A 111,426-nucleotide genomic window follows, 5' to 3' on the forward strand; every position below is an offset into this window, starting at 1 on the left:
AGTATTTATTGGTCGCATAATTCACTGTCACAATATTCATGCAGCTTGCGACCGATATGACCAATAAACACTGTTAAGACATGACTGTGAGAATGAAGTGAAAATGGCAAATCTCATCTCATTATCTGTAGCCGCTTTATCCTGTTCTACAGGGTCGCAGGCAAGCTGGAGCATATCCCAGCTGACTACGGGCAAAAGGCGGGGTACACCCTGGACAAGTCGCCAGGTCATCAGGGCCGACACATAGACACAGACAACCATTCACATCTACGGTCAATTTAGAGTCACCAGTTAACCTAACCTGCATGTCTTTGGACTGTGGGGAAAACCGGAGCACCCAGAGGAAACCCACGCGGACACGGGGAGAACATGCAAACTCCACACAGAAAGGCCCTCACCAGCCACGGGGCTCGAACCTGGACCTTCTTGCTGTGAGGCGACAGCGCTAACCACTACACCACCGTGCTGCCCAAAGATACACTGTATAAGAGAAAAACTGAAATTATCTCTGGTTAAATAATTATAGTAGTAAAAGAGACGTTCAAAAAAAAAAATCACCAGAGACTGGACTGGAAAAGGGGGCGGCACGGTGGTGTAGTGGTTAGCACTGTTGCCTCACAGTAAGAAGATCCTGGGTTCGAGCCCAGCGGCCAACGAGGGCATTTCTGTGTGGAGTTTGCATGGTGTCCGTGTGGGTTTTCTCCAGGTGCGCTGGTTTCCCCCACAGTCCAAAGACATGCAGGTTAGGTTAATTGGTGGATTTAAGTTGACTGTAGGTGTGAATGTGAATGGTTGTTTATCTCTATGTGTCAGTCCTGCAATAACTTGGCGACTTGTCCAGGGTGTACCCCACCTCTCGCCCATAGTCAGCTGGGATAGGCTCCAGCTTGCCTGCGACCCTGTAGGACAGGATAAGTGGCTACAGGTAATGGATGGATGGACTGGAAAAGGGAAAATAACAGTGAAGGACCGTGCTATGTAAGGAATGGGGGTAAAGTGGAGAAAATAGGAGGTAAGGAAAAAAGTCAGGAGATACTTTTCTTGGGGCAAATTTGATTGGATACGACGGTTTAACACACAAGCCAAATACATGTGATGCAAGTGGTAAGATGGCGGCCAGATGGCTTCACTCGTCTCTGCAGTGGGAAATAGGCTCTGAGCTCTCCAGATTTTATATACCGTAGAGCTTAGTATATTGTTTGCACATTGTTGCTTTTTTAAAATTATATTTTATGCTATAGTGAGCTTTTTTTCTTGTAGTACAAAATAATAATTCATGCAGCCATCCGTTATCTGTAGCTGTCTATCCTGTGCAGGGCCGCGGGCAAGCTGGAGCCTATCCCAGCTGACTATGGGCAAGAGGCAGAGTACACCCTGGACAAGTCAACAGGTCATCGCAGGGCTGACACAGAGACAAACCACCATTCACACCTACGGTCAATTTAGAGCCACCAATTAACCTAACCTGCATGCCTTTGGACTGTGGGGGAAACCGGAGCACCCAGAGGAAACCCATGCAGATACGGAGAGAACATGCAAACTCCACACAGAAAGGCCCTCGTCGGTTGCTGGGCTCGAACCCAGGAACTTCTTGCTGTGAGGCGACAGTGCTAACCACTATACCACCGTGCCACCCCAAAGTAAAAAATAAAAAACCCTCCACGTCCCGAACGAGTCAGCTCTTTTAGGTGGCACTTGAGGGCCCTTTTGGATTTATCATTATCTTAAGTTGTAGCCAGTACCATATCGCTACTCTGTCTGCATATTTTAATCAAATTGCTTTCACGAAAACCTCTATTCAACATAAGATAAACTTTATTCATCCCACGGTGGGGAAATTTACATATTTCAGCAGCTCACAAACAGAAAAAGAGTCAGATCTGAGCCTTCTGTGTTAGCGTGAATAGTGAGTCCAATGTTTGACTCTGTGAGTATGAAGCAACATGACAAATAGTTTTTATAACATTCAGTTTTAAATAATGCTATTGTGTTAAATCAAGGTATAGTACGATTTTACGAAACAATACCACCATATTCAGGCCAAGAAGAACTTCTCACTGGTTCACTGTGCAAACAACAAATGACACCGAGTCATTTGGGAGTCAAAAGAGTCGGTTCTTCTTGGTGAATGAAATGATCTGATATGATTCAAAGAAAAAATTCAATGAAAAATTATATGATTCAATCTATCCTTAGAATGAACACATGCAATAAGTGAGTAAGAGGGAAAAATATGTGCCTGCAAATATCTATCGCCACTCAAAACAGACTAATTCAGGTATATTCTGGCTGAAGTAACGACTCTGTTAGAAAAGTTCTCAATTGTTTTAATATTGAAATGAGGCTTGACATTGTATTTGTTTATGATGTACGTTTTCAGATGCAAATGAAAACTGTTGAGCATGTTGCTGTGTATTTTGTACTTTTCTGCCGGAAAGACTTCTTCGTGTTTTGGGTTTGCTTTTTTTTTTTTTTGCATTTATGAATTATGAGATTTTTACATCTGTTGTGTTGTTTTAAAATGAATAAAAAGGATTTTTTAAAATATTCATATTCCACCATTTCACTTCTTTTTTTTATTATACAACAGGATAAACAAAGAATATGCAAACAACCAGACATGCCAGTTCAAAAATAAAATATTAAAAGAAGGAAGTATAAATAAGAAAAAATAATTCCAATGGAGAAAAGGGAAAAAAGTATATATATTTTTTTAAAAATGGTACAAGTAACAGACATCTTTAATAAAAACATTCTGAATAGAATTTGATAATAGGTAAATTTTTCTTCTTATTTTTTAAATATATTTTAGAGACTCAAAATAATATTTCATTTTGATTAAAAATAACTTAAATGATGGAGTTGTTTCTGATATTTTGGCCTTGTGGATATGAAATTTTCCTAACAAAATAAAAAGGTTTACAATGTTACAAATGTTGTTGTTCTTCTTCTTCTTCTTCTTCTTCTTCAAGGTTTTATGGCGGTTGACAAATCAACTTAAAGTGCCATTCCACCATTGGATGTATTCTTTGGCATAAAATACAATATATTTTGACAACATATATAAATGGTATCACTAGATAGAGAAATCTTTTAGCTTCAAAATGATATATCAAACATAATTTTTTGACAACGACAAGTATATTAATTTTGCGACCAAAGTCACCTACCCTTTTAATTTCCGCGCGTGATGTCATCGGCAGGTTCCCCTTCTTGTGTACCACGTGACGTGGCACATATTATCAGCAATGGCGGATAGAACGCGATAAAAATAATACCAATAAATCTAGCTAATACCAATAAATCTAGCTAACTGAAAGATTAACTCAAAATTTTTCGCAATTTTTTTGGCCCCCATATACGAGGAGAAATGACTCTCTCACTTTGGGGGTTTCCTGGTCTAAAAATAGACCGACACGTGGTACACAAGAAGGGGAACCTGCCGATGACATCACGTTTCACTATCGCATGGAAATTAAAAGGGTAGGTGACTTTGGTCGCAAAATTAATATACTTGCCATTGTTAAAAAATTATGTTTGATATATCATTTTGAAGCTAAAAGATTTCTCTGTCTAGTCATGTTGTCATAAAATATATTGTATTTTATGCCAAAGAATACATCCAATGGTGGAATGGCACTTTAAAGGTGCTTTACCACCACCGACTGGGCTGGAGTGTGGAACAGGAGCTATAAGGGAGGGGGTAAAAACAAACAAACCCAAATTATATTCTTTTCGCTATTTCTGTATCCTTCAAAAACTTCGTAATATAATGATATATCTGACTTGATGCTCTCCCTAATAAACCAGGTGATGTGAAATTATGATGATTAACCATTCTGAGAGATTTAAAAAGCTCATTTCTCTCACGTTCATATTTCTTGCGGTGACGTATTACATGCTCTACTGATTCTGGATGGCTACAATATTCACAATTTCCGGTTGGGTGTTTGCTTATTATGTTTAGAGAAAAGTTAAAGCTAGACCGCCTTTCAGATTTTTCAAGTGTAGGTCATAAAAATAAATTCCCCTGACACCTAATTATTTTTGTTTAGTGGACCAAAAGCTAATGAATTCGAATCATAGACTTCCAATCTTATTTGTTTTTTTTTCTCAAATGGAACAATTGATGAATTTAGGGCCATGTGGCCCGAAATTCTCTGCTATTTTTTCCTGCTTCACCATGACCCAATACAAGATACTACATCATGCATGACGTGGTGGGCTTTCCCTGTTCGCGCAAGGCATTATGGGATACAAATTTGAAACAGTAGAGAAAAATGGAGGATGTGAGTGTGAGAATGAAACATGAAAGACTGACTACAGTCACAGAAAGCGAGAAGAAAAGATATGTTATATACAAAGGAAAGGGAACACAGGACCAAACTAATAAATATCGGCGGTCAAAGAGCACCTCGGTGTGATCAGCTGTTCGTGTCACGACAAAATGATGTAACTTTATCAGTGCACGGTCAAAGTAAACCTGTGCATGCAGACACAGACTTCCTCTGTCTGCTTGACTGCGTGAAGCGAGCAAAGTTGCATTTTATGGCTTCGAAGCTAAGTTTTAGTGTGCCGTTTCTAGAACACAACATCAAGAAAACGTAGAATGGAAGAGCAGGTTTCTAAGCTACCTAAAACTAGCAATGGCAATTACTTTATTACATCATGTATTCAGGCTGCCAGTCAGTGTGTGACCCCCCTTTTGAAAAATCCTAGCTACACCCATGCCTCACTATCGCAACCCCCATTTTCCTGCACAGTTGACCCCAGGTACTTGAATTCACCAACTTGAACTCCGGGGCCAACAATATTGCCACTAATTTTGTTGTATACACTGTCACATTGTCAGTCACGCTTTTCTTAATACTAACTCCATTCTTTGGGACAGAATAGCCAGACACAAACAGGACAACGTAGTGTATGCAATTCAGTGCAGTGAGGAATGCACGGACTTGTACTGTATATTGAGGAAACAAAACAACCGCTTCACAGGCGCATGGCTCAACACAGGAGAGCCAGTTCCTCAGGCCAGGACTCTGCTGTCTACCTTCATCTTAACAACAAAGGACACTCATTTCAGGATTGCAACGTATGCATTTTAGCCAGAGAGGATCATTAGGGGGGGGGCGTCGTGGATAAGGTGCCATACCATAAATCCGGGGACCCGGATTCGATTCCGACCCGAGGTCATTTCCCGATCCCTCCCTGTCTCTCTCTCCTGCTCATTTCCTGTCTCTACACTGTCCTATCAAAATAAAGGTGAAAAAAGCCCAAAAAATATCTTTAAAAAAAAAAGAGAGGATCGTTGGTATGAGCGAGGAGTTAAAGAAGCCATTTTTTGTCAACCTGGAACAGCCATCACTGAACAGAGGTGGTGGTCTAAGACATCATTTATCAGCCACCTACAATGCAGTCCTTGGCACACTTCCCAGACAACTGAATGCACACCAAAACCCAGCTGTTTTCAGTGACTCACAGGAGGACAGAGAGAACTGACAATCCAATGATCACCCCAACGACTCTCTAGGCCGTTCAAACCCAGCCCCCAGTGACCCACACCAACAGGATGACTCAACGACACCTTAGCATCTTGTTTTTCATCCATGAGAGGATAAATACCTGATACTCCCTATTAGTCAGATAGGGAGGAAAAGGCAAGGAAAAACTCCCTCAGATGACATGAGGAAGAAACCTTGAGAGGAACCAGACTCAAAAGGGAACCCATCCTCATTTGGGCAACAACAGACAACATGACTATAACATTAACAGGCCTAACATAAAGTCAGCTTCGTTGATGCTATAAACCCCCCATCGATGGAAACCCGAGCGCAAAACCCTTCATGACAACCGCAGCCCCAAAGTCAGCAAGTCAACCGCAGCCCCAAAGTCAGCAAGTCAACCGCAGCCCTAAAGTCAGCAAGTCAACTGCAGTCCCCAGCCACAAAAGCACCACTGCAAGAGTCCAGAGCGTCCTCCAGGCGCAACCCCCAACTGTCCAGATGGGACCGCCCTCCACAGGAGCGATGCGATGAGATGAGACTCCAACCAGACACAGGGCACCAGGATGGATCAGGCAGGTCTGACGAGCAGAAGAGGTCAGCATCTTGATCCCAGGAGAGAGAAAGAGAGAGAGAGAGAGAGAGAGAGAAAACCACAGGTTGTTCGGTATGCCCAATGTCACCTGAATAAGTAGGAACAGTATACATATTGCACTGAGTACAAGCAGGGACTCCGGCAAAACTAACTATGACAGCATAACTAAAAGGGGAGAGCCAGAAGGTAACACAGGCATGAAGGAGCTCAGGGATATAAAGCAGCCAGCCACTACACCGTCAACAAACTCGAGTGAGCGAATGAGTGGGGGACTGACAGCATCCATACATCCCAGTTTACCAAAACACTATATTGCTTAGTTTACACGTACCCGGGTATGTATAGAAACGGATAACCCCGCCTCTCCGTTTTCAAAAATATTCACGATTACACCAGACCGTTCTCCAAAATATCTGCATTTACATGGATCTGCATAGATACGCGGCTAAGCGCTATTATGAGCATGCCAAACATATAGGTGGCAGTATAAGGAGAAGTATAAAGCCATATTAGCCTATCAGAATCGTGAAAATACAAATGACATGATGGCGGCGACGTTGGTAAGCAGCAAGCTTTGTCCTGGTGGGAGGAAAAGTGCCTGAAAAACTGCGACCCTCCTCGCAGTCCTTCTCCTCTGCTCCTCATAAAGCAGTTATAGTCCTATTTGCAAATGCAAACAAACCAAAAGTGTTTGCAAATATGTAAAAAGGACGACCACCCGTGTTGCATCCATGAGACCTTTTTTTAATTTTAATTTTATTTATTTAATTTAAGATTAGACAATACAACAACAAAACAGTAAGAACAAGTGAAAGATAAAGTGACAGACATTCCAAGACATGACAAAGGCATAAATCAAAAAATAAGTAATATAGAAAAAAAATAGGGGTGATAAGATAAATAAGTGAATAAAATAACATAAAATAATAAATAGAAATAAGTTTAAAGAAAGAAAAGGAGATATAAAACAGGGCAAATTGAAATGACAGACAGTTTCACTTAATGTAATTTGAATAAAATTGAATAGCTGATAAGCACTTTTTGTTGGATTCGATATGTGACAGAAACTCAAAATATATTTTAATTCAATTAAAAATAATGGGAATGAGGGGGTTGCCTTGGACATTTTGACTTTATGTATATGGAATTTACCTAGTAATATAAGGAGATTAATTATGTTAAATTTATTATTGTACGAGAAAGTGCCAAAAATAATGATTTTCTCATCAAAGTGATACTTGACTGTAGTTTTAGCGAAAAGAAAATTTTCCAAATCTTTCCAAAAGGTGATACAAAATGGGCATTTATAAAATAAATAGATGATACTTTATCTTTTTTACAAAAGGTAAAGCTGTCATCGATATCGGAAAATCTGGAGATGTATGCATTAGTAGGATAGATGTTATGTAATAGTTTAAGATGTAATTCTCTGATTTTGTTAGAAATTAAAAATTTAAATGGGACAAGCCAAGCTCTACTCCAGTTTATATATTTGAAGAGGGAGTTCCAATAAGTCTTTCCATTAGGAGTTATTTTCCTTTTGCTATAAAGCCATCTTTTAATATGTTTATTTGTACATTTATAACTAATAAACTGGATTCCATCTAAATAAAGTGTCTGTTGAAGGTTAATAACCTCGTGTAGATTACTACAGCCTTTCATTAGCTCTTTCAAACCACTGGGAATAGAGCTAACTATAAATCTATATTCCTAGTTGCATCCATGAGACCATCAAACCAAAATATTGAGCGCCTGACGCAAATATTGTTCTGTGACGCATATTGTGACGTCGGGAAAACCTACAACTCCGTTTTCCACGATCTACACGCAGGCATGAAAATGGAGTTTTCAGAAATCTCCACTTTGCCTGGAGTTTTCAAAGATATCCGTTTTCAGTGACTGAAACCTCCATTTATGTGTAAATGAGAGGTGCAACCGCATAAATAAATGAGCCATTCCACCGAATCGGTGCCATTTCCGTCCCTAGAAAATTATATGTATAAATGCACATAAAAAGTGCTTTAAAATTCATTTCCTTATTATGCAGAATGTCCTGCACATTGATCTGATTTCAAATTTAAGATATATAATTGTAAGGATTAATAAAAACTACCTAAAACACTGAAAAATAGCATGTGTTACCTGTCCCCGCACTCCATACTTAACTATGAAATATTATGATTAAAATCCTTCAGAAACAGTATTTCTTTTGCACTGTTGTGTGACTCCATATCCTATCCATGGTTTAAATATATATTTTTTTCATAAGAAATCCACAATATCTTAGTTAAAATACACATTTTAGTCGTGTCCCTGGGTTTTCACTCAGTCCTGTTACCCAAACATATTACCCCATCTGACAAATTTGGAACGTTCCATAAATTACATGCTCAACAGGAAGTTACATCAGTTGTGTCTTCTGAAGACCATGGGAAGACCAAAAGTTAGTTCTCTCATTTACTTTTCTGTATATTTGATTATTTTTTTTTAAACTTTGACTGATAAGGTCAATGTCAACATACTGTCCTGTTACTTAAATTATTTCTTAGATGATATTTGTTTATTTTAAAAATACAATTTTTTGGTAAATCACAAGAATGTGCTAAGTGTGGTCATGCTATTAGCGATGACGCCATGTGGCTTAATTCCATGTATTAGCTAATCCTAGGCTAAAAACTCAGTCCTGTTACTCATATAAAGAGTATGCAGCCATCTTTGGCTTCCAAACCTTGTAAAAAAAAAAAAATAACGCAGCCTGAGGTTGACCAATACACATTTTGAATAGTTAAATATGTGTGTTATTATAATCAGTGTTGAAAAGATATAACAAATTAAGTTTAATTTGGGAGCGGTACAACAAGCAAATGGCACCCATTCAGTGGAATGTCCCAAATATCCGTCTTCATAGATATCCGGCTACGTGTAAACGGGTTATATGTCTGAGGACCCTCCAGATCTACTCCTTTACCTCATAAACACAAGTAACAAAAGGCTTGACTAAACAGATATGTTTTTTATGATTAGAAACATAAAAACCCATATAATTTTGAAGAATATCCCTCAGTGATAGTTTCTTAGATTTCTTTCCTGATGAATGTCAGTGTTGTTACATTAACATTTAAGGGTTGTTTTACAATCAGGGTACAAAGTTTGTGTCACAGGGGTCCAAAATTCAAATTGATTCAAACTGGTTCTTGTACCAGAAGGTCCTGGGTTTGAGCCCCGGGGCTGGCGAGGGCCTTTCTGTGTGGAGTTTGCATGTTCTCCCCGTGTCCGTGTGGGTTTCCTCCGGGTGCTCCGGTTTCCCCCACAGTCCAAAGACATGCAGGTTAGGTTAACCGGTGACTCTAAATTGACCGTAGGTGTGAATGTGAGTGTGAATGGTTGTCTGTGTCTATGTGTCGGCCCTGTGATGACCTGGCGACTTGTCCGGGGTGTACCCCGCCTTTCGCCCGTAGTCAGCTGGGATAGGCTCCAGCTTGCCTGCAACCCTGTAGAACAGGATAAAGCGGCTAGAGATAATGAGATGAGATGAGATGGTTCTTGTACCAGTTTTTAATTGAAGGACAAGTTAAAGAACAGATTTCAGGTAATTTTTTGACATATGTGTATGGTAGTTTTGTGTAATCTGCTATAAGATGGGAGAAACAAATGAAGTGATTCTCGGAGAGGACTTTTTTTTGACAATTCAGAATCCACTACTTCCATAGTGCTTTTAAATATAAGGCTGTAAGCTTTGTGTTAGTTGTCTCTAATATTTATGTCCCAATATCTTGGCCACATTTTAAGATGAAAATAATCTCATCTCATCTCATCATCTCTAGCCGCTTTATCCTGTTCTACAGGGTCGCAGGCAAGCTGGAGCCTATCCCAGCTGACTACGGGCGAAAGGCGGGGTACACCCTGGACAAGTCGCCAGGTCATCACAGGGCTGACACATAGACACAGACAACCATTCACACATCTTCACATTCACACCTACGGTCAATTTAGAGTCACCAGTTAGCCTAACCTGCATGTCTTTGGACTGTGGGGGAAACCAGAGCACCCGGAGGAAACCCACGCGGACACGAGGAGAACATGCAAACTCCGCACAGAAAGGCCCTCGCCGGCCACGGGGCTCGAACCCGGACCTTCTTGCTGTGAGGCGACAGCGCTAACCACTACACCACCGTGCCGCCCATGAAAATAATCATTTTAGAAGATATGTTATTTTATATTGAAAAATTAGCTGTCTCGGACAGAGAGGACTTTTTTTTGACACAATTACATACTAATTTGATCAAAATAGTCTGAAAACTTACTGGCATTCAACAATAAAACTTAACGATGTTTCCAATGATATGGAACCAAATATTTGTTTTATGGTATAAAGAATGATTTAAGTGCATCCCTTTTGGAGCTACCTGTGGTCAAAAAAGCACTTTTTCTAAATGACACGAGTCATTTTGCTAAATATGACATATATTGCCATACATTCACCAAAAATAACGTTATCACCAATTTTTTTTTGCATGGTAAATAGAGCTATCACAGGGCTACAATAAACAACCAAGTTTATTTAGTCAAGCCTTTTGATATTGAAGATAATAAGTGTTAAATGTGATTTTTAGCTTGCGTACCCTGATTGTAAAACAACCCATAACATACATAACAGTCAATATTGTTATTTGTATATTATAAACACAACCGGAAATAGTGCCATTTCCCTTCTTGATTTGGTGGAAACGTGTGTTTCAGATAGAGGGCGTGGCGTCGCTCACCGGAAGTGAATACCGAAGTGGGCGTGGTTAAGAGCTCTCCTCAACAAAACCGTCTGTCATTCCAGTGTATTTACTGCGCGGATTTGAGGTTAAATGGTTGTGATCGGTGTAGATCAGACTGTCGTCTCTGATCTCTCAAAAATGTCCGCTGCGAGTCAAGCAGAGAGAGCTGTGCTGGTGAGGATATTTTATATTTCCTCTGTTTTGTTTGCTTCATCAGCTCTGTCTATCTCTCTATCTTGTCTATCTGTCTTGTTATTGCACTGATGATTGGACCCAGAGGTGCATGAGATCAATCACCCTGACAGTCCTGTTTCAAACAACATGCATTTGTTTTTAGTTGTCAGCATACAGACTTCATTGTATATCTACATTTAGCTTCATCTCAAAAGCATGTTGATTTTCCATATGCAGAAATTTCATTCAGTCATAATAATTCATCTCATCTCATCATCTCTAGCCGCTTTATCCTGTTCTACAGGGTCGCGGGCAAGCTGGAGCCTATCCCAGCTGACTACGGGCGAAAGGCGGGGTACACCCTGGACAAGTCGCCAGGTCATCACAGGGCTGACACATAGACACAGACAACCATTCACACATCTTCACATTCACACCTACGGTCAATTTAGAGTCACCAGTTAACCTAATCTGCATGTCTTTGGACTGTGGGGGAAACCGGAGCACCCGGAGGAAACCCACGGGGAGAACATGCAAACTCCACACAGAAAGGCCCTCGCCAGCCACAGGGCTCGAACCCGGACCTTCTTGCTGTGAGGCGACAGCGCTAACCACTACACCACCATCCCGCCCCTATCATAATAATTACCAAACACTTTTTTTTTTTTTTTTTTTTACATAAATGCTGAACATCTCTTGCTTTCTCACACAGGAGGAAGAGTTTAACTGGCTCCTTAAAGAGGAGGTTCATGCCGTGTTGAAACAGCTGCAGGAGATTTTGAAAGTAAGTGTAATTTATATCCAAATTCAACGAAAGGCTTATCCCTAGATTGACTCTCCTTTTTAAATGTCAGACATCGTATTAAACCTTTCGTTTTCATCATTTAGGAGGCTTTGAGACGTTTCTCAGTGCCTGCACCAGGAATGGAGGGTCAACTCAAACAAGAGAACTTCATTCTTGGCAGCTCAACGTAAGCAGTCTTGCGTCGTATGTTTGTATGTGTGGGGTTGAGTTTGAGTAGCATGTTCAGATGATATATCTAGTCAAAATTATGTTCACGCTTAAATGTTGGAAACCAATCGGATCGGTCGTGGAAGTTCGTCAATGGCGTACTGCTGCACCATCTGTAAGTAGACGTCTGACGTCACTGTCGGGGTGTCAAAAAAGTAGGGCCCAATTACGCCGGCAGCGGTCACGGCGCACCAGATGTTCAGGAGCAAAATAATCCAGTAGTGTTCAGATAATTTTGACTAACCCTGCTTTAAGACAGTTTGTGTCCTGTGTTCATAGATGCCGTGTTAACCTCAGCTGATTGGATAAAGTAAATCTGATCTGATACAGATCCAGGGTTTCGGATCAAGTCCAATAGCGACGCTCCATAAACTGTTAACAAGTTTGATAAATCCAGCGCAAGAGTAGCAGTTTAGATTGGCTACCACAAAAGTACGCAAAAATTGTGACAGGTGTTGAGAGAAAAACTTGAGAGAGTAATTCCTGATAAACATCCATATGGATATTCTGTACCCATACGAGTACATAATTTATTCTCTAACCTATTGCAGTGCATTGTGGGATTTCATGAGCCCACTGGATGTTGTCCTTCATGCCTTAGGCATAGCTACAAAACTGCAAAACTCTCCAGATCGTGCAGATCGACTGCATGGAACATGTATTTCTACAGAGTGGGCGTTTAAGCAAAGCTGCTTAGCCGCTGTAGTGATCATTATGATGACATAAGCCAGCAATTGGAATTCAAATTCCCCAACATTTTGTCAGGGTATTTCAATGGTTCAAGTTTAACACTGAAATCTGAAATGTAAAAAAAAAACAACAACCAGGTTTTAAAGAAAAATAAAAAGATGAAGAAACAGAAGAATGGTGGTGAAAGTTAGCCTCAGTATACAGCCTTAAAAAAAAAAAGCTAAAATAGTGGCTTTACTGTAGCAGCGGATATCAGTAGGACATTTTATACAAACAAAATGATCAGTATGTTATTCTGGTTTAGTGAGGAAACGTGCAAAATTCAGGGTCAGTAAAATGTTGCGGTAAAGAAAAAAGGTCATCGTATGTTAAAATGTAGACTAGGAGTAAAGCTGAATACGAACATATTGTTCAAATAATAACAGATGCAGATAGGAATATGAGGCACGTTTCAAAAAGAGAGATCGAGAAAGTCACGTGAGCAGGACATTTACTTTTATGTGGGTGCAAGCAAGCAGTCAGATACAGTGCTCAGCGTAAATGAGTCCACCCCGTTTGAAAAGTAACATTTTAAACAAATCTCTCAATGAACACAAACAATTTCCAAAATGTTGACAAGACAAAGTTTAATATAACATCTGTTTAACTTATAACGGGAAAGTAAGGTTAATAATATAACTTGGATTACACATTTTTCAGTTTTACTCAAATTAGGGTGGTGCAAAAATGAGTACACCCCACAACAAAAACTACTACATCTAGTACTTTGTATGGCCTCCATGATTTTTAATGACAGCACCAAGTCTTCTAGGCATGGAATGAACAAGTTGGCGACATTTTGCAACATCAGTCTTTTTCCATTCTTCAACAATGACCTCTTTTAGTGACTGGATGCTGGATGGAGAGTGATGCTCAACTTGTCTCTTCAGAATTCCCAAAAGAAAATAATTTCTTTCCACCACGAAGGTGAAGACTACAAGAAGATCAGCAAAGCTTTACTTATCAGTCAGAATACTGTAGCAAAAGTACAAAAATTTAAGAAAGATGGAACTGCAACCATCTCGCAGAGACGTCCAGGTCGTCCACGGAAGTTAACACCTCGACAGGAGCGTCTTCTGATGAGAAGGGTTGAGGAAAATCGGCATGCAAGTTCACTGCAGTTATCTAAAGAAGTAGAAAGCCAAACTGGGGTGACTATTTCTCGTGACACAATACAGCGTACACTGCAGAGGAATGGCATGCGTGGATGCCGCCCACGAAAGAAGCCTCTCCTAAAGCCCAAGGCAAGTTTATTTATATCGCACATTTCATACACAGTGGCAGTTCAATGTGCTTTACAGAAGTAAAAGCAAAACAGTAAACAATAGAAAATAAAATTACATAAAATAAATGGGGAAGAAAATTAATAAGAATTAAACAATAGTAAAAATAAAATAATAAAATGAGATAAAAGTTCAAAAAAAAAACCCAGCAGAATAAAATAGAATAAAAGTTAAGTAAAATTTAAAACATGGAGAGACTGTAAAAGTAAAGAGTTTAAAACATGTAGAGATGGCAATATTAATAATTTAGCAGAAAGCATCTGAAAACAGCTTGGTCTTTAACCTAGATTTGAAGCTGCCAACAGCAGGAGCATTTTTGATGTCCTCTGGCAGTTGGTTCCATAGCTGTACTGCATAGTAGCTAAAAGCTGCTTCACCACACTTTGTTTTAACAACAGGTTTTAACAGTAAATTTTTCTGCTGCGATCTGGTAGATCCCAGCACAAGGTAAAGCCCAGGCACAAAAAAGCCTGCCTCGAGTTTGCCAGGGCCCATGCTGACAAAGATGAAGACTACTGGGACTCTATACTCTGGAGTGATGAGACCAAGATAAATGTTTTTGGAACTGACGGCTTCAAAACTGTATGGCGTCGCAAAGGTGAGGAATACAAAGAAAAACGCATGGTGCCTACAGTGAAACATGGTGGTGGCAGTGTCCTTATGTGGGGCTGCATGAGTGCTGCTGGTGTCGGGGAGCTGCATTTCATTGATGGCATCATGAATTCACAGACGTATTGCTCTATACTGAAAGAGAAGATGCTACCATCACTCCGTACCCTTGGTCATCGTGCACTTTTCCAACGTGACTAAACACACATTGAAGGCCACTGTTGGATTTCTGAAGAACAGGGTGAAAGTGATTCAATGGCCAAGTATGTCTCCTGATCTGAACCCAATCGAACACCTATGGGGAATTCTGAAGAGACAAGTTGAGCATCACTCTCCATCCAGCATCCAGTCACTAAAAGAGGTCATTGTTGAAGAATGGAAAAAGATTGATGTTGCAAAATGTCGCCAACTTGTTCATTCCATGCCTAGAAGACTTGGTGCTGTCATTAAAAATCATGGAGGCCATACAAAGTACTAGATGGAGTAGTTTTTGTTGTGGGGTGTACTCATTTTTGCACCACCCTAATCTGAGTAAGACTGAAAAATGTGTAATCCAAGTTATATTATTAACCTTACTTTCACGTTATAAGTTAAACAGATGTTATATTAAACTTTGTCTTGTCAACATTTTGGAATGTTTAAAATGTTACTTTTCAAAGGGGGTGTACTCATTTACGCTGAGCACTGTATATAGTTAAAAAAAATATGAACATAGTGTTGATTCACCCATCAGGGCTCCTGTGGTTTAATTTAGGCTATTAATTTGCTTATATTTTGGGAAATGGAACCAACTAAAAATATTGGAAAAGATTGCAGGTAGAAACTAGCAGCATAACTACACAAGTAGGATTTAAAAAAAAAAAAAAAAAAAAAAAAAATTCCATGAACATCTTAAGTTGAGGTTGAGGATCTGAGCTCGAATTCACAGACTAGACTAACAGCGCTAACATTTCTAACTCCTCTTTTTTTTTTTTTTAAAAGAGTGTTTCCATGGGTTGTAGGATTCGTCGACGGTGTTGTCCAAAAGTCTGAGACCACACTGAAAATCTGGGTTTTTTATTTATTTTAATTGGAAATAAACAGAAGGTTTTGGTACTTTTTTAAATGTTTAAAACAAAAAAAATTAAATGTTCAAGATCTTGAACATTTAATACTCAAGATTCTGCACTATTTCTCAGTTCCTCTTTAAATGTAAGCAACTTTATGATCTTGACCGTGTTAACTGCTTTGTATAAAAAGTCAGGCTTTCCTAATGCCTAATTCTCTTGAATTAAGCATGTGATCAGATGACCTTTTGGTCTAAAATGGATCATAAGGTTTTGCATGCATGGAGTCCATGTGCACGATGTCATAGCAAAAAGAGGATATACCAAATACTGACAAACTCAGAAATTCGTTTGAATATTTTACAGATTCGACTTTCCATTCAGATTAATTAAAAATGAACGCAAAACAGAGTGTGGTCGGGGAGAGCGGGGAAACTTGGGACAAGTTTTCAGCTTTTGTAGATTGCGTGAAATGCTTTGCAGGTAGTTTCACATTGCTATTGCATGAGAGAGTATTTACTACACCATGAGACATTAATTTCTCAGCTTGTCACATATACTGGCCTTCTTGCTTCAGGGAAACATGGGACATTATGTTGGGAGACTTGGGACATCGTGAGGAGATATGGAACAAAAATGAAATGCCAAGGCACACAGGATTTCATTTTTATTTATTATCAAAACTTGCAACATATGAACTGTCTGAACACACAATGCTGGTACAGCTATTAAAAAAAAAAAAAAAAATGCCAGGTTTACCGTGGGTGGTAGAAATGGGCAGCTGGACTTGCTTGAAGATTCTTGAAAACGTTTCACCTCTCGTCCAAAAGGCTTCCTCAGTTCTGTCTGACTAATAGGGACAGACTAACACTCCCTATTAGTCAGACAGAACTGAGGAAGCCTTTTGGACGAGGGGTGAAACGTTTTCAAGAATCTTCAAGCAAGTCCAGTTGCCCATTTCTACCACCCACAGTTTACTATGACCTGGATGATTGAGAATCTTCACAGACATGCCAGTTTACCCAAAACCTGACTTGACAAAACAGTTCCATTCTCAAGAAGGAATTAAATGAGCTTAATCCTCATGTAGGTACATGCCCACATTTTAAATAAAAAAACTTTTTAAACAATTTCATATTTGTAAACCACAAGAAAAAACCTGCAACATGAACTGTCCCAACTCTCCCCGTCTGTCCATTTCGGAAAAAAAACTTAAATGTTTTTAAAGTGTAATAAATAATCCTATATATGGTAACTCTAGGCTACATACTTTTAATTCCTAACAAATCCTGAATTCACCAGCCTACATTACGCCATAGAATGGAGGTGGTCTGCGAAGTAGAAAATACACGTTTTGGTTGACAAAATATTGAACCGCACATACCGTGCTGCTTGGGACGGTTTGTATTCCCATAAATTATCAACCAGTTAGGTTTTAAGATTGCATCAGAAGTTATTGCCCCTTCAAGTAACCTACTTCCTTTGGTGCCACAAGTTCTCCCACTTAAAAAGATGAGAGAGGCCTGTAATTTATCATGGGTATACCTCAACTATGAGTGACAAAATGAGAAGAAGAAAAAAATCCAGAAAAATCACATTGTCTGATTTTTAAAGAATTTACTTGCAAATTATGGTGGAAAATAAGTATTTGGCCAATAACAAAAGTTCATCTCAATACTTTGTTACATACCCTTTGTTGGCAATGACAGAGGTCAAACGTTTTCTGCAAGTCTTCACAAGGTTTTCACACACTGTTGCTGGTATTTTGGCAAATTCCTCCATGCAGATCTCCTCTAGAGCAGTGATGTTTTGGGGCTGTCGCTGGGCAACACGGACTTTCAACTCCCTCCAAAGATTTTCTATGGGGTTGAGATCTGGAGACTGGCTCGGCCACTCCAGGACCTTGAAATGCTTCTTACGAAGCCACTCCTTCGTTGCCCAGGTGGTGTGTTTGGGATCATTGTCATGCTGAAAGACCCAGCCACGTTTCATCTTCAATGCCCTTGCTGATGGAAGGAGGTTTTCACTCAAAATCTCACGATACATGGCCCCATTCATTCTTTCCTTTACACAGATCAGTCGTCCTGGTCCCTTTGCAGAAAAACAGCCCCAAAGCATGATGTTTCTACCCCCATGCTTCACAGTAGGTATGGTGTTCTTTAGATGCAACTCAGCATTCTTTCTTGTCCAAACACAAGTTGAGTTTTTACCAAAAAGTTCTATTTTGGTTTCATCTGACCATATGACATTCTCCCAATCCTCTTCTGGATCATTCAAATGTTCTCTAGCAAACTTCAGACAGGCCTGGACATGTACTGGCTTAAGCAGGGGGACACGTCTGGCACTGCAGGATTTGAGTCCCTGGCGGCGTAGTGTGTTACTGATGGGAGCCTTTGTTACTTTGGTCCCAGCTTTCTGCAGGTCATTCACTAGGTCCCCCGTGTGGTTCTGGGATTTTTGCTCATCGTTCTTGTGATCATTTTGACCCCACGGGGTGAGATCTTGCGTGGAGCCCCAGATCAAGGGAGATTATCAGTGGTCTTGTATGTCTTCCATTTTCTAATAATTGCTCCCACAGTTGACTTCTTCACACCAAGCTGCTTACCTATTGCAGATTCAGTCTTCCCAGCCTGGTGCAGGTCTACAATTTTGTTTCTGGTGTCCTTTGACAGCTCTTTGGTCTTGGCCATAGTGGAGATTGGAGTGTGACTGTTTGAGGTTGTGGACAGGTGTCTTTTATACTGATAACGAGTTCAAACAGGTGCCATTAATACAGGTAACGAGTGGAGGACAGAGGAGCCTCTTAAAGAAGACGTTACAGGTCTGTGAGAGCCAGAAATCTTGCTTGTTTGTAGGTGACCAAATACTTATTTTACCGAGAAATTTTCCAATTAATTCATTAAAAATCCTACAATGTGATTTCCTGGATTCTTTCCCCCCATTCTGTCTCTCATAGTTGAAGTGTACCTATGATGAAAATTACAGGCCTCTCTCATCTTTTTAAGTGGGAGAACTTGCACAATTGGTGGCTTACTGAATACTTTTTTGCCCCACTGTGTGTGTGTGTGTGTGTGTGTGTATATAATATATATATATATATATATATATATATATATATATATATATCCTTCTCACCCCCGGTGGGGGGGAGGTATCCATGTCATCCTCAAGCTCAGGTCCTCTACCAGAGGCCTGGGAGTTTGAAGGTTCTGCGCAGTATCTTCGATGTTCCTAGGACTGCGCTCTTCTGAACTGAGGCTTCAGATGTTGTTCCTGGGATTTGCTGGAGCCACTCTCCCAGTTTGGGGGTTACTGCCCCAAGTGCCCCCACTACCACGGGGACCACGCAACCCTTGACCTTCCACATCCGTTCCAGCTGCTCTTTCAACCCTTGATACTTCTCAAGTTTCTCATGTTCCTTCTTCCTGATGTTGGCGTCAGCTGGGATCGCCACATCTATCACCACCACCCTCTTCTGCTCTTTGTCCACCACCACTATGTCCGGTTGGTTAGCCAGGATCTGTTTGTCAGTCTGGAAGCTGAAGTCCCACAGAACTTTGGCCCTGTTGTTCTCAGCCACCTTCTGTGGTATGGCCCATTGGGACTTGGGTACTTCTATTCCATACTGGTTGCAGATGTTCCTGTGTACTATCCCAGCCACTTGGTTGTGCCTCTCCATGTACACTGATCCAGCTAGCATCTTACACCCTGCTACTATGTGCTGGACTGTTTCAGGGGCTTCTTTGCACAGTCTGCATCTTGGGTCTGATCTACTCTGGTAGATCCTGGCCTCTATGGCTCTTGTGCTTATGGCCTGTTCTTGTGCTGCCATGATTAGTGCCTCTGTGCTGTCTGTCAGTCCTGCATTATCCAGCCACTGGTAGGATTTCTTGATATTAGCCACTTCCTCTATCTGACGGTGGTACATGCCATGTAGGGGTTTGTCCCTCCAGGTTGTCTGTTCCTCCTCCTCCTCCTCCTCTGCACTCTCATCAGGGTTCTGCTGCCTGAGATATTCACTTAGCAGTTCATCCTTTGGGGCCATCTTTCTGATGTATTCTCGGATTTTCAATGTTTCATCCTGGACCGTGGTCTTGACGCTCACTAGCCCTCGGCCTCCCTCTTTCCGCTTAGTGTATAGTCTCAGGGTGCTGGACTTGGGGTGGAACCCTCCATGCATGGTGAGGAGCTTTCTAGTCTTGATATCTGTGGCTTCTATCTCCTCCTTTGGCCAGTTTATGATGCCAGCGGGGTATCTGATGACTGGTAGTGCGTACATGTTGATGGCTCGGACCTTGTTCTTACCATTCAGCTGACTTTTCAGGACCTGCCTTACTCTCTGGAGGTATTTGGCTGTGGTTGACTTCCTTGTGGCCTCTTCATGGTTTCCATTAGCCTGTGAGATGCCAAGGTACTTGTAGCTGTCTTGGATATCACCTATGTTGCCCTCTGGTAGGTCAATCCCCTCAGTCCGGATCATCTTGCCTCTCTTTGAGACCATCCGGCCACACTTGTCCAATCCGAATGACATCCCTATGTCATCGCTGTAGATCCGGGTGGTGTGGATCAGCGAGTCTATTTCTCGCTCATTCCTGGCATACAGCTTGATGTCATCCATGTAGAGCAGGTGGCTGATTGTTGCCCCACTGCGGAATCGGTACCCGTAGCCGCTCTTCTTGATGATCCGACTGAGGGGGTTCAGGCCTATGCAGAACAGCAGTGGTGATGGCGCATCTCCTTGGTATATGCCGCACTTGATGTTGACTTGGGCAATGGGTTTTGAGTTGGCCTCTAGGGTTGTCTTCCACATTTCCATTGAGTTCTGGATGAAGGTCCTTAGGTTCCTGTTGATCTTATACAGTTCCAGACATTCCAGTATCCATGTGTGTGGCATTGAGTCGTAGGCTTTCTTGTAGTCAATCCAGGCAGTGCACAGGTTGGTCTGTCTCTTCTTACAGTCTCGGGCGACTGTTCTATCGACCAGTAGCTGGTGCTTGGCTCCTCTGGTGTTACTGCCAATCCCTTTCTCTGCCTCGCTCATGTATTGAGCCACATGCTTACTCATTTTTGCCGTAATGATGCCTGACAGGGCCTTCCATGTTGTGCAGAGACAGGTAATTGGCCGGTAGTTGGATGGGATGGGTCCCTTCTGGGGGTCCTTCATGATTAGGACTGTCCTGCCTTGGGTTAGCCATTCTGGGTGGGTCCCATCCCTCAGCAGCTGGTTCATCTGTGCTGCTAGGCGTTCATGGAGTGCAGTTAGCTTCTTCAGCCAGTACGTATGGATCATATCGGGGCCTGGTGCTGTCCAGCTCTTCATCTTTGACACCCTTTCTTGGACATCTGCCATTGAGATGGTTACTGGTTCTTGTTCTGGGAGGTTGCTGTGGTCAGCTCTTAGGTCCACTAACCATTGGGCATCGGTGTTGTGTGATGCCTTTCTTTCCCATATGTCTTTCCAGTATTTTTCCACCTCAGCTCTTGGTGGGTCTGACCGGTTGTTGTTTCCCTGCCACTGAGAGTACACCTTGGCTGGTTCAGTGGAGAACAGCTTGTTTATTCTCCTGGCCTCTCCCTCCTTGGTGTATCTCTTCAACCGGGTGGTCAGAGCTGTTAGTCGCTGTTTGGCAGTTTCGAGTGCCTCTGGTATAGAGAGTGAGTTGTACTTCCTGGGTGCCCCTTTATTCACCATGTTCCCTTTCTGTAGTTCAGCTAGCTGGCTAACTTCTCTCTGTGCTGCCTAAAAAAGGCACTCTCTAATGTATTTTTTTTTTTTGTACACCTTCTATACTTTTTTTTTTTTTTAATTATTATTTACTTTTTGATCTCGAATGCATTAAGAATGCAGGAAATTCCACGAATTAACTTTTGATGAATCTCATCATCTCTAGCCGCTTTATCCTGTTCTACAGGGTCACAGGCAATCTGGAGCCTATCCCAGCTGACTACGGGCGAAAGGCGGGGTACACCCTGGACAAGTCGCCAGGTCATCACAGGGCTAACACATAGACCTAGACAACCATTCACACTCACACCTACGGTCAATTTAGAGTCACCAGTTAACCTAACCTGCATATCTTTGGACTGTGGGGGAAACCGGAGCACCCGGAGGAAACCCACGCAGACACGGGGAGAACATGCAAACTCTGCACAGAAAGGCCCTCGCCAGCCACGGGGCTCGAACCCGGACCTTCTTGCTGTGAGGCAACAGCCCTAACCACTACACCACCATGCCGTCGCTTTTGATGACTTAAACCTGTTAATTGCAAAGCATTCCAGATGACTACCTCATGAAGCTGGTTAAGCTGGTTAGCCACCGTTTACCTGAATGACGCTTTGCACATTTGGTTCATTGTTGCAACTGCCATGCAAAATGAAAGCAATATATGAACAACATCTTGAAACACCACCACATTCTCTGTGCCTGAGGTCATCTGAGCTGGACTGACGCAAAGTGAAAAAATGTGTTGGGGCTTGACGAGTCTGCATTTCAGATTGATTTTGGAAATCATGGGTGTTCTGTCCTCCAGGCTAAAGAGGGGAAAGGACCATCCAGGTTGTTACCAGCACAAAGTTCAAAAGCCAGCATCTGCGATTGTATGGGGGGTGGTTTAGTGCCCATGGCATGGGTAACTTGCATATCTTTGAAGGCTCAATTTATGCTAAAAGGTATATACAGGTTTTGGAACACCATATGCTGCCATCCAGACGACATGTTTTTCAAGGACGTCCCTGCTTATTCCAGCAAGACAATGCTAAGCCAATTTCTACACGTGTTACAACAGTGTGGCTTTGTAGTTTAAAAACAACAAAAAAAGTGCAGGTGCTAAGCTGACCTGCCTGCTTCCCACTGAAAATGTGTGGTGCATTTATGAAGTGCAAAATATGACAACAGAGACCTTGGAAGTTGCGGTTAAGGTGCAGGCTCAATCATGACATGGTGCACCTGGAGCAGAGAGGGTTAAGGGCCTTGCTCAAGGGCCAAAGGGTGGCAGCTTGGTAATGCTGGACTCAGCCTTCTGATCAGTAACCCAGAGCCTCAACCATTTTGCCACCGCTGCCCCAAATATAAATCAAATTTAACCAGATATTAGTTGTGCTGTATGTATATGTTTAACCCTATATGTGTAATTCTGACCCTGTGTTGGTTTCAGAAAACCCAAAATAGTTTAGTTAGTTAAGTCAGTTTATTTGTATAGTGATTTTAACAACAGACATTGTCACAGAGCAGCTTTACAGAAAAATAAAGACTTTAAACATATGAGAGAATTTTATCTCATCTCATCTCATTATCTCTAGCTACTTTATCCTTCTACAGGGTCGCAGGCAAGCTGGAGCCTATCCCAGCTGACTACGGGCGAAAGGCGGGGTACACCCTGGACAAGTCACCAGGTCATCACAGGGCTGACACATAGACACAGACAACCATGCACACCTACGGTCAATTTAGTCACCAGTTAACCTAACCTGCATGTCTTTGGACTGTGGGGGAAACCGGAGCACCCGGAGGAAACCCACGCGGACACGGGGAGAACATGCAAACTCCACACAGAAAGGCCCCCGCCGGCCCCGGGGCTCGAACCCAGGACCTTCTTGCTGTGAGGCGACAGCACTAACCACTACACCACCGTGCCGCCCCTGAGAGAATTTCATCTCTAATAAATTTATTTATCCCTGATGAGGAAGCTGGCAAAGGGAAAAACTCCCTCAGACGACATGAGGAAGAAACTTTGAGAGGAACCTGATGCAAAAGGGAACGCTTCCTCATTCGGATGATAACATGGCATGACTATAAATAACTTGCTTCAATACCTGTCCTACATCATCACAAAGTACAACTGTGTTAGTTTTAACGTGAAGTCTATTTTGTTGAAGTTATCAATTGTTCACTGATGGAGACTTGAGTGCAGAACTGTCTGTGACAACTGCAGTCCGAAAATTACTACACCACCGTGCCGCCAACACATACTTTATTTGTTTTTAAATACTTCAAAATTTAAAAAAAACTTTGTTTATTTCCAATTTTAGATTAAATAAGAAATCCAAGGGGCGGCACGGTGGTGTAGTGGTTAGCGCTGTCGTCTCACAGCAAGAAGGTCCGGGTTCGAGCCCCGTGGCTGGTGAGGGCCTTTCTGTGTGGAGTTTGCATGTTCTCCCCGTGTCCGCGTGGGTTTCCTCCGGGTGCTCCGGTTTCCCCCACAGTCCAAAGACATGCAGGTTAGGTTAACTGGTGACTCTAAATTGACCGTAGGTGTGAATGTGAGTGTGAATGGTTGTCTGTGTCTATGTGTCAGCCCTGTGATGACCTGGCGACTTGTCCAGGGTGTACCCCGCCTTTCGCCCGTAGTCAGCTGGGATAGGCTCCAGCTTGCCTGCGACCCTGTAGAACAGGATAAAGCGGCTAGAGATAATGAGATGATGAGAAGAAATCCAAGATTTTCATTGTGGTCTCAGACTTTTGGACACTAATGTGTACATAAAAAAATAATTTTTTTATACATACATACATACATACATACACACACACACACACACACACACACACACACACACACACACACACACTGTTTAGGGCACCCCCTTTGGTTTTAAGTCTGAATACACATCTGGATCTTTGGAGCATTAAATCATCATGGGTAAATTCAGGAGCAAGATGAATGTAATTCTCCTATTTTATATTAAACTTTGGTCAAATATCGGGCAGATTTTACATTTTGTGCAATTTTTTTACCTTGCGCAATACCAGAAAAATTCAGTTGAAATCAAGCCATTTGAGTTGAATTGGTCCGCCTCTGAAAAAACTTAGCATTTGGGTTTCCCGGCAAACATTGATTTTTGTGACGTCATCTGCGGGACGCCTCCCTCCGAATCCTACGTCAGCGCTGGTTTGTTTGTGAGAAAAAGACCTGGTGGTTTTCTGCAAATTTCTTCAACGTTATCATGTAATTATTAAAATGGTTAACAGATGTAGCGTAGGAGGGTGTAGCAACACCAATCTTGATGGGATTAGTACTCCTCGTTTTCCAAAAGACCGGACAGTGAGAGAGAAATGGGAGCGCTTGGTCAACACAGGCTGTGCACTGAAACCGTGTAAAGCTCGCACAGCCTGCTGGTGCTTCCGGAGGTGACGTCACGAATCTGGCTCCAGACTCCCTTGGGATTTTTCCAGACGCGTTTTGTTATTTTATTTTTTTTCTCCTGTAGACAGATGGCCTTGTGCAAAATTACCCTTCTGGATGAGTGTGTAAAGGGACATACTTTCATATAAAAAAAACCCCGAAAGTGGTCCAGAGTATGCACTTTAAATAGGTAGATACACTGGCATTGTGCTTCATTCTTCATGTGAACATACTGTATATGGCAAGCATTATCAACAATGATCCTAGAGTGAATCTTGCAAGAGGGCAGAGACCCCAGCACTAATCATTTACATTGAGGAATAATTTGTAATTTCTACCTCTTTAAATAAAAAAAGGGTACTATGAGGAACATCAGTAGACAGTTCAGTGTACAAACACTGTAAATAGTACAAGGTAACCGTATCGTATCACCTACTTATAATAAACATACAAATCTACAACTTCAAGTAATCAAGCTCGTTGTGATTTTCTTGTTTCGTTTAGCATGGACCAGGTGAAAGGAGTCCTCACTCTGCAGGGAGACGCTCTGACTCAGGCTGTAAGTGTTCTATTGCCATGTTGTATCCACTCATCTCTCTACGTAGTTCTGTGATTTGTGCAAGGTTTTCAGAGGAAGAGGACGTTTCAGACAAAAGTGCTCCCTCAGCTGTATTTAAGTGCTTCTGAGGCTGTAGGAGATAAAACCAGTTGATAAAATGGTTGATGATGTAATAATTGACATGAAAACATGACATTCTTTTCATTGAGTCCCAAAGTTTTGAGAATGTACATGAGCTTATTATCCTCTCCCGGTATTGGGATTTTAAACATGTACTGCATTTTAAATATATAATGCAAAATCATTTCAGATTTAAAAAAAAAAAAAACCAGATCTCTGTAAATAACTCTTCTGGGTTAGTGGCCAACTAGCATTTAAGGAAACAAACTCTCAAACCTCAGTGCTCAACCAGCTAGCCCACACTGGTATCATACCTGCTAACCTAGATTACTGTTAATAGGCTAATACACAAAGTATCATTATAAGAATATATCATACACAAAATCATATTATAGTTAACAGACCAACCTACAAACTATTATCACAGTAGAAACGATTAGCTTACAAACGCACATCATATTTAACATGCCAGCCCACACATTAGCACCAGAAGAAACCGACTAATATACAGTGGTGCTTGAAAGTTTGTGAACCCTTTATAATTTTCTATATTTCTGCATAAATATGACCTAAAACATCATCAGATTTTCACACAAATCTTAAAATTAGATAAAGAGAACCCAGTTAAACAAATGAGACAAAAATATTATACTTGGTCATTTATTTATTGAGGAAAATGATCCAATATTACATATCTGTGAGTGGCAAAAGTATGTGAACCTCTAGGATTAGCAGTTAATTTGAAGGTGAAATTAGAGTCAGGTGTTTTCAATCAATGGGATGACAATCAGGTGTGAGTGGGCACCCTGTTTTATTTAAAGAACAGGGATCTGTCAAAGTCTGATCTTCACAACACATGTTTGTGGAAGTGTATCATGGCACGAACAAAGGAGATTTCTGAGGAACTCAGAAAAAGTGTTATTGATGCTCATCAGGCTGGAAAAGGTTACAAAACCGTCTCTAAAGAGTTTGGACTCTACCAATCCACAGTCAGACAGATTGTGTACAAATGGAGGAAATTCAAGACCATTGTTACCCTCCCCAGGAGTGGTCGACCAACAAAGATCACTCCAAGAGCAAGGCGTGTAATAGCTGGCGAGGTCACAAAGGACCCCAGGGTAACTTCTAAGCAACTGAAGGCTTCTCTCACATTGGCTAATGTTAATGTTCATGAGTCCACCATCAGAACACTGAACAACAATGGTGTGCATGGCAGGGTTGCAAGGAGAAAGCCACTGCTCTCCAAAAATAACATTGCTGCTCATCTCCAGTTTGCTAAAGATCACGTGGACATGCCAGAAGGCTATTGGAAAAATGTTTTGTGGACGGATGAGACCAAAATAGAAATTTTTGGTTTAAATGAGAAGCGTTATGTTTGGAGAAAGGAAGACACTGCATTCTAGTATAAGAACCTTATCCCATCTGTGAAACATGGTGGTGGTAGTATCGTGGTTTGGGCCTGTTTTGCTGCATCTGGGCCAGGATGGCTTACCATCATTGATGGAACAATGAATTCTGAATTATACCAGCAAATTCTAAAGGAAAATGTCAGGACATCTGTCCATGAACTGAATCTCAAGAGAAGGTGGGCCATGCAGCAAGACAATGACCCTAAGCACACAAGTCGTTCTACCAAAGAATGGCTAAAGAAGAATAAAGTTAATGTTTTGGAATGGCCAAGTCAAAGTCCTGACCTTAATCTAATCGAAATGTTGTGGAAGGACCTGAAGCGAGCAGTTCATGTGAGGAAACCCACCAACATCCCAGCGTTGAAGCTGTTCTGTATGGAAGAATGGGCTAAAATTCCTCCAAGCCAATGTGCAGGACTGATCAACAGTTACTGGAAATGTTTAGTTGCAGTTATTGCTGCACAAGGGGGTCACACCAGATACTGAAAGCAAAGGTTCACATACTTTTGCCACTCACAGATATGTAATATTGGATCATTTTTCCTCAATAAATAAATGACCAAGTATAATATTTTTGTCTCGTTTGTTTAACTGGGTTCTCTTTATCTACTTTTAGGACTTGTGTGAAAATCTGATGATCTTTTAGATCATATTTATGCAGAAATATAGAAAATTCTAAAGGGTTCACAAACTTTCAAGCACCACTGTACAAACTAGTGTCGTACTATGCAGGCAATAATACAAGCTAACATTATAGCTAAACAGGCAAAAAAAAAATCATTATATACACACAGTGTCAAAATAAAAGAATACAAAGTGTTATTATAGTTGGGCTAATCCTCAAGCTAGGACCAGCCCACAAAGACTAACATCATATTTGACAGACTAGCCTACAAATTGGCGCCATAGTAAACAGGCTAACATAGAAACTAATGTCCGTGAACAGACTAATATGCAGACTAGGATTTTCTTCTTTTGGCTGCTCCCGATTAGGCCTCGCCACGGCGGATCTTTCGTCTCCATTGCTCCCTGTCTTCCACATCCTTCTCTACCACGCCTGCCACTTTCATGTCCTCTCTCACCGCATCCATGTATCTCCTCTTGGGCCTTCTTTGTTTTCGTTTGCCTGGCAGCTCCATCCTCAACATTCTCCTTCCCACATGCTCTGCATCTCTTCTCAGGATGTGCCCAGACCATCTCAGTCTCATCTCTCTTAGCTTAATTCCCAAGCTCTCCACATGTGCTGTCCCTCTGATGTGCTCGTTCCTTATCCTGTCCAACCTCCCATCGCAAACCTTAACATCCTCAACTCCACCACCTCCAACTTTGCCTCCTGTCTCTTTAAGGGTACGGTCTCCAATCCATACATCACAGCTGGTCTCACTACTCTCTTATACATCTTACCTTTCACTTTTGCTGGGACTTTCCAATCACAAACCCTGCCTGCACTCTCTTTCTCACCTCACTATCGCAGCCCCCATTTTCCTGCACAGTCGACCCCAGGTACTTGAATTCACCAACTTTCTTTACGTCTGCTCCTTGCATCTCCACTACACTCTCGTCCCCATTCTCATTGATGCATATGTATTCTGTTTTGCTTCTGCTCACCTTCATTCTTCTTCGTTCCAATGCATCCCTCCGTCTCTCCAAACCCAACTTTCTACTTTCACCACATATCACAATATCATCCGCAAACATCATGTTCCATGGTGACTCTTGCCTCACTTCGTCCATCAAGCTATCCATCACTATGGCAAACAAAAAAGGACTCAAAGCAGATCCTTGATGGAGTCCCACCCTCACCTTGAACCATTCAGTCGTTCCAACTGCACACCTCACTGCTGTTTCACTGTTCTCATCCATGTCTTGCACCACTCTGATATACTTCTCATTCACTCCAGTCTTTCTCATACAATACCATAACTCATCTCTCGGCACTCTATCGTATGCCTTCTCCAGGTCTACAAGCACGCAATGTAGCTTTCTCTGGCCTTCTCTGTACTTCTCCATTAACATTCTTAAAGCAAAAATTGCATCCGACGTGCTCTTCTTTGGCATAAACCCGTACTGCTGTTCACAGATTGCTACCTCTCTTCTCAGTCTCTCCTCCAATACCGTTTCCCATAGCTTCATGGTGTGGCTCATCAATTTTATTCCTCTGTAATGCAGACTAGGATTATACCTAAGCAAATTCTACATAAAGTATAATTTTATAAAAAGTATATAAATAAGCAGCGTCAGTCTTTTCAACAGGCTAACCCACAAGTTAGCACTATAGTAAACAGATAACCCACGATCTATTACATCACAGTAAAAGTATAGCTCACAAACTAGCATCATATTTGACAGGCACAAAATTAGCACCGTCGCAAACAGGCTAGCACACAAACTAGCTTCAGTAGTAAACATTCTAGCATGGTCATTATAATGAGATATATAATTTTTTTTTTTTTAGTATTATACGTGTTGCTATGTTTTTCACTGATGCAAGTCAGTCAAATTGAGTTATACTGTGTGTGTTTGTGTATGGTGGCTAAATAAATGTGAAATGTTGTTCGTTAAGTTCCTCCTGTCTGAGTGGAAAGGTTTTTTTTTTTTTTTGTAGATACACTTACCGGCCACTAGGAACTTGTACTTGATTCTAAGATTCCTGTTCTTGGAGTGGAACCCAATGTGGTCTTCTGCTGTTGCATGCTGAATTGGTTTTCTACTCACCACGGTTGTAAAAAGTTGCTATGAGCGGCTATCTCCTTCCTGGCAGCTTGAACCAGTCTGGCCATTTTCCTCTGACTTCGCTTAAGCTAGTATCTCACTGGGCTGTGACAGCTTGTGACAAATTGCGAACGTCATTCGCGAGAGAGTTTCAAAAGTGCCTTGAAACATTCGCGGGGCTTCTCAATTTCCTCGCATGAGTCACAAAGTGTCGCTCCTTCGTCACTGAAATTTTGAACGTGTCCAAAAAATTCGTGCGGCAAAATTTCTCTCAAAATAGCCGCAAACGCGTCGCTGGTGTCACAAAGCCGTCGCGAATCCTTCTCAAGTCAGTTTCCGTGAGACAGGAAGTGCGAGTGTATCTCACTGGGCTGCGACAGCCTGCGACTAGTTGGAGACACAACAATTGCAATAAATTATGCGGATATCAATTCGGTGTGATTCCAAGTGAAAATTGTCGCTAATTCGCATATTTTATCGCAATTGTTGTGTTTCCAACTAGTCGCAGGCTGTCGCAGCCCACTGAGATACTACCCTTATCAACAAGGCGTTTCTTTCCACCCACAGAACTGTCACTCCATCAGTGTTTTTTGTTTTTCACACCATTTTGTGTAAACTGTAGAGACTGTTTTGTGCGTGTGAAACCCCAGGATCTCAGCAGTTTCTGAAATGCTCAAACCAACACCCATGCCGCAGCGAAAGTCACACTTTGAGAGAACAGTTGTTCCCATTCTGATGTTTGAAGTGAACATTAACTGAAGCACTTGATTTGTGTCTGCATGTTTTTATTCATTGTGCTGCTGTCAAGAAATTAGATGATTAGAAAACTGCAGGTGTCTGGGTGCACCTAATAAAGTGGCCGGTGAGCGTATATGATGGAATATTTAGTTAAATTTATACTCAGTAAACGTGTTTTTTTTTTTTTTTTTTTTAAATAAAAAAAAGTTTCAAGAAATGTGCTGTTCAAATTCCTGAATGAAAATCTGTTACACGTTTGTTGTTAAATTTGCTGCAGTCTTTGTCTCTTGCTTGATTTTTGAAGCTATTGGCTGCATTGTGATGATGTTTTGCAGGATATCAATATTAAGGTGGCTAAAAGCACTCAAGTCATGCATTTTACGTTCCGAGAGGATAAACAGTGGAAATTACAACAGGTGGGTTCTTAGATTAATCAACATATCGCGTAATGTTTTCGCATTTTGAAGTAACTGCAGAAACGGATCATCTTATGTATAGAGTCACACTATGTTACAATTAAAGAAGAAACAAACCTGAATTAGTCATACTGGGTGAGTAAGATTTACCTGGCTGATACTCACATTGACACAGTACACGTATGAAATACTATATTAGACAACAATTAGTTGCGGTCCACTAATTTGGATTAGTCGAGCAGCATTTCAGGAGTACGTATAAAGGTAGACTTTAAAGGAACAGTCCACCGTACTTCCATAATGAAATATGCTCTTATCTGAATTGAGACGAGCTGCTCCGTACCTGTCCGAGCTTTGGGCGACCTCCCAGTCAGTCAGACGCAGTCAGACGCGCTGTCACTCCTGTTAGCAATGTAGCTAGGCTCAGTATGGCCAATGGTATTTTTTGGGGCTGTAGTTAGATGCGACCAAACTCTTCCGCGTTTTTCCTGTTTACATAGGTTTATATGAGCAGTGATATGAAACAAGTTCAGTTACACAAATTGAAACGTGGCGATTTTCTATGCTATGGAAAGTCCGCACTATAATGACAGGCGTACTAACACCTTCTGCGCGCTTCGACAGCGCATTGATACGGAGCTCAGATATCAATGCGCTGTCGAAGCGCGCAGAAGGTGCTAGTACGCCTGTCATTATAGTGCGGACTTTCCATAGCATAGAAAATCGCTACGTTTCAATCTGTGTAACTGAACTTGTTTCATATCACTGGTCATATAAACCTATGTAAACAGGAAAAACGCAGAAGAGTTTGGTCGCATCTAACTACAGCCCCAAAAAATACCATTGGCCATGCTGAGCCTAGCTACATTGCTAACAGGAGTGACAGCGCGTCTGACTGACTGGGAGGTCGCGCAAAGCTCGGAGAGGTACGGAGCAGCTCGTCTCAATTCAGATAAGAGCATATTTCATTATGGAAGTACGGTGGACTGTTCCTTTAAAGCTAGACTGCCTTTCAGATTTTTCAAGTTTAGGTCATTAATTTTCCCTGTCACCCGGTTATTTTTGTTTCGTGGAACGAAAGCTACTGAATTCGAATCACAGACTTCCAAGTTTAGTAGGTTAAAAAAAAAAAACAATTAATGAATTTAAGGCCACATGGCCCTAAATTCTCCACTGTTTTTTCCTGCTTCACCATGACCCAATTCAAGATCCGACATCATGTGTCATCATGTGGTGGGCTTTCCCTGTTTGTGCAAGGCATTGTGAGATACAAATTTGAAACAGGAGAGAAAAATGGAGGACATGAGTGTGCGAATGAAATGTGAAAGACCGACTACAGTAACAGAAAGCAAGAAGAAAAGACGTCATGCTCTATACGAAGGAAAGGAAACACAGGACCAAAGTAATAAATATCGGTGCTCAGCAAGCACCTCGGTGTGATCAGCTGTTCGTTTAGCGACCGAATGATCAAACTGTCAGTGCACGGTCAAGGTAAACCTGCGTATGCGCGCACACACACACACGGACTTCCTCGGTCTGCTTGACTGCGCAAAGCGAGCGATTTCATGCACATGATTTGCTTGAGAATTGCCTCAAATTAAATAACTTCCCAGCCACAGAATGGCCAGATATTTTGTGAGATATTGCAGAAATAAACATACTCTCGAGTTCCGAATAACCGTGCATGCACGGCTATTTATTTTTGCGAAAAATTCCCGCCTGCACGGTCTTATTTGGGCCTACACGCTTATTCTATTTGTCAATACAAGCACGTGTGACGAATGAGCGAAAATAACGCCTGAACACAGACGACTCACTACGCACATGCGCAGACAACGAAGCACCACCGATGCACCAACAACACTGCCGGTGGTAAACAACGGGAAGTATCTATGATCGATTTCAATCCACCGAAAATTGACATGAATTTCACCCATCAGTTCCATAAGGTAGCATATTCTTGAGATATAATAGCATAGAAGTGAATTACAATGCAATTTTTCCAAGTAATTAAATACTTATGCCAGCGGTTCAATATTGCTGGCCCTTTTCGGGTCCTGGCCGGTTCCATAGACCATAATCATGGAAATGGCCGGGAAGCGACAGTCAACATGTCAAAAAATGTTCTCCAAATCCCCCGTACATCACTGATTGGGACTAAACACAGAAGTGAAGTAATAAAGCATTAAGATATAGCCTTTTTCCTTAAGTCATATTGTATTAGTTGGAATTAAGAGGCGTTTGTATCTATTGGCTGATCATCCCTTCATATTCTAATTGTGATATTGTTGAAGAATCGGATGAAGACTTAACGGTTCATGCTCTTTCACCTGCTGGATTCAAATGGTGCAATAAAGTCTTCCTCTGCCTCTGTAATAGAATTTTGACATTTTTAAATTAGAATTTTGATGTTTTAAGACCTTAAATAAAGGTAAATTAAAGCAATTTGCATACTTGAGTTTCTCAAGCAAAAGTACTCTACTAGTATCCAGATATTCTTTTTGTTTTAGATAAAAAGAACACGAACAAGAAATTGACAGCCATGATGTGATTTGTCTGTTTACTGAATTGATATTTGGTCTCCAAGATCTGTTCAGCATAATTTTCTAGACTACAAGTGTGCTTATCGCTTATTATATTTGTCCTAATGTGCCATCCTATACTCTTATTCCCAACTGCACTATTATTCGAAACTCGAGAATTTTCCGGCCTGCATGCTTATTTCCACCCTACACTCTTATTAATTTTTGCCCATTTTGCCGCCCTACACTCTTATTCCCAACTGCGCTATTGTTTGGAACTCGAGAGTACATCACAATGACCAAATTTCAGAAGGAACTAAATTTCACCGATTTTATGAAACCGAAAGGTTGTCTAGCTTTAACCTGACTGGGACGTTTGACTGTGTGTATCACTTCACTCATCTGTGTTTGCCTCATAAAATTCCACTTCCTGGTTTGAAACAGTTACTGTATTAGAGTTAACGATGTCGTCAGTGGACGTGACAAATTATACTTTTGAGGAATATACATTTTTGACTTAAAATATGAAAGCTGCTGATCAGATGAATATGAAAAGAAATAAGGGATGCCAAGATCACTGGAACAGGAATGTAAAATATACATCAGTGTGAGCTAGTGAACCATCTAGGTTACATTATAAAGTGTGTGTGTGTGTGTGTGTGTGTGTGTGGCTTTTTCGGGATCTGTTTCCACTAGTGGATCAAAAATAAACCGAACGTTTGGCTAAATTGTGTCTGAAATGTCACTTACTCAATATTTAAAAAAAATAAAATAATAATAATAATTATTATTATTATTATTATAGAACTGTTATCTAAAAGCATTCATACTTGCAGTTGTGTACTTATAAATGCCGTGAAAATATTCAGTATATCGGCACATCTGCTCCTGTAATATTACTTCAACATTTACTACTTTTTCACTTCCTAATGTGCTGCAACTTTCCCACAGAAGCACATCATAGTGTATTGTGGCTGTTGTATTCTCACTGCAGCCATGCATGCTTCACATCTCTATTCTACAGTAGGTTTTTACAGTAATCACACTTAGGCTTGTTTTGATTTTGAACTTTGCTCTGAAAAGCTGAACGCCCCCCCCCATGGTTGAACGCTAATGCTGCTCAGTTTACTAACACGTGTTTGCTCACAGATCCAGGATGCGAGGAACCACGTGAATGAGGCACTTCAGCTGCTCAGCAGCCGTGATGAGAGCTATCACTTCAAAACCGGTGCTGAGGTCAATAAGGTTCGTCAGTGCCATGGTTTCATTTTTGTTTGAATCCTGCCTTCGTGTACTTCATATCACAACTGTATAATCATGTCCTCAAACAAGAATGTGTGTTTTTGGGCCGGCTGGTATAAATGGGCAAGCAGAGTGAAGCACTTCATCATGTTCTAGGAAAAAGATATATAAATAATAATTTTAAAAAAAGTCAAAGTTCTTTCCACGCCAGGATCTGGTCTTCCCAGGCAGTTTCCTGCTCTTGGAGGCGCGTGGGTGCGGTGCCAATCTCCATTTCCATAGCCCTCGGCCTCTCGCCTAGACAACTAGGGTTACAGTGGGGGGCTGGTTCTTTGGTAACTGCGAGAGTTTGACTCCTTACTTGCATCTATATTGCAGCGTGCGTTGCCAGATGGTAGTAGGTACCATTTTTATGACCCAACTGCGAGTAGAACTCTCGATCTCCTGGTCAAGAGGTGGACACGCTAACCACTAGGCCAGCTCGCAGTCCATATAAAAAAAATAAAGATCAAGTTTTTTTTTTTTTTAATAATAAATAACTTCTGTGGAGGGGCGGCACAGTGGTGTAGTGGTTCGCACTGTCGCCTCACAGCAAGAAGGTTCTGGGTTCGAGCCTCGTGGCCGGCGAGGGCCTTTCTGTGCGGAGTTTGCATGTTCTCCCCGTGTCCGCGTGGGTTTCCTCCGGGTGCTCCGGTTTCCCCCACAGTCCAAAGACATGCAGGTTAGGTTAACTGGTGACTCTAAATTGACCGTAGGTGTGAATGTGAATGGTTGTCTGTGTCTATGTGTCAGCCCTGTGATGACCTGGCGACTTGTCCAGGGTGTACCCCGCCTCTCGCCCGTAGTCAGCTGGGATAGGCTCCAGCTTGCCTGCGACCCTGTAGAACAGGATAAAGCAGCTAGAGATAATGAGATGAGATGAGAACTTCTGTGGACCCAGGAACAATCGCACCACCAAAGGTCATAAGTAGAATTACAGAGAATGCTATTCAGTAGAGGCTGGGTCTGATTTCTTTCTGGCCCATACTGTAGCTTCACACTTTTGAAAGCTCACTGTGTCGAGAGATAACACTTGATCGGTTACAGATTTTTCAGAATGCCCTTGGAGAAAATAGAATTAAATAGATTAAGCAAACATTATCCAGTCAAAGTACAAATTACACAAGGGACGAACATCAGAACTGTTCTGTGGTGGGTTTCCCAACAGCTTCTTAACACTAAGAGCATCTTAACGAGGAGAGAGAGCCTTCATTGTGTTGCTCATGTTACCATTTAACGATGATCTTTGTGCTGCGACGCTTTTGAGAAATTCAGGCCGGTTTCTTTCGGAAACACTTGAATAAATACCAATCACCAGTGGTGCTGTCTGTCCGTTTTTCAATTAGTGTGTTCCTTGTGCTGTCTCTATTATTATTATCATCATCATCATCTCCAGCCGCCCCATCCTGTTCTACAGGGTCGCAGGCAAGCTGGAGCCCATCCCAGCTGACTATGGGCGAAAGGCGGGGTACACCCTGGACAAGTCGCCAGGTCATCACAGGGCTGACACAGACACAGACAACCATTCACACTCACATTCACACCTACGGTCAATTTAGAGTCACCAGTTAACCTAACCTGCATGTCTTTGGACTGTGGGGGAAACCGGAGCACCCGGAGGAAACCCACGCGGACACGGGGAGAACATGCAAACTCCACACAGAAAGGCCCTCGCCGGCCCCAGGGCTCGAACCCAGGACCTTCTTGCTGTGAGGCGACAGCGCTAACCACTACACCACCGTGCCGCCCTATTATTATTATTATTATTATTATTATTAGTAGTAGTAGTAGTATTTTGTCATGCAAAGTTACTGATCAGTAGTGGAATCCTTCCATTCAACGTCATGAGCAGCGGTCACTGTCTGGTATGGTATGAAGACAAGTTTCAGGCAACATGACGCTAAAACACCGAGTCTTGGGAGCATGTGATTATTTCTAACCAGCTTTTAGGTTTCATAAGGTGTCATGTAGAGATGTAAAGGCAAGTTGAATAACTATAGCTTTCAAAAACATAAGTCAAGTCAAAGTCCTTCCTGCACCATACATGGCACGTTTGGCGGCGCCAGTCTCCGTTTCGTAGCCCTCGGCCTCTCGCCTATATTACATAGCTAGGGTTACAGTGGGGGGCTGGTTCTCTGGTAACCGCGAGAGTTTGACTCCCCACTCGCATCTGTATTGCAGCATGCCTTGCCAGATGACAGCAGGCACCATTTTTATGATGGTCTTTGGTATGACCCGACTGTGAATAGAACTCGCGATCTCCCGATCGAGAGGCAGACACGCTAACCACTAGGCCACTCCATAAATGTGGCACATCACTGAATCCAGAGACACATGTCTGCCGAAACGAATCCGAGAAAATCGCAAAAGAAGCATTTTTTTTCAAAATTTGTGATTTTCGTTTTTTTCCATAATGTGCAAGTTGAGATCTTGAAGAATGCAATCAGTATTTCAGATAATAGATTTTGTTGAAAAAGCATACATTTTTTGTTGCAAATTGTCTTGTTTTTGTCAGGACTGTAGCCTGCTGGGGGGTGTGGGTAAATTACCATATGGGCCATTCACGTGACGATTTAAGTCTTTTTTTTTTCGCCTATCAGCTGTATGATACGAGCTGAGCTCGTGGCTACTTAAGCTGCATACATGCATGTAATTTCACTATGGAATGAGCAAGCTAAACAGAGCGCAGAGGAGCTGAAACACCGCGAAGCAAACAGACGCACGGTAGTTACATCGGAGATGACCATTTCTAGCAAAAAAAAACCCAACCAAAAGGAAGTGTTCTAGGATTACATTCCATCAGAGGCATTGATGTGTGCAAGGCGACGTTTCTCTTTCTGATGGGGTAAGTTTATTAATCTAAGGTTGTGTGGTTATTTTTGCATGTAACGGAGAGTGTTGTGGTTTGGTTACATGAAACTAGCATTGTGTTAGTTGTGTTATCATCGTGCTATCTTTCTTTCTTATGGTGCGAGTAATTTTTCAACCACAAAACGTTAAAGTATACTTTAGGACTTATTTTTGTACTTCATAATTGTTTTGGGCATACTTTGCATGGAAGGAAAATTGACGTGATGATCTTTGTTTACATGAAAGTAGCATCGTGCTAGCTAGTAGGGGGTAGGGCTTTCCTTAATGTCATGCAAATGAGCACCATTATGTGCCCGCCCTACACCCAGAGTAACTGAGAAGGAAAACTTTGAGGGCGATTTTCTCCCTTTCCTGTTTTAAGAGGTATGCACTTTCAAAAGGCCACACATTCTTCAAATATTGTCAGATCTCCACATGGAAGGCATCATTGGAAAGATTAGAAACTGTACTTTCTGAATCTGTCAATAACTCGAAAATGCCCCCCGGGCGGACGTGTCCCTGGATTCCGTTATGTGCCACAAATATTTAAATGTTTTATAGTTCCTTATAAAGAGCCGGCAGCAATGCCTTCTGCGTATAATCACAAGAAAGGGTACTAAACTGTACCTTTTCACCATACTGATACTCTCAAAGGTACTTTTTGTTTTGTTTTTTCTTTTCTCTAACCTGACTAGGTATCTCTTATCTCGAAAGGTGTACATAGTGTACTATTACAGCTTTCATCTGGTTCTGATTCAATACCTTTTTACTTGTACGCCAGTCGACACATCCGCATTTCCAGGTGAAAGGTACATACTGTACAGAAGAAAAAGGTGCTGCCCCAAAGATAAGGAAGTGTAAGCTGAGCGTATGTTGCACCATTAACATTCACGATGATGTCAGTTTGATCCCTGATCTAAGGCACTTCAGTGAAGCAGATCGTCACTGTGGTGTCTTTCTGTCAGCAAAAGTATAACTTTGGACAACCAACTACTGGATCATTTTCTGCCTGATTTTGCTATCATACTGTTTTTCCTGTACAACATCAGGAAGATTTAGTTGTTTCTCTTCATGGAGGCAACAGGGATTTTGTTTGTAACAAGAGGAAACAGAAGCGCAAAAGGGTTTAAAGGTCATTTAACAAATAGACATTTCCTTATTTATATGTAATTAATCCCAGCAAACTGTAGTAACTGAGCCTGTTTGCCAGCATACACTTTTCCTCTCACTGTCCAAAAACATGCTGGTGGGATATACAGTGCTCAGCGTAAATGAGTACACCCCCTATGAAATGTAACATCTCGTCTCATTATCTCTCACCGCTTTATCCTGTTCTACAGGGTTGCAGGCAAGCTGGAGCCTATCCCAGCTGACTACGGGCAAAAGGCGGGGTACACCCTGGACAAGTCGCCAGGTCATCACAGGGCGAAAAGTAACATTTTAAACAATATCTCGATGAACACCAACAATTTCCAAAATGTTGACTAGACAAAGTTTAATATAACATCTGTTTAACTTATAACGTGAAAGTAAGGTTAATAATATAAACTTAGATTACACATTTTTCAGTTTTACTCAAATTAGGGTGGTGCAAAAATGAGTACACCCCACAACAAAAACTACTACATCTAGTACTTTGTATGGCCTCCATGATTTTTTATTGACAGCACCAAGTCTTCTAGGCATGGAATGAACAAGTTGGCGACATTTTGCAACATCAATCTTTTTCCATTCTTCAACAACGACCTCTTTTAGTGACTGGATGCTGGATGGAGAGTGATGCTCAACTTGTCTCTTCAGAATTCCCCATAGGTGTTTGATTGGGTTCAGATCAGGAGACATACTTGGCCACTGAATCACTTTCATCCTGTTCTTCTTCAGAAATCCAACAGTGGCCTTAGATGTGTGTTTAGTCATGTTGGAAAAGTGCACGACGACCAAGGGCACGGAGTGATGGTAGCATCTTCTCTTTCAGTATAGAGCAATACGTCTGTGAATTCATGATGCCATCAATGAAATGCAGCTCCCCGACACCAGCAGCACTCATGCAGCCCCACATAAGGACACTGCCCCCACCATGTTTCACTGTAGGCACCAGGCAGTTTTCTTTGCATTCCTCACCTTTGCGACGCCATACAGTTTTGAAGCCGTCAGTTCCAAAAACCTTTATCTTGGTCTCATCACTCCAGAGTATAGAGTCCCAGTAGTCTTCATCTTTGTCAGCATGGGCCCTGGCAAACTCGAGGCAGGCTTTTTTGTGCCTGGGCTTTAGGAGAGGCTTCTTTCGTGGACGGCATCCACGCATGCCATTCCTCTGCAGCGTACGCCATATTGTGTCACGGGAAATAGTCACCCCAGTTTGGCTTTCTACTTCTTTAGATAACTGCAGTGAACTTGCATGGCGATTTTCTTCAACCCTTCTCATCAGAAGACGCTCCTGTCGAGGTGTTAACTTCCGTGGACGACCTGGACGTCTCTGTGAGATGGTTGCAGTTCCATCTTTCTTAAATTTTTGTACCACTTTTGCTACAGTATTCTGACTGATAAGTAAAGCTTTTGCTGATCTTCTTGTAGCCTTCATCTTTGTGGTGTAAAGAAATTATTTTCTTTGGGGAATTCTGAAGAGACAAGTTGAGCATCACTCTCCATCCAGCATCCAGTCACTAAAAGAGGTCATTGTTGAAGAATGGAAAAAGATTGATGTTGCAAAATGTCGCCAACTTGTTCATTCCATGCCTAGAAGACTTGGTGCTGTCATTAAAAATCATGGAGGCCATACAAAGTACTAGATGTCGTAGTTTTTGTTGTGGGGTGTACTCCTTTTTGCACCACCCTAATTTGAGTAAAACTGAAAAATGTGTACTCTCATCTCATTATCTATAGCCGCTTTATCCTTCTACAGGGTCGCAGACAAGCTGGAGCCTATTCCAGCTGACTACGGGCGAAAGGCGGGGTACACCCTGGACAAGTCGCCAGGTCATCACAGGGCTGACACATAGACACAGACAACCATTCACACATCTTCACATTCACACCTACGGTCAATTTAGAGTCACCAGTTAACCTAACCTGCATGTCTTTGGACTGTGGGGGAAACCGGAGCACCCGGAGGAAACCCACGCGGACACGGGGAGAACATGCAAACTCCACACAGAAAGGCCCTCGCCGGCCCCGGGGCTCGAACCCAGGTCCTTCTTGCTGTGAGGTGACAGCGCTAACCACTACACCACCGTGCCGCCCCATGTGTAATCTAAGTTATATTATTAACCTTACTTTCCCGTTATAAGTTAAACAGATGTTATCTTAAACTTTGTCTTGTCAACATTTTTGAAATTGTTTGTGTTCATTGAGATATTGTTTAAAATGTTACTTTTCATAGGGGGTGTACTCATTTATGCTGAGCACTGTATGACTATGCTAAAATAGCCCGTGTGTGTGTGTTGCTCTGTAATGGCTTCCGGATCCACCATCACCCTTATTAGGATAAAGAAGTTACTGAAGATGAATGAAGATTAAACTCTAACTGAATGTGTGGTTTTTTGTTTTAGCTGATGGATGCGGTGATGATGCAGTTAACCCGAGCGCGTAATCGTCTTACCACGCCAGCTACCATGACTCTTCCTGAGCTTGCTTCCACTGGATTAATGGTAGGTTAAAGCTAGACTGCCTTTCAGATTTTTCAAGCGTAGGTCATAAAAAGAATTTTCCCTGACGCACAGTTATTTTCGTTTAGTGGACTGAAAGCTACTGAATTCGAATCACAGACTTCCAATTTTATTAGTGGTTTTTTTTTTTTTTTTTTTAATAGAACAACTTAGGGCAACATGGCCCTAAATTCTGTTATTTTTTTCCTGCTTCACCATGACCCAATTCAAGATACTACGTCATGTATGACGTAGTGGGCTTTCCCCGTTCGCACAAAGCATTGTGGGATACAAATTAGAAACAGAGAAAAATGCAGGACGTGAGTGTGCGAATGGAACGTGAAAGACCGACTACAGTAATGGGAAGCGAGCAGAAAAGACGTTATGTTGCGAAGGAAAGGAAATGCAGGACCAAACTAATAAATATCGGTGGTCAGTGAGCATCAGCTGTTTGTTTAGCGACAGAATGATGGAACTGTCAGTGCACGGTCAAAGGTAAACCTGCGAGTACGCATGCACACACACGGACTTCCTCTGTCTGCTTGACCGCACAAAGCGAGCGATTTCCTGTGCATTATTTGCGAGGGAATCTACTCAAATTAAATAACTTCCCAGGCCTGATGTTTTGTGAGATATTACCAGAATAAACATGCATCACAATGACCAAATTTCAGAGGGGACCAAATTTCAGAGGGAACTAAATTTCACCGATTTGCTTCTTCAGGTGGATCTGATTCTGCAGCGGTGACGCAAAAGAGGAGGATAATCATTACAGTTTGCGAGGTTAATCATTACAAGGTTCTCTCTGAGGCATGAATCATGAGGCGTCCTACAGAGTTCTTATTATTGGCTTCTTACCCAAGAAATCAGAACCTCCAGGCACTATACAGTAAATGGTGTAAGAATATAGTCACACACAATGTGACTACAGTCAGGAAGGTTGACCTTTGCTTTCATTCTGAGTCGTTTTGATAAGAGCCTTAAAATGCTTCTTAGTTTATTTCGTACATTGTTTCCTGACTCCTGTGATCGCTGCAGCTTGGTCTAATGGGTTTTGAGATTCCTGCATTTCCTCCAGTGATCTAGCGTCCATTCGTAGTGTTCAAACTGTGCATCAGCGTCATTTGCAAAACAAAGTCCTCAGATTTGTTTGCTGCATGTAAACACCTTCTCTCACTTCCTCTGTAACATTTTAATGTTCTCTCCCCAGAGGATGTTTACTCCGCCGATGCCTGGTGATGTGATGGTGAATTTGTACATAAATCTCAGTAAACTCTGTCTGACCGTCTACCAGCTTCACGTGCTTCAGCCGAACACTACTAAGGTTTGGAGGCCAAACTGGATTTCATTTATAATTTTTCATCATGCAAAGCAATTTATAAGTGAGGCAGGATCCAGAACCAGCTGGTGTTTTCGAGCATTTTGTACATGTCTCTTGTTGGACACCTACTGTAGATCCCAGGATAGAATGAAAAGACTTGTCCATATGTTGGTAACTTGGTTAGTTGAGTCCCAGTCTCTTCTCATCCCTCTGCTTTATGTGCCTTAGAACAACAAAAATATCACGTGACTTTGCTTGAGAAGCCTAACATCATTTGTCGAACACTGCAGGGATTAAGTTCTAATCTTCCAGTTAATCAAAAGGTTACCACTAAGTGGCATATTTTATTTCAATTTCATAAAGTACAGTCCTGATTGAGAACAGTGCTGAGTTGTGCAAATGAGACACACAAATCATTACAAGAGAATATTACACACAGCATTTACAATAAGAAGTTGTGTGTGTATGTGTTATTTACCAGCTGGGAGGTCCGTATCGTGAAATACCGTGACCGAGGTCTTGAAGGTCAGTATTCAAGGTAGAGGTCACGGTATTTCACGATACGGACCGACCTTAAAGTGCCATTCCACCATTGGATGTATTCTTTGGCATAAAATACAATATATTTTGACAACATATATAAATGGTATCACTAGATAGAGAAATCTTTTAGCTTCAAAATGATATATCAAACATAATTTTTTGACAACGACAAGTATATTCATTTTGTGACCAAAGTCACCTACCCTTTTAATTTCCGCGCGTGATGTCATCGGCAGGTTCCCCTTCTTGTGTACCACGTGACGTGGCACATATTATCAGCAATGGCGGATAGAACACGATAAAAATAATACCAATAAATCTAGCTAATACCAATAAATCTAGCTAACTGAAAGATTAACTCAAAATTTTTCGCAATTTTTTTGGCCCCCATATACGAGGAGAAATGACTCTCACTTTGGGGGTTTCCTGGTCTAAAAATAGACCGACACGTGGTACACAAGAAGGGGAACCTGCCGATGACATCACGTTTCACTACCGCGCAGAAATTAAAAGGGTAGGTGACTTTGGTTGCAAAATTAATATACTTGTCATTGTCAAAAAATTATGTTTGATATATCATTTTGAAGCTAAAAGATTTCTCTGTCTAGTCATGTTGTCATAAAATATATTGTATTTTATGCCAAAGAATACATCCAATGGTGGAATGGCACTTTAAGCTGGTAAATAATATATTTTTTTCTTTACCAAATTCTAACAGAAAATGAGAGCGCCTGAAAGGGAAAGCCGAGCCGAGCCGCCATTTTGAATCCTCATTCACGGCTGTAATGCAAATGGCTTCCTCCTCGGTATACAAGTGCACTTCCATGGCAGGAAAAAAATGACATTTTGCCGCCTATGTAGCCCCCTATTTATACAAAATTGAGTCATTCATGATTCAGCCATGTTTTTGCTTGGCGTGAGCAACAGTTACAGGTTTTTAGCTTTCTCCTGAAATGTTTTCTTTTCTTCTTCCTCAGGGTAGTAAAACTCGCTTTCACTGTGAAGACTGTCGTTATCGCTATCCATGCTGTAAAATTAACGCTATTCTCCTGAGAAATGCTGGCAAAAATTTATAAGCTTTTTGATAAGCTTATAAATAAATCTTATCAAAAAAATAAATGTTGACAAAAAATGCTACTATGTTTGTTGTTGTGAACGAGCCAGAGGTCCGTAACTGGGGTCCGTATCGTAGGATACGGACCCGCTCGCCAGCCAATCAGAGCACAGGATTTGATGGAAACCGGACCGCGAAAAAAATAAATGACCTTACTTTATATTTTATTTCTTTTTTTTTTTTTAATCTGTAGAACTTCAAACCAGCAGGAAGTTCAGTTATGCATAATCCTGGAGCCATGTTGTAAGTAGTTAATATTTTTGAGAATTATTATTCATAGCTTTTGTGCCTTGCTATGTTCCAAAGGTTGATTTAATAATAATAATAATAATAATAATAATAATATTACCAACAAGAGTAATAATAATTATAAATCATTTTATAGTCATTTCAAAATAAATATTTCATTTTTGTACCATTTGTTATATTTACCTAGAAATAAAATGACCGAGGAGCTGACAAACTCAAAACCTTTATAAAATGAAATAACGTGAATAAAATGTATTTTATTCTGATGAAATCTATACCACTTGTAATAATCCTATATATTTTTACTCACAGTGAACTAAACAACACTAAGTTTGAGGTGAGCCACGTGCACAAAGTGGAGTGTGTGGTGCCATGGCTGAACGACGCACTCGTGTTTTTCACCATCTCACTGCAACTCTGCCAGCAGCTCAAAGATAAGGTGAGTGTGTCTGTGTTTGAACCTTCACGTTTTGTAGGCAATAACTGGCATTAGATTTACTTTAAGGCAGTGGTATGTTGAGCGAAAGTAACAAAAAAAAATTTTGAGGATATATTTTGAAAAATAAGTGATACAATTAAAAAAAAAAATCAAAGGTAAATTGAATAAAATACGTGAGCTGTGAGGAGCGAAATTTTTCTCCCCAATATGATCACCTGCCAATTCTCACCTACCAGTCCCTACGATACGAAAGTGGTGAGGCTGAAGGATAATGTGCTTCCTCCAAGACCTGTGAAGCCAGCGAACTCAAACTGCTGTTCACAGGGCAGTGTAATGTCCAGAGCGCTATCCACCCTCTTCCGCATACATGAGCTCAAAGACCCCAACTATTTAACAGTTATTCCACGAAATCAAGTCGTACATGAGCTGATAGCCGACAAGGCGCGTAGCACTGAGTCGGCTATGAGCCATGTATGATGAGGTTGAGTGGAATAACTGTTTTATTCTATCCACATTCACTGGATTTTGAGAAACGGACCTTTTTTTTTTTTTTTTCAAATTCCATAAATAAAAACTTTTATACAAAACGTCCAACAAAATAATTTCCACTTAGAATGTAAACAAACGTTGTTGCTGACCTGCAGCATGTTGGGTCCATGCTGTCCTGGTTTCCAGATTCTGAAGCAAAGCATATTGTTATGACTACACCGGACACTGAATAAAACAGGTTTGCAGGGAGTTGACCTATATCCTGGTCTAGGTGTTCCAGTACTAGGAGAGAAGTGTCAGTCAACTTCCTCACAAAGGGATCGACTTCTGTAGATTGGCGTGATTCCTCCAATGGTAACAGTAAGATAGCTAATACATTGCAAGTGCATACCACATGGGATGCAACATAAAGTTCTCACTAGAATGTCATCAGTCCTCGTCAGCTGTCCATCGCTAGTGATGATGACTACTTCATTAGCATGCCCATAAATGCAAATGGGCCACGAAGCCCACATCAGAGCAACAGAGCTGTCCGCAGCGGAGTCAGAAATGGTCCGGCTGATCCACCATGGAATGCCTAGCCTTGTGAGCACTTGTATACTATTCTCCTCTCCTAGGGAAGCACCTTGCACAGTAAAGTAAGACAAATAATGTCGTGCCCCCCATCGTGTTGTCTCTCTGGACCTCCAGACCTGATGCCAAGTGGTGCGCAAAAGTGCCACAGACCTGACGGATATGGAAGTTGCCCCGTAGTGACAACTGACTTGCCGGGTGATACCATCCGTTGGCCATTTGAGTGGCTCTTCCACTTGCCATCTGGTGGTGCGCCATTGACCCTGTTGGGTTCATCTGCCACATTGCACCGAAGAGAGCCCTGCTGCCAGAGTCTTATTGGCGAGGTACTATTTAGCCCATAGCTGGAACCCAGGCAGGTGCTACCACTCCGGGTCAGAGCAGACCTGGGAGCAATGGTGATTAAGGGGTAACTCTGTTTTCCCCAATACTCAAGTCTTCCTGGACCTGAGACTCACCACCAGTTGCAGTTTAAAGTCATACCCAGGACTAAATATCATCAGTCAACACTTGGGCAGTGCTTCATCTGGTGGGACCTGCTTATGATCATGTTAGCTAGAACATGCATCATGGAGTCTGTTCAAAGCCCCCTTTAAAACTCTCAGTAAAATTCTTGCACTATGGCACAGAGAATTCTGTCATGACTTGCTGTTGGGGCATTTTAAGAGTAGCTTCCACAGCAAATTTATAGCATTTTCAGCAGCATCTGTGAGCTAGCAGGGACCAAATCAGACCTATATTTAGATGTTGCTGAGTCTGGAGAACATGACAAAATTATCAGATGGAAAAATATCCTAGATGCAGCTGTAGACATAAGGCTACTCATGGGACTATTTCAGGGCTGTCTTGGAAGTTATAAGCTCCATATGGTGTACATGTAGTCCACCATCTGTAGGAGGAAAAAACAAAGGGAAAGATGGACAGCGGTACTTTATTGCAAATACTGTCTCATGCAGTATGTCACTGACTTGGTTGAAGATCTTGACTTATCTGTGCAAATGCATAAGAAAATTTCCAAGAGATTCTCATCACCCTTGGCAGTTAGCAAGGAGGAAATTGAAATGATTTTTGAGATAACAATTAGAGCATAATCACCATGAACAAATGGTAGTAAGTTTAATGTGTGGGGTTTTTTAATTAGATAATTCACAAGTTTTTTTTTTTTTTTTTTTTTTTTAGACCCCCGCACCGAAGAAGGGGGGGTATACTGGTTTACCTCTGTCCGTCCATCCGTCCGAAACACCCTTTTTCTCAGCAACCACAAATCATAGCAGCTTGGTACTTGGTACCAAACTTCAGCTTGAGGTTCTATACCGTTTTCAGGTCTGTCGCACATTGACTGACTTCCTGTTTACCGACTGAAATGTATTTACGAAGCCTTTAGTGTGGATTTTCAAAATTTTCATAACACTTTTCTCAGCAACTACAAATCACAACTGCTCGATATTTGGTACCAAGCTTCAGCTTGGGGTTCTATACCGTGTCTACCATTTTCAGGTCTGTCGCACATCGACTTCCTGTTTACTGATTGAATGTATTTATGAAACATATGGTGGATTTTACAAAATTTTCACAACACTTTTCTCAACAACTTCAAATCACAACTGCTCGATATTTGGTACTGAGCTTCAGCTTGGGGTTCTATACCGTGTCTACCGTTTTCAGGTCTGTCGCACATCGACTTCCTGTTTACTGATTGAATGTATTTATGAAACATACGGTGGATTTTACAAAATTTTCACAACACTTTTCTCAACAACTTCAAATCACAACTGCTTGATATTTGGTACCGAGCTTCAGCTCGGGGTTCTATACCGTGTCTACTGTTTTCAGGTCTGTCGCACATTGACTTCCTGTTTACCGACTGAATGTATTTACGAAACCTATAGGGTGGATTTTGATGCTATTTCAAGAAGCAAAATGCTATTTCAAAACGACTTTTTACCAGGATGCTGTTTGAAATCCCTGGGGAGAGACACTGCTCTTTACTTACTTGTTTCAAGGTTAATTATTTGTTGAAGTCAACATTCATAATAAGTGTCCTATCCCTTCGATTGCTTGCATTCTGATATAAGCGAGAGTGGTGGTGGGGGGGATACGGAAGTGAGCAGAGGCTCACAATTGATCTTTGTTTTTTCTTTTTTTCCCCCCACATGGCAGATTTCTGTGTTCTCCAGCTTCTGGAACTACAGGCCATATTGAGCTGACCAAAGATATAAATTTTTGCTGTACTGTAAGTGCAGAATTAAATAAAAGAATATAAATTAACACAATAGAAAATACACTACACCATGTTATGAATCCACATAGTATTTGCTTTCGGACCAACTGTTAATTTGTGTGCGCGTATCATAACTGGGTAGAATGAATGTGGGTCCAGGTCAAGTCCTGTCATGTAAGTGAAATGGGTATGATAATTAACTTTGATTTTTTTCGATTTGTTGTTAAACAGTGAAGTAAAATTGTCATTCCGTTATTATTTTGAAGAAAAGCTGTGAACTATTTTAATTATAAGAGCTATGATCAAAATCTGGTTAGCACTGTTTTTTCTGATGATACTATTTAGTGTCACATGTCGTCGTCATCATTCCTGAAACTCCTTTTATGGTCCATGATGCATTTCATTTAATCATTTATTATTTTTTTAGATGTGTTAATCTGATAGTTTGACCAAAAATGTATACAATTTCCCCATGCCGGGAATGTGTCTGCCAGTCTGCCAAGCTACATGTGTCTTTGTTTGTACTGATGCTACAAAATGTGTTATTTGAGGCAAGTGTATGATGATTATAAGCATGCTGATTGTACAGTGCTGAATTGGAGGCTACTACTTATCTACATCTCGTTTTGTAGCGCCAAAGCAGAACTGAAGAAGCAAACACGTGTTTTCTGATTCTGACTGACAACATTTTGGGTAAAGGGGACATTGTGTACCTTTCACTTTAGGCAATTTAAGCAACTTTTTGCTGATTTATATATTTGCATTAATATACACTTTATGGCAAAAAGTACATGGCCACCTGACAATCGCACTCGTGGTTCTTCCCCAAACTGTTGCCACAAAGTTGGAAGCATGTAGTTGGATCAAAGATCTTTGCAGCTGTTGCATTACAATTTTCCTTCACTGGAACGAAGAGACCCAAGTATGCTCCAGCACGACAATGCTACTGTGCACAAATCGAGGTCCATGAAGATCTGGTTTTGCTGGTGTGGAAGAACTCAAGAGGTCTGATTTGAGCTCTGACCTCAACCCATCTGCATACCTTTGGGGTGAACTGGAATGTCGACTGAATGCCAGGCCTCCTTGCCCAACATTAGCCATCCCAGAAGAGCGGTAAAGGAAGGCTAAATCTGGAATGGGGTACTCAACAAGCACATATTGGTGCGATTGGTCAAGTGGCCACAGCCTTTTGGCCAGATTGTGTAACTGGAGCACTACTTGACCAGTTTAACTACAGCGAAATCATTATTGCACTCCTATGTATTCCATGTTGGATCTGTTTTTGTTTAATTTCCTCATATGATCCAAGCTATGCTTTTGTCGTCAAGTTACGTTTTATTTATTCAAGCTGATGAATAAAATTGACACGATCTCTGTTTTAATCATTTGACTATTCCAAATACTGAACAATGACTTGGTGTTAAGTGTAAATATTTTCCATCTACAAAGTGTTTCATGTTGACTAACTGTGCAATAAACGTGTTGAAGTCTAAAGTCTACCATGTCCATGTCTTCTGGTAGTCCTGCAAACCAGTCTCCACTGGTAATCTGCCACTGAATGACCAAGAACCAAGTACTTTCACTGCAAATAGTGCACCACCCACATTTTCTTAACACTGTTTCATACACAGCACTTTAATTAGTCAGTGTTCAAAATGATTCTTTCCAGTCAAACTATTTTATAGAAATGTGCGCATACATACACGCACACGAAAGTAGCTCGTAGCCATTCTGATTGCAGCCTTCAAGATCCTGAACTATTTGGCCAGTTAAAGCTAGACTGCCTTTCAGATTTTTCACATTTAGGTCATAAAAAGAATTTTCCCTGACATCCAGTTATTTAAGTGGATGAAAGCTACTGAATTCGAAACACAGACTTGTGATTTTATTACTTTTTTTCCTAAAAGAACAATTAATGAATTTAGAGCCAACGTGGCCCTAAATTCTCCGCAACCTCATTCAAGATACTATGTCATCCATGACATGGTGGGCTTTCCCCGTTCGCGCAAGGCTTTGTGGGATACAAATTTGAAACAGGCGAGAAAAACGAAGGATGCAAGTGTGCAAACGGAACGTGAAAGACCGACTACAGTAACGGAAAGCAAGAAGAAAATACATTATGTTATATATAAAGGAAAGGAAATGCAGGACCAAACTAATAAATATCGGCGGTCAGCGAGCACCTCGGTGTGATCAACTGTTCGTTTAGTGTCAGAATGATGGAACTGTTAGTGCACGGTCAAGATAAACCTGTAGATGGCAGTCATGCAACACTGTGGATGCCAGCTGCCATAAAACCTGAAAGATTAAGGGTAGTATCTCACTGGGCTGTGACAGCCCGCAACTACTTGGAGGCACAATTGCGATAAAACGTGAATTTGCGATAATTTTCACTTGGAATCACACTGAATTGCTATTCGCATATTTTACCGCAATTGTTGTGTCTCCAACTAGTCGCAGCCCGGCTTTCCCTTGGCAGGCAGGGAAGTAGAGGAAGCCTCACGGAAACTGACTTGAGAAGGGTTCACGATGCCTTTGCGACTCATGCGAGGAAATCGAGAAGCCCCGCGAATGTTTCAAGACACTTTTGAACCTCTCCTGCGAATGATGTTCGCAGTTTGTCGCAAGCTGTCGCAGCCCAGTGAGATACTCGCTTATGACAACAACGACTATAAGCATGCGCATGTGCACACGGACTTCCTCTGTTTGCTTGACTGTGGGAAACGAGCAATTTCATGCACATGATTTGCTCAGGAATCCCGATTTTTTTTTTTTTGAGAGAGAGATTACAAAAATAAACATACCGCAGTGACCAAATTTTACGAAATCGAAAGGGTGTCTACTTTTAAGCGTACAAAAGGGAGGTTTTAAGATTTGACCATATTAAAAGTAGTAATAGTAATAAATTAACTCATGGCCACATCCCCATTCCAATTAGTTCAGGTGTAGTGCGTAAGATAAGAATTTGAGGTGAGATTGTGTTGGCGGCGGCACGGTGGTGTAGTGGTTAGCACTGTCGCCTCACAGCAAGAAGGTCCTGGGTTCGAGCCCCGGGGCCGGCGAGGGCCTTTCTGTGTGGAGTTTGCATGTTCTCCCCGTGTCCGCGTGGGTTTCCTCCGGGTGCTCCGGTTTCCCCCACAGTCCAAAGACATGCAGGTTAGGTTAACTGGTGACTCTAAATTGACCGTAGGTGTGAATGGTTGTCTGTGTCTATGTGTCAGCCCTGTGATGACCTGGCGACTTGTCCAGGGTGTACCCCGCCTTTCGCCCGTAGTCAGCTGGGATAGGCTCCAGCTTGCCTGCGACCCTGTAGAAAGATAAAGCGGCTAAAGATAATGAGATGAGATGAGATTGTGTTGGCGTCGCTGGAAACCCCAGTCTCTGAATTTCTACCCGAAAACCCGAACGGCCAAATATTTACCCGCTATTCTCACCGCACAGAACGAGTGCACCCATGAGATTGTAGGTGGTACCCGTGTCCAAGTTGAAGATACAACTTCAGCTGCTTCAGACAAGACAGTGTTGAAAAGCACAGCCAAGTAAAAGTGTGTGCTGCTTACATTCATCTGCCGTTACCAAATAAATCAACTTGCATTATACAGTATAGTATAATCACACTTTTATTATTCCAGACAGAATCATAAAAATATATCCATAATGCAAGCAGGAAGTAGAAAACAATTATACCTGAAAGTAGAGAGCACTTTTACATTTAAATACCAGTCATTGTAAATGATAAACTAAATTCAGCTACAATAAATATTCATCTCACATTTACAGTGTGGGTGTGCAATTTCACCTTTAAAACAGTGTTTAGTTCATCATTTTCTACATTCTCTTAAACTCGATCTATTCTTAAGCATGGTGTGGCAAATTACAGCAGGAAAAAGATTTCTAAAAGTGTTTTGAAAGGGATAATGAATATGCTGGACGCAGTGTTGTAGTCAAGTCTCGAGTCCCCAGTGTTCAAGTCCAAGTCATTAAAGAAAATTGAGTCGAGTCCGAGAAGAAGATTCTAACCGCACCGTTTGACGGTGGCTGTTGCTGCCTTTATATGAAAGCGTCTCCGCTACCGTGTTGGACTAACGTTCCTGCTCGACTGCGCCATTAGTTAATATACTACAGATAAAAAGCTTCATCGCTCAGCAAGCCCCGCCCACTATCAACAGGGCAAATAACATGAGAGAGGGTTAACACTAGCTAGTTCATCGCTCAGCAAGCAAGCCAAGTCTGTATAAGCAAAACGGACAATCCTAGGGGCGTTCTCTCCAGGCATTTTACCGCCATTAACTTTAGTTTATTCCTGAACAGGTGGAAGTGCATTCTCTTGCACTAAAATTAATGTAAATATAAAATCTCTTATGCCAAATTATTATGACGTGACGAAAAAATCCAAGTCCTCGTCTCCAATTTACGAGTCCCAGTCATCAGTTCAAGTCAAAGTCAAGTCACAAGTCCTTAAAATCAGGGCACGAGTCAGACTCGAGTACTCCAAGCCTGGCTGGATGCTATTCTTGAGCTTTATGGCTGCAGCGCCATGTTGTCGATGCCCACTTTGTGTCTTTTGGGCTGGAAATAATGAAAAAGAGCATCTGTTAGCCAAGAGAGCACTGTATTTTGCGTAAATGTCTGTAAAATTAAATCTGGATTGTACTGCGGTACCTTTTCATCACAGAGGCAGCAGCAACAGCAGCAGCGTATAAGAACCAGAATGACAAGCAGCAGAACCATACCTGAGGAAAGGAGAGCATATTTTTATTACACAGCATTTTTAAACGCAACCCGTCAAGGTGAGTCGAGTAAAGAATTTAAAAAAATAAAAAATTTTTTTTTTTTAAATGAAGGTGCGTGTAGCGTGATACAGATGGAGGAGTCACCACTGTTAGCGTTAAAAGTATGTCCTGAAGCATTTAATTCCTCTTACACAATGATTATAATTAAATTGATGTTTTATCGCCAATTTATAGTACGCATATTAGGTGAGAATTCAAATTCAATCCAAATTGCTTGAAACTGCTCTCACTGAATTCAGAATTGAATGCTTTTTACAGAATTAAAATACAGGAGGTTGACCCGTTCTTGAGCTATTACAAATCAAAGATTGAAGAAACGGCTTAATTTTTAGAAACCTGCTGGAATATTCTGCATGAGGGTCACATGGTCCAAAATGGGCCTCATTAACAAATGAGATCAAATGTTTTTTTCTTAATAACTTTTCTATTTTTCAAGATATTTACATGGAAATTGGCAGGCACATAGATGGTTGTATACTGAATTCAAAGTTAGAAAAACTAGTCAAAAATATGCAAATTAGGTGTTTAATTCGCATACATTATACTAATTAGGTAACATGTTAAATCTGTACACTCAAAAAAAAAAGGAATCAAAGATTATTTCTAATCCCCTCTTTGTGCTCCGTAGGCCTTTGTATTTCTCAAAAGTAGGACCTACTAGTGTTTATATGAAAGACTATAAAATGATATTCACCATCTTTAAAGCGAACCTCGAAAAAAAAAAAGTCTGATCCACATCCAGTAAACAATTTCAATTAAATTGAAACTCGCGTTTCTGACTTCCGTTTTTTTTAAATATCTTCGTGGTTGGGATGATCTCAATATTTTTCATCAAAACAACTCCAGTGATATTCTAAAATAGTTATTTACATGAATCAGTTTGATTTGAAAAAATAAGTAGGTAAAGCTATGAAAACCCACTTCAAAGTCTCCCGTGAAGAATAACATCAAAACCAACAGACGGAAAATTCTGCTGAACGCTTCATCAGAAACAGTGAGAGCGAGAGAACATCCCTATAAAAGTTAGCAGACTGATATTCACGTTTAATCCAGTCAGAAACCGATCAGGAGAGAGTGAGCCTGAGCGCTTTCCCATGACTCAAAAAGAAAAGCACCGGCAGTTTCCCCAACGTCCCGCAAGCAGAGAGTGTACTCCGTTGTACCAACTTCAACCTGCCGTTACTCCCAAAGTACTGAACAGATCTTAATGAGAAATTTCTTTGGAGAGCAGAAATTATAATCTTTTTAATGATAGAAAATATTCAAGAGTTAAGCAATGCCAGATTTGGAAACTTAGATGAGCGTCTGCATACACAATTTTCACAGCACGGCCAGCGAGCGTCTGATACGCCTATTTCCAGTCTAGTTTGTGTCCACAAGTCATTCCTTCTCCCTTTTAAAATTAATAATGCAAAAATCAATTTGTCCTGTTGCCAAGAAAATCAAAGAGCAAACTCCTGTTGTGAAACCTCACCATGTCCACCACAATTGTGTGTTTATTTTTCTTTGTGAAATAACGGCACATTTTTAATCTATTTAAGGTATTATTGCCTTAGATTATGTAAAACATCCACCATGTGTGTTATTTACCAGCTGGGAGGTCCGTATCATGAAATACCGTGACCGAGGTCTTGAAAGTACTGACCGAGGTCACAGTATTTCACCATACGGACCAAACTTAAGCTGGTAAATAATATACAGTGCAGCAAAAAAGTATTGTCAGTCACCAATTGTGCAAGTTCTCCCACTTAAAGATGAGAGGCGCCTGTAATTTTCAACATAGGTACACTTCAACTATGAGAGACAAAATGAGAAAAAAAAATCCAGAAAAATCACATTGATTTTTAAAGAATTTATTTGCAAATTATGGTGGAAAATAAGTATTTGGTCAATAACAAAAGTTCATCTCAATACTTGGTTATATACCCTTTGTTGGCAATGACAGAGGTCAAACGTTTTCTGTAAGTCTTCACAAGGTTTTCACACACTGTTGCTGGTATTTTGGCCCATTCCTCCATGCAGATCTCCTCTAGAGCAGTGATGTTTTGGGGCTGTCGCTGGGCAACACGGACTTTCAACTCCCTCCAAAGATTTTCTATGGGGTTGAGATCTGGAGACTGGCTAGGCCACTCCAGGACCTTGAAATGCTTCTTACGAAGCCACTCCTTCGTTGCCCGGGCGGTGTGTTTGGGATCATTGTCATGCTGAAAGACCCAGCCACGTTTCATCTTCAATGCCCTTGCTGATGGAAGGAGGTTTTCACTCAAAATCTCACAATATATGGTCCCATTCATTCGTTCCTTTACACGGATCAGTCGTCCTGGTCCCTTTGCAGAAAAACAGCCCCAAAAGCATGGTGTTTCCACCCCCATGCTTCACAGTAGGTATGGTGTTCTTTGGATGCAACTCAGCATTCTTTCTCCTCCAAACACGACAAGTTGAGTTTTTACCAAAAAGTTCTATTTTGGTTTCATCTGACCATATGACATTCTCCCAATCCTCTTCTGGATCATCCAAATGCTCTCTAGCAAACTTCAGACGGGCCTGGACATGTACTGGCTTAAGCAGGGGGACACGTCTGGCACTGCAGGATTTGAGTCCCTGGCGGCGTAGTGTGTTACTCATGGTAGCCTTTGTTACTTTGGTCCCAGCTCTCTGCAGGTCATTCACTAGGTCCCCCCATATAGTTCTGGGATTTTTGCTCAGCGTTCTTGTGATCATTTTGACCCCACGGGGTAAGATTTTGCATGGAGCCCCAGATCGAGGGAGATCATCAGTGGTCTTGTATGTCTTCCATTTTCTAATAATTGCTCCCACAGTTGATTTCTTCACACCAAACTGCTTACCGATTGCAGATTCAGTCTTCCCAGCCTGGTGCAGGTCTACAATTTTGTTTCTGGTGTCCTTTGACAGCTCTTTGGTCTTGGCCATAGTGGAATTTGGAGTGTAACTGTTTGAGGTTGTGGACAGGTGTGTTTTATACTGATAACGAGTTCAAACAGGTGCCATTAATACAGGTAACGAGTGGAGGACAGAGGAGCCTCTTAAAGAAGTTGTTACAGGTCTGTGAGAGCCAGAAATCTTGCTTGTTTGTAGGTGACCAAATACTTATTTTACCGAGGAATTTACCAATTAATTCATTAAAAATCCTACAATGTGATTTCCTGGATTCTTTCCCCCATTCTGTCTCTCATAGTTGAAGTGTACCTATGATGAAAATTACAGGCCTCTCTCATCTTTTTAAGTGGGAGAACTTGCACAATTGGTGACTGACTAAATACTTTTTTGCCCCACTGTATTTATTTTTTTCTTTACCAAATTCTAACAGAAAACGAGAGCGCCCAAAAGGGAAAACTGATCTGAGCCGCCATTTTGAATCCTCATTCACGGCTGTAATGCAAATTACTGCCTCCTCGGTATACATGTGCACTTCCATGGCAGGGAAAAAAAAAAAAAAAACTACATTTTGCCGCCTATGTAGTCCCTGATTTATACAAAACTGAGTCATTCAGGATTCAGCCATGTTTTTGCTCGGCGTTAGCAACAGTTAGAGGTTTTTAGCTTTCTTCTTCCTCAGGGTAGTAAAACTCGCTTTCGCTGTGAACACTGTCGTTATCTCGATCCATGCTGTAAAATTAATGCTATTCTCCTGAGAAATGCGAAAATAAATGTTGACAAAAATTGCTACTATGTTTGTTGTTGTGAATGAGCGAGTCGCCAGAGATCCATAACTGGGGTCTGTACTGTAGGATACGGACGCGCTCGCCAGCCAATCAAAGCGCAGGATTTGATGGAAACCGCACCGCGAAAGAAATAAAAGATGCTACTATAGAAAAAAAGTGATAGAAGATTACCGTGATTGTACCTTGTAGCTAGCACTCCGGGCCGAACCATGCCGTTATAAAAAAAAAAAAAAAATCAACAACTTTTGACCAATAATATTTGAACGTTCAGCAGTGCTGTGGTATGAAGTGAGCTGAATAAACTTCAATACACAAATCTTGAAGACACTTTACTGATCCAAAATCGTTAACACCTGGTTTATTAAACAAACATAGCCCAGGTCTGAATTACTTTACCTCATGTCCACTTGCCCGTGGTCTCTTACTACCAGATCCTATTTAGTCCGCAGAGCTTGGCATGCTCGATTTAATCCAGCTCTTAATTGCTTTTACCGATAGCACCGACTGAAACCCGATCTCCCTTGGGGTCGGGAGGTCAAACAGCAGATTGTTTACATAGGTGTCAGGAAAGGGTGAGTGATGGGGAGTATCATGCACATTTCAAACCTCCCCTACCCTTAGGGGCCAAGGGGCAAAACAGTTTTCCCCCCCTACACCCATCACTCTGAAAAGAGTCTCACTCTGCTGCCAATTCCTGCTTATAACTTTTGTGTGTCTGCTTTCAATCATTAATTACGAAGATCTTGACTGCTCCCTAGTCCTCATTCCTTCAGTAGACGGCAGCCAGATGTGACAAACAGTAATATTACTAAATTTCAGCACGGACCATGCCCTGGTGCTCTTTTTTTTTTTTTGCACCACTAAAACTGGGACCATCCCCAGCAACTATTTACTTGCACTAGTAGGTACCCCAGTTCTTCAGTGCTTTTCCCTAGTAATGCATAACTGTTTCCAGTTACCAAATGTTGATAGCTTATCAGGCCCAGCTGTTCTGTAGTTTTACACAGGCAACAACCCGAGTCCTAATTACTCTGCTGGGAAAACCTAGGCCAAAGTAGTGGATTGGCACGGCAGTAAGTAAATAAGAGTTGGGAGACCTTGCTAATCAGACCTTGCATAGGTCCCTATGGAAGTAAAAGCATTAAATGCTCCATGTCTGGAGAAGAATGATTAGTTCTAGCATCAAATGGACTGTGTTAGACAGAGAGATTAGAGTATCCGATCCTCCCTCTCTGTACATAAATGGTTTATTCCAGGGTGACCCAGACATTCTTCTATAGACCTCTTTCAAAGAGGGCTTCTTCCCCACCCATCCGGTTTTGACGTTGAGCTGGTGCCTGAAGCCGCTTGCAGCCACACTGACTCACCGATAAAGATGAAGAAAATGGCGAAGGAGGCAATGTCCCAGTCAGACTGAAACATCTGCTTGTTCTGCAGCCGGGTGAAAACATCATTAACCTGGTTCTGAAAGTCCTCCTGCAGGTTGTCCTTAGACATCGTGGCTGTGTTTAAACAAACAACTGCAGATTTATTTCTTTATCAGAGCCGATACACTTCTCATGATAGACTTGCATGGCCAAAAGTTTGTCAACACCCGAACATCACACCCATATGATGATGTCCCCCAGATTGTTGCCAAAAATTTGAAATCACACAATTGTATGCTGGAACTAAGATGCCCAAACCTCTTCCAGCAAGAGAATACCCCTGAACACAAAGCGAGCTCCATGAAGACATGATTCACCAAGGTTGGTGTGTGTGTTAAAAAAAAAAAAAAAAACCCAGTCGAGTGTCCTGCATAGAGCCCTGACCTCAACCCCACCCAACATCAGTGCTCGACCACACTAATGAGCTCATAGCTGAATTATCACAAGTGATCATAGCCACGCTCCAAAATCTAATGGAAAGCCTTCGCAGGAAGAGCAAAAGGTTGGACAAAGTCTGGAATGGGATGTTCAACAAGCACATATAGGTGTGATGGTCAGGTGTCCACAAACCTTCGGCCATACAACGTATATAGGAATTCTCTACAGAAATCCTCTTTTTTTTTTTTATGGTCAACTCAAGAATTGCTGGTACCTTTCAGGAGAATGAGAAATATATTGGAAGGAAAAAAAAAATCTCTGAAAATATGGCAAAAACCCGTGACACTTAAGGGATACTCAATGGATGGATAAATCCACAAGTTAAAAAATTATGCAGAATACAAATCACTGAGAAACATCTAGTCTTTTATTTGCTTTCATTCTCTAGAAACTAAATGCATGTGAAATCGCTTTAACAACCACCACAATGAGGAAAAACCTTGATGGACCTTGACCTGCAAACTCATGTTAAATACATAAGCAGTTAAAATTGACCACAAGACAATAATAATAATAAAGTTTCCAAAGTCTGAAAAAGACTTTTGCACAATTATAAAATAAACTGAGTGACAAGTGAATTGTTTAGCCGATTCTTGAGAATCAATCAGTGTATGTGTTGGGAATGAAAGAATCACCTCATTCTCTGGATTTGAATGCTGAAGAAAATGTTATCTTAATTTAAAAAACAAACAAAAAAAAGTGTCCAAAAGACACTTTTGTACATGTACTGCGTAGAGAAGAATGAGAGATCATCTAGAAGTTACAGAAAGAGGCTCGGTGCTATTATTCTCTCCACAGGAATGGACAATGTATCCATCCATCCATTATCTGTAGCTGCTTATCCTGTTCTGCAGGGTTGCAGGCAAGCTGGAGCCTATCCCAACTGACTATGGGTGAGAGGCGGGGTACACCCTGGACAAGTCGCCAGGTCATCACAGACAAACAACCAGTCACACCTACTGTCAATTTAGAGTCGCCAATTAACCTAACCTGCATGTCTTTGGACTGTGGGGGAAACCCATGCAGACACCATGCAAACTCCACACAGAAAGGCCCTCGCTCGAACCCAGGACCTTCTTGCTGTGAGGTGAAAGCGCTAACTGCTACACCACCGTGCCGCCCATGGACAGTGCAATGTATCCCAAAATTTAAGAGCGATGATATCTTTGTACGTGGAGGGGGAATGGACTGTTGAAATCAAATTGTAAGCTCAAAAATACCACTTACTGGACGTTATTCGTTTTGTTTTTCCATTAAGGATGTTCAAGTATCATAGGAAATATTTTGTCCAAAAAAAAAAAAAAGTCATATGAATATCTCAAATAATATGAATATCATAAGGGTGGCACAGTGGTGTAGTGGTTAGCACTGTTGCCTCACAGCAAGAAGGTCCTGGGTTCGAGCCCAGCGTCCAGTGAGGGGCTTTCTGTGTGGAGTTTGCATGTTCTCCGGGTGCTCCGGTTTCCCTCACAGTCCAAAGACATGCAGGTTAGGTTAATTGGTGGCTCTAAATTGACCGTAGGTGTGAATGTGAATGGTTGGTTGTCTTCGTGTCAGCCCTGCGATGACCTGGCGACTTGTCCAGGGTGTACCCCGCCTCTCGTCCATAGTCAGCTGGGATAGACTCCGGCTCGCCTGCGACCCTGTAGGACAGGATAAGCGGCTACAGATAATGGATGGATGGATAAATGCATGAATGAATATAATAAAATTTTCCCTTTTTTTTTTTAAATTTAGATGACTTTTTTGAACCCTTTGATGCAAAACACATGCACACCCCTTCTAATGCACAACATGGGTCAAAAATGACCCGCATTCATGAGTTTTTCTTTGCTCTATCTTTTGAAATCAATTTATGATTGAATATTCCAAATATTCTTTAAATATCTTGTTTTTAATTACCACAAATCATTAATTTAATTTTTTCTTTCCTACTTTATGAACAAAAATATTTTTTATATTACTACACATGGGTCATCCAAGTGTGATTTAAAATTAAATGTCTTACTATAATAATAGTAATTTGTTTCAAGTAATTACTTTAGCAGTGAATGAGGCCAGTTATTTATTTATTAACTATGTAGTTAGCTAAGCTAACTACAATAAAATTAGCTAACTAAAGTAGAATATGTCAACAGCTCGGTAGCTAATAGTAATTACTTGTAACTTTCTGACGAGTAATCAGCTCACTCTCAAGGGAACCTAAACATAATCAATTTTTTTCTAAGGTAATGTTAGAACAATTGAAAAACATTACTTGCATGTATTAGATGGGCAAAGGGCGCTGTGCTGAGCTGTGAAATGTCTGACACAAGCACAATTCACAGTTCCCACCAAACGCTGTAGTAAATGCATGCGGGTCGTTTCTGACCCATGTGTGTAAACTTGATGTAGAATTACAAAAGCTGTGCTTGTTCATAACTGAAGAAAGGAAAAATAAAAATGATGATTTGTGCTAAACAAAAACAAGATATTTACTGCATATTTGGAAAAGTAAATGAGAAAATGAATTTATTTCAAAAGTATATCATTAAAAACACTCAGCCATACATGAAATAACCTGGAAAATGAATGCAGGTCGTTTTTGACCCATGTTGTGCATTTGAAGGGTAGTGATACAAAAAGGGTTTTTATTCAAAAAGTAAGAAAGGAAAAAATAAAATAAAGGATTAGGGTGCATCAGTTGCCCCCTAAAAATGAAAAGTTCCTCTAATCATGATGCATTTTTGTTTTTATGTTCCTTTTGGTAAGAAAACACACTGGGTGAAATATTTTGACAAAATTCAAAAGTTTAACGGTGGCACCAGGAGCTCAAAGTTATGGAAAAAGCTGCTATTTTATGACTTTTATGACAAAATTTCGATCACTTTTCACGAAACATTATGGCACCTTATAGAGTATACCAAATATCTTAGACACACATTTTTAGTACATATTCTAAATATATTATCAAGCACAGTTTGAGTTTTAGCTGTTCATTGAATCATTGTTCAACTCCTTTTAAACAATACAAATGTATTATGAATCACATTAATGCTTCTCAATCCCTTGCAAAGGTTTGATTGATTACTTTATTCTGAACAATAAAGAAGATATAAAAATAAAAATTTAAATAAAAAAATGCAATAATCAAAACATCGTCATAAACAAACAGAATAGCGTAGCCACAAGGCAATAACATAATGTTCAGAAAGGATTAGGAAGAAGTAATAACTTATCCAATCCTAACCCTCTATACCACCGCTAATCAAATGTCACTTTCCACCATAATAAACTATATATACAAAAGAAAACAAAAGCAATAAACAAAAAAGAAAATATACCAAAACATACCGACATGGTATAATATCGACCAAATCAAATCATATATACAGATACTTATGTTATGCATATAGACACACATACAATACATATATACAGTACATACATATACACATACCTATAGCTATACACTAAATACAAGAAGACCAGTCACAGACTTACTCTCAATTTCATCATCACCTATATAGTCTGCCTGTCCTCATTCTCATATTTTTATTAACATGTTTTTATATAATTTTTTAAACAGTTTTATGTTGGTGCTATTTTTGAGTTCATTATCCAGACCATTCCACAATTTCACCCCACAGACTGTTAGGCACATACTTTTCATAGTTGTTCTAACATTTACTCTCTTAAAATTAATTTCCCCTCTCAGGTTATACCCACCCTGCCTTTCCATAAACGTATTTTGTACCTCACCCGGAAGAAGGTTATGTCTTGCTTTATACATAATTTATTCAGTCTTGTGTTTAACCAGATCCGTGAATTTCAGAGTGTGTGCTTTTACGAATAATGCGTTTGTATGCTCAAGATATCCCGTATTATTGACAATTCTTATTGCTCTTTTTTGTAATGTGCATAACGGCTGCAGGTTAGATTTGTAGGTATTACCCCATATCGCCACACAGTAGCTCAGATATGCAAAGGTTCTTAACATGATCTCTGGCTCACAAGAAATCAATAAAAACGGAGTCCAACATTGTGATTCAAACCTTATGCGAAAACATAAAATAAGCGTTTTTTAGCAAAAAAAAAAAAAAAAAGAACCTCATGGTGCCACCATTAGACTTTTGAATATGGTCAAAAAATTTTATAGGATGTCTTTATTGGTGAAAAGGAACATCCAAACAAAAATGCATCAGATTTTATGAAAGTGAGGGCAACTGATGCACCCTAATAAGGCTCTATGATGATCAAAAACAAAAGTTAATTGAGGAATACCTTGAATGCTGAACGATGGAATTAATTTATTGCAAAGATATAGAAGATAAAAACTCAGCCGGGTCACTTCTGACCCATGTTTTGCATCTTAAATGAACATACTTCTGCACTTTCATGATAGCTTATTATCTGAGATCTCGTAGTCTAATTGAGAAAAAAAACTGACTTAAGAAAAACATTTACAAGGAACAAGGAAGAAAATTAAACTGGGTCGGAGACCAGGCTCAAGTATCATTTTTCTAACTTCTGTGTAACTTGGATTTAATATCACACACACTTTCTGCATGTTAATGTTAAGCACAAAAATCACAAACACTAATAGTAAAACAATAAGTGACATTTGAACTTCTTGTTTAACACTTCATCAAAAAGTTCATATCTTTATAAACTAAGATAAATTAAATAATTTTGTTTCTTTGTAACTCAAGACCATGTCTCTGTTTACCCTAAAACATCATTTCAACCCAACCAAAACAGACTCAGTAAACTATCACAAACACCAAATATGATTTCTTCCAATCTTTTTTACATGTTTAGATCTAGCAAAGTGACGCTTTAAAGACTAAAAACATCCAAACTCACCTGTGATTTTGTTGATTTCTTTCTCTCACTTCCGGGACACACCTGTCGCAGCTCACCTGCCCGTGTTTGAGCCTACACCGCGCATGCGCACGGCAAAATCACATTGACCAAACAAACCCTTTGGGAACGAATTGAACAAAATCCCTCACACTGAGTTCAATAACCTCACACACGTTTTTATGACGTGTGGTCTATATTAATCATATCAGACACTGGTCAAATTGTAAACTCTGAGACGTTTAAGATAAGAAGGAAGCTCTGATTGATACTAACTCACACTGAACACTAGGTGGCGATGTGTCGGATTACTCTTCCCTCTTTTCCAAACACAACCTCTGACCCTTTTGTTGACGTGGAGTTTGGAAAGTCGTTTTTACTTTCCCACCCGCATTTCGTAAAATCCCTCCTTCTGTGCCGGGACTGGCTCACACCTGGGGAGCTCGGAGCCGATTCCTCACTGGAGACACGAGTGAAGCCATCTGGCCGCCATCTTACCACTCACATCGGGTGTACTTGGCTGATGTGTTAAGCAAATTTGCCCCAAGAAAAGGATCTCCTGACTGTTTTCCCCCTTTCATTACCTCCTCTTATTTTCTCACTTACATATCTTTATAGTGCGGCACGGTGGTGTAGTGGTTAGCACGGTCGCCTCACAGCAAGAAGGTTCTGGGTTCGAGCCCAGCAGCCGGCGGGGGCCTTTCTGTGTGGAGTTTGCATGTTGTCTGCGTGGGTTTGCTCCGGTTTCCCCCAAAGACATGGAGTTAGGTTAACGTGGGGTGGCCTTGGGCTGAGGTGCCCTTGAGCAAGGTACCGAACCCCTGACTGCTCCCCGGGCGCTCTAGTGTGGCTGCCCACTGCTCTGGGTGTGTGCGCGCGTGTGTTCACTGCTTCAGATGGGTTAAATGCAGAGGATGAATCTCACTGTGCTTGAAGTGTGCATGTGACAAATAAAGTCGTCCTCTTCCTTCACTGATCGTTTTTTTCTTTTCCAGTCCAGTCTCTGATCATTTTTTTAACAGCTCATTTACTACTGTAATTATTTCAACAGAGATTATTTCAGTTGTTCTCTTATACAGTGTATCTTTTGTATTATTATTATTATTATTATTATTATTATTATTATTATTATACCAACACAAAGGCTGTCCAGTACTTCCTTTCTATTTTGGACAGTTGTTGAAACAAGATTATTTTCTCATGTTATTTGCCATTTTTACTTCATTCTCATGGTCATGCCTTAATAGTATTCGTTGGTCATATTGGTCGCAAGCTGCATGGATATTGTGACAGTGAATTATGTGACCAATAAATACTGTTAAGACATGACTGTGAGAATGAAGTGAAAATGGCAAATGACATGAGAAAATAATCCTGTTTTAACAACCGTCCTAAATAGAAAGGAAGTATTGTACAGCCTTTGTCTTGGTTAAATAAATAAATGAATGGATGGGGCGACACGGTGGTGTAGTGGTTTTATATATATATATATATATATATATATATATATATATATATATATATATATATACACACACACACACACGCGCACACACACACACAACCCCGATTCCAAAAAAGTCGGGACAAAGTACAAAAATTGTAAATAAAAACGGAATGCAATGATGTGGAAGTTTCAAAATTCCATATTTTATTCAGAATAGAATATAGACGACATATCAAATGTTTAAACTGAGAAAATGTATCATTTAAAGAGAAAAATTAGGTGATTTGAAATTTCATGACAACAACACATCTCAAAAAAGTTGGGACAAGGCCATGTTTACCACTGTGAGACATCCCCTTTTCTCTTTACAACAGTCTGTAAACGTCTGGGGACTGAGGAGACAAGTTGCTCAAGTTTAGGGATAGGAATGTTAACCCATTCTTGTCTAATGTAGGATTCTAGTTGCTCAACTGTCTTAGGTCATTTTTGTCATATCTTCCGTTTTATGATGCGCCAAATGTTTTCTATGGGTGAAAGATCTGGACTGCAGGCTGGCCAGTTCAGTACCCGGACCCTTCTTCTACGCAGCCATGATGCTGTAATTGATGCAGTATGTGGTTTGGCATTGTCATGTTGGAAAATGCAAGGTCTTCCCTGAAAGAGACGTCGTCTGGATGGGAGCATATGTTGCTCTAGAACCTGGATATACCTTTCAGCATTAATGGTGTCTTTCCAGATATGTAAGCTGCCCATGCCACACGCACTAATGCAACCCCATACCATCAGAGATGCAGGCTTCTGAACTGAGCGCTGATAACAACTTGGGTCGTCCTTCTCCTCTTTAGTCCGAATGACATGGCGTCCCTGATTTCCATAAAGAACTTCAAATTTTGATTCGTCTGACCACAGAACAGTTTTCCACTTTGCCACAGTCCATTTTAAATGAGCCTTGGCCCAGAGAAGACGTCTGCACTTCTGGATCATGTTTAGATACGGCTTCTTCTTTGAACTATAGAGTTTTAGCTGGCAACGGCAGATGGCACGGTGAATTGTGTTCACAGATAATGTTCTCTGGAAATATTCCTGAACCCATTTTGTGATTTCCAATACAGAAGCATGCCTGTATGTGATGCAGTGCCATCTAAGGGCCCGAAGATCACGGGCACCCAGTATGGTTTTCCGGCCTTGACCCTTACGCACAGAGATTCTTCCAGATTCTCTGAATCTTTTGATGATATTATGCACTGTAGATGATGATATGTTCAAACTCTTTGCAATTTTACACTGTCGAACTCCTTTCTGATATTGCTCCACTATTTGTCGGCGCAGAATTAGGGGGATTGGTGATCCTCTTCCCATCTTTACTTCTGAGAGCCGCTGCCACTCCAAGATGCTCTTTTTATACCCAGTCATGTTAATGACCTATTGCCAATTGACCTAATGAGTTGCAATTTGGTCTTCCAGCTGTTCCTTTTTTGTACCTTAACTTTTCCAGCCTCTTATTGCCCCTGTCCCAACTTTTTTGAGATGTGTTGCTGTCATGAAATTTCAAAATGTCTCACTTTCGACATTTGATATGTTGTCTATGTTCTATTGTGAATACAATATCAGTTTTTGAGATTTGTAAATTATGGCATTCCGTTTTTATTTACAATTTGTCCTTTGTCCCAACTTTTTTGGAATCGGGGTTGTGTATATATATATATATATATATATATATATATATATATACACACACACCTGTGAGTGTTTAGTCTATGTCTATTTCAAGTCAAGTCAACTTTATTGTCAAATATGCTATACATGGGGTGGCACGGTGGTGTAGTGGTTAGCGCTGTCGCCTCACAGCAAGAAGGTCCGGGTTCGAGCCCCGTGGCCGGCGAGGGCCTTTCTGTGTGGAGTTTGCATGTTCTCCCCGTGTCCGCGTGGGTTTCCTCCGGGTGCTCCGGTTTCCCCCACAGTCCAAAGACATGCAGGTTAGGTTAACTGGTGACTCTAAATTGACCGTAGGTGTGAATGTGAGTGTGAATGGTTGTCTGTGTCTATGTATCAGCCCTGTGATGACCTGGCGACTTGTCCAGGGTGTACCCCGCCTTTCGCCCGTAGTCAGCTGGGATAGGCTCCAGCTTGCCTGCGACCCTGTAGAACAGGATAAAGCGGCTAGAGATAATGAGATGAGATGCTATACATGCTCGACATACAGCACAGATGAAATTTCAGTCCTCTCTGACCCACGGTGCAAACAGGCAATGCAATAAATAAAAATAGAATAATTGAAATAAACAATATAAACAGTAGAAACACTCTAGATAAGAGATAGACATATACTAAACACTAATATATATATATATATATATATATATATATATATATATTGGAGCAAAAGGACATAAAATAAACAGTCAAGGGCACTTGAGGTATAGCAGGTAAACATGAAATAACCAGTATAAAGAGTGTATTTCTTATCTAGAGTGTTTATACTGTTTATTTCAGTTATTCTATTTTTATTATCATGATCCACGGTAGGCTATGCTAAAATGTAAATGAAGATTTATATATTTCTGGTTAATAAGGCAGTAACCTTATTTGATTTCTTGAAAGAGGTATAACAGCGTTTTAGACTTAAACATAAATTTGAATGTTTAAAAGTCATTTCTTTCTTGAATTTTAGGGACAAAATGCGAGCAGAGTAGTTACTTCCGGAGTTGGGAACGAGGAAGAGGGCGGGGCTTGCCACAAAACGGGCGGAAGAAATACAATGCAGCACTTCCGGTTTTTCCAGTTGGCAGCTCAGGGAAACAGTGATGGCCGCGGTTCCGGTTCAGTCTCTTCGGGTGTCGGATATTAAAGATCCGATGGTGTTGTTTGAGCGATATAGCACCGATGAAATCCGCACGGTGGAGCGGAAAGTCCGCGGGGAGATCGAGCAGAAGAAAGAGGAGCTGCGGCAGATGGTCGGGGAGAGGTACAGGGACTTGATCGAAGCTGCAGACACCATCGGGGAGATGAGGGAGTGCTCAGAGAAAGTGGTGCAGTCCATCCAGGACATGCAGAACTACTGTCACACTCTGAAACACAGCAGACACACTCCTCAGAGCAGTAGAGCCGAGGTAGGGTCACTCCAGTGCCCTCATTCCTCACTCCAACACGTGTTCATGTCTCCTTCTGGAAGTCAGGATTCAGACTAACATGGCAATCAGTTATACACAGTGAAAGGGTGTGAAAATCTTAGTCCAGATTATACTTGAATGCAAGTCTTAAGTGGTGTTTATTCTCATTCCTCTATATAGCTTGTGAATACCATGTTGGTTCCCCAGGACCATGGTGCGACATCGAACAGGCTTGAGCGGAACCCTAATCCTCCCTAACTGAATGACTGACTGTCGTAGAAGGAACCATAATACTGTCGTAAAAGTGTCAGGTAGCAGCATTATAAAGTCTTGGGAGGATTTTGATTAGGGTCTTGACTAATCCGACTGCCTCAGGGAAGAAGCTGTTGTCGAATCTGGTGGTGGTAGCACAGATGCTTGGATACCTTCTGGTCGGAGGGGCCGTCCATACTTAAAGTGCATATCCTGGACCAAATTGTTGTTGTTTTTTTTTTATATGAAAGTATGTCCCCTTTACACACTCATCCAGAAGGGTAATTTTGCACAAGGCCATCTGTCTACAGCAGAAAAAAAATAAAATCACAAAACGCGTCTGGAAAAATCCCAAGGGAGTCTGGAGCCAGATTTGTGACGTCACCTAAGGAAGCGCCGGCAGGCTGCGCGAGCTTGCACGGTTTCAGTGCACAGCCTGTGTAGACCAAGCGCTCCCGTTTCTCTCTCATTGTCCGGTCTTTTGGGAAACGATGAGTACGAATCCCATCAAGATTGGTGTTGCTACACCCTCCTACGATACATCTGTTAACCATTTTAATAATTACACGATAACGTTGAAGAAATTTGCAGAAAACCACCAGGTGGTTTTCTCATAAACAAACCAGCGCTGACGTAGGATTCAGAGGGAGGCGTCCCGCACGCGACGTCACGAAAATCAATGTTTGCTGGGAAATCCAAATGCAAGTTTTTTTCAGAGGCGGACCAATTCGCCTCAATGGCTCGATTTCAACTGAATTTTTCTGGTATTGCGCAAGGTAAAAAAATTGCACAAAATGCAGAATGTTACAGATATTTAACCAAAGTTTAACATAAAATAGGAGAATTACATTGATCTTGCTCCAGAATTTACCCGTGATATGCACTTTAAAGCTAGACTGCTTTTCGATTTCATAAAATCAGTGAAATGTAGTTCCTTCTGAAATTTGGTCATTGTGATGTATGTTTATTTTTGTCATATCTTACAAAATATCAGGCCATTCTGTGGCTGGGAAGTTATTTAATCTGAAGGGGCAAATAACGTGCATGAAATCGCTCGCTTCGCACAGACAGAGGAAGTCCGTGTGTGCATGCGCAGGTTTACCTTTGACCGTGCACTGATGGTTCCATCATTCTGTCGCTAAACGAACAGCCGATCACACCGAGGTGCTCGCTGACCGCCGATATTTATTAGTTTGGCCCTGCGTTTCCCTTCCTTCGCATATAATATGATGCCTTTTCTCCTCGCTTCCCATTACTGTAGTCGGTCTTTCACGTTTCATTCGCACACTCGCGTCCTTCATTTTCCTCTCTTGTTTCAGATTTGTGTCTCACAACGTCTTGCGCAAACAGGGAACCCCCACCACGTGATGCATGACGTAGGATCTTGAATCGGGTCATGGTGAAGCAGGAAAAAATAGCGGAGAATTTAGGGCCATGTGGCCTTAAATTCATTAATTGTTCTGTTTTTTAAAATAAATAAATAAAATTGGAAGTCTGTGATTCGAATTCAGTAGCTTTCGGTCCACTAAACAAAAATAATTGGGTGTCGGAGAAGTTCTTTTTATGACCTGAATTTGAAAAATCTGAAAGGCAGTCTAGCTTTAAAACTCAACGTATATGGAAATATACTGTAGGTTGGATAGTTTTGGATTGGATTGGATTGGATTGGATTGGATTGGATTGGCGTACTCGGGACAAATGATCTAAAACGATACTTGCATCGAACAACCAAGTATGATTATTTAACCACTGGTCATCTCTGATCTATGTAACTTAGGAATAAAACCTAACACAGAGTGCTGTGATCGGAAAGTATGCAAATTAAGCACTCCACGCGGGAAGCAGAGTTACAGTTTTCAACAAGTTTAATTTGTATAGCGCCTTTCACCAACCCAAGGACGCTTTCCAGAGTAATGCTGTTCACAAAAGTCAAAACGAAAAGACAAGCAAATCAACCAAAAGACAATGTAAAGGATAAAGGACACAGAAAGGGAAAACAAAAAAAAAATGCCAATTGTCATTATCACCACAAAGTTCATTATTTTTCAGCCATGAACAGCACGCTTTTTGAAGACTTTTGTTCATTTTGTTCCAACTCAAACCGTTTTTTACTTATTAAAGTACGCCATGTTGTATTTTTATCCATTTATAGTTGCATTTAGTCTTGTGGAACTTTTAATCTCGACTATAATATCTGTTTTCACGAGCGTGGAAAAAGAAGTGTCATGACGGAAACCTTTTCTGTGTGAGAAGCAGTCGCAGGAGAAGTTTTACGCGATGGCAGCTCAGATAAAACTGCTACTGGAGATGCCTGAGCGGATGTGGAGTGCACTGGAGGGAGCTCAGTACTTGCAGGCCACGCAGCTACACCTCCTCTGTGCTCACCTGCACCGGCTGCTCCACCTGGACACGCCCACCGCCTCGTACAGCCCTGTTCTGAGCCGGTTCCCCATCCTCATACAGCAGGTGGCTGCCGCTGGACACTTCAGGTAAAGCCAAGCCTATTAATATAAACCATGCAGTTACTTTCAGAGCCGTGCGGTTACAGAGAACAAATTTTTACCAATTTTTAAACGAAAACTAGTTATTAGTACATGCCTTGTTTGGGCAGTGCTCGAAGGGTGTCGTGCACGTTTTTGAAACCTCATCCGTTGTCCTCAGGTCAACGATCCTGTTGGACAGTAAGTCGGTGCTGCGGGGTCGAGCCGTATCAGATCAGGCTATCGCTGAGGCGCTGGTGTCCACCATGCTGCTGGAAGACAGCTCACCTCGCCAGGCTCTCGCCGACTTCCTGTTGGCCAGAACAGCGTCCATACAGCAGCTTCTCAAGCAGCCTCAGCACGGTATACTTGCCATACGCATACACACCCTGTTCACTGTTGGTTCTTCTCAAAGCCGTTGAATAGTCATGATTCGCTAAAAACACGTCAGTGATCATTCTGGCTGCTAAACACACAGCTCATTATTGTTTACTGGGCAGTGGTAGCTCAGTGGTCGAGGAAGGTCATGAGTTCAAGTCCCGGCACCACCAAGCTGCCACCTGAACTCTCATCTGTTGAGTTGTTGAGGGGGGTGGGAAACAACCAAATGAGGAAAATGTTTTTTTTTTGGTCTGAATTTCACAATAGCACCGAGAAGATGTGAACGAATTTGAATTAAATTCTAGTTTTTAAGTAGCAAGTCGCTCTGGATTGTCCAGATATCATGAGTTTCAAGCCCGACAAATCCACAGCCATCGATGACCGGGAGTGCTCTCAGACTGCTTTTCTGGATGTGCACTCCGTCCCCGATCAATATCTCATCTCATTATCTCTAGCCACTTTATCCTGTTCTACAGGGTCGCAGGCAAGCTGGAGCCTATCCCAGCTGACTACGGGCGAAAGGCGGGGTACACCCTGGACAAGTCGCCAGGTCATCACAGGGCTGACACATAGATACAGACAACCATTCACACTCACATTCACACCTACGGTCAATTTAGAGTCACCAGTTAACCTAACCTGCATGTCTTTGGACTGTGGGGGAAACCGGAGCACCCGGAGGAAACCCACACGGACACGGGGAGAACATGCAAACTCCACACAGAAAGGCCCTCGTCGGCCACGGGGCTCGAACCCGGACCTTCTTGCTGTGAGGCGACAGTGCTAACCACTACACCACCGTGCTGCCCCCGATCAATATATCAATAGGAAATCAGGGGCATCTGTGAGCTCATGCAAGTGCAAGGTGGCAGATGGCGCTGTCTTCCAAGTGTGTTGCACCACTTGCTGACACAGCATGAGCAGCAGTTCAAGAAGATGCAGTTGGCTGATGTCGCATGTCTTGAAGAAAGGACAAACCTAACTGGTGGGTGACAATTGTCTGTCCATCCATCCATCCATTATCCGTAACCGCTTAACATGTGCAGGATCGCAGGCAAACTGGAACCTATCCCAGCTGACTATGGGCGAGAGGCGGGGTACACCCTGGACAAGTCGCCAGGTCAGCGCAGGGCTGACACATAGAGACAAACAACCATTCACACTCACATTCACACCTACGGTCAATTTAGAGTCACCAGTTAACCTAACCTGCATGTCTTTGGACTGTGGGGGAAACCGGAGCACCCGGAGGAAACCCACACGGACACGGGGAGAACATGCAAACTCCACACAGAAAGGCCCTCGTCGGCCACGGGGCTCGAACCCGGACCTTCTTGCTGTGAGGCGACAGTGCTAACCACTACACCACCGTGCTGCCCCCGATCAATATATCAATAGGAAATCAGGGGCATCTGTGAGCTTATGCAAGTGCAAGGTGGCAGATGGCGCTGTCTTCCAAGTGTGTTGCACCACTTGCTGACACAGCATGAGCAGCAGTTCAAGAAGATGCAGTTGGCTGATGTCGCATGTCTTGAAGGAAGGACAAACCTAACTGGTGGGTGACAATTGTCTGTCCATCCATCCATCCATCCATTATCCGTAACCGCTTAACATGTGCAGGATCGCAGGCAAACTGGAACCTATCCCAGCTGACTATGGGCGAGAGGCGGGGTACACCCTGGACAAGTCGCCAGGTCAGCGCAGGGCTGACACATAGAGACAAACAACCATTCACACTCACATTCACACCTACGGTCAATTTAGAGTCACCAGTTAACCTAACCTGCATATCTTTGGATTGTGAGGGAAACCGGAGTATCCCACAGTCATCGCTGGCAAGTCAGTTGTCACTGCAGGGCAACTCCCATACCCATCAGATCTGTGGCACTCTTGTGCACCGTTTGGCATCAGGTCTGGCAGTCCAGAGAGACAACATGATGGGGACACGACATCATTTGTCTTACCTTACTGTGCAAGGTGCTTTGCTCGGTGAGCTATGAGAGCTCACGAGGCCAGGCATTCCATGGTGGCTCAGCTGGACCGTTCCGTTCGTGCCACCGCTGTGGGAGACCCTGTCGCTCTGGTGTGGGCCTCGCGGCCCATCTGCGTTTCTGCGCATCTTAATGAAGCAGTCATCATCGCTAGCAATGGACAGCCGCCACCACCGAGAATTATGTACTGACATGTATCCCAGAGGATTACTGGTACTCGTGAATGTGGATTGTGATATGGAGTCGTCGTATTTCTACACTGGCTGTGTTTTGTCACGACTGAACTTTTACTGCCGTCGGCTGGACTTTAAGTTGTACGGCATTTTTGAGCAGAGACTTCCACCAAGGCCAAATGCCGCCCCTCACAACGTGAGCAAAAGTGAAACTAAATTTGTGGATCCACCCCGTGAATCGGGTCTACTCCAATACTCCGGAGCACCCGGAGGAAATCCACGCAGACACGGGGAGAACATGCAAACTCCACACAGAAAGGCCCCCTGGGCTCGAACCCAGAACCTTCTTGCTGTGAGGTGCCAGTGCTAACCACTACACTACTGTGCTACCTGGGTGACATTTATCCAAGACTAAACTAGGGAGAAAACTGGGGGGGGTTAAAAAAAAACTAATTAAGTTCCACTTGAAATATTCCTTTTGCTTACTTTCCCCACCAGTGCAGTGTATTTGTCTATTTGTTTGTCAGACTGTAAGCAGAATTGTGCGAAACCTACAGACCTGACTTCCATGAAACTTTTGGAGTAGACCCGATTCACGGGGTGGATCCACAAATTTAGTTTCACTTTTGCTCACGTTGTGAGGGGCGGCATTTGGCCTTGGTGGAAGTCTGTGCTCAAAAATGCCGTACAACTTAAAGTCCAGCCGACGGCAGTAAAAGTTCAGTCATGACAAAACATAGCCAGTGTAGAAATACGACGACTCCGTATCACAATCCACATTCACGAGTACCAGTAATCCTCTGGGATACACATGTCGGCACATAATTCTTGGCGGCGGCGGTGGCTGTCCATCGCTCATAATGATGACTGATTCATTAGGATGTGCAAAAACGCAGATGGGCCACGAGGCCAGCGACAGAGTCTCCCACAGTGGTGGCACGAACGGAACGGTCCAGCTGAGCCACCATGGAATGCCTGGCCTCCTGAGTTCTCGCATACTATTCTCCTCTCCTAATGAAGCACCTTGCACAGTAAGGTAAGACAAATGATGATGTGCCCCCATCGTGTTGTCTCTCTGGACCGCCAGACCTGATGCCAAGTGGTGCACAAAAGTGCCACAGACCTGACGGGTATGGAAGTTGCCCCGCAGTGACAACTGACTTGCCAGGTGATGCCATCCATTGGCCATTTGAGTGGCTTTTCCACATGCTATTTGGTGGTGCGCCATTGACCTTGTTGGGTTCATCTGCCACATTGCACCAAAAAGCACCCTGCTGTCAGCACCTTATTGGTGATGTACTATTTAACCCATAGCTGGAACCCAGGCAGGTACCACCACTCTGGGTCAGAGCGGACCTGGGAGCAATGGTGATTAAGGGGTAACTCTACTTTCCCCAGTACTCAAGTCCTGCTGGACCTGAGGCTCATAATTCTAACAGTTTCGGAAATATATCCAGACATACTGTATGAAGTTTATTATGCAGATACACAGCGAGGTGATTTCAAAGGTATAAAATGTGTTCAGTATTTGTCAAATTTGTGCTGAAATATTGACATTTGCTTCAGGAGCCGGGATTAAAGCCCAGGTCTGCTCTCTGGTGGAGTTATTAGTCACCACACTTTATCAGGCCCACGCTGTGTTCTACCTGCCTCCAGAAGGCCGTGCGGCAGAACCTGGACTTGGCTACGGGTTACTCTTCTCTACGCTGGAGAACGTGACATCCGGTAGGGAAGTAGCCGCCTTATTCGATTGTCAGATAATTTAGCTTATTCCAGGCATATTAAGAAAAATGATTAATAGTCTTGTATTTGTTATATAATAACGTCGTGTTGAGAAATTAGAACTCAGAAGATTTCTTCACTTGATTTTTTTTTTTCTTTTCTCTAAAAACCGTTCACTCCAGAACGTAGTAGTTCTTACATACCATGTGGTTGTTATAGATGATGTGTAGTAATAAGGAGCGTATCAGATTTAAGGTTTAATCATTAATGAATCTGCGTAGACTGTAGGAGTGTGATGATACATAGGATGTCCTTTCGGTGTTGTAGGTAAAGGCAGGAAGGTGTTGCACGGCGAGGTGAGTGCAGGCAGCTGGTTTAAGTATCTGCCTTCGTCAGTGACGGATTTCCAGCCTGCGCTACGGACGCTGGCTCAACCCATCCAGAGCGAACAGCTCCGGGATACACTGCAGCACTGGATCGACACGTAAGTGTCCCACTGACTGAATCCCACTGAACCGTTACACACTGACCTCCCAGTCAGTAAGTAAGGAAATAAAAGACTTCAGGGCATGCTATTGTAGGGGGAAAAAAAATCAGCATCAAGTGAGAGATTTTGAAGAAAAATTTCCAATAACGGCACGTCCTGAAGTGTTTTATTCATCTTATACCACAGCAGTTTGGCAAGGATTTAATATCACTTTTTTTTTTTTTTACTAATTTACTAATCAGTGAACGTCACGTTATATATAAATATAATCAGTTTATCCAGTAGTTATTTAGTTTTGCGAAATGTCCGTGAAGCATTTATGTAATAGCAACTATGAACAGATATTTCTTCACTTTCCTCTCTCATGAAAGAAAAGAAGAAGCAGAGATGGTTAAATTAGATAGATATATAGATTGAGGGATAATAGATGGATGGACAGAGAGGAACAGACAGTGGATAAAGAGCTTTATTCCTCGTTTGTACTCCACTCACTCTTTCAGTGTGTGTCGTCCCTCCCGACATGCTTTAATTTCATGCCGACACCCCATTTTATTTTATTTTTTTCTCCGACACTCGCTGAAAAATCACATCAGATTCCTACCTTGCAATGTTCCGGGCATATTTCGAAGGAAAATCAGTGTTTTGGGCCGGTTTGCTGCCATGATGCACTCGAGCAGACCGGAAATCACCCTAGGAAATCCTTAATCACAACAAACACCCTCAGTCACTTTGTCACATTTACCTTAGCAACCGTCGCTACCCTATACCTGGGGTACAAGTGAACTTTGTTTACATACTGTTCACATGCTGAAGCCAAGCGAAGATGTCTGGCGTCTGTTGCCTGAAGAAAACTATAGCAAAAAAAAAAAAGCTGTGCTACCGGATTATTTGGATAATCTTCATCAGAAAGAAGCGAAGGATAGGTATACATGGAAATTAGCAGTTATGATCCATACAAAATTCTTCAAAACGACTGGAGTGACAGTGCAGATTCGTGGCCTCACGTTAGCATTAGCTACGTGTTGGAATATACCTTCCTTCTTTTTCCCCAAAGAGGGAATGTGTGTATATATAACACTGGAGAACAATTTGAAAAAAAATTTCTGTTGAGTTAGATTTTTATGCTGATTAAAACTAAAATCGGCATGCTGATTCCAAAATTGCAGTCAGTTTTTTTTTCTAGCACGTCAAGTTTTTTCTCCACAGCTTACCCTCCAGATAAGCAAAATTCCACTGTAGTAAGACTATTTGAAGGTTATGGAAGAACGTTATCAGGGTAGATGGGATGTACATATGATGGCTGACTATTGTTGGAGCATCAAACGCGATAGTCCTCAAATTGAACACTCCAGAAAAAGCTATAAATGTAAATTTTTACCTTAACTACTTGCACAGGGCGGCACGGTGGTGTAGTGGTTAGCACGGTCGCCTCACACCAAGAAGGTTCCGGGTTCGAATCCAGCGGCCGGCGAGGGCCTTTCTGTGTGGAGTTTGCATGTTCTCCCCGTGTCTGCGTGGGTTTCCTCCGGGTGCTCCGGTTTCCCCCACAGTCCAAAGACATGCAGTTAGGTTAACATGGGGCAGCCTTGAGCAAGGTACCTGACCCCTGACTGCTCTGGTGTGGCTGCCCACTGCTCTGAGTGTGTGCGTGTGTTCACTGCTTCAGATGGGTTAAATGCAGAGGATGAATTTCATTGTGCTTGAAGTGTGCATGTGACGAATAAAGGTTTCTTCTTCTTCTTGCACACAATTATAATTACAGTAGCCATATCCTTTGTAAAAACATAAGTGTTAAATAAACATTGCAGTCATGCCTGGTTCTTTCATATTTCATTGTATGTCAATATTTGTAAATTTTTATAAAACAAGCACATATCTGTTAAGTACAGTATTTTTCATATTTTTTAAGAAAATGGGGATCCTATAGTTCAAAAACTTGACGTGATAGAGAAAAACTGAGATGAGTTTTGGATTCCACACCCAAACGTTAGTTAAAAACAGCTGTCAGACCTAACTCAACAAAAAATGTGTTCCCCAGTGTAATATATGCTCCTAAGGCCAAGTTTACATTAGACCATATCTGTCTCGTTTTCTTCGCGGATGCACTGTCCGTTTACATTAAAACGCCGGGAAACGGGAATCCGCCAGCGTCCACATATTCAATCCAGATCGTGTCTGGTCCGGTGCTGTGTAAACATTGAGAATACGCGGATACGCTGTGCTGAGCTCTAGCTGGCGTCGTCATTGGACAACGTCACTGTGACATCCACCTTCCTGATTCGCTGGCGTTGGTCATGTGACGCGACTGCTGAAAAACGGCGCGGACTTCCGCCTTGTATCACCTTTCATTAAAGAGTATAAAAGTATGAAAATACTGCAAATACTGATGCAAATACTGCCCATTGTGTAGTTATGATTGTCTTTAGGCTTGCCGTCCTTCCACTTGCAAGTGGTAAGTGACGCGCATGCCCGACATGCACTGAGATCACACACACAGCGGCTCAGTCCCAAATCACTGCTCGTGCACTCCACTCGCGCGCTCTGTGAGCTGCGCAGGGCCGGAGTGCGCACCCTCCAGAGGGCATTCGCTGTTCAGGGCGGAGTGATTTGGAGCGCAGGATGCCTGCGGAGCCGAGCGTATCCGTGTACTGGTGTTGCTGTGTGCACGCAAATCGTGTATTGGCGTTGCTGTGTGCACACTAATCGTTTTAAAAACGTTAATCTGATGATCCGCTGATACGGTCTAATGTAAACCCCACCTAAAAGTCATCAGATGCCACCAGTTCCCCACCCTCCCCCCGCTCTTTTTACTGTTTCGTCCATTAAAGCCTTTTGAACCAACTATTGTGCATAACGTGCGAGATATTTTTGCAAGGATGCATCAGATCCCAACATATGATTGTTTGATCCCAACTGACTTGTGTAATAATCTTTGTATGTGTGTCAGGTGTAAGGAGGACATGCGGAGTGGCGTGAGCAGCCTGCTCATATACGTGAAGAGTGTGAAGGGTTTGGCCTCCATCAGGGATGCGGTGTGTGACCTGCTAAGCAGCGACTCTATCAGCCAGCACTGGAGCGGAGTGTGTGAGCGCCTGCTGGATAAACCGCTCGACCTGTGGCATGACCTGCTTCAGCCACTTTTCCTGCACAGGCTGCAGGTATAGTGTTGCTAATAATCAAAGTGCTGTTAGCAGTTGGAAAGTAGACCGTTTCTCGAGCAATCAGGTGCTAGAATGCCGTCATACACTCACCGGCCACTTTAATAGGAACTTGTTCTCGAGTCTAAGACCGTGTCTGAAATTGCTCCCTGGGCACTATATCGTGAGGACGCCATTTTGTAGTGCTGTCTGAAACCTTAGCGAGGATTATTTACATCCGATATAGTGCACTCAAAGTATCCCACAGTGCATCACGAAAAGTAGTGTACAACCAATGGTCACTAACCAAAGCAATAGATCCCATCGTGCATTGCGATCACGCTGAAAGAAATCAAATTAAAAGTCTCAAATTTGGTTTGATAAAAGGCAGCGGCAAAGAAGAAAGTATTCAGCCTTGATTTTTTTTTTTTAAAAAGTGAAAGATGTAGGTACTTTGTATTGATTAATGTGGGAAATACGTTCGGTATGATATGGATTTATCACAAAAATATATGCATTTATTTTTTTCGCGGTCCGGTTTCCATCAAATCCTGCGCTCTGATTGGCTGGCGAGCGGGTCCGTATCCTACGATACGGACCTCTGGCGACTCGCTCGTTCACAACAACAAACAACATAGTAGCAATTTTTGTCAACATTTATTTTCGCATTTCTCAGGAGAACAGCATTAATTTTACAGCATGGATAGCGATAACGACAGTGTTCACAGCGAAAGCGAGTTTTACTACCCTGAGGAAGAAGAAATAAAAGGAAACATTTTCAGGAGAAAGCTAAAAACCTGGAACTGTTGCTAACGCCGAGCAAAAACATGGCTGAATCCTGAATGACTCAATTTTGTATAAACAGGGGACTACATGGGCGGCAAAATGTAGTTTTTTTCTCCTGCCATGGAAGTGCACTTGTATACCGAGGAGGAAGCAATTTGCATTACAGCCGTGAATGAGGATTCAAAATGGCGGCTCGGCTCGGTTTTCCCTTTCGGGCGCTCTCGTTTTCTGTTAGAATTTGGTAAAGAAAAAATAAATATGTTATTTACCAGCTTAAGGTCGGTCCATATGGTGAAATACTGTGACCTCGGTCAGTACTTTCAAGACCTCGGTCACGGTATTTCGCGATACGGACCTCCCAGCTGGTAAATAACATAAACGTATTTATTTATTATTTTGAAAACCCACCAGCTGGCTGATCTGGCACATTTTAATTGTGCGACAGTAATGACGTAAATACCGAAAGCGTTTTTTCATTTTCCCAATGAGCTCACTATATAGTCCTCTATATAGTGATTCCCTGTATAGGGAGTAGTGAAGGAATGAGCGATTTTGGACACAGGGTAAAATTCCTGTTCTTGGCTGCAGGAGCAGAACCCAGTGTGGGCTTCTGCTGTTGCATGCTGAGATGCTTTTCTGCTCACCACGGTTGTAACGAGTTGCTATACCTTTCCTGGCAACTCGAACCAATCTGGCCATTTTCCTCTGAGCTCTCTTCTCAACAAGGCGTTTCTTTCCACCCACAGAACTGTCGCTCGCTCACTTGGTGTTTTTTGTTTTTCGCGCCATTCTGTGTGAACTCTAGAGACTGTTGTTTGTGTGCAAAAACCCCAGGAGATCAGCAGTTTCTGAAATACTCAAACCAGTCCCATCTGGCTCAAACCAACACCCCTGCCACAGTGAAAGAAAGTCGTACTTTGAGATGACGATTCTTCCCATTCTGATGTGTTTGAACATGAACTGAAGCTCTTGATTTGTATCTACGTGATTTTATGCATCGTGCCGCTCTCGAGGGATCGGCTGAGTAGAGAACTGCATGAAGCAGCAGGTGGATGGGTGTACCTAATAAAGTGGCCAGTGAGTGTCTGTTGGACACCCCTTCAGTAGGTCAGCACAAATGTCTTGGAAGCTTTATGCAGTATATTGTCACTAATAGCTACTGTATATTTGCTCATTGATTGTTATAGACATTTCTAATGAAACATTTTAATTAATGATTCCTAAAGACATATTAAATACTCGTCTAATTGGTGCCGTTTACTCATGAACTTGCTTTTTTTTTATGTTGGCCAAGCAACTAAGTACTGTAGTAGTGTTTATTGTTTTCTTCTAAACAGGCTTTCTCATCCTCAAGGTCAGTTTAAAATGGGGGGGGGGAACCCTTGTGCCGTTTATCCATTTCTCACTCTTGCTCTGTGTGCGCGTGTACAGGTGATCACTCAGGAGGGCATGGAGTCCATCTCCAGCAGCTGTAAACAGCTGTTGTCGTCCACACTGCAGGACCTGGAAAGCGAGGCATTGAGTCGTGGTTCGCGTTTCGAGAGCGACGTGTCGTCATTCCTTTGGTGCGAGTCAATATCGGACTTGCCGAGTGACGCCGCATGGGTGAGCGTGTCTCAGCGGAGCTCACGGCCTGAAAGTGGTCTGTCCATGAAGACTCACGCCCTCACGCCGCGCATCCAGAACTTCTGTTCCGCTTTTGACGCCAAACTTAAGGCCCAGCTCGAGGATCTGGGACACTTCCTGCCCTCGGATACTCCTGCTTCATGTGCGAATCGCTACACAGATGGGCCAGCGGTGGAGCAGGCGCTGAGCGAGCGTTGCACAGCCTGCCTTACGGACATCATGAGCAGCGTCCGCACCGAACTAGCAGCTTCCTCTGGCCGAATGAGCTCAGTCCTTTTCCTGGCTAGACTGTGTCAGTCTTTGGCGGACCTCTGCCCCAGCCTAAAACAGTGCATTCTGGGCTGGCAGGGGGAGAACAGAAATGCAGGAAGCCCCCGGGTCCAAAGCAGGAAGTTGGGGAAAGCAGGTGTGAGTAAAGGTTTGGATCTAAGCCCAGCTCAGGTCATGTGGGCCCGAATGAAGGAAGAGCTGCTTGCATGCAGCATGGACGCATATCGCATCTGGAGCTCTGCTGTGTCACAGGTAACACACACACAGTGTATTCCACTTCAGGGTTCGAATTCCATCCAGTTTTTCAGAACCGGTGGTACAATGTATGCACAAAGACAAAATAACTAATGAATCAAAAAAATATAGGGCTGTTTGTGTGTGTTTTTGTGTGTGCGCGCGCACTAGACTTTGGTGAGGCACTTTGCTAGTTCTCTGCACGCCACGACAGTCGGCTCTGTCCTAATCACTGCCACAAACTGGGAGGAGCTGGAGATCCAGGAAGAGGCAGAGTCAGGCAACACGGTTGTGTCCAAAATCCATCTTCCAGTCCAGGTGAAGGCTTTAGCAAGACTTTTTTCTTATTTTTATTTGTTCATCGAGGAAAATAAGTCTTGTTCTAAATGATTCATAATGATCTTGACCACGCTGTGACGATGTTCTGGCAGCGGGAGAAATCTTTTCTTAAAAACTCAGAACTTGACCACTGCATACATGTCAACCTTTGGTCAATCAAACCTGTATAACCAACCTCCAAAATCCGTATTTCCCTTATAAAATCCTTATAAGATGCAAATTAAAATAATTTATCTAAAATTTGAATGATAATTAACAATGATATATCCAAGTTACTTTTTATTCAATATTAATAACAATAAACCTTCAGAATGAATACAAAGCTCCAATGTTCGACAAAAACACAAAGTGTCGCTCTAATGTTCTGAATTGTACTCCATGACAGCTTTTTTAGCAGTCTGCACCAATACCTCACGAGGCTGCATGTCACAGCAAGTGTCTGTGTTGATCTTGCCGGAGTGCCCATTCAGAATCTTTTCAGTCGCTAGTGAAAGTCGCTCAGGTGGAAATACACGTTTCAAACAAAATGTTACTTCCCGGTTGGCGGGATTCTCGCAATGCGGTGTGCGCATGATCAGAAGTGGAACGAAGTCTCGCTACCACAAGATAACGCGCGATTTCATAAGACTCTTTACTGGCTGTTTGTGCTTTCTGTGGTGTACAGTACGTTTGTAAATGTTATGCGCTCTTTTATCATCGTGGGAATTGATTATAGCTCTAAATAAATATTGAAGTTTTTTTTTTTTTTAACTTTATTTGTACGCCCATATACTACGTTTATTGTATCAAATCCGTATAAAATACGGACATTCCGTATAGGTTGATATGTATGCCACTGATATGGCACGCTACTAAAATAAGAGGACGCAAAAACTGATTTCTCTTGATGCGAATTCACGACTAGTCACATGACGTTCAGGTCAGACACAGGAATCGAAGGCTTTCCGGCTCTTGCTTAAAGCTCATAGGCAACGGTTTTAATTTTATGCACATTTGAAACTTTATATGTTAAACGCTCTAATTTTCTTCTGGTCCCAAGAAGTATTGTTAATAAATAATAATTAAAATAAGTTAGCGCGGATCGTGGCGAATTTCTGTTCGGCTATTTTCATGACCACTCGGCGCGTGACGTCATTTAAGACAAACAAACCGCTTGAGTTGAGTCCACTTCTGTTTACTTGCATTGCTGTTCGGCTTGAGTGCAGACGTGCGTTCGGGAATTTCCAAAGAAAACCCCATGCCTTATTGTTGTGCAGTGAACTGTAACAACAGGACCGGTTCAGGAAGAAGTTTTTACCTTTTTCCGAGAGAGGAGAAGAGGCGGAGCGAGTGGGTTGGCTTTTTCCGAAAAAGGAGAAGAGGCGGAGCGAGTGGGTTGGCTTTTTCTGAAAAAGGAGAAGAGGCGGAGCGAGTGGGTTGGCTTTTTCCGAAAAAGGAGAAGAGGCGGAGCGAGTGGGTTGGCTTTTTCCGAAAGAGGAGACGAGGCGGAGAGAGTGGATTGTGTGCGTGAAGCCGGAGGGTTGTTTTTTTCCAGTAGAGGAGACAAGGTGGAGAGAGTGGATTGTGCGCGTGAAACAAAATCAAGCAGTCAAAGAAGAAACGGACCAGCCATACACAAGCAAAAAGGAGAAGATTGGAGGTAAACATTTTTACTTTTGCTTGCACTTGACAAGTCAAGAATCCTGAGGGATCCTGGACAATCATTGTGGAAATGAGACAAAGGGATATTTCCTCGCTTAAAGTAGGCTATAAATAGTATAATGCCGTGGACGGCAGGCTAATGTGGCCTACCGGCGCACTGTCAAGTAATCATTACCTACACTATATTGCCAAAAGTATTCGCTCACCTGCCTTGACTCACATATGAGCTTAAGTGACATCCCATTCCTAATCCATAGGGTTCAATATGACGTCGGTCCACCCTTTGCAGCTAGAACAGCTTCAACTCTTCTGGGAAGGCTGTCCACAAGGTTTAGGAGTGTGTTTATGGGAATTTTTGACCATTCTTCCAGAAGCCCATTTGTGAGGTCGCACACTGATGTTGGGACGAGAAGGCCTGGCTCTCAGTCTCCGCTCTAATTCATCCCAAAGGTGTTCTGTCGGGTTGAGGTCAGGACTCTGTGCAGGCCAGTCAAGTTCATCCACACCAGACTCTTACCCCTTTCCACCAAATCAGTTCCAGGGCTGGTTCGGGGTCAGTGCTGGTGCTGGTTCACAACTCGTTCAACTTGCGAGCCAGCTGAGAACCAGTTTGCTTTTCCATAGCTCGCGGTGCTAAGGGAAGCCACGTCATTACTTCGCTGTATACGTCAGTTACGTCGCTACGTTTGCATAAACCTTGGCGTGAATATCGAAGCAAAAACAACACGGAAGCAGCAGCAGCAGCAACAACAATAATAATAATAATGGATGACTTCGCGTTTGTACAGCTGCTGTTTCTCGTCGCTTAAAAATGGCAATCTTTGGCGGTCTTGTTATTGTTGTTGGTCTTAACAACTCCGCCGCCCCCGCTGACGTAAGCGGTTCTTTGCTCTGGCCCAGCAGAGAGTTGGTGCTAGCCTGGACCCGGTTTTTCTGGCCCCAGAGCCAGTTCTTTGTCAGTGGAAACAGAAAACCCGGCTCCAAACTAAGCACTGGCCCCGAACCAGCCCTGGAACTGCTTTGGTGGAAAAGGGGCATCTGTCATCCATGTCTTTATGGACCTTGCTTTGTGCACTGGTGCACAGTCATGTTGGAAGAGGAAGGGGCCAGCTCCAAACTGTTCCCACAAAGTTGGGAGCATGGAATTGTCCAAAATATCTTGGTATGCTGAAACATTCCGAGTTCCTTTCACTGGAACTAAGGGGCCAAGCCCAGCTCCTGAAAAACAACCCCACACCATAATCCCCCCTCCACCAAACTTTACACTTGGCACAATGCTGTCAGACAAGTACCGTTCTCCTGGCAACCGCCAAACCCAGACTCGTCCATCAAATTGCCAGATGGAGAAGCGCGATTCGTCACTCCAGAGAACGCGTCTCCACTGCTCTAGAGTCCAGTGGCGGCGTGCTTTACACCACTGCATCCGACGCTTTGCATTGCACTTGATGTATGGCTTGGATGCAGCTGCTCGACCATGGAAACCCATTCCATGAAGCTCTCTGCGCACTTTTCTTGAGCTAATCTGAAGGCCACATGAAGTATAGAGGTCTGTAGTGATGGACTCTGCAGAAAGTTGACGACCTCTTCGCACTATGCGCATCAGCATCCGCTGACCCCACTCCGTCAGTTTACGTGGCCTACCACTTCGTGGCTGAGTTGCTGTCATTCCCAAACACTTCCATTTTCTTATAATACAGCTGACAGTTGACTGTGGAATATTTAGGAGCGAGGAAATTTCACGACTGGATTTGTTGCACAGGTGGCATCCTATCCACGCTGGAATTCACTGAGCTCCTGAGAGCGACCCATTCTTTCACAAATGTTTGTAAAAACAGTCTGCATGCCTAGGTGCTTGATTTTATACACCTGTGGCCATGGAAGTGATTGGAACACCTGATTCCGATAATTTGGATGGGTGAGTAAATACTTTTGGCAATATAGTGTATAACCACTAGCGAGGGCGGTTTAATTATTCTTCAAAAGGGCTTTTATTTAGTATTACGACGAAAGTAGGAATTTATCATAACTACCAGGATCAATTGTTTGAGCGCGAGTCTTGTTGAGGTCCGGGGTCACCGCGATCAGAGTCACTGTCCGATTCCGAGGCCGCACGGTCAAACCAGTGAGCCACATTCACCTCTCGATATTTCATTTGGAGAGTTCCTGCTTCAAAATCGCTGTCGCTTTGACATTTTACACAACCTCTCACGACCAAAATCCGTACACGTGTGCTCGGTTCGCAGGTAAACACAGAGCTGCTCCCGGTCTGTTTGGCTTAAATGACGTCACGACGACGGTCCCCTGGCGGTGAAAGTGCGCATAAGTGAGATGTAAACAAACCTTCGGAAATTGAGCAAAACAGTATATTTTAAGCGTTTTATTCAATTTTAGGGTGCAAATTAGACACCAGGAAGATTGAATTCGCTTTTTGGGTCGTTCTTCTGGACAATAAAGTTGACATTCTACGTTTCACCTCCGACCGTTGCCTATGACCTTTAAATGGTTATCATCCTTGGTACCTATCTCATCTCAGTAAGCACGAAACGTGTGCGTTTGTCTCTTCAGCCCTCGTGGTACGTCCAGTCTTTGCTCTTTCACCTGTGCCTGGAGGTGAATAAGGTTGGAGGTCATGCCGTGCCTAGGATCACGCTGACCGAGCTGCTGCGAACCTGTCTGGATCAGGTGCTCACGGAATACGACAAGCTCACTCAGCCTCCGCAAAACAAGGTCTGTCTTTTTAATTTATGTCTGTCTTCGTTCTTGTTCCCTTTTATTTGATCGTCACTTTCGCTGTCTTCTTACATCATCTTTTTATTTTTGTCTCTGTCTGTGGTTGTAGGACGCAGCACCCCCAATCACTCAAAATCGAGGCCTGCAGCTGCTGTTTGACGTGCGTTACCTCAGCGCTGCTTTAACAGCTCGGTTAGAGGACACCAGGAGCTCACGCTCACACGTGCAGCCCAGGTACGAGAACATACAGCATTGTTATGAAGGCTCATAGCCATTCATTACCAGCACATGTGAGATTTGACTAAATCTTGTAGAACATCGTGGTTTCTCTTCAGCGGCGTTGTGCCCGTCGTCTGTATTTCAGGATCCAGCAGATTTGCGATGCTGTGGAGAGCCACATCGATCCGTTTGACCTGGATGTCTTCACGCCTCATCTGAACAGCAACCTGAACCGTCTGACTCAGAGGACGTCGGTAAGCACATGCTACCAGAGGCCGCAGTAACTCAAACGGCGAGGAGAACAATATCTCAGCGTCTCAAACCTTAACCTCCTAAGGCCCAAGCTGTTTTTTTACATGCATTTTTTATTTCTCTTTGCTATTTGGGCTTATTAGAACCTCATCTCATCTCATTATCTCCAGCCGCTTTATCCTGTTCTACAGGGTCGCAGGCAAGCTGGAGCCTATCCCAGCTGACTACGGGCGAAAGGCGGGGTACACCCTGGACAAGTCGCCAGGTCATCACAGGGCTGACACATAGACACAGACAACCATTCACACCTACGGTCAATTTAGAGTCACCAGTTAACCTAACCTGCATGTCTTTGGACTGTGGGGGAAACCGGAGCACCCGGAGGAAACCCACGCGGACACGGGGAGAACATGCAAACTCCACACAGAAAGGCCCTTGCCGGCCACAGGGCTCGAACCCAGGACCTTCTTGCTGTGAGGCGACAGCGCTAACCACTACACCACCATGCCGCCCCTTATTAGAACCTGATTAGGATAAAAACTAAGCATCATCTTTTGATAAGATGTACTTTTAGAGAAAAAGTATGTCCACATATGTGGATTCTCGTTCCGAATTTCCATAAAGTGCTGTCCACGCATGTGACCGCTAAGCCCTAGGAGGTTAAAGGGGAACTGAAGGCAAATTTTTTTTTTTTTTTTTATTACCAAAATTCTATTTATCTCATTTTATTAAATATAGGAATGTATTTTTGATCGCTATTTTGTCACTGCTATAGCAAGTTAGGAGTGTTTTGAAATGCGCTATGTCAGTGGTTCTCAAACGTTTTTCACCAAGTACCACCTCAGAAAATACTTGGCTCTCCAAGTACCACCATAATGACCAACATTAAAAGACAGTAGCGTAGTACGCCTAAGTATTCATTAAAAACAAGGCGGAGGTTTTATTTAACAAGTATATTTAATATTGTTGGCCACTGTAACATTACACACAGTACTTTGAACAGTAACACTGTGTTTAAATATAGGAAAATAAAACACTGTACTTAAATAATGAATCAAATAAATTGGCCAAATCTGCAACATCTGTAGTCTCATCAAGCTGTATGGTAAACTATCTACTGTTCTTAATGCGCTCAATCAGTGTCTTTTTAACATCGTCAGCCGTGTCGTTTATTCTCCTTGACACGGTGTCATTTGAAAGCGGCACCAAGTTTAACTCTCTGGCAGCTTTCTCTCCACACATGATACGTGTCATCTCTTTAGCTAATGCCAAACACAGCAGTTCCCTGATTGTGTGCGGCTTACCGGCTCTGGCGATCAGGAGGCTGGCACGATATGAAGCTTCCTGTGCTTTGGCTACGGGTGTACCATAGGACAGAATGGTGGACTTGGACTGCTTCAGTTCATCACGTTTTCGTAAAAAAAAAATCCATTGGTTTGTCCTTTAGTGCTGTGTGTTTGGTTGTAAGATGCCGTTTGAGATGCGATGGTTTCATGGACTCATTGCTCAGAACATCGCCGCATACAACACACTGCGGCCTGGGCAGCTCCTCTGTCCCGCTCCAAATGAATTATGTATTTTTCGTCATACTTCCTCCTCACTGGTTTCTGCCGTTTGTTAGCAGTTCTGGGGCTGGTTTTGCCACTGTCGTTAGCATCTGCGCTCGGCTCACACATGTCCTCTTCAGTTCTCCCTCTCCCCTGATCCATGCTCGCATTCGCGGATTTAAGCCATGACAGTAATTTTGTCCTACTCGTCATAATTAGCAAAGCCACCTCCACCTTTTCCCATCACAGCCTAGTCTACCAATGGCGGATAACCGTCTGTCAGCGGGAATGCGTACGTACGCTACGTATGGCTACCCAGAAGCACTTGCAAACTTTTTTAAATTATTAACTTAATTTGTATCTCCTTTCATTTTCTTGTCATCGGTTGATAAGGTATTTTCATCCATTCGGATATTATGGATAGTATTTCACGTTTTATTTTATTTTTTAAATTTTATTTATATTTAATTAAGTGATTCTTTGGCGTACCACTAGAATGGAGCCCGCGTACCACTAGTGGTACGCGTACCACAGTTTGAGAATCACTGCGCTATGTAATATATCAGTCCATATGTTAAAGCAATGGCCGTAAACGAGATTCGTCGAGACCTGTGCGAGACATCGTAGGACGGAAGTAAAACGTACAGCAGAAGTGACCAACCCTGTGTCTGAAATCGTTCACTACTCACTATATACGGAATTACTATGTAGAGGACTATATAGTGAGCTCATCGGTAAACTGAAAAAACGCTTTCGGACACTACTGCGTCGCGCTGGTATTTACGTCATTACTGTCGCACAATTAAAACGTGCCAGATCAGCCGGCTGGTGGGTTTTCAAAATAATAAATAAATACATGCATGTATTTTTGTGATAAATCCATATGATACTGAGAGCATTTCCTAATACAAAGTACCTGCGTCTTTCAGTTCTTTTGAAATCAAGGCTGAATACTTTCTTCTTTGCCGCTGCCTTTTATCAACTCAGATTTGCGACTTTTTAATTTGATTTCTTTCAGCGCGACCGCAATGCATGATGGGATATATCGCTTTGGTTACTGACCATCGGTTGTACACTACTTTTCGTGATGCATTGTTGGATACTTTGAGCGCGCTATAGACGATGTGCAGTCACGTGACCCGTCCGTGTGTACGCCGCCATATTGGACGGCTTCAGGATTGTTTACCTTGCGCAAGCGTAATGGATCCAGGGAGTAATCCCCAAGAAAATTCGGAAAATACCCCATCTACATCGCGCGATAACTTGTCTAAGTTTGTTCAGCATCTTGAAGGTGACGTGAGGCAGCATTACGTGGAAAAGCGTTCCAGGTTGGGGATTGCAGATCCGTACAACTTGCTGCAATCCTTGTTCAGGGAAATTCGGAGCTGCGGTGCCGGCGATTTGCCCGATCTGGCCTACTACGACATTTACAATTTTCTTGTTGATCGTGAATTGTGTTACACTGGCAAAGCCCTCAAAGCTTACAAGAGCCTGGAAGCTTATAAATATTTTGTTGCGGGATGGGTATCCCAACTATACCTCTGGAAGGTTCCGAAGAAGAATGTCTACTTGATAACCTCACGGGTAAGTGGCGTTAAGACGTTTATCATAAAGAGACTATGCAGGACGTTTTATCGTAAGAATGTTCGTAATCTAAACTCCGTTCCAGATAATGACAGGGTTGTAAATATGTATGTTTTTGTCTGAAAAAAAAAATATCACAAATCACCGCTATCTTTATCTGTGCAGAATTATTATTCAATATCAGATATAAATGTATAGGGGTCACAGATATGTCCAGCTTCTATATTCAAACAAATTAAAAAAATATATTTTCTTGCACCTCTATGTGCCTAAAATAACATGCATATTCTTTTTCAGTACTTTACACAATCTGATAGGAAGAACTTTATAAACAAGTTATGCATTTGTATACATATTTTATTAAGAACATTAATATTACACGTCCATGTGAAAACCAGTTATATTTTTTTGATCACAACTTGGTGATAGGTGGTGCAAATTCAGCTGGTAGAACTGGGGTACCGGTTTTCTCTTCGCACAGCGGACACCCATTTTGCGCGTCTCTCCTCGTCTGCGGGGAATCTATAAAATGACAGGCCCTCCTTTTGGCCCTGTCTATTGGTACAACCAAATGCTGAACAAGATATAACCGTTCTCGAAAGATCTACTCCCACACATTTGATAATTAGAACGGGTTCGTCTAAGTTCTGTGCGCGGCCATGCCGTCCAAGATGGCAGATAAACAAATATCACGTGACGTCACGTGCACGCTCTCTATATAGGGTGTAAATAATCCTGCACTACAAAATGGCGTCCTCGCTATATAGTGCCCTATATAGTGAGTAGGGAGCGATTTCGGACACAGGGCAACATCTACCAACGTCTTCAAAAGACGCGCGCGTCCTCTTTCGAATGCTGACGTAATCAAGCAAAATCAAGTTTTGTTTGTTTTGATAGCGATCAGGAAAGTTTGAAAAAAATACACAGTAATCGTGGGCGGCACGGTGGTGTAGTGGTTAGCGCTGTCGCCTCACAGCAAGACGGTCCGGGTTCGAGCCCCGTGGCCGGCGAGGGCCTTTCTGTGCGGAGTTTGCATGTTCTCCCCGTGTCCGCGTGGGTTTCCTCCGGGTGCTCCGGTTTCCCCCACAGTCCAAAGACATGCAGGTTAGGTTAACTGGTGACTCTAAATTGACCGTAGGTGTGAATGTGAGTGTGAATGGTTGTCTGTGTCTATTGGCCCTTTTCCACTACCCTTTTTCAGCTCACTTCAGCTTGCTTCAGCTCACTTCAGCCCGACACGGCTCGCCTTTCGACTATCTCAGAACAGCACGACTCAGCTCGCTTCAGCCCTGCTTAGCCCCCAAAACTCGCACGGTTTTGGAGTGGGGCTGAAGCGAGCCAAACCGAGCCGAGTGAGGCTAGGGGCGTGAGCAGACACTCCCCTGTGCACTGATTGGTGAGGAGGTGTGTCCTCACATGCCCACACACGCCCCGCGAGCACACTGGGATCTGTAAACACCGTAAACCCGGAAGAAGGAGAATTACGAATTACGAGAATTATGAAGCCTTATGCGCCTCGCCTCATCTATACGCTCTTGCCAGTATCTGTTCGCGTTGTTGGTGACAACAAGCCACAGCACCAAGACCAGCAACACTAACGACTCCATGTCCTCCATGTTTATTGTTTACTATCCGGGTCGTGAGACTACCGCTTAAAAGATCACTGATGTCACTGTTTGCGCCGCCTAACGACATCACGTGACGTCCACCCACTTTCGCTAACTCCACCCAATGTGTCCACCCACTTCCAGCCAGCACGGTTCAGCGCGGTTGTAGTCGAAATGCAACTCCAACAGCCCCACTCAGCTCGACTCAGCCCAACTCCGCACGGCACGACTCAGCCGCGTTGGTAGTGGAAAAGCGTCATATGTGTCAGCCCTGTGATGACCTGGCGACTTGTCCAGGGTGTACCCCGCCTTTCGCCCGTAGTCAGCTGGGATAGGCTCCAGCTTGCCTGCGACCCTGTAGAACAGGATAAAGCGGCTAGAGATGATGAGATGAGACACAGTAATCGTCATTTAAACTCGTTTTTGTGCGATATTTCGTTTGGAAAACAGTTTTCAAAATGGCGGCGCTGACACGTCATGTTTCGAAGTCTTGCACAAGTCTCGTGAAGATCGTGCGGATAAGCGGCGCCTGCCGTGGGCCAAACGAACTCAATTCAACATGGCTAAAAACCGAATAGGCTGATAAGTATACCATTTAATTGCGATTAGTTGCCAATATGAGTCACGATATAAGGTTACTAAAACCGAAAATGTAATTGAATAACACGTTAATTAAGAAATAAAGTAAGTTTAAAAATGACTTCAGTTCCCCTTTAAGGCAGATCCACACCTGTCAGCCAAGAACAAGAATCGGAGCCTGTTGTGAGCACAGGCTCACAGATACTAGACAGGTGACAACTGGATAAACACCAGGTGAGGTTGAATAAACGCATTAAAGATGATCCAGTGTTTTTTTTTTTTTCCCATTTATTTATTTATATATACACTCACCGGCCACTTTATTAGGTACACCTGTCCAACTGCTCGTTAACACTTAATTTCTAATCAGCCAATCACATGGCGGCAACTCGGTGCATTTAGGCATGTAGACATGGTCAAGACAATCTCCTGCAGTTCAAACCGAGCATCAGTATGGGGAAGAAAGGTGATTTGAGTGACTTTGAACGTGGCATGGTTGTTGGTGCCAGAAGGGCTGGTCTGAGTATTTCAGAAACTGCTGATCATCTGGGATTTTCATGCACAACCATCTCTAGGGTTTACAGAGAATGGTCCGAAAAAGAAAAAATATCCAGTGAGCGGCAGTTCTGTGGGCGGAAATGCCTTGTTGATGCCAGAGGTCAGAGGAGAATGGCCAGACTGGTTCAAGCTGATAGAAAGGCAACAGTGACTCAAATAACCACCCGTTACAACCAAGGTAGGCAGAAGAGCATCTCTGAACGCACAGTACGTCGAACTTTGAGGCAGATGGGCTACAGCAGCAGAAGACCACGCCGGGTGCCACTCCTTTCAGCTAAGAACAGGAAACTGAGGCTACAATTTGCACAAGCTCATCGAAATTGGACAATAGAAGATTGGAAAAACGTTGCCTGGTCTGATGAGTCTCGATTTCTGCTGCGACATTCGAATGGTAGGGTCAGAATTTGGCGTCAACAACATGAAAGCATGGATCCATCCTGCCTTGTATCAACGGTTCAGGCTGGTGGTGGTGGTGTAATGGTGTGGGGAATATTTTCTTGGCACTCTTTGGGCCCCTTGGTACCAATTGAGCATCGTTGCAACGCCACAGCCTACCTGAGTATTGTTGCTGACCATGTCCATCCCTTTATGACCACAATGTACCCAACTTCTGATGGCTACTTTCAGCAGGATAATACGCCATGTCATAAAGCTGGAATCATCTCAGACTGGTTTCTTGAACATGACAATGAGTTCACTGTACTCAAATGGCCTCCACAGTCACCAGATCTCAATCCAATAGAGCATCTTTGGGATGTGGTGGAACGGGAGATTCGCATCATGGATGTGCAGCCGACAAATCTGCGCCAACTGTGTGATGCCATCATGTCAATATGGACCAAACTCTCTGAGGAATGCTTCCAGCACCTTGTTGAATCTATGCCACGAAGAATTGAGGCAGTTCTGAAGGCAAAAGGGGGTCCAACCCGTTACTAGCATGGTGTACCTAATAAAGTGGCCGGTGAGTGTGTGTGTGTGTGTGTGTATATGTGTGTATATATATATATATATAAATTTTTTTTTTTTTTTTTTAAGTTCTTTTGAGTGATCCTTTATCCTGTCGTGAAACATTTCCTTCCTGATGGGAGTGGTCTCTTCAGGTTGACTCTGCCCCGTGTACATGAAAATGATATAAAATCATAAGCCATGGCATTTCAGTCACTCAATCATAACCTGTTTGAACACCTACAGGAGATTTTGGAGCTCGAGTTAAACAGCGAGCTCCACCGCCATCATTAAAGGGGTACCAAATATAATATATACAGTTGCTGATGTGACAAAGTAACGTATTCTTAAGTATTCTATCAAATTTATATACTAGAAAACAACGAAATATCTTGGTAATTGTAAATGTAATACTTTATACGCTAAACCACACAAGAGTCGCCATTTTTAAAAGACCGTGACGTCAGCGCTACCCACTGCACTAGCGGAACTCTCCAAAATAGAGGAGAGAAGCGTGTAATCATGGCGTCGGGCGCATCAAGTGAAAGCGACAGCTCTGTCGAATCATACGAAGAGATCCCGCAAGACACACTGCAAGCAGGCTATGGCTTAGAAGGGTACCAGTTTGAACCTAGGAGAGGTACTATGTAGTGGAAGTTAATTATGTCTAACTATTAAAGCTATTTTAAGTTCGTTCCGTAGCGTAACATCAGCTGATAAGGCACGTCACCACTCGACATCTGGTGACTGTTTTGAAGAAGGCGGAAGATTCTCGCCGAAACTGTCAACAAGGTAACATCTTAAAAAATCCTTGTCTTAAGAAACGAACTTAAAATAGCTAGGAGAGGTACTCTCGACTCCGGTGATGAAATAAGAGAAGAAAGCTCGGATGACGGCGAGGATGAGACTGGTGCTGACCATGGGCATGGCGAGCGTGGGGCAGAGCGTCTGCGTGCAGGTGACACGGCGTGGTGCTCGTGCGGAAAATGTAACGTGGAGTTACTCACGAGTCCAGCAGAATTTATTTGCTGCAATGAGATAGGCGCCACCCGTGGACTTGCAAAATCGTCGCAAGAGGCAGAAACAGGTATTTCACACGTGCTATTCCCAACCTCAATGAGCCAACACAACTGGGCACATACATACGTCATGAGTGTTACGCAGAGAAAATGAACGTGCATTCTGATTGGATAAAATTAATATCATGGCGGGCTGTTCAAACTGCGGAAATAGTTTGCTCGAGCTACTTTCAAAACACTATAACTTTCCAACCTTAGAACAAAAAACTTTTGTAAGTCTTGAATAAGGTTCGTTAATGTGTGTTTTATTGTTATATTTACTCTATATATTGCCCTCTGTTCCCCTTTAAAACACAGACTGAGGGAATAGCTTTTGGAAGAATGGTGTTGAACTTTACAACTTCCAAGTACACTTGTAAAATCTTGGCCATGGGTTGAAATTGTACCGTTCGTTCTGTATATTCAGGGGGCCATACGTATAAATCTTTTAGATTTCTTGCTTCATTTTGTCACACGTAATTTATATAAAATAGAGAAAATCTCAGTTAAATGGGAGTATCTTGGCCCTCGAGTCTCAAACAGGAAATGAACCAGTTTGGGTTTTTTTTTTTTATCCCCCGCTGGCTGAAAGGCCCAAAGGGGGATTATGTCATGGCGATGTCCGTCCGTCCATCCATCCGTCTCGGGAAGGGTACTCGCCTTCTGAAATCAACTCCTCTCACAATTTTTGGAGGAATTTCACAAAACTTGACAGGATTCTTTGTTATATGTCGGTAATACCAGGGCTCAACATTAAGGACTGCCCGATTGCCCGGGACAAGTGAAACATGCATTCGGGCAAGTTGGAATGAGCATACATTACAAACTAGCATCACAAAAATAAGGCTTTTTGATCTTTTATTTCAGTTCCTAAAAGCGTCCCTCACTACGTATCCGCCGTTATGCCTTGGCTGCTTTCTTAGTCTCAGTTTCATTTACTGCTTTGCAAGTTATTTTATATACTGTACCCCCGTTGTTGTAGTATGGTACGCGTACCAGTGTTTTCCCCAGAAAAAAATTAAAGCCCTAAATTCTGGCCTGATAATACACAGACAATTGAGCGCCAAAGGCGCGAAGCGAAACTAGGGGGGAAAATTTTTTGAAAATAGATGCTCTCGGGTGCATTTTCAGGGTCTCTGAGAGGTTTTAGATCCATGATTACAGGATCGATTTTACCAGTGTTTCAATGATTTCTGGCCTAAATAGTATTAATGTATACACATTTGAAATTTCACCTTAAAGTTCATGCAAGTTAAACTGTTTTGTTATAGATTACTGAGGTATATGATAGATTGAAAATCTACAGGGATCCCTTAATTATCTATGATTTGTTGTTGTAGTGTTGTAACAAAAATGTGCATGAAAATATGAACAGCGGTTTGCTCCATCTTATGCAGTCCAATGAAGAGAATCGATCATCATGACCTCCTGTTGATCACAAAGGGATCTGAACCGCAGAACTGCCACCTTAAAATAAGTTGCTGTATTACTATAACTGTAATGATTTAGAATGTTTCTGATGCAATTACCGTAATATATGTATAACTAAGATACACTGAAAAGAAAAGTAAGGCAACTGCATATTATAAAGTTTAAATTTTGGCACTTTATTAAATGGACTAGATTCAGATTAAAACATATATTTAAAGGAAAAGAAAACTTCATTCATACATTTAAGTTTGCAGAAAGATTCTGTACTTATAAACACGTTCATGAAGAGAATTTGTTAATAAGTGTCAAATGTAGCATAATTTTGAATAACGATAAGCGTATTTGGCAGCGCGATGTCGCTGTGAGCCTTTAACAAAAGAATAATCCAGAGCCGCCTTTTGTTAAATGGATCCCAGTGACATCGCACTGCCAAAAATGCTTATGATGATTATTTGAAATTATGCTACATGAGACACATTTGGACAACTTCACTTTGTGAGAGTGTTTATAAGTACATAATCTTTCTGCAAACCCAAACTAATGAATTATATTTTCTACTCCTTTAAAGGAACAGTCCACCGTACTTCCATAATGAAATATGCTCTTATCTGAATTGAGACGAGCTGCTCCGTACCTCTCCGAGCTTTGCGCGACCTCCCAGTCAGTCAGACGCAGTCAGACGCACTGTCACTCTTGTTAGCAATGTAGCTAGGCTCAGTATGGCTAATGGTATTTTTTGGGGCTGTAGTTAGATGCGACCAAACTCTTCCGCGTTTATCCTGTTTACATAGGTTTATATGACCAGTGATATGAAACAAGTTCAGTTACACAAATTGAAACGTGGCAATTTTCTATGCTATGGAAAGTGCGCACTATAATGACAGGCGTACTAACACCTTCTGCGCGCTTCGGCAGCGCATTGATACGGAGCTCAGATATCAATGCGCTGCCGAAGCGCGCAGAAGGTGTTAGTACGCCTGTCATTATAGTGCGCACTTTCCATAGCATAGAAAATCGCTACGTTTCAATTTGTGTAACTGAACTTGTTTCATGTCACTGGTCATATAAACCTATGTAAACAGGAAAAACGCGCAAGAGTTTGGTCGCATCTAACTACAGCCCCAAAAAATACCATTGGCCATGCTGAGCCTAGCTACATTGCTAACAGGAGTGACAGCGCGTCTGACTGCGTCTGACTGACTGGGAGGTCGCGCAAAGCTCGGAGAGGTACGGAGCAGCTCGTCTCAATTCAGATAAGAGCATATTTCATTATGGAAGTACGGTGGACTGTTCCTTTAAAGCAGATTAATTCTCCTCAGGGGCGGCACGGTGGTGTAGTGGTTAGCGCTGTCGCCTCACAGCAAGAAGGTCCGGGTTCGAGCCCCGTGGCCGACGAGGGCCTTTCTGTGTGGAGTTTGCATGTTCTCCCCGTGTCCGCGTGGGTTTCCTCCGGGTGCTCCGGTTTCCCCCACAGTCCAAAGACATGCAGGTTAGGTTAACTGGTGACTCTAAATTGACCGTAGGTGTGAATGTGAGTGTGAATGGTTGTCTGTGTCTATGTGTCAGCCCTGTGATGACCTGGCGACTTGTCCAGGCTGTACCCTGCCTTTCGCCCGTAGTCAGCTGGGATAGGCTCCAGCTTGCCTGCGACCCTGTAGGACAGGATAAAGGGGCTAGAGAGAATGAGAATGATTCCCTGTGCGGGCGGCACGGTGGTGTAGTGGTTAGCGCTGTCGCCTCACAGCAAGAAGGTCCTGGGTTCGAGCCCCGGGGCCGGCGAGGGCCTTTCTGTGTGGAGTTTGCATGTTCTCCCCGTGTCCGCGTGGGTTTCCTCCGGGTGCTCCGGTTTCCCCCACAGTCCAAAGACATGCAGGTTAGGTTAACTGGTGACCCTAAATTGACCGTAGGTGTGAATGTGAGTTTGAATGGTTGTCTGTGTCTATGTGTCAGCCCTGTGATGACCTGGCGACTTGTCCAGGGTGTACCCCGCCTTTCGCCCGTAGTCAGCTGGGATAGGCTCCAGCTTGCCTGCGACCCTGTAGAAGGATAAAGCGGCTAGAGAAGATGAGATGAGATGAGATAATTCTCCTCAGCTTTTGCTTGGCTCAATGTTGGGCAGCGCTCTCATAGTCCGTCTCGCTGTCATCCATGCTGATGGGGATCAAATTGTCCAGCGAGTGCTTTTTGAGCCAGTCGCTGTGATCAAAATTGATGTTTTCGTTGTCGTGACAGTCGTCTGGTTTTGTGCGCCATCGCTCATGTGGGTTTGTTGACGTTTAGTCAACCGATCTTTGATCGAAGCCATAATGATAATAGACTAGGTCAAACTTTTGTGATTAAAATCAGTCGGCTTTGTCCGTCTGGTCGGGGACAACATCGGCAGCCAATGAGATCGCTTATAATGAATCGGAAACTTCCGGGATGTCTGACGTTTTCTTTCGATATTTTTATTGGACGGTTTGAACACGTGATCTTGACGTAGCCAACAGATTAGTTTGTTTACATCATACCACGCAGACATATTACTTTGACAGAATCAACACAAACACTGGGGAAAAAAGACGGCTTGTTTAACACAAATATCGATCAATATGTAAATGGATCTGTTATTTGCTCTCCTATGTATCTACAGTGGTGCTTGAAAGTTTGTGAACCCTTTAGAATTTTCTATATTTCTGCATAAATATGACCTAAAACATCATCAGATTTTCACACAAGTCCTAAAAGTAGATAAAGAGAACCCAGTTAAACAAATGAGACAAAAATATTATACTTGGTCATTTATTTATTGAGGAAAATGATCCAATATTACATATCTGTGAGTGGCAAAAGTATGTGAACCTCTAGGATTAGCAGTTAATTTGAAGGTGAAATTAGAGTCAGGTGTTTTCAATCAAGGGGATGACAATCAGGTGTGAGTGGGCACCCTGTTTTATTTAAAGAACAGGGATCTATCAAAGTCTGATCTTCACAACACATGTTTGTGGAAGTGTATCATGGCATGAACAAAGGAGATTTCTGAGGACGTCAGAAAAAGCGTTGTTGATGCTCATCAGGCTGGAAAAGGTTATAAAACCATCTCTAAAGAGTTTGGACTCCACCAATCCACAGTCAGGCAGATTGTGTACAAATGGAGGAAATTCAAGACCATTGTTACCCTCCCTAGGAGTGGTCGACCAACAAAGATCACTCCAAGAGCAAGGCGTGTAATAGTCAGCAAGGTCACAAAGGACCCCAGGGTAACTTCTAAGCAACTGAAGGCCTCTCTCACATTGGCTAATGTTAATGTTCATGAGTCCACCATCAGGAGAACACTGAACAACAATGGTTTGCATGGCAGGGTTGCAAGGAGAAAGCCACTCCTCCTCAAAAGAACATTGCTGCTCATCTGCAGTTTGCTAAAGATCACGTGGACAAGCCAGAAGGCTATTGGAAAAATGTCTTGTGGACGGATGAGACTAAAATAGAACTTTTTGGTTTAAATGAGAAGTGTTATGTTTGGAGAAAGGAAGACACTGCATTCCAGCATAAGAACCCTATCCCATCTGTGAAACATGGTGGTGGTAGTATCATGGTTTGGGCCTGTTTTGCTGCATCTGGGCCAGGACGGCTTGCCATCATTGATGGAGCAATGAATTCTGAATTATACCAGCGAATTCTAAAGGAAAATGTCACAACATCTGTCCATGAACTGAATCTCAAGAGAAGGTGGGTCATGCAGCAAGACAACGACCCTAAGCACACAAGTTGTTCTACCAAAGAATGGTTAAAGAAGAATAAAGTTAATGTTTTGGAATGGCCAAGTCGAAGTCCTGACCTTGATCCAATCGAAATGTTGTGGAAGGACCTGAAGCGAGCAGTTCATGTGAGGAAACCCACCAGCATCCCAGAGTTGAAGCTGTTCTGTACATAGGAACAGGCTAAAATTCCTCCAAGCCGGTGTGCAGGACTGATCAACAGTTACCGGAAATGTTTAGTTGCAGTTATTGCTGCACAAGGGGGTCAGACCAGCTACTGAAAGCAAAGGTTCACATACTTTTGCCACTCACAGATATGTAATATTGGATCATTTTCCTTAATAAATAAATGAGCAAGTATAATATTTTTCTCATTTGTTTAACTGGGTTTTCTTTATCGACTTTTAGGACTTGTGTGAAAATCTGATGATGTTTTAGGTCCTATTTATGCCGAAATATAGAAAATTCTAAAGGGTTCACAAACTTTAAAGCACCACTGTAGTTAGTTGTGGGCAGGAAATTTAACGTATCGGTATAAATCTAAGCGTATCGGATTTTAACTCAAGCAACTAAGCGTATCGGCAGGCAGAGCAAGCGTATCGGGCCCGATACGCTAAAACGCTTTGGGGAAAACCATGCGTACTGTTTATAGACCCTGTGTGCATGACGTCACGCATCACGTGATAATTACAGCTGGGGTCAGACAGACACCGTCTTTCATGCAGGCAAGGCTTAATCTGTCTTCAATATGGCTAATTTTTGCGCTGTTTTTGCTTGTTCAAACACAGAAATAGATAAAAGGCATTACCGTCTCCCCGCTATCAAGAAAAATGTGAACAAATAGAAGCAAATGCTTCAAGAACGAAGAAACGAGTGGTTAAAGAATACGAGGAGAGGAGCTCAGACTGAAAACTCCAGAGAAATTCACGATTGTATTTAAAATGTATTTTACAAAAACAAAGTCGGAAGTCAGGATGGAAAAGTTTGCTTAAGAATCTCGGGTTTTTTTGTTTTGTTTTTTTTTCTCCTCGCATTCGAGTCAGCTCCTTCATGAACATGTTTTGATTTTCTTACAGGTGAAGCCGCTTTCTTATTCGACACAGAAAGCCCAGATTGGTTTCAAACAACTCGGGCATAAAAAACTCAACAAGGAGCGACATGTGCGATAAATCCTGAAAGAACGGAACAGATTAAGAGCAGAGAGAGCTGGAGCTTTGTTTCTGTTATCAGAGGAACACAGTCCTGTGCAAAATATTTATATATCAGGGTTTTTTTTTTTCTTTGTTATATCATCCACTTCTACATTTAAAAAAAAAAAAAAAAAGGCCCGTGCTGGGTCATGACACACCAGCTGCACTGATTCGGTTACAGGTTGCCAGGTCTGTATAAAACACCCACCACCTACAAACTAAATGGTAATTTTAAACTCAAATATTATCCTGTCTGTCATGATGCAGCACTGTTTTTGTTTTGTTTTTTTGGTTTGGTTTTTAAACCTAGAGGTAGATGATGTACCAAAAAAAAAATACGATATATAAATATTCTCAAACACAGTACTGTTCAAAAGTCTTGGCACCCTATTGTTTTCTTCATACAAACTTTGTTATAGACTTCTATTTTATGATTTCTACATTATCGAGTAATGAACGTACGGTCTGAGAGCGAGTTCTACACAAACACACTGAACTTTACGACAGCTGCATGCACGTGAAACGGAAATAAATCGACTAAGGCAGGAAAAACTATTTTGGATAAAATTGTTATTGTCCGTTACAAATAAAAAGTAACCAAGAACCAAACTTAAAGGGGAACAGAGGGCAATATATAGAGTAAATATAACAATAAAACGCACATTAACGAACCTTATTCAAGACTTACAAAAGTTTTTTGTTCTAAGGTTGGAAAGTTATAGTGTTTTGAAAGTAGCTCGAGCAAACTATTTCCGCAGTTTGAACAGCCCGTCATGATATAAATTTTATCCAATCAGAATGCACGTTCATTTTCTCTGCGTAACACTCATGACGTATGTATGTGCCCAGTTGTGTTGGCTCGTTGAGGTTGGGAATAGCACGTGTGAATCGGAAAGTAGGATGAATTGTAAGTGATCGGCTACACAATGCCACAGTGCGTTGCTTTCGGGTGTAATAACAGGACCGATGGAAAGCGTAACGATCCTCCAGACGTGTCTTTTGCGGGATCTCTTCGTATGATTCGACAGAGCTGTCGCTTTCACTTGATGCGCCCGACGCCATGATTACACGCTTCTCTCCTAGTGCAGTGGGTAGGGCTGACGTCACGGTCTTTTAAAAATGGCGACTCTTGTGCCGTTTAGCGTACCGACTATTATATTTACAATTACCAAGATATTTCGTTGTTTTCTAGTATATAAATTTGATAGAATACTTAAGAATACGTTACTTTGTCACATCAGCAACTGTATATATTATATTTGGTACCCCTTTAATAATAAACTTAATCAATAACCAAACTTCACCTCAATGTGTGCTCTTCATTTTATGTTGTAATTCACTATTCTATGGTTTTCCTAAAAAAAAAAAAAAAGGAGTACTCACAAAATAGGGGGCAAGTGATAATACTGGAGGGTGAGGCAAGTGGAAATTAACCCCCATTTGCCCCCCAGGGCAAGTGGGTTTAAAAGTTAATGTCAATCCCTGAATATGCATATTGCAATTTCATTCAATTCAGTCGCATTTTAACAGAGTTATGGCCTCGTTGCCAGCGGGGGATATTGTGCTCTCTGAGCACTCTTGTTTTGTTTTGTTTTCTTGTTACTGTAAATGCACAATTATTCCAGAATTTACTGTCAAATTGATTGAACTTAATGAGGAAATGATCCAGACATTTGAGGTCAGTAAAAAAAGAACCACACTTTCATCAGTCATCTCGGCAGCTCATTTTATTTAACTCAAATTAGACATGACTCCTGACATCATTGTTTTCTGAGAGCTCCTATTGCACCGTGGAGACTCTTGAATGCGTCCGAGAAATATTTACACTTAAAACAGGTAGCTATAACTTTAGAATACGAGGCTACTTCAATTCCCAGTTCCCGCAAACCACATGGAGAGTCTGATGTTGGACAGAACTGGGTGAGCTCAGTTCATATCGTAACTCAAACACTGGCTGTAATCTCATTAGCGCAGTCTTCTGTCTTACCAGAATAACCATTATCATAATTTCCAGGTGCTCTTGGGCCTTTTAACTGGTGCAGAGAAGCAGTTCACTCCCAGAAGCAGTAACGTGAGCTCACAGGAGCCGTACAACATCCTTCCGTTGGCCAGCAGTCAGATCCGGTATGGCTCATTTACACTCGCTTATTTTCTTGTTCGAGAAAGTGAACATTTTGGAATGGAGGTATAAACTTGCTGCGATTCTTCCTCCCTCCCGACAGGTTCGGCTTGCTGCCGCTAAGTATGACCAATTCCCGGAAAGCCAAATCATCATCTAGAGCGTCGGACATCGCTCGACCGCTCGTGAGTGTATATCACAAATTGTTGCTTGTGTGTATATGCTGCTTGCTGACTCAGAATAGCTGCAGTATCTTTGTGCAGGGTGAAAGTTTTTACTTCTTCTATTAATGAGCAATTTTTTTGCTTTACGTTTTCAGTCTTTTGTTACAATGTTCTAGAGAGACGGATTTCCACATCTCGGTGAAGTAAAGATAATGTGTGTCAGTGCTGTGAGTTTGCTTTCAGAGTGTTTGCAATACGCTGCTTTGCACGTTTGTGGCGTGAGTTCGAAATTAGCGGAAGAGTTTGAGGTCTATGATTATCAGACATTCACATAAACACTGACCAGGAGAAAGAAATGATTCGTTTATTAACTAGTCCTCTGGGCAGGTGAGTTCTCCAGTTTGCTTGGTAATATCATACTCAAAATGTACAAGATATAACAGTGATGGAACAAGCCAGCCTGGAGAATCCAGTGAAAATTGCAAGCTGTTTTTTAGTAGCAGGTAACTGGCTGGCTGTTGTAGTCGAGTCACTAAACCTCGAGTCCGGGTCCAGTCTCGAGTCATGAAAGAAAATTCCGAGTCGAGTCCGAGAACAAGACTCCAACTGCACTATTTGACGGTGGCTGTTGCTGCCTTTATGTGAAACCGTCTCTGCTGCTGTGTTGGACGAACGTTCCTGCCCGACTGCCCCGTTTTAATTAACAGGCTACAGATAAAAAGCTTGTTCATCGCTCAGCAAGCGCCGCCCACTATCAACAGGGCAAATAACATGAGAGAGGGTTAACACTAGCTAGTTCATCGCTCAGCCAGCAAGCCCCGCTATCAACAGAGCAATGAACATAGCGTGTCACTTCCTTCTCCGGGTGGAGTCTCGCCAAATGATGACTGAAGTTCGAGGTTGTCCCTGTCGCCTCCTCGATAGTTCTTCTACATATGGAACACACAGCAGTGTACTTTTTCCCACTGCACGAGAAGTCTGTATTAGCAAAGCGGACAATCCTAGGGGCGTTCTCTCCAGGCATTTTAGCGCCATTGACGTTAGTTTATTCCTGAACATGACGTATGAACAGGTGGATGTGCATTCTCTTGCACAAAATTTGTATAAAAATTAGTGCTGTCAAAAATGTCGCGTTATTAACGCGTTAACTTGACTCTATTTTAACTGCGATATTTTTTTATTGCGAGATTAACACTCTGTGACATGATGTAGGTTTTTCATAAGCTTTTGAAACTGCCAGGAACTTGGAACAGAGACTTTGCTTAGAAAACCGAGAGCAGCTAGACTGTAATGCCACGCCCCGCACAGCCAGAGTCCTCTGCCCTCCTCCCCCAAAGAACCAGCGCGGGCAGGGCGCGCTAGTAGAGATGGGATTTATGGCTCTTTGATGGGATCCGCATCTTTGTGATCCGTTCTTTGAAAAGAGCCGTTCAAAAGACTGGCTCATTTGGTTCTTTTTAAATATTTATTCAGTTTTAAGAAGACAGCGTCTAAAGAAGCCAGATCCCTCTGAACTGTAAACTCGACGCTATCCCAGAAATCCTTCCTGTAATATGCAAATTTGGCCGCCTCTGATTGGACAGCGCGACGCATCAACAGGCAGAAAGTGTAAAAGTACAAAATGTGTTAAGTGAGCTGAAACAGTAAAGATCAGATTCAATGCAATATTTATCAACGAACAACTTAAAGTTAATAGAATAGTGTACTTTATATTATAATCAAGCATGTCAAGCCTACCGTCACTGTGTAACCTGTCTCTCTGATTAGAGTTGTAGACTAACTCAAACAGTAGATCACTTCACTCATGGTTTTTTTGCCAGCCCCGGTGTTCGGCTTAGGTTTCACTTTGCAGTAGCTGTATCAAGACGTGTTATGCTTTGCAATACAAAGCAAGCCCATTCACGTTTTTATGCTGATAAGAGAATTACAATGTTTTTTCATGTGACAAAAATGTGCGATTAAATTACGATTAATCGCGAGTTAACTATGACAGTCGCGACATTAATCGCGATTAAATATTTTAATCGCTTGACAGCACTAATAAAAATATATTATGGCATGTTACAAAAAATAAAGGAAAAAATCCGAGTCTCCAATTTACGAGTCCGAATGCAGTTAATGCACGAGTCCGAGTCCTCAGTGCTCAAGTCGAAATCCAAGTCAAGTCACGAGTCCTGAACTCGAGTACTACAAGCCTGGGGTGAGTTCAGGAATATTTGAGGGCATTTTGAATATTCATGTATTTCTTTGTTCCTTGCATTTTTATAAGGGTATCTCACTGGGCTGCGACAGCTTGCGACAAATTGCGAACGTCATTCGCGAGAGAGTTTCAAAAGTGTCTTGAAACATTCGCGGGGCTTCTCAATTTCCTCGCATGAGTCGCAAAGTGTCGCTCCTTCGTCGCTGAAATTTTGAACGTGTTCAAAAAATTCGTGCGACAAAATTTCTCTCAAAATAGCCGCAAATGCGTCGCTGGTGTCGCAAGGCCGTCGCGAACCCTTCTCGAGTCAGTTTCCGTGAGACAGGAAGTGCGAGTTCTTCAGCCAGTATCTCACTGGGCTGCGACAGCCTGCGACTAGTTGGAGACACAACAATTGCGATAAAATATGCGAATATCAATTCAGTGTGATTCCAAGTGAAAATTGTCGCTGATTCACATATTTTATCGCAATTGTTGTGTCTCCAACTAGTCGCAGGCTGTCGCAGCCCAGTGAGATACTGGCTTAAAAGTGTAAGGATGCACTCGGCCACTTTTAAATCAAACCGATTAAGTCAAGTCCCTGTGGCGCAGCTTCGCAGTAAAAAAAGAAGTTTGAAATGGCATGTTTTGAAGTGAATATTTACAGTTTGCCTTGATCGTAATATTGGTTCACGTATGGGAGTTTTTCCGACGACTTCACCTCGTTCTTGTTCTTTTCAGATTGCTCCTTCGTCCAATCCCGTTCCAGAAGACAGCTTCCGCCCAGGGAACCTCTTCAGGCAGTTAGCCAATCAGGAAGAGGAACCTGTTGGCCCTTCCCTCTTCAAGTTAGGCTGGCTTTCTGGCATGGCCAAATAATTTATTCTTGGGTGAAGTGTAAGGGTTTTAATGTGTTCTTCACATTCTGTATAAATAATATATACATATAATAAATATGGTTTGAGATAAATGTGCTTGCATTTCTTATAATAGAAGTAAATGGGTGTGTGTGTGTCAGAGAGAGAGAAATGACCTCATAATGGGTCTCGTATATCAAGCTGAATAAGAACAGCTTACAGAAGTGTTTACACAACAAATGTGGTATTCATGAAAATCCCATAATTTCAGGGGGGAAAAAACTTTCATATCATACTTGTGTTCCTGAGTGTAAATAAATGTGAAAGACTTAATAATCCAAACCTCAACTTGATTGACTTCATATAATCATAAATTACATTGATTACTGCACTTTTACATACGCATATACTTATTTTTATTACGTTTTCAGCATTCAGCACATGCCTTGGTTTGCGTCATTGTAGATCTGTAGCCTTTCCCAGAAATCCTGGGGACAAGGTGGGAATATAGCTTAGATATCAGATACCAGTCCATTGCAGACTCCCATCCACACACTTATTCACACCTCAGGGCAATTTAGTTTAGCCAACTAAAAATAAATACCGACTTGTACAGGATACCAGAAAATTAGAAGGAAACTGGACAATCTGGAGGAAGCCCACGCTTAGGGAGAACATGCAAAATTCTATATGGGTCTGTCTCAGAAACGGGGTACTGTGGGGGTACCCCACTAAATATACTCAGTCAATAAACTATACGGTTTTGAATGATGTTGGTTTTAATTTGAAATAAAATGATGAAAGAAATAATACAGATAAAACTAAATCTTTGATGTGAATACTCTCTTCAGAATTTGGCAAAAATTTTGCAAATTTGTGGAAAAATGGTGGCTTGATCCGGGACATGATAAATGGTCGACTACATCGCATTCCCTTAAAAAGCTTGTCGTCCACTGAAAAGTCTAGTTATGACGAAGTTGTAACTTTATACACCTAAGGATTGGTGCGCTCACAGAATAATCATAACCGTAATAAAACATCATGCAAAATATTTGATCACCGTCGTAACGCCGTTTTCCGCATACCCAAAACCAATATGATCGTGTGTTTTGATCTAAACGGAAAGCCTCAGGGTCAAGGTCACTACCTCACCAAAAGTAGCAACTTAAAATCACTACGCCATATACAAATTTAGTTATAAATCTACGATTTTGTTTTTTTAAAACAAAAGCTGAAAGTTAGGTATAGAATATGTTTCTTACAGAATATGTTACGATGGTAGCTGGTCTTGTATGAATTTCTGAGCTATAAAATGAGTTGTGGTCTATTTTTTACCGTAGCGTGTTATTTGTGTGCGGGGAAGGACACACATTAACAATTTGCATGTGTAGAATGGTATTTTCCACTCCAACAGTTAGAAGTTGATCGCGCTTCCATTTGCGGTCTTTCTGACAGTTTTATTTTGTTTTAGTTTTGCAGTATCAGGCAATAGAATGTTTCTTTTTCATCTTGCTTTCATATTTCGTAGTGTTTGCGTATTTTGGCCAATATTTTGCAACCATGGTCAGTTTAGATCGAACTTTTGATAGAATCTACGGCCAGTCATGATGTCCCGTTGCTCACGCGCCGCAGCAGAGACCCGTGCGACCTTCAGCCGGTACAGTCGCTGTTCTTTTACCAGCGCTGTTATTCTCATCTTTCCGGTGTGTTCTTGATTTTTCCATTGTGTCCTGTTTCGCCATATCAAATCCCCAAAATGTATCATATTATTCATATTTAAGTGAACAATCAATTCGGGCATCATAACTTGGCATTTTTAACCTAAGCAATCAAAAAGAGGAAATTTATTCAATATTTTCACTCATCTGTGAAGGAGGGGCTTTAATTCTTCATGATGGAGTTATTTTATATGTAAATCAATTTTACAAAAGCATTTGAATTGTAATAAAAAGAATTTTCCACAGTGGAGGCCAGATAAAGCAAGATACTATCTTTATTCTTATTAAACATGACAAAAGAAACATTGAGTGTTAGGTAAATGCAAAAAAATAGTAAAATTAGAAAATTTATTTTTTAACCAGAATGTCCCAAATGAGAGACCAGTTTCTGAGACGGACCCACTGAGTAACCCAGACTCGGGGTCAATTAGGGACCATAATTTTTAAGAAGTCAAATCTGATGACAGTTTGCCAGGACTGGAGTTGATTGGTAGATATTAAACACTCGTTTATTGCCTCGTTTAGCTGTGACGAAATGAGGCTAGTTCAGATGAAGAAGACAAGATTGGAGAGAGTACTGAAATGGAAGATCACCTGAATAGGCATGTGGTAGACAGACCCCAGTGGGTCGCAGGCAAGCTGGAGCCTATCCCAGCTGACTACGGGCGAAAGGCGGGGTACACCCTGGACAAGTCGCCAGTTCATCACAGGGCTGACACATAGACACAGACAACCATTCACACTCACATTCACACCTACGGTCAATTTAGAGTCACCAGTTAACCTAACCTGCATGTCTTTGGACTGTGGGGGAAACCGGAGCACCCGGAGGAAACCCACGCGGACACGGGGAGAACATGCAAACTCCACACAGAAAGGCCCTCGCCGGCCCCAGGGCTCGAACCCAGGACCTTCTTGCTGTGAGGCGACAGTGCTAACCACTACACCACCGTGCCGCCCCAATGAGATGAGATGAACAGGATTTTGTGTATATTTGGTTAAAGGAAAAAACAAATTCTGTCGATGCCAGTAATTGAAAATATAGTAAAAATATCAAACTAGACTGCATTTCCGCAGAGAAAATGCAAAGTGTGCTTGCTGAGCTGTAGCAGAACAGCTATCATGCTAGCATGCTAAAAGCTAGCATGCCAATATGCTAATGCCAACATGCCAACAACTAGCAAGCTAACAGTTAACATACTAACATGCTAACAGCATACTAACATGCTAAAAACTAGCATATTAACATGTTAATGCTAACATGCTAATAGATAACATGCTAACAGCTAGCATTCTAACAGGCTAATGATTAACATGCTATTTGTTAAAATTCTAACACTTTAAGGGTAATATGCTGACAGCTATCATGCTAACAGCTAACAGGCTAATGGCTAGTATGTTAACTTTTAGCATGCTAACACGCTGAGGGTGACATGCTAACAGCTAACATGCTAACAGTTAGCATGCTAACATGCTCAGGCGAACTCGCTAACAGCAAACATGTGAACTCTGCATGCTACCATGCTAATCCTAACATGTTAACAGCTCTCATGATAACATGCTAATGGTGAACATGCTAACAACTCGCGAGCTAACAGCAGGCATGATATCATAATGGTTAACTTGCTAACAGCTAGCATGGTAATACGTGAATGCTTATATGCTAATTACTATCATGTGTGCGTGTAAGTATTCCTAATAAAGTGGCCATTGAGTTGAAGTTGATTTGCTGTCAAAGTCTCAAATGAGCAGATCTTTGCCAAATGCATCATCACCTATGGGGGAAGGGAGGAATGACTCAGTCAAGCTTCCATTGATTAGCGGCAAAATGGAGAAAAAATGGACGGATGAAAGGCAAGACAAAGACTAGTGCGGGTCAGAACCGATATCATGTGTGTGATGGTGATTTGGCCTGAGGTGCCGTATGAAGTTTGGTGGATGTGTGGTGAAGTGTTACTGAGCAAAACTCCATTCATTTCAATGGGGCCAAAAATCAATGGAAGCCTATGGAGGTAAAAAGAGAAGCGTGAAAACCAAGGAAAAGACGAGTGCAGGTCTCAGATGAGGGGATGGATCTGTGCGCGGACTTGGCCTGAGGCATCAAGTGAAGTTTCTTGAAGTTTGGTCACTTGGTTAAAAAAATTGATGGAGAGTGAAAGTTTTTCTCCTGAAACACTATTCATTTTCAATGGGGCCAAAAATCAATGCAAGCCTATGGAGGAAAAAGGGATGAGCAAAAAGAAAGGAAAATATGAGTGTGGGTCAGAACCAATTGCATGTATGTGTCGGGGGAGTTGGCCGGAAGTATCACATGAGGTTTGGTGCATCTGCGATGGAGCGTGTCCAAGTAGGATGATTCAATTCATGAGCCCTATTCATTCTCTATGGGAAAAAAATAAAAAAAAAAAAACGACAAGAACAAGAGAACGGGCGTGTTGATCCAAAAGCTGTATACAAGCACACTACACCACTTCGGGCCAGACGTTTCAGAGTTGGAATGGTGTCTCTCTCTCGAATGCCCTAGGATGAGTAGTGGATCCAAAAAAACGTGTCGGAATAAGACAGAATAAGTAAACTTAAGAATTAAAATAAATTTTTAGGGGGTGAACACCATTTGATTTCTACAACATGCCTACCACTTTAAAGGCGCAAATTGTTGTTTTATTGTGACACAAACAATAATTAAGATGAAAAAACAGAAATCTGGAGTGTGTATAGCCACCTTTTGCTACAATTACAGCTGCAAGTCTCTTGGGGTATGTCTCAATTAGCTTATTACATCTAGCCACTGGGATTTTTGTCCATTCCTCAAGGTAAAACTGCTCCAACTCCTTCCAATTAAATGGGTTGTGTTGGTGTACAGCAATCTTCAAGTTATGCCACAGATTCTCAATTGGATTGAGGTCTGGGCTTTGATTAGGCCATTCCAAGACATTTAAATGATTCCCTTTAAACCATTCCAGTGTAGCTTTAGCAATATGTTTAGGGTCATTGTCCTGCTGGAACGTGAACCTTCATCCCAGTCTGAAACCTCTGGCCGACTCAAACAGGTTTTCCTCCAGAATTGCCCTGTATTTACTGCCATCCATCTTTCCTTCAGTCCTGACTAGCTTTCCTATCCCTGCAAATGAAAAATATCCCCACAGCATGATGCTGCCACCACCATGCTTCACTGTAGGAATGGTGTTCTCAGGGTGTTGGGTTTGCACCACACATGGCGTTTCCCATGATGGCCAAAAAGATAAATTTTAGTCTCATTTGACCAGAGAATCTTCTTCCATGTGTTTGAGGAATTCTGCCACATGCTGTTGGGCGATCTTTAAGCAATGACTTTTTTTTTCCGGCCACTCTTCCATAAAGCCCCGCTATGGATCTTTGCAGCTCCTTCAGTGTTATCTTTGATGTCTTTGTTGCATCTCTGATTAATGCCCTCCTTGCCTGGTCTGTGAGTTTTGGTGGGCGGCCTTCTCTTGTCAGGTTTGTAGTGGTGCCATATTCTTTCCATTTTGCTATAATGGATTTAATCGTGCTCCATGGGATATTCAAAGTTTGGGATATTTTTTAGAGCCCAACCCTGATCTATACTTCTCCACAACTTTGTCTCTGACCTGTTTGGAGCGCTCCTTGGTTTTCATGTTGCTTGATTAGTAGTGTTGCAG

General features: G+C 42.2%; 3 protein-coding genes across 3 annotated transcripts; 2 read left to right on the forward strand and 1 right to left on the reverse strand.

Annotated features, from left to right (window-relative positions):
- Nucleotides 1-10,885: 10,885 nt before the first annotated feature.
- rogdi (rogdi atypical leucine zipper) lies at nucleotides 10,886-49,511 on the forward strand. The gene is made up of 11 exons (XM_060901316.1): nucleotides 10,886-11,036; nucleotides 11,749-11,820; nucleotides 11,925-12,007; nucleotides 25,339-25,393; nucleotides 30,708-30,788; nucleotides 34,460-34,555; nucleotides 40,990-41,088; nucleotides 42,296-42,409; nucleotides 44,257-44,306; nucleotides 44,625-44,751; nucleotides 47,974-49,511. Exons 1-11 carry the CDS (start codon nucleotides 10,953-10,955, stop codon nucleotides 48,013-48,015), a joined length of 903 nt encoding a protein of 300 aa, XP_060757299.1. The 5' UTR covers nucleotides 10,886-10,952; the 3' UTR covers nucleotides 48,016-49,511.
- A 2,154-nt stretch (nucleotides 49,512-51,665) lies between these two features.
- smim22 (small integral membrane protein 22) lies at nucleotides 51,666-63,468 on the reverse strand. The gene is made up of 4 exons (XM_060901317.1): nucleotides 63,221-63,468; nucleotides 57,878-58,012; nucleotides 52,697-52,767; nucleotides 51,666-52,603 (listed from the first exon to the last, which is right to left on the reverse strand). Exons 2-4 carry the CDS (start codon nucleotides 58,005-58,007, stop codon nucleotides 52,556-52,558), a joined length of 249 nt encoding a protein of 82 aa, XP_060757300.1. The 5' UTR covers nucleotides 58,008-58,012; nucleotides 63,221-63,468; the 3' UTR covers nucleotides 51,666-52,555.
- A 3,967-nt stretch (nucleotides 63,469-67,435) lies between these two features.
- cog1 (component of oligomeric golgi complex 1) lies at nucleotides 67,436-106,162 on the forward strand. The gene is made up of 14 exons (XM_060901318.1): nucleotides 67,436-67,774; nucleotides 70,280-70,515; nucleotides 70,688-70,869; nucleotides 74,618-74,776; nucleotides 75,101-75,257; nucleotides 78,208-78,418; nucleotides 80,615-81,331; nucleotides 81,485-81,631; nucleotides 85,859-86,020; nucleotides 86,133-86,257; nucleotides 86,388-86,496; nucleotides 102,745-102,854; nucleotides 102,953-103,034; nucleotides 105,934-106,162. Exons 1-14 carry the CDS (start codon nucleotides 67,469-67,471, stop codon nucleotides 106,069-106,071), a joined length of 2,841 nt encoding a protein of 946 aa, XP_060757301.1. The 5' UTR covers nucleotides 67,436-67,468; the 3' UTR covers nucleotides 106,072-106,162.
- The last annotated feature ends 5,264 nt before the right edge of the window (nucleotides 106,163-111,426 follow it).

The sequence above is a fragment of the Neoarius graeffei genome, chromosome 20, assembly GCF_027579695.1.
Source record: "Neoarius graeffei isolate fNeoGra1 chromosome 20, fNeoGra1.pri, whole genome shotgun sequence".
Classification (NCBI taxonomy): Eukaryota; Metazoa; Chordata; class Actinopteri; order Siluriformes; family Ariidae; genus Neoarius; species Neoarius graeffei.

Excerpts from the sequence above, each read along its gene's own strand:
- smim22 (XM_060901317.1), bottom strand. The coding sequence starts at position 58,007 with ATGTCTAAGGACAACCTGCAGGAGGACTTTCAGAACCAGGTTAATGAT. Across the intron at positions 52,768-57,877 it reads CATTTTCTTCATCTTTATCG|GTATGGTTCTGCTGCTTGTC; the intron begins GTGAGTCAGTGT and ends TCCTTTCCTCAG. Across the intron at positions 52,604-52,696 it reads GCTGCCTCTGTGATGAAAAG|CCCAAAAGACACAAAGTGGG; the intron begins GTACCGCAGTAC and ends CATTATTTCCAG.
- rogdi (XM_060901316.1), top strand. The coding sequence starts at position 10,953 with ATGGTTGTGATCGGTGTAGATCAGACTGTCGTCTCTGATCTCTCAAAA. Across the intron at positions 11,037-11,748 it reads AAGCAGAGAGAGCTGTGCTG|GAGGAAGAGTTTAACTGGCT; the intron begins GTGAGGATATTT and ends TTTCTCACACAG. Across the intron at positions 25,394-30,707 it reads GAGACGCTCTGACTCAGGCT|GATATCAATATTAAGGTGGC; the intron begins GTAAGTGTTCTA and ends GATGTTTTGCAG.
- cog1 (XM_060901318.1), top strand. The coding sequence starts at position 67,469 with ATGGCCGCGGTTCCGGTTCAGTCTCTTCGGGTGTCGGATATTAAAGAT. Across the intron at positions 70,516-70,687 it reads GCTGCCGCTGGACACTTCAG|GTCAACGATCCTGTTGGACA; the intron begins GTAAAGCCAAGC and ends CGTTGTCCTCAG. Across the intron at positions 102,855-102,952 it reads TTGGCCAGCAGTCAGATCCG|GTTCGGCTTGCTGCCGCTAA; the intron begins GTATGGCTCATT and ends CCCTCCCGACAG.